This window comes from Garra rufa, chromosome 3 (genome assembly GCF_049309525.1).
Source record: "Garra rufa chromosome 3, GarRuf1.0, whole genome shotgun sequence".
In the NCBI taxonomy this organism is placed as follows: Eukaryota; Metazoa; Chordata; class Actinopteri; order Cypriniformes; family Cyprinidae; genus Garra; species Garra rufa.
The window spans coordinates 56,079,619-56,203,180 of record NC_133363.1 but is presented as its reverse complement, the minus strand read 5'-3'; the positions used below and the strand labels follow the sequence as shown (position 1 = coordinate 56,203,180).

Sequence of the window (123,562 nt, the reverse complement as noted above, 5' to 3'; positions counted from 1 at the left end):
CATCGTAAAAAACCTGTTAAAGTTAGGATAACCTCACACTTATCTAAAAACAAATAGAAAAGTCTTAAAGGGATAGTTCATTTTTGATAGTTTATCTTAAAGGAATAGGCATTTTTGTCTTAAAGGGATATTTCACCCAAAAATGAAAATTACCACATGATTTACTCACCCTTAAGCCATCCAAAGTGTATATGACTTTCTTCTTTTATTATAAAATGTTATATTAAAAAATGTCCTGGCTCCTCCAAGCTTAATAATGGCAGTGAATGGGTGTTGAGATTTTAAAGCAAACCAAAGTGTATCCATTCATCATAAAAAGTACTCCAAATGATTCTAGGGGGTTAATAAAGGCCTTCTGAAGCAAATCGATGCATTTGTGTAAGAAAAATATGCATATTTGAAACTTAATCCAGAAGATGACACAGGACGTAAGCATAAGTGTAAGCTCTGTCCAGAAAATGGTAGTCTTGCAAAATCCTCTGCCCTTTTTATGTGTGTTTTTTACAAATCCTTGTTTTTGTACTTCTAATTTTGTTTTGCTCTCTTCACTGTGCTTCCGCGTTCGTCACTGCGTTCGGCTACATCTTACATCACCCGCAGGAACGCTACACTCTCTCTCTCAGCGATGCCATAGAAGAACCATTTTTGGTTCTACAAAGAACCATTCAGTCATAGTTTCTTTAAAGAACCATCTTATTCTTACTGTTTTATAATCTGAAGAACCTTCTTTCGCCACAAAGAACCTTTTGTGAAACAGAAAGGTTCTTCAGATGTTAAACGTTCTTTATGGAACCATTTAGACAAAAAAGGTTCTTCTATGGCATCTTGAAGCACATTTATTTTTAAGTGTGTACGACAGTTGGCTGAAGCTAGAGATTAGGGTTTATAAAGTTTTAAATATGGATATTTTTCTTACACAAACACATTGATTTGCTTCAGACGGTCTTTATTAATCCTTTGGAGCAGGGTGGAGTACTTTTCATGATGGATGGACAGTTTATTTTCAACAAAATCTCCCGTTCTCTGCCATAATAAAGCTTGGAAGAGCCAGGACATTTGTAAATATAACTCTAATTGTATTTATCTGAAAGAAGAAAGTCATATAAACCTAGGATGGCTTGAGGGTGAGTAAATCATGGGGTAATTTTCATTTTTTGGTGAACTAGTCTTTTAAGAAAATAAATAAGTGCTTCTTAAGAAAATTTCACATACCCTTCACATTTGCAGTAGAACGTGTAACACACTGAGCTTTAAGAAATGCACTGAAGCTTTTCATTTAACCACTGCAATAGTTGAGTGTGCTTTAATTTGTTATAGGCCTATTCCATCTGCGTTCTGTAATTGCTGCAGGTGTGCGAAGAATGGCCTCATTTTACAGACAAATTGAGAGGTCAAGATAGCAGCAGTGTTTTCAGAATCTGCAACGGCACAGCAAAATGTATATATAAAGAGTTTGTGTACTTCCAAAATATACATAAACTGGATTGTTGTGTAGTCCTCGCTGACAGCACATGAAACTAAAATATAGTACAAAGTGCTGTGCTGTTAGTTAAAGAATCAATTCATTTTAATGAAACACTTGGTCAATTCAGACCAAATCAAACTGACTGAACTCAAGCAATGCTAAAATACAAATCTTTAAGGCTTATGTAGTTTTAAAAGATAAAACTCTGCAAAAAATGCTGAATAATTGTTATTCAAGTCATTTTATTTGAACATGTTCTGAATCCTTATTCAGAACTTGCATTAAAAATGCATTTATGTAATTTGATGTTGCAAACTTTAACGCATATAACACTCTCTTATGAAGAAATAACTGTATGGACACATTTAAAATAGAACAAGGTACTAAATGAATTGATACACCAATTAACAGCTATGAACCTGCAAGTCTTTGTGTTAATTTAATCAGAGGGTGCGTGCGTGTTTAGGGAAGGCGTGAGGTTGTGATGCATACATAAAAATAGACCTGCGCTGCACCGTGTTAAACTGGGTTAAACAGGTATAAGATGAGAATTAGCCAGAGGCAGGACTGAATTCGAAGCATCTCTGCAACTTTTCCTCGTTTTAATAGGAATGGAGGACTGTTCTCGCTGATGGCATTAATGTTTTAGGACTCAGATATGATCTGACACTCAGGCATCATTATGTTCATTAAACAGCGCATGATTTTAAGACAGTGCGTAGATGAAAAGCATTACATCTTATCACTCTGCTGACTAATGACTTTGACGTTAAATAGCAATGACATTGGCAAGATATACAGGCGCTGAGTGGAAAAACTGTCAAGCTTGGTTTTGATAACCAAATACAAGGTCTTGTCTTTATTAAGGAAGAGTGAGGAATGGTTTCTGATGGCTTATGAACTCGTTATATAGCTAGTTACATTATATTTAGCTTTCTATTCTGTTAATATTTGATGTGCAAGAAAAGATTGTATATTATATGTGACCCTGAACCACAAAACAGTCATAAAATTTATACAGATTTATAAGATTTATACATCATCTAAATGCTTTGAGAATAAATAAGCTTCCCATTGATGTATGGTTTGTTAGGATAGGAAAATAATTGGCTGAGATGCAACTATTTGAAAATCTGGAGGGTGCAAAAAAATTTGAATATTGAGAAAATCACCCTTGAAGTTGTCCAAATTAAGTTCTTACAATGCATATTACTAATCCAAAATGAAATTTTGATATATTTACAGTAGGAAATTTACAAAATATCTTCCTGGAACATGATCTTTACTTAATATTCTAATGATGTTTGGCATAAAAGAAAAATCAATCATTTTGACCCATACAATGTATTTTTGCTAATGCTAAAAATATACCCATGATACTTAAGTGTCACATCTCATTTCTATTTGATTTGATTTGATTTTTCATGGCAGCCACTATAGCCAAGTTCTTGACTATGATGTGAGAACCGACAGATTTCATTACCTGACAGCGTGGACAATCAGTCCTAATGATCGGATTTGAGAAACATCACAACTGGGTGCAGAGTCAACAAAGCCAAGAGCTTTGGCCCAGTTCCACTTAGCCGCATTAATAATGCTAATGAAAAGTGCACCAGTTGGATTTTAGCATTCCGATCAAAAGCCCTGGAATATGAGACGCACATATGGGATGCACATCCCTCCTGTTCTTCTTTCTCTCTCCTGGTGGGATTGCAGCAGGACTCTCTAAATGACAGGCCTCATGCAGCAGTGAGAGCAGACAGGCCTAGAGCAAGGGTGCTGCTGCATGCTGATTCTAAAACACATGTCATCTGTTTAGGCGGGATGTGTGCCGAGCCGCTCTACAGGAGGGATCTATCTCTCGTCTAGTCTCATCAGTCAGCCAAGCACAAATCACTTCGGCGAGAGAAGGCAGCTGACAATAATGATGCATTCTCATTTGAATGACAAACCAACGGCAGTGTCGGACAAGACGTTTGCATGAGGTTCACCTTTGAATAGTGTACAATAATATACAGCCTGTGACAGCAAGATTACGAGCTGTCCCTCTTGTCAATTTATGCTCTGTCCGTTTTACATCGAAAACCCAATTTATAAACATATAGTGCATATTAACATAACAGTGGGCCTTTTTTTTACTTGACAATAACAATTGTTAAGAAATTTGTGCATTTCACAGGTGCATTTTCCAAAGTTTTTGAGTCTTCTACAACACTTATCATGTACTCACTCTTTTCGCTGTCCTCTGTCACTGTTGTCAGTATCATGTTGATTTTTTTCTTTCATCTGTGAAACATAAAAAGAGATATTAGCCTGACTTCTCTTTGCCTAACAGCAAATTACTATGAGTGAGAAATCTGTGAATTTTACTGATGAAAATTGGCTGTCAGCCATTCTATCCTGTATTTGTTACATAAAAGCCTCTGTCTTCCTATAAACCCTTGGTTTTCTTTCCTTCTATCAGTTCCGCCAGTAATTCTAAAGCTGGACGAGCCGGAGCGGCGGCATCACACCTGCATTGAATTCACAGTTAGGGGCTTTCCCCATCCCACACTGCGCTGGTTCCACAAGGGCCGTGAGATCCTGCAGAGCGAGTATATCCGCATGGAGATGGAGTACTACCAGGATTACTTGGAGGGATGCTTGACTTTTCAGAACCCAACGCATTTTGACAATGGAAACTACACCCTAGTAGCCTCGAACTCTCTCGGGTCAGTCACCAAAACTGTATACGGTTATTTCCTCGAGCCGCCGTTCAGTGAGGATGATGGTAAGTTATTTAACTGTTTATTTACTCTTGTAGCATGAGGGATGATTTTGATATTTATTGATAGGGATGACTATGAAATGTATTGACTTTATACCTTAATATATATACCTTTATATGTGTGCCTGTTTATACAGTGGTGGCCAAAATTATTAGAACACTAGTATTTTCACCAGCTAAAAAAAGGTTTTAAGTCAGTTATTTCTATCTTTTGCTGTAGTGTGTCAATAGGAATGATCAGTTTACATTTCCAAACATTCATTTTGCCATTAATTGTAATAATCCAGTGAGAGTTTTGTTTGCACAAGGAGTCTGACAACAGCTAGTGCCCCACACAGAGATATGATTTCATCAGCATCTCCAAGATGTTTCAAGAAACCATACCTGTAAAGCTGGCTGAAAAACTATGCGCAAGTGCACCTAGAGCAAAAGCTGCTTTAAACGCAATGTTTTGTCTTGTTTCTAGCCAAAATATCTAAAAATGATTAAATCAAGAAGGATTTTGTAGACAAGTAAAAATTATTGTCTTGTTTTCAGAAAAAAACAAGTCAACAGTAAACAAGTAAATCATTTTTACTTGTCTAGAAAATCCTTCTTGATTTAAGAATTTTTAGATATTTTGGCTGGAAACAAGACAAATAATCAAGCCAAATCATTTTTTTGCAGAGTGTCACACCAAATGTTGATTTAATTTGAATAAATAAAAGTTAATGACATTATGTTTGACAGCAACCTGATTATACTTTTTTACACAAGTGCCTAAAATTTTTAACAGTGGCTTTGCAGGTAGGTTTCTTGAAGCAGCTTGGAGACGTTGCCACAGTTTTTCTGGATTTAGTCTGTCTCAGTTTGTTCTGTTTCTTCATGTCATGTTAGATCGTTGCGTGGAGCACTGGCTGTTGTCAGACTCCTTGTGCAAACGAAACTCTTAGTTATTATTACAATTAATGTCAAAATGAATTTTTTGATAATTCCTACTGACACACTATAGCAAAAGATAGAAATAACTGACTTAAACCATTTTTAAGATGGTAAAAATACTAGTGTTCTAATAATTGTGGCCACCACTGTATATAAAAAAACAATATATGATACTATATTATATTATATATATAGGATTACATACTTCAGTATATTATCTATATACACTACAATTGTATAGTTTGAGGTTGGTAAGATTATTTTAATGTTTTTGAAAAAAAGTATCTTTTGCTCATCAAGGCTGCATTTGTTTGTTTAAAAATACAGTAAAAACAGCAATATTGTGAAATTATATTATAATTTAAAATAACTGTTTTCTATTTAAATATATTTTAAAATGTAATTTATTCCTGGGATGCAAAGCTGAATTTTTAGCATAAGTACTGCAGTCTTCATTGTCACATGATTCTAATATTCTGATTGGCTGCATTTTTTTTCATGATTTGTTGATGCATTAAAGGTTAAAAGAAAAGCATTTATGTGAAATATCTGATTCATAATTTTAATGCGTCCTTGCTGGATAAAAGCATTAATTTTCAAAAACAAAATGTCGACCCCAAACCTTTGACTGGTAGTGTATCTTTTGCACATTTTAAAATGTCCATTTTTAATCTCTTATATTTTTCTCTTCTCTACTCATGCTGTTCTTTTAGGAATAATTGAGTACAGTAAGTGCCTCTCTCTTTTTAACCAAAAAAAAAAAAAAAACAGAGACAAAACATATTAGTCACATCTCATCTCCTTGTTCTGCTTGTTGAAAATAAAACAAATATTTCACTTCAAATCAAATACTTTATAATCTGATGCTAAGTTCAACATTGAATAATTTGATAAAACAATATAATCTTTCAAACAATATCTCATAATTACAGCTCCTCTCAAGTACAGCAAGAACACACAGATCTTGGCAAACAAAAATGCATTACAACGTATTAACCTTGTACCATCCCATACTTAAAATTTTCCTTAGTATTTGCAAAAGAGGACATCTCTAATGACACTATACAGAGGTAGATTGAAGAATAGGCTTTATGAATTGCAGCACATTTTTGGCACGTATACAAGCTCTATGCATTAAGAGTTCAGGACATTGTAATTGTTTTCGAGTCCAGTGGAGGAAGGCTCGTGCTTTGGGTGCGTGATGCAGCAATATGTGAGCCCTGCTGCACCTCTGCCATTATGACTCAATTAAATGGCAATTCCTCCCTGACACCTGTGAACAAGCCACACAGGTTCAGACAAAAACCTCCCGGACCAAAACAGTTTACACTGGGGCTCTCAGGCAGCATCATAAATGTACTAGTTGTGAAGTGAAGTGAAAATAGACATCTAGTAAGGTATATTTCATATTTGACCCTGGACCACAAAACCAGTCGTAAGTTATACATTTTTCTTTTATGCCAAAAATAACTAACATAAATATATCAAAACCTAATTTTTAACTAGTAATATGCATTGCTAGGAACGTTTTTAGACAACTTTAAAGGCTTTTTTTCTCAATATTTAGATTTTTTTGCATCATCAGATTACAGATTTTCAAATAGTTGTATCTCAGCCAAATAGTGTCCTATCCTAACAAACCAAACATCAACGGAAAGCTTATTTATTCAGCTGTTCTCAATTTTTTTTTTTTTTTTTTCAAAAAATGAACCCTTATGACTGGTTTTGTGGTTCAGGGTCACATACTGTATATTAGATTGCATAGAAGAATTCAATATATAGGGCAGAGCAGAGCTAGTTGTCAAGGGGAAAGTTGTCACAGGGCTGAACAGTTACTGAGTCAAAAGTTTAATGAAAAATAGATTCATTCCTTTAAATTTGGATATTTTTAAATTTGGCATCACAAATCTAGAGTAAATTTTAGATACAGTACATACACATTTTGGCAGGTTGTCTTGTTTTTAATTGTTTTTGGTTAGTGATTGTCACTTGATTTTATATCTTGTTATTTTATACAATTATAACTTACAATATAATAAGCAGTTTAATGGCAAATAACAACTTACTTTACATAGAATGAAGATTTTTTGCCCTGAGAAACAATGGTGGAAACGTTCAACCTGTTTAGCTTTTTTGACCAAGGATTAATGTGTAAAAAGTGAATATAAAAAAAAAAAAAATGTGACAACTAGCCCTGCTCTTAATATTTTAAATTAGTCTTTGTTTTTAATTTTAGTTTAAGTTTTATTGATTTTGTTGTTTTTGTTTTATTTATTTATGTACTTTTATTATTTTACATTTCTGTTTAGCTTTTTCAGTTGGTTGCGAATGCAACATTTTTGTTATTTTATTTTTGCAACATTTTTTACATCTCTAATATAATATTTAGAATATAACAGCTTTATTGCAAATAACAAAAGTTTTACTTTTTATGTTACTTTTAGTTAAAACTAATACTGTCTAAAGGAAAGCATTTTTGTCCCCCTTATTGTGCAATGTCTTTTCTATTTTCTTTAGCTCCAACACCTGAAGATGAGGCGAAGAGTCCTGAAGAAGATTCATTTGGAGTAAGATGTTCTTTTTTGTCTGAAAAAGCAAAAGGCTGAAGTTCTCAGCAGTTTCAGCAGACGTAGCTGTGTCATTGACTGCTTTATTGCTTTTTTCCTGTAGATGTCGATTGCTGTTGGTCTGGCCGGCTTTGGCTGCGTCTTCCTCATTGTGATTTTCGTCCTCATCAACAAATACAGCAGACGCAACAAATTTGGGATAAAAGGTATGACTAAATTATTTTTGCTACATTTTCTTAATGTCGAAATGAAGGCATCTTTTTGCTCAGTATTTTCAGAAAAGTCGATGGATATTTGGCTGAATGGGGTTTTATATGCAGGGAATTGATTGGATTGTGAAAAATGGTCTCTTTACAACAGGTGGGAGCAAACATTTGTGAATGTGTTTTTAAGTAAAAGGGTCCATTTTGATTTCACGACTTTAGATATTTTATTCCCTGTGAAAAAAGCAAAAATAGCAAAAGAATCTTAATTCTCTTCATCCTTTCTTGAAGCAATACAATAGATTTCCTCAGTCTTTCAGTTGTCAATCATCTCGAGGGACTCGGTAACATAATAGGAGTTCTCGGCTTTGGTTTTAGGCTATGTTTAGAGCCTGCTTTTAAACAGTGGTCTGGCACATCGTGAGTCAGATAGGGTTTGGTTTGTGCTGTGTGGGTTTGTGTGAATAGAATTTGAGTTGAATGCATCCTCCAGTCTCAGACCTTGGGGAGGCAGTTGGCGGAAATGCCTGCGAGTCTTTCTTTGGTTAGCCTGACTTCCTCTGCTAATATTATAGTTTATATCACTGTGAGGCCAGTGTTTTCAGAGATACAGTTGTATATTCAAACCTACGTTTGTAGTAGAGGTGGGCAGCACCAAAAAAACATGACGATATGAGCCATTTTAGATCACGATAACTGTATATATGCACACACACAAGAACAACAGTTCTTTCTGGTCCTCGAATCTGATTGGCCAATAACAGTGCAATATTAGGGTTAAACAGAACTCAACAGGATGCCTAAATCCGCTGTAATTTTATAAACATTACTGTTTTTGAGTCACGGAATGTAGTTTTAAGAGGTCTTCAGGTGAGAATGTACTTGTTTTTAGTTCAAATATGCAGTTTGTTAAAAAAGATAATGTCTATTTGAAAATTTTGTCATCAACGTTTTCGGACATGTGAGCTCATGAACCTGCAGAGAGAAGCCTCACTTCTCTTCTGGAGTTTGCAGCTGGCTCTGATGTCTCTATAGACCTTTTTCCTGAGTAAACGATGAGCGTCGCCATTACGAATTCTAACGTCAGATTGAATGCTTTTCTGTTCCGGTCTCCATAGGAACCCATTCAAATAGCGTCCATCTGTTTTTAATGTAGCTAAGGTCCGCTGCTTCGTGTCATTTAACACACTCATTAAAGTGAGGCACTGACAAATGACGGTCATTGCGACATTGCCAAGTGATAGCGCTATGGAGCCATGTGCTTTTTAAAAACATTTTAATAGGTTTAACATTAGTTTATTAGCTCGGAATATACCCTAATTTGACTAGAAACAATGCAGACCGGAAATGCAAAGCATACTTTCAGTTAAGAGTCGGACTTACTTCCGTGTTCAGGAAAAACGTCTATAGTGGGTAAACATGAAATATAATTTGTTTTGGGTAAATCTAATGGCCAGTCTTTGGTCTCATTAATCCATTAACTGTTGTTATTATTATTGAGCGCTGCCTGTTTACTTTTGACTGAATTGCCTAGCAACTTTTATGATGGTTGTTGTTGTTTTTTTAATAAATATTATTATTTAATACATAATATTTTATAAAAAATAATAGTAGTATTTAATAACAGTGTTTAGTATTGAGAAACGGTGCGTGTGTTTGTGATGGTGATTTTAGATACATTGTTCCACCATTAGATTTACGAGTCAGCAGTAAAGACTTTTATTTTGGAAAAAAAAGATGAAAAAATATTAACACTACGACAATCGACAGCGGATATTCAAACTAATGTTTTATTGAGATTGAGCTGAAGAATGAATGCTGTATCAGATTCAGGTAATCACACTCGCTCAGACCATCTCTCTTTCTCATAATACTCTACTACACATAATACAGTGAGCTTTAATACAATAATACAATAAGTTTTTAATGAAACAACTCAACACTCCTTCGTTACTAGTTCTATATGCTGTTTTCGTATTAGTAATGGAGGCTTGGGCTCAGTTATTAAACTGTCAAACTTAGATTTGAATCTGTGGCAGAAGGAAGCAGTTCTGTACAAAAGAGAGTTTTTAAAGACACTTCGTTGTTGTTTCTTATGTATCTACACACTCGTGCCGTTGAACTGTTGCATAAATGCTATATCACACTCGTAGACGTGAGATATGGCTGTATATCATCACGCTGTGATTACCTACAACTGAATCACAGCTGTGCCGATATACAGCCATATCTCACGTCTAAACGTGTAATATGGCTCATATATCACATTATAGTTACTTTTGATGAAATTCAATGATCATAAGGAAATACATATTTTTGGATAATGCAGTGATTAAATATTTAAATTAAAGGTAGTTTTCTTTTTACCTCAAGTGTTGCATAATGTAACACTGCTTTTACATTTATGCCAATGGTATTATGTATATTAATCATATCACTAATCATATCCTTCAAGTTATAAATCTTATCACCCACAGTTGACCCATTTACTCACGTTCAGGTTTGTTTCAAACCTGTATGCAAATTTTAGACACATGCATCTGGCATCAATGCAAAACCAGCTTCAAGTTTTGTAACCCCTGAGTTAAAGGAAAAGGAAACAGTGTCTTAAGAACTAGTCTGACCAACTAGCAGTTAGTCAAGGGGTAATAAGACATTTATCGCATTCAAATGAGTGAAATCTGTTTTTATGTAACCAGCTTTGAAAAGTTTTGATCAGTCTTAAAAAAAATTAGAAGACAAACTACTAGCACAAAATATGTCTCATCCAATAAATGTCCAGTTGCATGAAATGCTTAGAGTGAGGTCAGTAAGATTTTTAAAGAATTTTCTTATGCTAGACTGCATTTATTTAATAATAAAAAATATATATTTTAAAATGTAATTTATTCTTGTGATGCAAAGCTGAATTTTCAGCATCATTACTTTATTCTTAAGTGTCACATGATCCTTCAGAAATCATTTTAATATGCTAATTTGCTGCCTAAGAAACATTTCTTATTATCAATGTTGAAAACAGCTGAGCTGCGTAATATTTTGTGGAAATCATGATACATGTTTATAAGAATTCTACTTTGTAACGTAAAAGTCTTTACTGTCACTTTTGATCAATTTAATGCATCCTGGTTGAAAATAATAAATTCTAATATATATAATAAATAAAATAAAAACTACATGATGCATGGGGACGAGTAGCAATAATTGTAAATTATCAAATTGATCAAAATCACAATTTTAAGTAACATAAGTAATCAATTTAAACACTGACGCAACCATGGTAAATGTAAAATGGTTAAATAAATATAACTTTATAATTTCTGGTTTGAACTGTAAATTCATTTATAATAAAACAAGTATATTATTATTATAATAATAAACTTTATTTTATAAAGCGCCTTTAAAAGCAACTTCTCAAAGCGCTGTACACAAATTAAGCAATACAAAGCTCAAGCAATAAAAGTAACATCAACAATCAAATGCTAATTTAAAAAAATAAGTCTTAAGTCTACCTCTAAAAATGTCGTAGCTCTGGGCTTCCCTAAGATCAAGAGGCAGAGAATTCCAAAGGACAGGAGCATATGAAGAAAAGGCCCTGTCACCCATAGATCGTAAGCGTGTATGAGGAACAACCAACAAGTTGGATTGAGAAGAACGCAGTCTCCGAGTTGGGGTATAGGAAGTTAACAGTTCAGATAAATAATAAGGAGCCAAGCCATGCAGTGCTTTATATGTCAGCATCAAAATTTTAAAATCTACTCTGAATCGGACTGGGAGCCAGTGTAAGGACTCCAAAACTGGAGTGATGTGATTGCATACCCTGGACCCAGTCAATATCCTGGCGGCCGAGTTTTGTACATATTGTAGTTTGTTGAGTGTGGATTTAGAGACTCCGGCTAGCAGGGCGTTACAGTAATCTATCCTAGAGATGACAAAGGAATTCATCAGCTTTTCAGCTACTGAGAAATTATATATTATAATTATATAATTATAAACCTCTGCATATACATCTAATTAACACTGGAAATTGCTGCTGACATGTCCAAAAAGTTTGAGGCAAAAAAGGTTTAAGTGTTAAAAGCAGCCCTTCTCTATCTCATCGCAGTTATTTACCTGGGACTGCCATCTTATCCCAGCGTTGCCCTCATTTCACTGTGTTTGAATAATGACTGTGTGTCCGAGGCAATATGTCAAAGAGGAAACAAATTACAGAAAATGATCTTTTGTTTCCCATCCCCATTGCAGACCTCACATCCATCTTTGCTTTCCAAAGACCGCTCTGCTAAACCAACGTAAACACATTGAGTTTATGCATAACCCCCTTGACCCAACACCCCCTGTACTTTTCTCATATACGTGTCATAACAAGAAATGCTCTCTCACTTTGTTGTGACACTCCTGCGAGAGAAAATCCAAGCTCCGTTCTCTCCGAGAGGAACGGCTCATTATGTCTCACGATCGCTGGCAAGGTTGAAGAGGCATAAAAGGATTGACACTTAAAGCGTGACGTCAATATGAGCCCTTTTCAGCACGCTGGCCTTCCCACAATACACCACTTGTACTGTTTTTCTCTTCAAATCAGCTGGAGGTCTTAGGCAGCCATTACCTCAGATTGAGCTGTATTGGATTTTTTCCTCGCTCAATCATTCGGGAGCCTTTTTTTGCCGTTGGAGTTTGATCACAGACTATTTCGGGACAGGCAGTAAAATCTGATTTTGTGTGCATGTGTGTGTGTTTCTCGTTTTCTGTGTTTGGATCCTTAGATTGCTATTAAATCATCAAATCATGAACAGACGTTGTGCTGCACAATGTCCGGCTGATTTTGCTTGCCTTTCAAGCCGATCAGGGCATTTCTACTAATGGTGAAGCTTCAAAATCTGGCTCAGTGTTCATTTTGGTGTTTGGTTTTAATTGTGAGTAAAAATCAAGAAAAGGGAAATAATGTTTGCATCTTAATTCAAGCTCATTATCAAGTTTTACCTCATTTTCTTGAGAATTTGTTTACTCTTAAGTATACTTACGATAATCCTTCAATACTAAATGGACTTGTCAGACAGTAATTATTTCTTAAGGTTAAGTGTTTGGAAGAAAGCCACATATCACCAATAAATGATCTTCATATTAAACAAATACTGTTCAAATAAAGCCTAAATACCTAATTATTTTTAGTGCAAGGGCTGGCTTGATCATATCCTGTCTCATCTTTTATGTAAACGTGCATTATGGTTTTTGCTTGCATAATTTCCCGATTCTGTGGAGGGAAACTTCTTTTAATCAGTTCCTGTCCGCTATCAATCAAAATGCCAATAAGAAAACAGGTAATTGATTTGCATTACCAAGAAGAAAGTACAAAGGAAATGTTGTTTTCGAGTATTTCTCCCTGCAACATTTCCGCTGGGTATATTTAAGATGTTTTATTAGATTCAGTTCCATATAATGCATTCATTTCCTGTCAGGAGAGGATGTTTTAAGAGAGCATCAGGCTTGGGTCTTATCTTATGGTCATTGTTTTATCTGAATTATAATCAGACATTTTGTCCAGCCTCAGATCTGTAATATAATCAGACTGCGTCATCCTTGCCTGATATAAAAGTGACATTATAAAAACATTGGATCTCATTCGGTACACATGCATGTTGTGTATAAAACCCATGTGCTGTGTTTTTATTTAAAAATCTTGATCCATAAATAAAAAGAAAATACCTTTTAGGCATATTTATTCAAAATAAATGGTCAAATCTTAATGCATACACTACCAGTCAAAAGTTTTTGAAAAAAAGTTTTTTAAAGAAATTTCTTCTGCTCACCAAGCCTGCTTTTATTTGATCCAAAGTACAGCAAAACAGTAAAATTTAGAAATATTAGAAATAATTGTAACATTTAAAATAGTTTTCTGAAATGTAATTTAATTCCTGTAATTTCAAATCTGAATTTTAGCATCAATTACTCCAGTCACATGATCCTTCAGAAATCATTCTTATATTTTATTTTGTTGAAAACAGCTGAGTAGAATTTTTTCAGGTTCCTTTGATGAATCAAAAGTTCAGAAGAACAGCATTTAACTGAAATAGAAATACTTTGTAACATTATTAATGGCTTTACCATCACTTTTGATCAATATAAAGCACCCTCGCTAAATAAAAGTATTAATTTCTATAAACTGACTCCAAGCTTTTGAATGGTATAGTGTGTATTGTTACAAAAGCTTGTTATTTCAGATAAATGCTGATCTTTGGATCGTTCTATTCATCAAAGAATCCTGAAAAACAAAACACTCTACTGTTTTAAATATTGATAATAATAATAAAAAATGAGCAGCAAATGAGCATATTAGAATGAATGAATATTAGAATTCTAAAGTTTAGCAATTGTGTAAGCGCTCATATGTAGATATTCCGGTCAGGAATTATGATAATTACTAATGTTGAGTATGAGCTACTGCATTTAGAATCAGGGTATGATATTGTGCTTTAAGGCTTCTGTTTTAAATAAATAATACATCCCACATAACAAATAATAATACATTTAAAAGTTAAAATATACTGCTTTACTTCCTGGAACACTGCAAACCAAGAAGCTTTGAAGTTTGTATTCACTTTATTGAGCAAAGAGGTCAGTCTGTAATGTTTATATCAAATGTTCCTTCATTTTTTCTTGCTGAGCAAAACATATTTTCTATTATGTAGACATTTCGGCCACCTGAGCAAAAACTTTCTTTATACCAGACCTGTACAACTTTGAAGTTTATTGTGCTATTTATATTTGATTTGACCCTTGATGCAACTAAATGATGCACATTTTAGGTTACCTAAGAAAAACACATTGGAACCTTATTGTAATCTTTTACTGGAGTCTCTAAAGCTCCCCAAAGCTCAGTTTACTATTATTTTTGACAATTAATTCAATAATTGAGAAATATTACAATTTAAATAACTTCTAATTGAACATATTTTAAAATATATTTTATTATCATTACTTTAGTCTTCAGTCACATGATCCTTCAGAAATCATTCTTATATGGTAATTTGTTGCTCAAGAAACAATGTAATATATTTTTTGAAAACAGTTGTGTTGCTCAATATTTTTGAAGAAATCATGATGATTTTTACCCCCAGGGTTGTTAGAAAGTATGATAGAACAGCATTTGTTTGTTCATTTATTCATTTTTCATCTTTACCATCACTTGTGTCTGCTGAATAAAAGTATAAATTTTTAATAAAGGTATTTAAATAAGTAAATAACCCCAAAACTTTGAACAATATTAAATAATATGCTTAATGTCGCCATTAGACATCTGAAATAGCATGAGATCTGCTTTTTGCCCAATATTAGGGAGGATGACTGAGTTATGACTCATGATTGTAACATCACTAACTGCATGTGACAGGGTTTATTTTTGCTTCACCGCGAAAACCCTCCCCTTTTGCCTCCCTCCATGCTCTTTGCCCTGATAGCTCACCTGCCTATTAAGATCCTATCATCGCTGTCACAAGGGCTTAAGCCTTCCTCGGCTACATTACTGCAATAAGCCAAGGGCTGTTTAGCACACATCATCAAACCCAAAGATTTCACGGCTGACTGATTCACCTTGCCCCAGCCAATGAAGCAGTCAATGGAGCCGCACATAGAACAACAGCTCACATGTGAAGACACCCGCCAACATGTCTGCAGCAACCCTGACACGCGGTTGCTTTGACAGACGGCCACGTACAATGACACACAGAAGCTGTCGCTGATACGAAGCAATAACCGTTTTCTGATGTCAGAAACACGGCAAGGAACGGCTGCCTTTTTTCCTCCTCCTCGAAAGTGGGACAGGGTCATTCAGCTCCATTTTTCAATTTTGAAAAGCACTTCACTCCATTATGATTGGGGTTTAAAAGGATACTTTCCCCATTGAATTAATGCACTGTGCGGTTTCAACCATATTCCTGCCCTACCAGCGACCGAACGAGTGTCTGTAATCACATCATTTTGGTAATAAAAATGAACATATACCTCTCTAGAGATAGAAAACACCTCTGTTCCACAAAATCCTTGCTCATCTCATATTTTATCAATGTTTCAGGTTCATTTGTTGCTTAAGTGCTCCCCAGCTCTCACACAGTGCCAGTATGAACCCATGATGCCTGACTATAGCAGTATTTGGTAATATAAGTGGTGTTTGCTAAAGCATTTGAACAAACCTGAAACCTGAAAAAGTATTATATTTTGATGTATTACTCATCCTGCACTGTTTGCACTACAGAGATAAGTGATACCTCAAATTGTGTGGCTTAGTCAGACCTTTTTATATGCAATCAGACTTGCATTGTTTTGCGGACGATAAAACAGATGAAAACCCATAAACTTAATAAACTAGACACCGAATAAGTCATTTGAGCCACATCTAGAGACCAGAATAGAGACAGCTTTTGACATGGAATAGTAGGCAACCACCCACAACATACCGGAGAGTTTAGATTTTTTTTCCATCATTCAATCCATTCATCCATCTAGTCATCCATCCATTCATATCTCCATCTGTCCATTTGTCTGTCCATCTATCCAGCCGTCCAATCCCTTCTATTTTATTATTGATTATCTATTTATCCATCCATTTGTCCATCCATACATTGTTCCATCCATCCGATTGTCCATCTGTTTGTGCATCTATCCATCCATCTATCCATCTATGGATTATCTATCCATTTGGCCATCCATCTATTTGTATGTTCATCTGTCCATTTGTCTGTCCATCTATCCAACTATCCAATACGTCCATCCAATACGTCCGTCCATCCATCCATCCATCCATCATCCATCCATCCATCCATCCATCCATCCAGCCCATACATCCAGTCCATATATCCATCCAGTCATCCATCTATTTATACATCTATCCACTGTTCTATCCATCCAATTGTCCATCTGTCCATCTACTCGTGCATCTATCTATCTGTCCATCCATCTATTCGTTCATCTATCCATTTGGCCATTCATCCATTTGTATGTTTATTTATTCAACCATCCAATCTATCCATCCAATCCAGTCCATCCATCCATCCATCCATCCATCCATCCATCCATCCATCTGTCTGTCCATCTATTCGTTCATCTACCCATTTGGCTATCCATCCATTCATATGTCCATCTGTCCATTTTTCCGTCCATCTATTTAACCATTAAATCCATCCAGTCCATCCATACATACACCCGTCCATACATCTACCCAGTCATCTATCCATCCATCCATCCATACATCTGTCCACTGTTCCATTCATCCTATTGTTCATCTGTCCATCTATTTGTGCATCTGTCCATCCATCTATTCATCTATCCATTTGTATGTCTATCTGTCCAACCATCCAATCCATCTATTCATTCATCTGTCTATTTGGCCAATCATCTATTTGTCTGTCCATCTATCCAACCATCCAGTCCATCCATAAATACATCTGTCCACTGTTCCATCCATCCAGTTGTCCATCTGTCTATCTACTCGTGCATCTATCCATCTGTCCATCCATCAATTTGTATGTCCATCTGTCTATCTATCCAACCATTCAATCCATCCATCCAAACATACATCCACCCACTGTTCCAACCATTTGTTCATCTATCTATTTGGCCATCCATTCATTTGTGTGTTCATCTGTCCATCTATCCAACCATCCAATACATCCATCCAGTCCATTTATCCATACATATATCCCAACCATACATCCATCCAGTCATCCATCCATTCATACATACATCCGTCCACTGTTCCATCCATCCAATTGTCCATCTGTCCATCTATCTATCTGTCCATCCATCTATTTGTTCATCTATTCATTTGGCCATCCATCCATTTGTACGTCCATCTATCCAACCATCCAATCTATCTGTCCATCTATTCGTTCATCTACCCATTTGGCTATCCATCCATTTATATATGCATCTGTCCATTTGTCCGTCCATCCATCCATCCATCCATCCACCCATCTATGCATTCATCCATTCATTTGTATGTCCATCTGTCCATTTGTCTGTCCATCTATCTAACCATCCAATCAATCCATCTGTTTCTTCATACATACATCCATCAACAGTTTTTTTTCTCCATTTCTGTCACCTGTGGAGTTTTGGTTCCTTGCCGTCGCTTAGTTGGGGACACTTAACTTCCAGAGATATTTTATACTATTTGAGCTAAACTGAGCTGGATGATGACATCACTGAATTCAATGATGAACTGCCTTTTACTGAAAATTGATTGTTTACAATACTGCATTATTGACACACTATTGTCCTTTTTAAAGCAACACCAAAGAACTTCGCTCCCTCTACAGGTTGGAAGCGGAATTGTCCATTACCGCTGTCGTAAATAATTTAGCCTACCGTCGTGTCACATGCACATTATTTGTTTGGAGGCTATCCAGGACCGGCTTTGGAAATAACGATGTCCAGTGACAAGGTAGAGTATGTTGCATGACTTTATGAAAGTAAGAAAACGAAATAAAACATAATGATGACATTGTTTGCTATTTATTTTAGCCGTAAAGCAAGTCGCATTTGTAGTCTCATTTGAACTACAAAACCGCTACCCGACGACCCAAACTTACATAGTGCTGTTATGGCGATAGAGGGCCGCAAAGCGAATGCGGAAGTGCCGTTTCACCCTGTTATGAGTTGAAGAACCACTGACACGAGTTCAGAAACATTATTTTAAGGTAAAAAAACCTCTTTAGTGTTGCTTTAATATTGTAAAGTTGCTTTGACACAATCTGTATTGTTAAAAGTGCTATATAAATAAAGGTGACTTGACTTGACTGTTCCATCCATCCATTCAATTGTCCATCTGTCCATCTTTTCATCCATTCATCCATCTGTCTATCTATCCATCCATTCATTCATTGTTTCCATCCAACCATCTATCTATTCATATGTCCATATGTCTATTTGTCTGTCCATCTATCCAACCATCTAATCTCTCCATCTATTCATCCATCCATCCATTCATTCTGTCCATACACCCACCTCTTTGTCCATTCATCCACCCAGTCGCCCATCCATACATACAGGGGTTGGACAATGAAAATGTAAGCCATGAAACCTCCAACACTATATTGGCCAGTGTTTCAGTTTCAATGTCCAACCACTGTACATCCATCCAATTGTCCATCTATCCATCTATTTGTGCATCTATCTATTAATTCTGTCCATCCGTCCACCCATCCATCCTTTGAAATTTGACATGCTGAAATCCATCCATCTATTCTTACATTCATCCATCGTCCATCCTTTTATTCCGTCCATCCAATCATCCATCTGTTCGTCTGTTCATCCATCCACCCATGCATACATCTATCTATTCATCCATCCATCTATCAATGCATCCATCCGCCCATCCATCCATGAAATTAGACATACATCTTTGAAATTTCAATCACAGGTGTGTGTCCTATTTGCTACCTCAATTCAAATTAAACTGAAATTCAAGAGTTAAAAAGCATTCTAAATTCAACTCAGAAATACACACTTACATAGTATTATTTACTTTTTTTTCTGTATGGTCTCTGTTTGTTGTAACCTGTAGATAAACTATGCTTCTTTGTGACTGAGCTGCTTTTTTCAACATAAGTACTACATAGTAAAAACACTTAACCTCTCAATGCTGTTCACCAGACAGATACTGCCCATCTCAACTCTATTATATAGGGAACAGGGGACATTGATAAACGCTGTTCTCTCCCTCTTAAGGCTGTATGAAATGGAGATGAAGGTGTGTGTCATGCAGAGATGAGGGGTCATTATCGGCCCCCTAAAGGCAGTGCACTAAATCAATTTCATGCCAGTGAAATGGCTCAGTCCCTCTTGCCGTAACACCATTAAACATGATAGAAGCTGACGCGGTCTGGACGTGCTTTGATAATGATTGGGGTGAGCACATGTAGATTGTACAAAAAACAGTTTGAGTGCAGTTAATTGTGAACTAGTGAGATAAAAAATATTCTAGAACATTCAGTCCGAGGTCAGAATTCTCATTACAGACATGTTTGGTTTATTTTGGGCTTGTGTTTGTGTTTGTGGATCATTCTAGGTGAGGAGACGAAATATACAGCTGTTAAGTTCAACCTTACTGAATAAAGTATCAATTAAAAATATAAAAAAGTACCACAATCGTCCTAGCTTATGCAAAATTGCAATATTTTGTAGTAATTGTTTCCATACATGTATATGTATGCATATACATGCATTCATCCAGATCCTGATTATTCACGCTCAACATCCTAGTCTTCCAAAGGCTGTCTGTCTGACCTGTGCAATACGCTTTTGAAAACACGGGGGCATTTTGTGCATTAACTTCAGCGGAACTGTCATCTATAATAGGCAATTTCTGTGATCGTCATGGTGTGTTGTCACGGTTGTCACAGGAGAGGGAGACGCAATAGTGAAGAGTGCTGAAGGGATGGAGAAATCATTTCTTTTCCACACCGAATCAAGACTGTGTTTCCCCCTCACCAGTATTCTGCATCTATTGATAGGTCACTTAATTTAATAGAGGCTCCACAATGCTCATAACGTCGATGATGCGAGCTGTCGCGGTGCAGAATCAGAGTCAGTGTACACATCTCAAGCCTTTGTATTTCATGAAGGAAATACCACTGCTTGCTTGGCAGCAAACATTATATGCAGTATAAGGATAAACAGATGGATAAATGCGACCCTGGACCACAAAACCAGTCTAGCATGGGTATAGCATGGGTATATTTGTAACAATAGACAAAAATGCATTGGGTCAAAATTATCCTGTTCCATGAAGATATTTTGTAAGTTTTCAACCATAAATATATCAAAAATATGCATTGTAATATGCATTGCTAGGGACTTCATTTAGACCACTTTAAAGGCGATTTTCTCAATATTTAGATTTTTTTGCACCCTCAGATTCCAGATATTCAAATAGTTGTATCTCGGCCAAATATTATCCTATCCTAACAAACCGTACATCATGGAAAGCTTATTTATTCAGCTTTCTATGTATATATCTTATGACTGGTTTTGTGGTCCAGGTAACAAGACCAAATGCAATTCCGAATGCAGATTCGCTACAATTTGAATACTGAACATTCTATCAAGCATTCTTTCAGTCTAAAAACTATATATATATATTTTGTAATACTTAAATATAGATATCATGCCTGAGGCTAAAATGATAAGTTATATGTATAATTAGAAGTTCATGTTATATGGTTCAGGCTGACTTAACAACAAAAGTTTTGACAAAGGAAAATGAATGCATTGTTTCATTGCAAGCAATGTAATTATATAATGAAATGCTACTTTAATGTAGTTTACAGTTTAGCAAAAAATATGTAAATTTAACATGTTTTTCTGCTGTATTGAAGCCCTAAGAGGTCATGCATTGTTATTGTTCTGTCTTTTTCAGGTGCAAAACGTTTAATTTGTCTGTCAAACAACATTCTATAAGCATGCAGACTCAAGTTGGCTGGAAGTAAAATTGTCCACATTTTCAGAATCATTATAGTTTCTACAAAAATGTAGTTTTAGCCTTGTTTTCAGATGTCATTCATGTTAGAATAATTTCTGAAGGATCACTGAGACACTGAAGACTATAGTAATGATGCTGAAAATTCAGCATGGCATCACAAGAATAAATAGCATTTTAAAATATATTCAAATAGAAAACAGTTATTTTAAATAGTAATAATATTCCACAATATTACTGTTTTTCTGCATTTGTGATCAAATAAATACAGCTTTTCTGAGCACAAGTGACCTTTTTAAAAAAACATTTTAAAAACCTGCCAACCCAAACGTTTGAATGGAAGTGTACATGTTCTGCACTTCAAAATGTTTGAAAAAAGCTAACTTTAAGATAGAAAAACAACTTTTGTTTTGTACTTCTGTACTTTTGTACAGAATTTAAGTCTTCATAATAAAAAAAAAACAAATAATGCATGGCCTCTTAGGGCTTCCATAATGTCCTGCATTAATTAATGACTGTGAAATTAGTCAGCACCCAAAAGGCCGAAGTTTAGATGAGCGTTTGCTTCTGAAAGGCTCGTGCTCATGTCACAGCTTTTGTAACTTAATCTGTCTTAGTGCTGCTTTTCTGCTCCACTGGGAACAAATGCAGTCAATTTTTACTCATTGAGCATGATAATTAGCAACAATTGTAAAAGTAATTTCCCAGATTAGGCAACCTCAACAGAGCAAAGCATGCCTATTAGCTTAAAGCCGGGTGCACACTGTATGATTCTTGCCACGATTTTGTCGTCTGACACTAAATTTGCAGGTCGCATAGTGTGACGTGCTCACCAACGGCTGATTAATTGCCTTTGTGCTGAATCTTGTACAATCTGAAAAGCGATAATCATAAAGGATGGTAAAAATCACGCAGTGCGCAACAAATTTAAAATGAAAATGGGGCACATGGTGACTCTTCTTGGAATAGGGGGTTGCTGGTTAAAGGAATAGTTCACACAAAAATCTAAATTTGCTGACGGGTCTGTTTCTGTTTCTAAGAGATTTTGAGAAACTTAGTATTGCATCACTGAGAGTTCAAACAGCTGACGGTCATTTTGTGTTTCGTTAAACAAAGAAAGTGAATTATATAGGAACTCTGTCAGTAAAACATAAACGTTAAATGTAATGCTTTCATAGTAGATGATTTTGTGGTGGCTAAAGGCAAGAAAGGTTGCTGTTTTGAGCCCTAGATGATCAGATCCATGAAATATGACCATTGTGCCTGTGAGTAAGGCACTTAATCCTAGTTGCTCCAAGGGAATTGTTGTTGTAGTAGGTTGCTTTGGATAAAAGTATGTAATAAATGAAAATAAATCTCTAAATCTGTCATTTTTCGGTCACCAGGGTTAAATTGTTGTCCCGCCTGACAGGATAATTTGCACAATTTATGGCGTATTTTGATAATATTGCATTGTGGGATCCTTGGCAACTCCCAAATCGAATGTTTTCCTTATTTTCTTTTCAGCATATTTAGTATCTCTGTTGAAGGCATGCGACGAGTCACGTATCTCAGACGTTAGTCAAAGACACAGTCATCCATCCAGTCGATCTGCTAGAGGAACACTTGTAGCCTTTCACTGTACATCTCAAAAACACCGTCTGCCATGTTCTGATACCAGCGTCATCCCTCAGAGAACGCGTCATGTTCACTGTAGATGAGTGGGCGAATGCAAATCAGTCTTATTTCCAGCGCTCTAGTGTTTGTTAAACAGCACAGAAATCACTGCGCTCTCAGAATCACACACCCCGAAAATAGTCTATAATCGTTTTAATCCCAGATGTGAGAGGAAGTTGCTTTTTTAAAGATCACAATTTGCTTTTGAAAAATGTCAGCACACACTGCGTGTTTGAGAACGTGAAGCACTCATCTTCCTCTGATGTTGATCAAACAAAAGGAATATTCTTAGTGTCAGCCTTGTTTTTTTTTCTTTTGCCCTTGGCCTTTAGCAGTGCAGTTGAAAGAAACAATTAAATACTACTTTATGTAACATACTATATTATATATCTTTTTTTTTTTCAAATATCTGCATGATATTGTCGGTTTTTGCTCAATTTCACCAATGAAATGGTTCCAAACAAGCTACAGCAGAACTGTTTCGCCTTTCCAAGTAACACACGACACTGTTTCATTACTGAATGAATCCACATTTTGAAAAGAATCTATTGACCTGTTCATAAAGACAGCCACTTGCTTCTTTTTGGATGAATTAGCGGTTTGAACGAATCGGTTGAATGACTGACTGAATGTTTTATGTTAACTTTGCAATTAATTTCACATCATGTAATTAGATTACACATTTTAATCACCTAACAGCCTTAATAATTATATAATACATTTGAAGTCAAAAGTTTGCATACACCTTGCAGCATCTGCAAAATGTTAATTATTTTACCAAAATAAAAGGGATCATACAAAATGCATGTTATTTTTTATTTAGTACTGCCCTGAATTAGATATTTCACATAAAAGACATGTACATACAGTCCACAAGAGAAAATGATAGTTCAAGTTCCACAAATTCTTTGTTTTTTTCAGCATTTTTGTGTTTTTGAACCCTTTCAAACAATGACTGTATGATTTTGAGACCCATATTTTCACACTGAGGACAACTGAGGGACTCATATACAACTATTAGAGAAGGTTCAAACACACACTGATGCTCCAGAAAGAAAAAACAATGCAATAAGAGCCAGGGATGTAAACTTTTGAACATAATGTAACACATGTAATGTGTACATTTTTCTTATTTTGCCTAAATATTATATTTTTTCATTTAGTACTGCCATGTAGAAGCTACAGATGATACTTACATGTTTCCCAGAAGACAAAATATGTAAAATTTACCCTGATCTTTAAATTCAAAAAGTTTTCACCCCTTCGGCTCTTAATGCATAGTGTTTCCTTCTGTGCATCAGTGAGCATTTGAACCTTCTGTAATAGTTGCATATGAGTCCCTCAGTTGCCCTCAGTTTGAAAAGATGGATCTTAAATCATACAGTCATTGTTGGAAAGCGTTCACAAAAATGCTGAAAAACCAAAGAATGTGTGGGAGCTGAAGGATTTTTCTGAAGAACATCGGGCAGTTTAACTGTTCAGGACAAACAAGGGACTCATGAACAACTATCAATAAACAAACAAACAAACAAAATACAGCTGTGGATCATTCAGGTAACAACAGAGTATTAAGAATCAAGTGTATGTAAACTTTTGAACAGGGTCATTTTTATAAATTCAACTATTTTCCTTTATGTGAAATATCTTACTCAGGTCAACACTAAATAAAAAATAACATGTATTTTGTATGATCCCTCTTATTTTGCAGATTCTGCAAGGTGTATGTAAACTTTTGACCTCAACTGTATATGAATATATAAATATCTAATCAAACTCAACCATGAGTGTCTTAATTAGGAAATTAAGAAATGCTATTTGTGTGCCATGACCGTGAAAAGGGTTATTACCTACAGTATGTAGAGCACTTTATATTAGTCATTTATGAGGTTCTACGACGTTAGTATGCTGTCTTAGAAGGTAACAGCCTAATTAGACAACAGAGAGCAAGACCGCTCAATAGGGTTTGGAAAAGAGCTATTGTAAATCTGTCTTTCTGCTGCAATAAGAGAGACACGTCAAGAGTACTTCTGAATGGAAGTGATATATTCAGGTGATTATATACAGTACAGGGCTGTTTTCTAATTGGCAGGATTTAATGGACGGCTTGGTCCTCTCAAACATCAGTTTGAAATTTACTTCAAAGATAATGGTAATCACATATATGTCAATCATATATTATGTATTACTTGTCCCATTTGGTCTTCACTTTGAGTGACAATCTACTTACCCCCTCTGGGACACGGGCTTTCTGGAAATCACTTAGAGAAAAACCATAAATCATATTGCATCCTCAAGAACTTGATGAATCAGACCAGTGTTGGTTAGTGTTTGGAAAATGGCAGCAACTTTAAGTGGCACAAAAAGCTACCCACTTATGTCAATCACAGGCATTAGCAGAGAGTCTTTCTGAGGACTAATACAGCTATCACAGATGGACAAGCATGGGATATGGATATTCCTTTTGATTCGCACATAACAAAACGACTTCAAGGGCAGCATCGGAAAATCAAAAAAGGGTTGGAACTTCAAAAACGTTGCTATCGTTCAGCAGCACACTGATTGCTGGAGGATATTCTGCCTCGTGTAAGAAAAAAAAACTGAAAGGGTTATGGACAGAATTTATTGAAAACCTAACAAGAGCTGTTTGCTTTCTCTCAAACAGTGATAAGCCTCAGGCAGCATTCAGTGCTGCAAAGCCCCCTCATTGAGTATTTATATGACATCTGAAAGAGCAGGAATTAAGAAAACACAGTGTGAATGTTTGATAACTCAAGAAATGATTTAAATGCATCGGATGCTCTCCCTTTGACTAAAGCTGAACATTGAAGTTTGTCATTAGTGCTGTTTAGAATAGAAGTGCCACTTCGCATTAAAGTGTTTTTTAAAGAGGTCATATTGTGAAAAACACATATATATTTTATTCTTGATGCTTCAAAATGAAACAGTTTGATGTAACAATTAATTCGTAAAACTGTCTATGCAAAAAACATTTTCAAGGGCATTTATCCCCAAAATCAAAAGAAGAATGGAGAAAAAAAAAATCATATACAGTCGTTGTCAAAAGTTTACATACACCTTGCTAAATCTGCAAAATGTTAATTATTTTACCAAAATAAGAGATCATATAAAATACATGTTACTTTTGTGATTTATTTACTTTTAAAGTTTACATAGACTTGATTCTTAATACTGTGTTGGTACCTTTTTTTTTTTTTTTTTAGTGATAGTTGTCCCTTGTTTGTCCTGAACAGTTAAACTGCCTGCTGTTCTTCAGAAAAATCCTTCAGATCCCACAAATTCTTTGGTTTTTCAGCATTTTTGTGCATTTAAACCCTTTCCAACAATGACTGTATGATTTTGAGATCCAATTTTTCACACTGAGGACAAATGAGGGACTCATATTCAACTATTACAGAAGGTTCAAACACTCACTGATGCATTAAGAGCCGGGGGGTGACAAATTTTTTAATTTGAAGATAAGGGTAAATGTAACTTATTTTGTCTTCTGGGAAACATGTAAGGATCTTCTCTAGCTTCTGAAAGGCAGTACTAAATGATAAAAAAAAAAAAGATATTTAGGCAAAATAAGAAAAATGTACACATTCAAAAGTTTACACCCCTGGGTTTAATGCATTGTGTTTCCTTCTGAAACATCAGTGAGCGTTTGAGCTTTCTCTAATTGTTGCATAGGGGTCCCTCAGTTGTCCTTAGTTTAAAAAGATGAATCTCAAAATCATACAGTCATTGTTGGAAAGGGTCCAAATACACAACAATAATAAAACAAATAAAAAAGACTATCAGTCTAATGCATTTTGATGTTTTACATTTAAGGGATTTTTTTTGGATGTGATTCTTAATTGATTCTCATTACTGTTTATTAATGAGCATTAATTACATTTATTGTAAAGATGTAAGATAAAAATAAATTATTTAATATATTTATTTCTCCAATAACATCTGCAACGACTAGTCAAAACTGCAACTCTGGTAATTCACTATAAATAGATGAATCTAAATGAAATATTTCTCATATCTGCCTTTGATGGGGAAAACAAGTGTTGACAGGGGAATCCCTGCGTTCTAGACACTGTAACAGGGTCACAGACACGACACGAAAACAGAAATGCTTTTATTTTTAACAAGTGTTGAATTATTAAATTAAGTGTTTTGCACTTTCTCTCATTTTGTTCTCAATCTGAGCTTGTTTGTTCCTGTGTGCATGTCGTTTTGTTCTTGTGATGGGATTACCACCGCTACATTATGATTTAAGAGCTGCGGAGTGTATTCCAAGGGCTCCTTCATGTGTGTTTGCATGTGTGTGTGTGTGTGTTTCGTTTGGCTTTAATGAACCTCTTGGACTACCCGGGGAATTCTATCTAGAATTAACTGGAGAGCTAAAAAGAAATGCTGATTTGATACATGTTACATAACCATCTGCAGCACGACTTGAGGAGAATCAGACAATAATTACATTCTTGCCTCCAGCACTGTGTCTGATTGAGCCCATTATGCTAACCCAGATTTTGGGTGACAGCGGCTCACCTCTGTGATTATCTGTACTGCACATTTAAGATTAGCTGGTGTGTATTTCAGCTTTCTGTTTGCAGATGTATTTCCTAGACTCTGAGAGTTGTGATTGAACCCACGCTGGTGCTTTGGTCTTGGGAGCTTTAGGAGATTGTAATTGTCTGTGGTTATTGATGTGATTTCCTTCCCTTCAGGCTTTATGGAACCAAACTTGGCACCCTGCATTTATTTGTCTATAAATTCATTTGGATTCACATGAAGACATACAAACTATCTACAAAAACATGCACATCTCCTAACATTTATCACAGTGGAAACTTTACAAGCTTTTTTCTGAAGAATTTTCTCTGGGAATACTCCCCACATTAATACATCACGAGGAATGAAATATCTATTTTTGGTCTTTGTGTTTTTTTTGTAAAAGATAAAAACTTGCACATGACTTTTCATCACCAATATGAAAGTGGAAATTGGTTAAATAATTGCATTGTCATAAATATAATCAAATATCTATATTTTTTATATTCTTTTTTAACTTTTTAACAAAATACATTTTACCAACCATTGACAATGAAGTCAAAATGTTAATTTAGCATAATGTATTTGCTTTAAACCCTTGTTGTAATCAGCTATTGGGTGTCTTGACCTCATTATTGACAGGTGGTTGTGTTCTTGACTAATTGAAAAACCTGTATGGGATTGGTTGAAATAAAAAAGGCTTTGTTTTAATGCCAGGTTCTGTCATCCGACTGTTTTTTATAGAAGTTTACATTGATTACCATAATAGCTAACAATAAACCGCACACTCAAGTTAATGCAACCCATAAAACTGAGATTGATTATTGATCAGTCTTAACCATTAACAAAAGCCATGGTTATATTTGGAATGCTGTTCGTATACTGCACAGAAACAATGCATGTTGCACAATGTTTCAAACAGTAGCATGCTACACTTATCATATGACCATGTTTAATGTAGAAAATGGCATCACAATTATATTTTAGAAATAAAAACTACATTAGATTTTGAAATAATGAGTAAATAAGGACATGTTAAAAATTGTTCTTTTGTATTTGTAAGACAGTGTTGTAGTACTGTATGTTATGACAGATAATGCATCAATAAATCAAATCAATTAATACAACACATCTATGGAAGGTAGGTTTATACCACAATGTAAGATATGTAGAATTGTAAAATGTAGAATTCAGAGGGAAAAAAACTCTGAATTGCAAGAAAAACTAGAATATTGAGACAAACTCAAAATTGTGAGTTGTAAACTCACAATTCTGAGAAATAAAGTCAGAATTACAGCAGAAAAACTCGCAATTGCCAGAAATAAACTTATAATTCTGAGATATAAACTCACAATTTTGAGAAAAAGTAAACATAATTGCAAGATATAAACTCACTATTCTGAATTGCAAGATATAAAATCAGAATACTGAGACAAACTCAAAATTGCGAGTTGAAAACTCATAATTCTGATAAATAAATTCAGAATTCCAACATAATAAACTCACAATTTCCAGAAATAAAATCAGAATTTTGAGAATGAAAGTCTAAAAACTCGAAATTGGCAGAAATAAACTCAGAATTCCGAGATATAAACTAACAAATCCCCGATTTAACCTCATAATTCTGAGGAAAAAAAAAAAACAGAATTGCAAGATAAAAACTCACAATTCTGAGAAGTCTGAATTGCAAGATATAAAATTAAAATTAAAATTGAGACAAATTGCAAGTTGTAGTTCTGAGAAATAAAGTCGGAATTCCGACATAAAAACTTGCAGTTGCCAGAAATAAAACTCAGAATTCAGAGATATAAAAACAGAATTGCAAGATAAAAAAATCACAATTCTGAGAAAAAGCCTGAATTGCAAGATATAAACTCACAATTCTGAATCGCAAGATATAAAATCAGAATACTGAGACAAACTCAAAATTGTGAGTTGTAAACTCGAAATTCCGACATAAAAACTTGCAACTGCCAGAAATAAACTGCCAGCAGAATTGTGAGATTACTTTTTTATTATTATTCTGTAGTGGAAACAAACTTTCATAGATATCTATACAACCAAAGTTTGCTTTGTCAGATCATTTGCAGCAATTCGGAAAACAGGACTAATCACTTCCGCTTTTCACTTCTGTACACAGCTGCAGCAGTAGCCTAGGTGATCGCTGATGTTACTGTTAAATTTCGCTTCGCTTAATTATTAAAACACGTCTTACTTGTGATCAAACTTTTGTGTAGGCTGTTTGGTTTAATTAAAATGTCACGAAAATTAAAATATTAGGAACAGGAACATCCGAACAGCAGTTTTTGTTGTGTGCCGAGATGCTCTGTTTCGGGGAAAATTAACTCAGGGGTAAGTTTCCACCAGTTCCCATAGGATGAATCAGTCAGGACGATTTGGGTCCGAAATATTAGACATGATAATTTAGTTATAAGAAGACACACCACTGTCTGCAGTCGGCATTTTATGCCAGAAGATATAATTGAAGGGGGTTGACGACGGTTGAAATAAAGATGCTAATTAAATCTTTGTAATTGATATAGTACTAGACACAATTTTCTATGAAATACATAGACCTACACTTTATTGGCTGAATAATATTTACCTTTTGAATGTTGAGCGTTATTAACTGTTGAATAAATGCTGACGCAGGACAAAATGCCCGATTTCCCAACACGTTTGTCACGCCGTGCAGGGAAAGGGAAGCCAGGAGAACAAACATAGGAGTCAGGGATATAAAGAACCACTTATTTATTAACAAAAACCTTAAACAAAACAAACAGGAGCAAAACCCAACAAACTTCATGACCGGATAAAGAACTGAGGAAACAAATGACATAAATAGCAGTGACAAGGGGGTGTAGCAGATTAACAAGACAGGTGAACCAAATCAAAACTAATGGGGCAGGAACAAACCAATACACACAGAACTACAGGGGGAGACAAAGGGAGAAACCAACGTAAGTCCATGAGAGGGGGAAAACACTAGGAACCAACAGAAAACAAACTATAAATCCTGACAACGTTGAACTGAGCAATGCCATTGTACCATTTTAATAGGCTACTTTTAAACGCATATAGCTCAGTAATGTCAGTTTTATGTATTTTCTGAGAGGGGGCTGGATTTTTGTTGAGAAAGTCGGGGGAGAGATGCACACTTCGATTAGACTGGATAAACATCTTAAATGTTAAGAAAATGGTATTCCTAATAAATGTCTAGAATATTTTGATTATGTCCAATGCTTCTCTTTCTTTTTGGAATTATTAGACTCATTTCACTATGTCTTTTCAAATGCCTAGGTCTGTTTCATTTCCTTAATTATAAAATTTTTAGAACTATTTTTAAACATTTATTCAAGCAATAATATATAAATTATCTCATGTATTTGCTTGTTTAAAACCAGGGATTAAAAACCAAGTAAAAATTGTATTTTTTCTTTACATTTCCAGAGAGCGAAACGAATGAAATTAAACGTTATTTAATAAATTCAAGGAACTATAATTTCCTCATTTGCCTCATTCTTCATTCCTTCATTTGATACAACTATTATAGCTATACAAATAATATATATAAAATAATATTATTTTGTCATATTCGTGATTCCTGAATTTACATATGAAAACTTCGTTTTGAAGTGCATTCGTTATGTTTGTATAAGAAAATTTGTTAACCTAGCCTATTAAGTTGATTAAATATTCTTGATAATTTTTAGAAGAAGTTAAAAGTTAAGAAAAAAGGAATTAGCTTGTAGTCTATATATATATATTTAGGGCTATAGGCTAATCTTTTTCTTAACCTTTATTACACTGTAGATCGAAATAAAATAATTCTTGATCATATTTAACATCGGAGAATCACTGACATAATTTAGAGTACTTCGAAAACCAAACTATTTAAATCTGTACAAAATAAATCACAACAAGAACAATCTGTATTTTTCTTGTAATCAAGAACATTTCTTTTGACAAAATTACCTAATGATGTTTGACAGTGAACGCATCTCCACCGCATAGCCGCATATAATCGCTGCTGTCAGTCGCAAAATATTAAACATGCGGGTCGGGTACAATATTTCCTTTCTTTTTTTTTTTTTTTTTTTTGCGGTCCGAGTTAAATCCCTTATCTAACAGAATACTCGGGGCTCCGGACGTCCGTTTGGATATACGGTGTACATCTGAAATTGTTATTTGTGGTAGCTCCTGTAAACATCAGCTATAGAAGGTGGCCATAACTTCGCTGTACCAGTAGCTGACGGCCGGAAGTAGTTAAGGCTGTTTTGTAAAACCCGGAAGAATGTTGCGCATAACCGCTATTAGACTGAATACATTTGGAACATTTAGTCTACATACAGCCTAGAGTGTCCATTCATTTGAGTACTGTGTGAAGTGCTGAGCTAGCACGAAACAATCCAAATCTATTTTCTCTGTGTCTGGGCCTGCCGCTGTGGGTTTTGAATGTGGCTCGGTGAAGAGAGTTTTCTTTGCACTGTTGGATCAGTGAAGTCATGGGGCCACGCAGTAGCCTGATCGATAGCAGTCTTACTGTCAGTATCTGAGTGATCACATGTTTCTGTGCGCTCCCTGTGACTCTGTAATAAAAGGTAAATATTTAATGGCCCCTGCTCAATCGTGGCCCACCACCGACTGCCCAGGATGATGCAATGTTATCAATTTTGATCACACCTCCCCCTGTTTAAATGGTTGGAGTCTGACTGATGAAAGCGGCTCTTTATTTTTTCATTGCACTTCAGTTCAGGAGACTATGTGCTAGTGTAGACTAGGAATCTAGCTGGGTCAATGCTTGTAGTGCTTGGTTAGCTTTTCCTTTGTAACATAGTAAATTACACATGTTGAGTTGTAGTTTTTACTATGACTCTGTTTTTTATTCCGTTGAATGCATTTGCAGAATGTTCTCAACTGTTGAGTTTATGGATTACCCTTGAACTGATGTGGTTGTACAATTACAAACTTAATTTTGACATTTTTTTAATTTTGACAGTTTTTTTTTGTTGTTGTTTTTTTACATAAACAATTTGATGAATACAAACACATCTGGCTCATATTTAACACAAAAATCTAAGAAAAATATAAATTGATGAAATTAAGCCTTTTGTGATGTCATTTAGACTGAATTTCTATGGCAATTCAGGACATATTCCCATTAATATCCCATTAAAATCATTATTCAAAAAAATATTCATTATTTATTTATCAATATTGTGAGAATTCTAAGAAAAAAGAGAACTGCAAGACATACACTCACAAATCTGAGGAAAAAAAGAGAATTGCAAGACAAACTCACAATTCAGAGAAACAAAGAGAAATGCAAGACAAACTCACAATTCTGAGGGAAAAAAAGCCAGAACTGTGAGATATAAACTCTCAAATATGAGAAAAAAATATATAATTGCAAGACAAACTCACAATTTTGAGAAAAAACAAAGATAATTGCAAGACATAAACCCACAATTCTGAGAAAAAAAGAGAAATGCAAGACTAAACTTACAATTCTGAGAAAAAAGCCAAAAATTAAAAAGATATAAACTTACAATTCTGAGAAAAAAAGAGAATTGCAAGACAAACTCACAATTCTGGGGAAAAAAAAAAAAAAAAAACAGAAATTAAAGATATAAACCCAAAATTCTGAGGAAAACAAAGAGAATTGCAAGACAAACTCACAATTCTGGGAAAAAAGAGAATTGCAAGACATAAACTCCCAATTCTGAGAAAAAAAAGCCAGAAATGAAAGATATAAACTCACAATTCTGAGAAAAAAAGAGAATTGCGAGATAAACTCAAAATTCTGAGAGAAAAGAAGCCAGAAATGTGAGATATAAACTCGTAATTCTGAGAAAAAAAGTCAGAATTGCAAGACATAATCTCAGAATTCTGAGGAAAAAAAAGCCAGAACTGCGAGATAAAAACTCACAATTCTGAGAAAAAGAGAATTGCAAGATGTAAACTCACAATTCTGAGAAAAAAGTCAATATTGCACAGTATGTAGTATTCATGGTAGTTGTTTTACCCGTTTTTAACCTAATCAGATTTACCACTTAGAATAACTGGTAACAAAAAAAAAAAAAAAAAAAAATGTAAATAAAATAATAATAGTACATAAATAAAATAAATGCAACATCCAGATCTAATGAGAATATGTTGAGGGTAAATGTGCTAAATGTTTTGAAAATAATGTCCTAAAATCTTAAAAGCTCTTAAAATATGCCCAATTTCCCTAATGCAAGAAATAAGTATTTAAAATGATTTGTTTATTAGTCTTTCAGGGCAAAATTACCTAGCATTTTGTGATATTCAGTCCATTAGCATCAGTGGCTAAAGACAAAATCAGCTTGTATCATGCGTTCGGTAGGTTGAGCGTTCTTGTAGAATAAAATATGCTCCTGCTTTTCTCCCGAAGCTTTTTATACAATCGTAAACAAAATAAATGATCGGCCCAATGGAGGAGTCATAAATTTCCTATAGCCTGCTTCGTGAAGGATCATCAATAATGGTGGTCTGTATCCCTCAGAGTGAGATTTGACTGGGAACACCAAGAGTTACACTCAAATGTTTAATATTGAACTCTCAGATTTACTTTGTGCCAACAAGCATCATTTCTCACTAGGACCCTAAATGTCAAACTCAAAAGACGTGTGGTTTCGTTCACGAGGTGTGTTTACTTTTACCTACGTGTTCTGTCACCGCATGAGATACCGAGTAGAGGTTCACCAGTTCAGAGAATTGCAGTAGATTGCAAAACTGTATCAACCTGACATTCATGTACATTTATGTTTAAGACATTTAGTAGATCAAGATTACTCAATTCTCTACAGAAACTGTTGTGGTCAAACGTGAGTACTAAAGCTAAAGTCTTATTCAAAGCCTAATAAATCCAACATGCAATGCAAATAAACAAGCCATGTCACTTGTGCACATCACTTTCAGTCTTGCCTGTAGCTCTGCTGTTGTGGCAAGACTTCACACACCTTACACCTAGGGTTGTATTTGCGGGGGTTACACCTAGCAAGTCTGGGCAATGCTCCATAACCCTGAGACAGTCAAGGTGAGAAAAACATTTTCAGGTCTCTTCAACTGCTACTGACACAGAAGTTGGTGAGATTTATTGATTCGATGAAAAACTATTATTTCTGACATTAGCCTTCGAAATTCACAGGATGTGACAAACTCACCTAGTGAGCTGCCTATCTAGACAGCATTTGAAAACATCATGGGCACAAAGATTTAAAGGGATAGTTCACCTAAAATTTTAAATTCTGTTAATTACTCACCCTCATGTCATTCCAAACCTGCATTGCAAAAAATGCTTTTCCTACTTGGATTGTTTGCCTTGTTTTCCAGCCAAAATATAAAAAAAATTCTTAAATCATTATTAAAGCATTAAGTGAAAAATTAAAGCATTAAGTGAAACAAGCAAAATAATCTGCCAATGGGGTACAGTTGTTTTCTGTTTGAAATAAGATTATTTTGCTTACCTCATTGGCAAATTATTTATCTTCTAAGCAAAAACTCACTTAATTTTGACTTGTTTTTTACTTGTCAAGAAAATCCTTCTTGATTTAAGAATTTTTAGACATTTTGGCTGGAAACAAGACAAAAAAATCCAAGTAAGAAAAGGATTTTTTGCAGTGCGTAAGACCTTCTTTCATCTTCACAACACAGGTTGATATTTTTGATGAAATCTGAGAGCTTTCTGACCCTGAATAGTCAGCAACACAAGTGATATGTATTATGGCCCAAAAAAGTGGTAAGGACATGGATAAAATAGTCAATGTGATATCAGTGGTTCAACCATAATGTTATGAAGCTATGAGAATACTTTTTGTAAACAAAGAAAACAAAAATAGCTTTATTTAACATTTTCTTCTTTTCCGTGTCAGTAAGTATTCTTGTAGCTTCATAAAATTACAGTTGAATTACTGATGTCATTAAGACTGCATTTTTATGGCAATTCAGGACATATATCATTAAAAAAGAATTGCAAGACATAAACTCACAATTCTGAGAAAAAAAAACAGATTTGCAAGACATAAACTCACAATTCTGAGAAAAAAAACAGATTTGCAAGACATAAACTCACAATTCTGAGAAAAAAAAGCCAGAAATGAAAGATATAAACCCACAATTCTGAGAAAAAAAAACAGATTTGCAAGACATAAACTCACAATTCTGAGGAAAAAAAGAAAATTGCAAGACAAACTCACAATTCTGAGAAAAAAAGCCAGAAATGAAAGATATAAACCCACAATTCTGAGAAAAAAAAGAATTGCAAGACATAAACTCACAATTCTGAGAAAAAAAAGCCAGAAATGAAAGAAATAAACTCACAATTCTGAGAAAAAAAGAAAATTGCACGACAAACTCACAATTCTGAGAAAAAAAAGCCAGAAATTAAAGATATAAACCCACAATTCTGAGAAAAAAAAAACAGATTTGCAAGACATAAACTCACAATTCTGAGAAAAAAAAAGCCAGAAATGAAAGATATAAACCCACAATTCTGAGAAAAAAAAACAGATTTGCAAGACATAAACTCACAATTCTGAGGAAAAAAAGAAAATTGCAAGACAAACTCACAATTCTGAGAAAAAAAGCCAGAAATGAAAGATATAAACCCACAATTCTGAGAAAAAAAAGAATTGCAAGACATAAACTCACAATTCTGAGAAAAAAAAAGCCAGAAATGAAAGAAATAAACTCACAATTCTGAGAAAAAAAGAAAATTGCACGACAAACTCACAATTCTGAGAAAAAAAAGCCAGAAATTAAAGATATAAACCCACAATTCTGAGAAAAAAAAAAACAGATTTGCAAGACATAAACTCACAATTCTGAGGAAAAAAAAGAAAATTGCAAGACAAACTCACAATTCTGAGAAAAAAAGCCAGAAATGAAAGATATAAACCCACAATTCTGAGAAAAAAAAAAACAGATTTGCAAGACATAAACTCACAATTCTGAGGAAAAAAAAGAAAATTGCAAGACAAACTCACAATTCTGAGAAAAAAAGCCAGAAATGAAAGATATAAACCCACAATTCTGAGAAAAAAAGAATTGCAAGACATAAACTCACAATTCTGAGAAAAAAAAAGCCAGAAATGAAAGAAATAAACTCACAATTCTGAGAAAGAAAGAAAATTGCACGACAAACTCACAATTCTGAGAAAAAAAGCCAGAAATGAAAGATATAAACCCACAATTCTGAGAAAAATACTGATTTGCAAGACATAAACTCACAATTCTGAGGAAAAAAAGAAAATTGCAAGACAAACGCACAATTCTGAGAAAAAAAGCCAGAAATGAAAGATATAAACCCACAATTCTGAGAGAAAAAAAAACAGATTTGCAAGACATAAACTCACAATTCTGAGAAAAAAAAGAAAATTGCACGACAAACTCACAATTCTGAGAAAAAAAGCCAGAAATGAAAGATATAAACCCACAATTCTGAGAAAAAAACTGATTTGCAAGACATAAACTCACAATTCTGAGAAAAAAAAGAATTGCAAGACATAAACTCACAATTCTGAGAAAAAAAAGAAAATTGCAAGACAAACTCACAATTCTGAGAAAAAAAAAAGCCAGAAATGAAAGATATCAACCTACAATTCTGAGAAAAAAAAAAAAGAATTGCAAGACAAACTCACAATTCTGAGAAAAAAGCCAAAACTGCGATATAAACTCACAATTCTGAGGGAAAAAAGAGATTTGCAAGACATAAACTCACAATTCTGATAAAAAAGTCAGAACTGTGAGATATAAACTCATGATTCTGAAAAAAAGAGTCAGAATTGCAAGACATAAACTTACAATTCTGAGAAAAAAGTAAGTAAGTCCGTAAGACGTTCGTTTATCTTCAGAACAAAGATTAATATATTTTTGATGAAATCAGAGAGCTTTCCGACCCTGAATAGTCAGCAACACAAGTGATATGTATTATGGCCCAGAAAGGTAGTAAGGACATCGATAAAATAGTCAATGTGACATCAGTGGTTCAACCATAATGTTATGAAGCTATGTGAAAGCTTTTTGTGTACAAAGAGAACAAAAATAACAACTTTATTCAACATTCTTTTCTTTTCTGTGTCAGTCAGCATTCTCGTAGCTTCATAAAATTACAGCTGAATCACTGATGTCACATGGACTATTTTAACAATGCCCTTAATACCTTTCTGGGCTTTAAACATGTCAGTTGCATTTCAATCTATGCAGGGTCTGAAATTTCTCGGATTTCATCAAAAACATCTTCATTTGTGTTCTGAAGATGAATAATAGTCTTACAGGTTCGAAACGACATGAGGGTGAGTAATTAATGATAGAATTTTCATTTTTGGGTGAACCATCCCTTTAAGTGGCCTTTGAAGATTTCTTCATTTGGCCAATTTGCATGACAAAACCAAAATGGGTCATGATAGCCAAGTACAAATTATTCCAAGATGGCTTGTAGGAATATATTTTAATATGTCACATTTTACCCAGTATTTCTTATATTTTTCTTATTTGTGTGTGTGTGTGTGTGTGTGTGTGTGTGTGTGTGTGTGTGTGTGTGTGTGTATGTGACCTCGTGCTGGCAAAAATGAGTCGAAATGCGCACAGTCTAATTTTGAGCTACAGGCAAAAGAAGTGAAAAATGCCAGTTTTGGTAAAACTTGAGGTTTTCACAAAAATGAATTCATTATACCTTCTTCTAGCAATCCCAATGCTCCAAAGGGTAATTAAACATCTAAAATGATCTTTATTCATATGCTTTCTGAGAGGAGTACCTTTTTCTCTGCTCATTTGTGGATAACTGCTGCTGCTGCAAGTTGTTGGTCTGTTTTTGCAAAGCACGTACATAAGACCCACCTCTCCGTGCAATCTTCCTATAAAGTACATTATTGTGAAATGTCACACAAATATAATCTGTTATAACATTATATTAGATCTGTGCATTACAGTAAGTCTTAATATAGATCTGTCTCAGTGTTAATCAAACATTAAAAGAAAAGAGGAATCTTTGCTGCTCTTGATTAACCTACTGTTTATTTGCATCTTTGTTCTTATTTTTAATAACAAAGATAAAATAAAAAATAGCTATATTTTGATTAATAATATGATTATTATTACGAAAAGAATTGGAGGAAAATACCCTGCTGAAAAAACAGCTAAAACCAGCCTAGGCTAGGTCAGCAGGCTGGTTTTAGAGGTGTTTTGGCTACTTTCCCAGCCAGGCCAGGCTGGTCTTAGCTGGTCAGGCTGGGAGACCACCATCTAAAACAAGCCTTGCCAGGCTCGGAGACCAGCTAAAACCAGCTACTTCCAGCTTAAACCAGCTAAGACCAGCCAACCAGGCTGGGTTTTTTGCTGTGACTTTTCTTCAGAATTTTCAACTAGATTTTTCTAAAAATTCACTCTGCTGACTCTATCGCCTTCATACGGTCATTTTTTGTCTGATTCCAACAAGTCATATATCATTTGAAGTTATTTTAGCAGAGATGAACATAAAAATGTGAAGAAAATGTGCTTATTCTGACTCATTTTGCCAGCATGGGTCACATATATAGGGGCACAGAGATGACAAACCGGAAGTTTCCATCTGATTCCCTTAACAAAAACCCCATAGGATTTGTTTCCAAAAAACAAGCTGAGCAACAGTGTATAATACTTACACAGTTTGTTCATAAAGATACTTTATCACTCACAATTTTGAACAAACACCACAATGAACACATTACTTCAGTGTCACCTCCATCACGCTTTAAACTCTTTATTTTAAAATCTTTATTTAAAATCAACAAGTTAAGAAATTTTTAGATGGAATAGAGCAGCGGTTCCCAATTCCAGTCCTCGCGACCCACCGCTCTGCACATTTAGTGTGTTTCACGCATCGCTTCCGACGTTTGTTCTATTCCAACGTTGCTGCCCTTCGAAGTGGACATCACAGGATATTCCGCCATTATTCATTAGTTCGAAGCGAGCGTATGTGTTCCATTTGAAGGTCATTAAAGCGTGCGAGACATAAATTTAAAATGCATTTATTTACAGATGCACTTATGTCACACTTCTCTAGTAAGTTTCATCTGTGTAAAGACGCTACATGCGGTGGCGTAGCGCAAATATGTGAATGATTGTTTCGATGTACAGTAAACAGATTTCCCCCGCTTAGGGAGCAGGGAGCAATGAACACTTTGCAGGGACCATGTCAATCGGATCGCAGTTCCTGCACGGACCTCACTTCTAATGAGCTGGTTATCTGAATCAGGTGTGTTAACTAAGAGAGACATGCAAAATGTGCAGAGCGGTGGGGCGCGAGGACTGGAATTGGGAACCGCTGGAATAGAGCACGATCATAACCACCGCAAGGCTGTAAAATTGGAGAAAATGTATTTACCTGTTCACTGTGATGACATAATGTCCCTAACAAGCTCTCTAGTTTCACTTTTTCAAGAAATGAACAAGCTTACATCACTAGTGGGGAATTATGTTGTAGAATAAACTGTGAAAATATCATAAGCATGTGTTAACCCAGGGGTTTTCAACTCTGGCCCTCGAGGTCCACTTGCCTGCAGAGTTTAGCTCCAACCATAATCAAACAGACCGAACAAGCTAATCAAGGTCTTCAGGATCACTAGAAAGTTTCTGGCAGGTGAGTTTGATCAAGGTTGGAGCTAAACTCAGCAGGAAAGTGGACCTTGAGGGCCAGAGTTGAGAAAACCTTGTGTAAACAGACTTTATTTCAGGCATCTAACTAAAAAAGCCCAATGGCTTAGGAATGATATTTCTGGATTTTAGCACTCGTTTTGCAGCACTCTATAAAGACACCAAGGCAGCTCACTAGGTTTTGGAACAGAGCTATAGAGATTTTCATTAGAAGATCTGGGTATCCATACAAATGGGATTCGTTTTCACATTAGGATAACAGAAGTTCACATCAAACGTTAACTGACAAGAGCTCAGCTTGGAGTGAATTCAATGAAATAATGCTCATTGGGTGGGTTTACAGATATCTGTCCAAGTTTGATCTGTTACAAACAGGTTTTAGACATTTGAAGAGACAGAGAAACAACATTCAGTACTTCAGTCCCTCTGTTGATGATTTGCTTGGTTGGCCATGTTTAAACGTTTCCCCTGAGTGTGCTTGTGAACAAACGACTATTTTGAAGAGTCCTGTTTTGAGGTGGGCTTGTTGGAAATTATATGTTTACCAGCAGTTACACCCTCCTTCCTTCCCAATTCTCCAATTCAGCTCAATGGCTCTCCCTAGGGATGGTTTTGAAACCACTGTCAATTTCACAAAGAATAAATAAGCAAACTTGATGAAACGGTTTTAGACGTCTTTGTAGTTTAGTGAAGGTTTTATGTTGCTAAATGAGCCGACGGTTGTTAAGTCATCCTGTTTAGCTGGTGTTTAAAGTGTAATGTCTCCTTTGGCTCTTTACAAAGATGGTAATCAGTGTTTGGATCAAAGCCATGCTATGGTAGAATATCTTTGCTTTCTTCAATGCTTCTAAATAACATTCACTCTGGTTGTATGTTTATCATCATTACTTTTTGCTTGCTTTACAGGCCCAGTGGCAGTCATTAGTGGTGAGGAAGACTCCGCAAGCCCTCTTCATCACGTCAACCATGGTATCGTCACACCATGCTCTCTCGATGCCGGACCTGACGCCGTCGTAATCGGCATGAGTCGCATTCCTGTCATCGAGAACCCGCAGTACTTTCGACATGGACACAACTGCAACAAGCCAACCACTTGTGAGTACACATCTCACTGTTTGATGCTGGGATCGATTTCAATGGGGTTGGTTAAAAAAAATACAATTAATAGTCAAAGGGAAAACTAATTTAACTCTATTTACGCTACTGTTCAAAAGTTTGCGGTCAGTATAAACAACCGCATTAGGAGAAAACTAAACTAAACTTCTCTTTCATGTCTTATTGCGCTTAAACGGTCAGGAACACATAAATTTATGTTAAAACACACAAGTTACTAAAACAGTCTGTTGGTAAAAAGTCATTGTTAGGAAAGAACTCATGTTTATATTAGATCTGCAAAATCCGATCAGAATTTGATGCATGCGTATAAACACAAAAATCCACACAAGATACTTTTTTTTTTTTTGTTTCCGATCTGAGCCGTTTTCAAATGTGGTTTTAAATCAGATACATTTCTGATATCTAGACATCCGACCTACATCTAAACGTCACTTGCCCACCACGGCACCACCCGCCACCGTCATTTAGATGTTTTTATAGTAATAAAAATCATTTAGTTAAGTTAGAGAACAGACGGTACAATTAAAAACAGTCGCATCACAAATTAGATTTAATTTAACACTTAAGAAAAATGTGTCGAGCTGACTGACAAGAAGATGATAGATGATTTATTGTCGTAACGAAATGCAAAAGCGCCTGTTTGGCAATATTGTGGATTATAAAAAGCCCTTGACATTTGCCGTGATATTGGAAGGTTTTTTTAATTTGTTTAATTGGTTCCCCAGTTTTTGCTGATTTTTACTTTTATTTAAACTTAACTTGTACTTACTTGTTCTTATTTGGTGCCACAGTGTTTACTTAGTTTTGTATACCTATTTACACTTTGTCAAAGTAATTTGTTATTTTATATTATGCATAACCATAGCATGGTGTATTTTAATCGTTTTGTTTAAAAAAACGTATACAATATATATATATATATATATATATATATATATATATATATATATAGGCTAAGTGATTTTGCCGTTGCATTTTGTTGTTGCTTGAATTGCCTTTAAATCGAAGGAAAAGGAGGAAAAGAGGGAGCATTTAAACAAACTAAAAACAAACAATTGCTTTTTGCTGAGTTGCCACTACTTTGAACATGAAAGTAAAATGCGCATGGCACTTTTAAGCTTGAAAGAGATTGACAGTCCTTGTGGCAAGCCACCGTAAGGCAAGGGTGACACGTTTGCGCACTGGGATCACTTTTCTTAATGGGGTGTCTTATGACAGAGACTGTCAGTCCATAGAAACTCGTCAAAGGAGTCAACTTGATTCCACCACTCCTGTCTCATTGGTCTTTCCCAATGAAAAAATAAAAAAGCATTAACAATGTCCTTATGATGGCAGCATTAAACAGCTGCTTTTGCTTTCTTTGTTTAATTATTTGCTGTCGGGTATACCAACTTTGGAAAAGATGCTGACTGTGGAAAAGATGTATAAGCAAAAGTCCCTTCAGAATTTGAGGGTCAGTCGTTGCGCTCATTGTCATGAAAGCCAGTGGAATGATTTTAATTGGGAAATTAGTGTAAACATTGATTTTGGATACTAGGCATGTCTAAAGTGAATGTAAACAGCCGGGTCAAAAAATCGGATTTGGCGAAAAGATCGGATCTGTGCATTAAGACTTGCAGTGTAAACTCTGCCCAGGTGTGTTATCTTGGAAATATGCAACATACCAAAATATCGCGACCTGCGCCTGCACTCTTTATTAACTTCATAAGCTTGATTATTTTTATGAGCTGAGGCCAAACAACAAACCCGAAGACATTTAAAAATGTTGCTTATAATAAGTGGACATGGCAACCTTTCAAGAGCGTGCTCTGCCAAGCAACCCTCCAAACATAAACAAAACATGACGGCTCTGTCGACGATGGTTTAATTAAAATCTCAGAACATAATGAGTCTTTGGTCACCGTAATATTACTTCGGTCAAAAATAGCCAAACTGTTGCTATGGTTACCATGATATCAATCATCATGATTCCAAAAGTGAGTTCCGTAAATAGACAAAACTAATTTATTCACCCATGTTTTTAAATGCGGTTGCCACTCCTGAAACTTTACAGCATGTATGTGGACAAAACACAATTCTATACTCTATTTAATCTTTTTGGCTTATTATACTGTTTCACTTAGAAATACAGAAGTATTAACAGAAGTAAAATGTTTATGAATACCATTTTGTGGCACTTCTAAGGGAATCTGAATGAATTTTACACATTAAAAAAATAAATACTTCCATATGGCTACATATCGCATGTTTCAGAATGAATATTTTTAAATGGTTATGGAAATAATTTCGGTGTGTTTATTAAAGGTCGCTATTCTTGACCTTCTAACTAGCCTGGAGTATATCCTCATTATATAGTGCAGTATATGGGTCACTATGAAGATGTGTGCATATGTACAATAGTGTTAAAAATAGATGACTTTTGGATACCCGTAGCTTGCACTTATTGCAGAGTGCATGGGAACAAATGCCAACTCCATTGTTTGTATAAATGCCAGGAATGCTCCTGTTAAGATTTATAAGATCATTTATACATGTGTTTGCTATTTTTGGGGTCCGTTGTGGCTGAAGACTTCCAAATGACTTTTTTTTCTGGAGCAAATGGTGTCTTAGTTTAGACCTTTAACATAATTAACTGTAACAAATATACTTGTGACTTTACATAAGTGCTTTTGTTAGCCAATTTTAGAGGCTAAAAGGGGCCCTGAATGATTTATTGCACATACTATGGTATATATGGGGGACACAGACTTGCACACATCAACACACACAGACTATTTATATTCCAGGCACAAAACAGTGGTCTATTCACAGGGAGAACTGACGGCTATGAAAAGGAATCCAAAGGCAGAGGACAATCACATTTTGCCCTCATGAATAAATTAACTCTTTATGCATAATGGATGGCATAAAATCTTTATGGCTGTAGATACATAACCATCATGGCGTGCCCATATCTGATGAGTGTGTGTGATATTTAAATGACAGTTAGCTGCTTAAGAGAGGGTATATTTTTACTTCTCAGTCTCTGGGCTACTAGAAAGCACTTTATGCGCTAGCTGTAGTAAGCTGAATCATTTATATAAAGAAACACCTTGTAAAAATGGTCCAAGGTTCAGCTCATGGTTTTTTAATGGACAGAGCATAAACTAGTAGAGCGAGGAGTGTGGGATGGGTATCAGACCAGTTTTACCCTGTTAACAGTTTATATTTCTAGACATCTAATCACAATCCAAACCCATAAAGAATACAATTTTCAGAGTTTAGAGGATTTTTACTCTCAAATCAAAATGAAGAAATAATATGAATAGCTTAAATCAGACGAAGAATATTTTTCGAACTGTGATTGTGAATTTTTCAGTGTGATATTTATCACATTATCATTATAATATTTCTGCAAGTCTTAAAAAGACATTAATTCAGAGCGGAAAGCTTTACATTTATAAATATCTTCCTCATTATTTTTGTCCGTTTTCCAATTCAAATTTCTACACAATCTTAAATGATAATACATCAACTTTTGAAGGAAAAAGAAGATTTCAAAATTCAAAATTAAGTTTAGCTTAAAACAAGAAGAGATCTGCCAGTCGAATTAAGTAGATTTTTCTGCCTCTGTTGACAGATATTTGCAGCAAAACCAGACATAAATTTAGACATAAACTGCTAAATAACTAAGCTTTCTATTGATGTATGGTTTGTTAGGATAGGACAATATTTGGCTGAGATACAACTATTTGAAAATTTGGAATTTGAGTGGGCAAAAAAATCGAAATATTAAGAAAATCTACTTTAAAGTTGTCCAAATTAAGTTCTTAGCAATGCATATTTCTAATCAAAAATTAAGTTTTTATATATCTACAGTAAGACATTTACAAAATATCTTCATTAAACATGATCTTTACTTAATATCCTATTGATTTTTGACATAAAAGAAAAATATAATTTTAATTTTGATCATTTTGACCCATACAATGTATTTTTGACTATTGCTACAAATATACCCATGCTACTTTAGACTGGTTTTGCGGTCCAGGGTCACATATGTAATTTTGCATCTACAGAAAATGTATCTTGATTTAAGAATGTTTATGCATTTACATGCTTAAAAGTAAAAATGTATTTCAATATTCTCGTGTTTGGAAGCAGAGCTATTAAGCTTTTGTTTTTGTAAAATAAATTCAAGTAATGGGGATTGTATTTCAAAATGTTGCTAATGCAACACATTGTGCTTCCTAGACATTTACATTTAGAGAACATATTGAAGTATTTGGTCCCCTTCAATTTATTCCTTTTTTTTAAACTTAGTTTAAAAAAAGTCCATGAAAAAGTCTTAAATTTACCTTCATAAATGCTGCAGAAACCCTGTATGACATTATCATTATTGTATTTGTAATAGCGGAAATAATATGTTTATTATTTTAAAATGTTTACATATATTTGTGACCCTGGACCACAAAACCAGTGTCAAGTAGCATGGGTATATTTGTAGCAATAGCCAACAAAACATAGTATGGGTCAAAATTTGTAAATTTCCTACTGTAAAATATCAAAACTTAATTTTTAATTAGTAATATACATTGCTAAGAACTTTATTTAGACAACTTTAAAAGCTTTAAAGCTTTAAACTTTAAAAGACAACTTTTCAAATATGGCCAAATATTATCCCATCCTAACAAACCATACAATGAAAAGCTTATTTTATTCAGCTTTCAGATGATGTATAAATCCCATTTTTTAAAAATTGACTCTTATGACAAGTTTTGTGGTCCAGGGTCACATTATGTTTTTAGATATAAAGAAGTAATGCTTTATATTTTTTTGTACTGCAATTCATAAAAAATATATTGTACTCCTTTATTGTAATACATTAATAACAATCTAATAATGGAAATAATGAGAACTTAAAAGTAAAACCTGGCATTATGGTAATTTGTGGGAAAATGGCTTTAGTTCTCATTAATGTCACAATGCAAAAACAAAAAAAAAATAGGTTTAATTTAATACTAAATATGAAATATGCTAAATTTCCCTATAGGAGTTGGATTTCTACAGCAATTCTGACAAATAAAAATCTTACTTTGATTACGGTTTTATCTGTAGACTGCTGCAGTAGGAGTATTTGAAATGAAGCTGTTGCACGGTTTCAAGTAAAGCGAGTCCCTTGAGCCATGACATGCTGACTTTTCAGGAATCCATAAGATGACTGACTCACACAAGCTATTCTGCAATTACAATTGAGTTGTGCTGCATTTACTTTCCTTTTCAACCTTAGATGAGTTCATTCCTGAACTGCACAACGTCTCAGCTGGGGGTTAGCAACAACTAACTAACACCAACTGGAGTTTGGCTTTACCTAGTTCCAAGAAAAATCGCTAGCGTCTTATTTTCACACAGTGACACAAAGTACTGCTTTTCTAGGTTTGTTTGAAAGATAATTTGCTTTGTGTCGCAGATCTTTAAAGCTATTCCTTCGCTTCGTTTTTTTTTTTTTTGCCATGATCACGAAATGTAGGATTATATTAACATAACACATTTATTTCAGAAGAGCAAGGGAAATTATGTTTTCCGTGTGATGGCCCTTTAATTTATTAAATTATTAATCATGAAATATTTGCTGCTGGGATTTCTGGCATAAGTCATGAGAAATTCAGCTGCTGGATCACATGCAATAGACTGAAGATCATTATTCAGGTAGCAGTATTCCTAGAGGAAGTGAGTGCACTAGCATTTACAATGAGCTCCGGTGAGTACAAAGGCTATAAATATAAGATCCTGACTGTGCATTGCAAAATATGGATGATTTTGAGCAGTGCTGCGTCTGGCACATTTATCAGTTTGTCAGATTATGTTCTTCCAATAAAACAAAATGTCATAAATTATACATTTACAAAAAAATAAAAAAGTAAAAATAAATAAATAATTAAATATTTTATTTCTTTAGCTATTTCGTTTTTTTTTTTTAAAGGAAGTCTTTTATGCTCACAAAGGTAACATTAGTTTCATTATTAATGTTTATAAGAACCATTATAAATAATTTAGCAGCAAATCAGCATATTTAGCATATATAATCAGCATATACAGTCAAGCCCGATTCATACCCCTGGAAAATTCTGACTTAAAGTTACTTTTATTTTAACCAGCAATTTTTTTTTTGGACCGGAAATGACACAGGCTTCTCCCAAAAGATAATAAGATGATGTACAAGAGGCATCATTGTGGAAAAAAAATATTTCTCAGCTTTTATTTACAAAAAAAAAGTGGCATGTCCAAAATTGTTCATACCCTTTGCAAACTGTCACAGTCTATGGGAAAATCCAAAGTTCTATACCATTCCAAATAGTCCAAGCTGTTCTAAAGCATCCTAATTACCCTGATTCATTGGGAACAGCTGTTTTAATCAACTCGACAGGAGAAAAACAGAAGCTCTCTGCTGTTGGTTTGTGGACAGTCATGGCTAAGACAAAGGAGCAGCTACGCATTGTGGCTGCTCACAAGTCAGGAAAGGGCTATAAGACCATATCTAAATGTTTTGAAGTTCCAGAGTCTACAGTGCAAAGTTCCGCACTGTAAAAAATCTCAGAGGAGGATAGTGAGAGAGGTAAAAAAGAATCCAAGGATCACCACCAAGGCCATCCTGATGAATCTGGGCTCTGCTGGTGGCAACATCTCAAGGCAGACAGTCCAACAGACACTGCACACTGGGTTCCATGGACGCAGACGAAGGAGGACACCATTTCTCCAGATAAGGCACACAAAAGCCCACTTGGCCTTTGCAAATGCTCATCTGGACAAAGAAGAAGACTTCTGGTCTTCTGTTCTATGGTCAGATGAAACAAAAATTTAATTGTTTGGCCACAATGATGTAGCCTTCATTTCACCCTAAGAACACTATCCTCAACGTCAAACATGGTGGTGGGAACCTAATGTTTTTTTTTTTTTTGGGGGGGGGGGGGGGGTTCAGCCGGTGGACCAGGGAACCTAATCACAGTAAACAGCACCATGAAAAAGGAGCAATACATCAAAATTCTCAACAACAACATCAGGCAGTCTGCAGAGAAACTTGGCCTTGGGCAACAGTGGACATTTAAGCACGACACCGACCCAAAACACACAGCAAAAGTGGTGAAGAAATGGTTAGCAGACCAAAACATTAACGTTTTGCAGTGGCCCAGTCAGAGTCCTGACTTAAATCCAATTGATTTAATATATTCTTAGGGTATGAGAAGGGTATGAATAATTTTGGACATGCCACTTTTTGTTCAAATGTAAATAAAAGATGAGTAATATTTTTTTTCCACAATGATGCCTCTTGTACATCGTCTTATTATCTTCTGGGAGACGTCTGTGTCATTTCTAATAAAAAAAAAACTTGCTGGTTGAATAAAAGTAACAGTAAAAAGTTTAGGTCAGAATTTGCCAGGGGTATGAATAATTTTGGGCTTGACTGTATCAGAATAATTTCTGAAGGTAATGATGCTGAAAATTCAGCTTTGCATCAAAATAATAAATTACATTTTTTAATATATCCAGATAGACAACAGATATTTTAAATTCTAAAATATATTAAAAAAAATATTGCTGTTATCAGATGGCTTTGTCACTTACATAATAATATTTAAAAACATTAGGCTACATAGCTATAGCTTAATACAGTCAAGAAAATGTCAATTTTAATGTTACATATGCAATTACATATGGAAACAATGACTTTCCATTTTAAAGATAACAGCTGAAAACAGCAATATCCGTTAATTTCTTTCACTTTGTCAGATTAGTGACAATGACTGCTGATATTTGTATCGAGCGGTGACCGTGTTATGCGTCCTGTTCACATTGAACTGCTAGGGACTTTTAGATAAGATATGTCCGTGCTGATGTCTCCTGTGTACACCTTCATTGTTCTGGACACAATTACTTCGATTGCATTGTTTCAAGGTAACATTTGATGACAAACTGAATTTATCAGGCTTGGGAGTGAGAAGACAAAGGCATGCGCTCAGAAAAAGGGCATTGTAATTGAATGCAGGCCAGGTTTAATGGAGCTCTGAATGTGCACACCTTCACAACGATTCTGATGCAGGCTGTCTATTGTTACTGCTCATAATTGGACTAGCGTCTCATCAAACCATCTCAATGAAGGTAGACACTGAAGCAAACCAGGTGCTTGATAACTGATCGGCTATATTTGTGAATAGGTATTTTGGGGAGAGAATCATTTTCTGAAAAAAGGCAAGCATCATGATTACTTTTGGAGCATTTTATTATTCATGTATGCGTTACTCTTATAGTTGAGAATTAAAATTGTATTTGTGAATTTCTTTGAACTTCGGTTCAATTCAGTTTATTTCTAATTAGCATTTTTTAAAATTCAATTACATGGCTTTTTAAAACATTTTTATTAATTTTAATTATACTGATTTAAATTCAAGTTCAAATTCACATTATTTATACACTTGTTTTAAAAAAATTACACTTATTACATTTGTGAATTTCTTTGAATTTCAGTTTATTTTCAATTTACTACCCCAAATTGATTAAAAAAATAATTAAATAAATTTGCATTTTATTATTTATACATTAATTTTCTAGTTGAAATTTTTTTGGAAATTCTAATTTGCATTTTTATTTCTAGCTGAAAACTACATTACATTTGTAAATTTTGTGACATTAGATTTTTTATTTATAAATACATTTCACTCGTTGAAAATGACACTTCTTTGAATTTCAGTTTATTTTAATTATACTTTCTGAAATTCAAATTAGCATTTTTTTTATTTCTAGTTGAAAACTACACATTACATTTGTGAATGTCTTTGAATTTCAGGTTATTTTCAATTTCTTCCTTAAATTAGTAAAAAAAAAAAATCAATTTGCATTTTATTATTTATATATTCATTTTCTAGTTGAAATTTTGTGAATTTCAGTACATTTTAGTTATACTTTCTTAAATTCAAATTTGCATTTTTATTTCTAGTTGAAAACTACATTCCATTTGTACATTTTGTGAAATTAGATTTTTTAGATTTTTAGATTTTTAAAGATTTTTTCAAGTTGAAAATTACACTTACTAGACTTACAATTTTTTGGAATTTCAGTTTATTCAATTATACTTTCTGAAATTCAAATGATCATTTTTTATTTCTAGTTAAAAACTACACATTACATTTGTGAATTTCTTTACAATTTAGTTCAATTTAATTTAATTTTCTTAAAATGAAATTGGCATTTTTAATTTCGGGTTGAAAACTACACATCACATTTGTGATTTTCTTTAAATTTCAGTTCATTTTTAATATTCTTTCTTAAATTTAAAATTAGCATTTTTAATTTCTAGTTGAAACTAAATATTACATTTGTGATTTTCTTTAAATTTCAGTTTAGTTTATATTTTCTTAAATTAAAATTAGTATTTTTTTATTTCTAGCTGAAAACTATACATTATATTTGTAAATTTCTTTGAATTTCAGTTCATTTTAAACATTCTTTCTTAAATTTAAAATGAGCATTTTTAATTTTTAGTTGAAACTACACATTACATTTGTGAATTTCTTTAAATTTCAGTTCTGTTTAATTAAACTTTCTTAAATACAATTTAGCTAAAACTAAAACTGGTTTATTTATACATTCCTTTTCTAGTTGAAAATTACAGCTATTACATTTACAAATTTATTTGAATTTCAGTTGATTTTAATAATACTTTCTTAAATTCAAATTCACATTTTTTATTTCTAGTTAAAAACCACATTACATTTGTGAATTTCTTTAAATTCAGTTCAGTTTAAGTATACTTTCTTAAATTTAATTTTGCCTTTTATTTTTTTATTTATACATTCTTTTTCTAGCTGAAAATGACACATTGCATTTATGATTTTTTAAAATTCATTTCATTTTAATTCTACTTCCTTAAATTCAAATTTGCATTTATTTATACATTCCTTTTCTAATTGAAAATTACAGCTACTACATTTACAATTTTCTTTTGAATTTCAGTTCATTTTAATTATACTTTCTTAAATTCAAATTTGCATTTTTTTTATTTCTACTTGAAAACTACATTACATTTGTGAGTTTCTTTAGATTTAGTTAAATTGAATTATACTTTCTTCGATTTAATTATGCATTTAATTTTTTCATTTTCTAACTGAAAATGACATTGCATTTATGAATTTCTTTATATTCATTTCATTTTAATTCAACTTCTTAAAATTCAAATTTGCATTTTATTTATACATTTTTGGTTTTAATTTTTTATTAATTTTAAGTAATTTTTAATTTCAGAATTTCAATTTTAATTCTACTTTCTTAAGATGCAGAAAATTTGAATTTGTTCCTTTTTCCCCTCAATTCAAATTCAGAAATTGAATTCAAATTCAAACGGCATTCAATTCAGTCCTGAATAGTGTACAAATGAACAGCGTTATTTTTAATCTTAGTTGCTGCCACAAACGCCTTCAGGGACTGATACAGGTTCGGTCAGTGTGTGGAATAAATAAACGACGGTGAGTCTCGGGATAGTGCCTTTCTAATTCAGAGTCTTTCCACAAACGGACTGTGGTAAATAGACAGCGGGGGGAGCCCGGCTTTACCGGTTGGGTGGGAAGCTGAAGGTTAAGTTAACCCATCCCAGACTCCTACGGCAGGTGCACATGTAATTGTTCACTCAGAGGACGGGACAAACCCAGTGGACCACTTAATGGAAGAACAAGTGAATATAAATGAGGTTTTGGGGACGGGAAGGTGCTCCAGACTTGACCTGATCCTGCTTCAATCTGCTAGAGCCCTGCTGCTCGAGTCTCCGAGCATCAATGATGATAGTAGCACTTGATACTGGATGTCTGTCAGTGGCTCAAGTGTCTGTATCAAGATTTGTTGCCTTTATGGCAAGGTGCCATACTGAATATAATCCTGCCTAAAGCTTTGTTGACAGTTTGTTTACTTTAACAAAACGCATACTGGTTTCAAGTTAAGTGGTTATTAAAATATTTAATTTATTAAAAAACTGTCAATAAAAAAGGTTGAAGATTTTATTTAGTATACCATCTTGCTATAATGGCAACAATTAATGTGGCTTTACAATTACAGTTATTATGGAAAAAAGTATGATGCATTACACTGTGGATTATAAAAAATTAAACAAACCTAAATCTAAATATTTTATGTATATTATGAATATTTTGATACAACTTGTGAACAATTAACTTGAGTTTTTTTTATCTATTTTTTATTTTATTTAAAACAAATCATAATAATTGTAATTATAAACATTTATTGTTGCCCTTTTGGCAAGGTATTAATATATAATCTAAAGTATTAAATATAATCTTGCTTTAAGCTGTTTTACTGACAGTTTACAAATTAAATATTTTTAATACACAAATAACTTCAAACATTAATGCTTGATAAATTCATTATCCAGGAAAAAAGATATAATTATGAATATAAGTTATGGATATTGTGATAAACAGTTCACTTGAAACCAGTATAAGTTTAAAAAAAAAAAACATTTTGTCATAATAATAATAGTAATTATAAACATTTATTGTTGCCCTTTTGGCAAGGTGTATTAAATATACTCTTGCTTCAAGCTATTTTATTAAAGGCTTGTCAACAAATTAAATATTTTAATAAACAATTAACTTGAAACATAAATATTTTGCAAATTCATTAAAAAATCATATAATGCATTACAATGTAAATTATGAATATTGTGATAAACAGTTAACTTGAAACCAGTATGAGTCCTATAAAACATTTTGTCATAATAAATGTAATTATAAACATCTATTCTTGCCCTTATGGCAAGGTGTACTAAATATAATCTTGATTTAAGATGTTTTATTGACAGTTTGTCAACAAATTAAATATTTTAATAAACAATTAACCTGAAACATTAATGTTTTTTTTTTTAATTCATTATCCAGGATAAAAAGATAGAATGCATTACAATGTAAAGTATGAATATTGTGATAAACAATTAACTTGGAAAACAAGTATGAGTCCTATAAAAACATTTTGTCATAATAATAATAATTATAAACATTTATTGTTGCCCTTATGGCAATGTGTACTAAATATAATCTTGCTTTAAGCTGTTTTATTGATAGTTTGTCAACACATTAAATAGTTTAATAAAAAGTTAACTTGAAACGTAAATGTTTTATGAATTCATTATCCAGCAAAAAAAGGATATAATCATTACAATGTAAATTATGAATATTGTGATAAACTATTCACTTTAAACCAGTATGAGTTCTATAAAAACATTTTGTCATAATAATCATAATTATAAACATTTATTCGTGCCCTTATGGCAAGTAGCGTATCTTGTTTTAAGCTGCTTTGTTAAATGTTTGTCAACAAATTAAATATTTTAATCAACACTTAACTTGAACACAGAATATGTTTTTTTCTTCGTAAAAAAAAAAAATATTTATAAAACTACATTTATTTCAAAAGTCATCTAGTAATGCAACAACAACAACAGCATTACATTACAGTACATTTTTTAAATGTTAGAATGCATCATATTCTTTAAAGGCATAGCAATAAATATGCATTCATAAGTATTATAATTATAGTGAAATTATTGTGTTTTATAAATGATTAGATTAGATTAACTGTGGTTACATTCAGCACATTCAAGTGGCATCAGAAGACATTATATGAATACTTTTATAATGTATTATATATACAAACACACACATACACACTCCACACATATATTTCCTGCATGCATCTATGTACAAAAGCTGTCACTGGGATGCTACCTTTTCAAATGGTAATCCTTTATATCTTATTTATCCCTAAAAGATGCATATTATGGCCTTAAAAGTACATAATATCTCAAGAGCACATATTAGATCCTAAATGGTATATATTAGTACCTTTATAAAAGGTACTGCCCCAGTGACAGCTTTTGTACCTTTTATCTGAGAGTGTATGTTTGTTTACCCAACATGCTGATTTATAAAAACAGATAAGTACAAAACTATTTATGATCTTTTATTGCAAAACACGCTGTTTTGCCTCAGAATGGCAGCTTTGACCCAGTGACCCAAACACAATAATAATAAAAATAATCACAATATCTCTGTGTGTGGCTTCACCATAGCAACCACAACAACAAATCATTTTGGTTCGAACACACACAGAGCAAATGGTTATTTTTGTTGGCTTTTACAATAATTATCTGACAGCAATATAACTGGGAATAGTAGTGTCTGGTGTCTGTTGATTCATTTAGAAACTTATATCTACATAACTGTTCACCTTTAGTAATGAAGTGTTAGATAGGGTCCTATGAAATCTGTTTTATCCCCCCCCCCCCCCATATTGCATTGTCAAATTCCATTTTTTCTTTTTTCTTTTTAATCTTTTGGATTCCAATTTTTTTCATTTAACTTTTCTAAACTCTCTTTTATTGGTGAAATAAAAAAATGTATTAACTAAAAAGCATGTCTAATTAATTAAATTCATAAAACATACACAATGTATTAACCAATATATTAAATGTTTGACCAAAAAAAAAAAAACCATTGTAAGGCCATAGGAAATAAGTTATTTTTTCTCAAAATTGGTTTTATTTTATTTATTTATTTTGCCAAATTCTGTGTTTTTCCATAAATTTACTGTATTCCATGTTAAAGGTTTTAAAAAATTTTAATTATCAAAACCATCACTAATTAAATGATTGTGTTGTGTGTGTGTGTGTGTGTGTGTGTGTGTGTGTGTGTGTGTGTGTGTGTGTGTGTGTGTGTGTGTGTGTGTGTGTGTGTGTATATATATATATATATATATATATATATATATATATGTATATTATACATGACTGTCCACAAACCAACAGCAGAGAGCTCCTTTTTCTCACCTGTTGAGTTAATTAAAACAGCTGTTCCCAATGAATCAGGGTAATTAGGATGATTTAGAACAGCTTGGACTATTTGGAATGGTATAGAACAGGGATCCTCAAATCTTACCCTGGAGGTCCAATGCACTGCATAGTTTAGCTCTAACCCTAATCAAACACACCTGAGAATGCTAATCAAGGTCTTCAGGATCATTAGAGAATCACAGGTAGGTGAGTTTCATCAGGGTTGGAGCTAAACTCTGCAGTGCATTGGACCTCCAGGGTAAGATTTGAGGAACCCTGGTATAGAACTTTGGTTTTTCCCATCGACTGTGACAGTTTGCAAAGGGTATGAATCATTTTGAACATGCCACTTTTTGTTCAAATGTAAATAAAAGCTGAGAAATATTTTTTTCCACAATGATGCTGTCATGCCATGCAGGAATGCAAAATAACACACATTTATTTAACCAAAAGAACATAAATTACTAATTACAAGGACAGGTGTACACATTCAAGGAAACGAGGGGGAAGTCCAAAAATGGGCATAAGGTTAAACCAAGGCAAACTTAACAAAAGGGGGAGACAAAGGGAGAAACCAAAACATGAAAACCACAGGGGGGAAAAAACACTAGGAACACAGAAATAAAGTCCTTAATCCTGACAAATCCTCTTATACATCATCTTATTATCTTTTGGGAGAAGCCTGTGTCATTTCCGGTTAAAAAAAAAAAACTTGCTGGTTCAAAGTCAGAATTTGCCAGGGGTATAAATAATTTCAGGCTTGACTATATATATATATAATAAAAAAACTATATATATATATAATAAAAAAACAATTCTGTTAAATATTCCTTAAAAACAATGTTTTAATAATAATTACATTAGTAATAGTAGCACTATCATTACATTAAAGTAATATACTGTATTTCTGTCACAATTTCTCTTTAAGTTAAACTGAACTTTTATTTTGACGGCTTGCTGTGAAGACCTGTAAGTTTCTGGTTGTATATATGACGACGATAGTTTTTCTCAAAAGAAATTGTAATATGCTTATGAAGTGACTCTCAGATTAGTTCTGGAAATTATGTTTAAAGGAACGCTCAACTTTTTTGGAAATAGGCTCATTCTCCCCCCGAGCTAATAAGTTGAGTTTTACCATTTTGAAACCCATTCAGCCGTTCTCCTGTTCTGCTGATATCACTTTTAGCATAGCTTAGCATAGATCATTGAATCCTATTAGACCAATAGCATCGCATTCAAAAATGACCAACGAGTTTCGATATTTGTTGTTTTTAAAACTTGACTCTTCTGTAGTTATATCGTGTGCTAATACCGGTGGAAAATGTAAAGCTGCGATTTTCTAGGCCGATAAGATTAGGAACTACACTCCCATTCCGGCGTAATAGTCAAGGAAATTTGCTGCCGTAATATGGACGCAGCAGGCGGAGTATTATCACACAGCGCCTAAAGTTGGTTAGCATTTCCACATGTGCTGCACCAATTATTCACACAGACACACAGAAAATGCAGGATTAAATGGTATTTTTGCAGCTTAATATTCACAGACACTAGTCCATATAACATTTTGATTTAAGTGTACTGATCTACTTTTGATTTATTAATCCAAAATTTGGCAAATTCTGTGACATTCTGCGGTATACAATAAATTGTTTTTATGACTGGATTCCGCGATTACATCTGTGGATGTAGGCCAAAGAGTAGATGTGTTTATTTGAAGTAAAGCTTCGAAAAAGGAAAAGAGTGGCTCTTATGTTTGTGTAGAGTCCTTTTTTCTAGGCTTTTTGTGGTAGAGCATTTTTTGCTTTTAAGCTACTTTAAATTCACACAAATAATTGGAAATGACAATGAACATTGATGGCAAAGCATTACAAGTCCCAGGTGAGTTCCTAACAGATGGCAAAAAGAGACCTTTTACAATTGACTCTCATTTGCATCACACTCGTTTTGTTTTGAAAAAGAGAACTCAGAGGAGACAAAAAACACGCAGAAAATATCCAGCTGTGACTGCGAGTAGCAATTCTAGAACACCATCTGCACGGGAACTGACCTTTTACACAATGCGAACAACTCACGATTGAAGCCTTTATTTACACTTGTACACGTATGCGCAAACAACACACACAACGGGCGCATACAGATAACCTGTCACTCATATTTCATTTGGCTCGGGTTTTCCGAACTCATTTTTGCCGCCTGTTCCTGAGGGACATTGTCTCTTATGATGATATTATTTGGATAATAGTATGCCTGGACCTCTCTCATCATTGTTTGATACCTATATTATGGAAGTTGATGAGATTCACTAACAGTGCTTCTTGTTTTTTGGTGCATTAAAATAAATAATTAATTCCAAACGCATATGCCCATATTCTGTGGAAAACGAGACATACTGTACCACAACATTACTTAAAATAAAGCTAATAGAAAATAGAAAAATTAAATGAAAGATTAAACTTAATTAGAAATCACTCTGATAGTATAGTGTTTCATATTTTGAATTAGTTTTTAGTTTTATACTTTCTGTTCACATTTCAGTTTTAATTTTGTTAGTTTTTTTTGTCATTTTTAGTATTTTTTTTTAAAGAAGTCTCTTCTGCTCACAAAGCCTGCATTTATTTGATCCAAAGTAAGCAAAAACAGTAAAATTGGGAAATATTGTTTTACTATTTAAAATAACCATATTCTATTTAATATATTTTAAAATGCAATTTATTCCTGTGATTTTAAAAGCTGAATTTTTAGCATTACTCCAGTCACATGATCCTTCAGAAATCATTATATTATAAACAGCTAGAGTAGATTTTTTTTTCAGGTTTCTTTGATGAATAGAAAGTTCAAATGAACAGCACTTATCTTAAATAAAAATATTTTGTAACATTTTAAATGTCTGTATCATCAATTTTGATCAATTTAAAGCGTCCTTGCTAAATAAAAGTATTAATTTCTTTCTAAAAAAAAAAAACAACTACAGTAATTGAAATTAAAATAAATTTAAGAAGTACAAAACACAAATTTCAAACACATTTGCATAAACGAAAAATGAAAAAATAAAAGCCAATTCAAAAAATTAGTAAATACAATAATAGTTCAATAAAAAAATAAAAGCAGTGTCCTTTTACAAACCAGTCTCATTTTACCGCAACACTGCATGTGAACTGATAACCTTGACATACAAAACATAATTGCATTAACGTTATGGTTTTCTCTTTCTGCATTTCTCTTTCAGATGTGCAGCATATTAAACGGAGAGACATTGTTCTAAAGAGGGAGCTGGGCGAGGGAGCTTTCGGGAAGGTGTTTCTGGCCGAATGTTACAACCTCAGCCCCACCAAAGATAAGATGCTGGTGGCCGTGAAGGTAAGGCATGTTTTTGCAGTTAAAAGCACCTTCTTCTGGCCTTGCTTTGCTCTTTGTGCACTCCATTCCATTACCAGGAATGTGCATTATGAAAGTAAATACACATTCCTTCTCTTATTTCACAATTCACCCAAGAACTTTGGATCAAACTTTTTGGCTTTACTTTTATAAGTATATATAAGTACTATAGAAACATGCTTTGTGTGTTTTGTGTCCAAAGAATAAACCAGAAAACAAAATCTTCTTTACTTTTGTATGACAAACTATATTCGTGCCCAATGTAAAATATGGATCCTTTTTCAAAACCAGTTAAGAACTGGTCTAGAACTACTTTTTAAAGGGCAATAACATGATTTAACCATTGGAAAGCACTCTCCACATATTGGTTCTCCACTTGATGTCCAATTAAAAAAATGGGTCCTTTTGCAAAACCAGTTGAGAACTGGTCTAAAACAACTTCTTAAGGTCTATAATATAATTTAACCTTTGGAAAGCACTCTCCACATCTAAACATCCCCCTATAATCCAATGTACCGCCTCACCAGAGCACACTGAAACTATTACATCATAAAGATAACTGAAAATACTCTGGTGTCATGAGGATATCTTATGAACCTGGGGCTGTCAGGCCAGTTCCCCCAGCAGAACGCTGTAACAGAAAGCCAGCGCGTCAGGGCTGTTTTGAGTGGCATGACGCTAACACTTCCCCTGGCGGAAATGAGCGCTTCGCCATCTGTGTCATATACGCCATTCTCTGTCGATGCCTCCCTCTGCTTGTGTCAGAGAGATCAGGGGAATTCTGTAATTAAAATCAAATTGCATCATGTGCCATTCAGTCTAAGTTATCATTTAATTGGTAGGAGCTGGACTCATAATGAAAAGGCCAATGAAAAAGCACTTTAGAGGGCCTGGGAACATTAAATGGTTGTGTTTTTGTTATGCTATAAATGCTTTGGTAAGGATAACCATCGTGCACAATTGCCTGGGATTGAGAGATGTACAGTAAAATGTCATCACATTTCTCATGTGCATGGTAATGATTTATCAAAACAAATGTATCTAGGTCTGAAAATATAGGTCAGGCATGTTGGTAAAAAATAAAGCATTAATGTTAGATGCTATGTGCCAGGTGTTGAAATTGTTAAGCTACTTTCTTCTGCCATTCGGTGAAGCCACACAATAGCTTTGTCTGTCCTGAGTTTAGAACCAAACTGTATTTTTAACTAAAACTGTTCAAAATAATAAATATTAGAAATATAAATATTAGATGAAAAACTAAAAAAGGGTAGGTGAAAATTAGAAATGCTGCCTAACTTACTGAAATTAAAAATTTAAACTTAAGTACTAAAATTACTAAAACAAAACTGAAATAACAGTAAATTAAAACTAAATATACATATTTAAAACAGTATTTTAAAAAAATGACAAGCGTAAACTAAAAATCTAAACAAATTATTACATTTATCATGTACATGCCTAAAAAATTGCCAAACCAAATTTATCTAGGTGTAAAATGTGTCATTTGGCAAAATTTACCAAAAATTCAGCTCTTTCTGTCCTGATAAGTTTAGAACCAAACTGTATTTTTAACTAAAACTAAAAATGACATACAGAAATAAAATATAAATATTAGAAATGCTTCCTTGTCAACTAACTGAAATAAATTTAAACTTAGGAACCAAAATTACCAAAACAAAACTAAAATGTAAAAAAGAAAATAAAAATAAATTAAAACTAAATATTATTATTTAAAACAGTATTTAAAAAAAATGACAAGCTAAAAATTCAAAAGAAGGATTACATTTCTCATGTACTGTACATGCCTAAAAAATTGTCAAACCAAATTTATCTAGGTCTAAAATTTAATCTAATTTACCAAAATTTACCAACAATTTAGGTGTCTGTCCTGATAAAAGCATGCAAGTTTAGAGCCAAACTGTATTTTTAACTTAAACTAAAAATGACATACAGAAATAAAAAGTAAATATTAGATGAAAAAAGTAGGTGAAAATTAGAAATGCTGCCTTGTCAACTAACTAAAAGGAATGAATTTAAGCTTAAGTACTAAAATTACTAAAACAAAACTTAAATGAAAATGTAAAAACTCAAATAAAAATAAATTAAAACTAAATATAAATACTTAAAACAGTATAGAAAAATATAATAAAAATTTTATAATTTTTTTTCTAGGTCTGAAATGTGTCATTTACCAAAATTTACCAAAAATTTTGCTTTGTCTGTCCTGATAAAAGCATGCAAGTAATTTACCAAAATGGACCAAAAAGCTAAATAAGATACTACATTCTGATTTATTACCCATTTATATTATATATTTACCTGTTATATTTACATATGTTTATGTTTTATTTGAAATCTGTCCAGTGAATTTAGCCCTCAAAGGATTAGATCAGTTCTAGAATAAAAATTTTCTGATAATTTACTAACCCCTATGTCATCCAAGATGTTCATGTCTTTCTTTCTTCAGTTGAACAGAAATGAAGGTTTTTCCTTCATTCCAAATCCATATAATGGACTTCAATGGGGACCGAAGGGTTGAAGGTCCAAATTGCAGTTGCAGCACAGCTTCAAATGGCTCTACATGATCCCATGCAATGAATAAGGGTCTTATGTAGTGAAACAATCTGTCATTTTCTAAAAAAAAAATTACACATTTATGCACATCTACGACTTCATGTATTACGTAATCACATTGGAAATGTCACGTGTGTTTAGTTCTTTGTATGTATTCCGGTTCAAAAAAGTAGGTAGGGTAGGGTGAAAAACATCTAATTTTCTCCATCAGCTTCAAAATCGTCTTACTTTTTCTTTTCTTTGACTTTCTGTGCACGTCCGCTTTCTAAAATCTGATAATAAATTATCAGGAATTTTTTATTCTGGAAGTGAACTCCAGATAAAATCCTTTAAAACAACAGAGTTTATGCAAGTCGTGTCACTGAAGCACTTTTGTTTTGAGAAGTCATGCTATGGCCTTTTGTTGTACATTTTCGTTTCATTTCAGTTGATGGCAGACATCCTGAAATGCAATTAGGCATATTAGTTTAACCTCCATCTCATTTCTCCTTGCCTAGAGGACAACTTAAGTAGAAACGTGGCATCCCACTCTGCACCGTGCATTTGTTCTTGTCTGTACATCTCCTAGAGTGAACACGCTTTCTGTTTCTGTTTCAGACTCTCAAAGACCCGACCCTGACTGCCAGAAAAGACTTTCAACGGGAAGCCGAGCTCCTCACCAATCTGCAGCACGAACACATTGTGAAGTTCTACGGCGTGTGCGTGGATGGCGACCCTCTCATCATGGTGTTTGAGTACATGAAGCATGGAGACCTCAATAAGTTTCTGAGGTATTTTCAGTGGGAATTATACAGCACAGGCTCCTTTGGAAAAAGGTGCCTCCAAAAACATACCTATGAATACAATCCTTTGAAGTTTCCAGCTGAAATGAACACTAGAGATAGTATGTTATCCCTCAAAATGCTTTTACCATAGCACATGACGTTTTCATCACATAAACTCCATATGTATGGCTTTTTTAATGTAGTAAACTTGCTCGGAAGCCCACCTGGTACAGCATTGCACTTGCAGGTTGATAAGGTCTCAACTACTAATAGAAGCAAGCTAAAATTGTCTCATGTCTGCTTTTGCTTGCATCAGGTTTAGGGCAGAACGAAAGTGTTGTAAAATAGGAAAGAAGTGACAATATCATTTTGCAAAAATGTTCCCACACGTATTTCCAATGAGTCTGGGTTGAAATTATAGGTGCACTTCCTAAGCAAAGGCTGTCTGATATTGTAGGTAGTGAAATTATTCTAGCTTCTAAGATTTTTGGCCCAAATATTGGGGAATATCACATTTCCTTAATGAATGGTGTAATTTTATCATGCGTTGCACAAAGTAATGAAGATTTCCATTTAATATGGTGGATAGAGCCAACCCAGAGGAGACTTAATTGAGTTCTGTTTGTTTTATTGAAGTGTCAGCTTTGTCTAAAATATTTCACTTAAAATCTTTAGAATAAAAATGGACACATAGAGAATTATGCTTATTAGCCAAGACAAAATGATCTGTGAGCAATTTCAAACATTACCAAGATCTTCTAAAGATTTAGTACTTTTTATTCTCCATTTCATGTCATCACTGTTTAGCAGATGTGATTTAAATATGAAAGAGATCTGAAGGATTCACTGATGGGAAGTAGTTATGTATGATTTAAAATCATATATAATTTCACCATTTCAAATAGGAGTCATATAAGGTTACTGCTCCTCAAATCAATCAATTATGACTCATTTCAATTTCAGTGCTGTTTATGTGGGTATTAGATATTGAAACAGCTCACTAGGTTTTGAGACACAAGATTCTATTTCAAAATGGCAGCTCATGTTTGAACTTCATTGTATGCACGTCACAAGGTGGATTGAGGCCATGTGAATTGTAATTTGCAGGGGAGAACTGTGAAAATATAAAGGCAGACAGAGTACTGGAGTGAGATGATTGTCTTGTGGGAGCAAAGTGATGGGTGATGATAATAAATTATTCTTTTGTGTAGTGAGAGAATTTTTTCTTGCACTTATGCAGATGGCCGGACTTGCATTTCAAGAAAAAAAAATGATGATGAAATTCTTTTTAGAGAAGCTGCAATGATACAAGTCTGGTTGATTTTTCATGGACAGCAAAACGATTTTGGCAGTAGACTGCAGATAAGCCTCATGCAGATGAAATTTGTTGAATTAAAGAGAATTTGCGAAAATTAAAGGTAAAGCATATTAGACATGAGTATATAATTTAGAAGAAAGTGCACTGCCTAGTTTTTTCAGCAGCCTTGTTTGGAAAGTTTTTTCTCTCCGATTCGTTTACTCTATAGATATTTAAAAAAATGTTCTTCAGTAGTTTTTAGTTAAGTCATAAAATAACCAATAGCTGAATCCCAACTTGTGGTTTGGTTTGATTCAAGAAATGGTAAAGCATATGCACAATGTAAAGGCTCTAATAGAATGATAAATGATGATACATTATGAAACTAATGATTAAATAGTTAATTCTACACTACTATTCAAAAGTTAAGTCAGTGTAATTTATTTATTTATTTATTTGGAAGAAATAAATACTTGTATTCAACAAATACACTCCTAAATATAAAGGTGCTTCAAAATGTTCTTCAAGCGATGCCATAGAAGAACCATTTTTCGTTCCACAAAGAACCATTCATTCAAAGGTTCTTTAAAGAACCATTTATTTTACCTTTTTATAATCTGAAGAACCTTTTTTGCCAAAAAAAAAAAAAAACAGAAAGGTTCTTCAGATGTTAAAGGTTCTTTATGGAACCATTTAGACAAAAAGGTTCTCCAATGGCATCGTGAAACACCTTTATTTATAAGAGTGTATACCTTAGTCAGTATACAGTAAATATAAAAAATACCTAAAGTGATATTAAAATTGATAAATGCTTTTCTTTTGAACTTTCCATTCAACTAAGAACTCTTTTCAAAATTGAGAATAACAAGAAATGTTTTTTAAACAGCAAATCGGCATATCAGAATGATTTCTGAAGGATCATGTGACACTGAAGACTGGAGTAATGATGCTGAAAATTCAGCTTTGCATTACAGAAATAAATTACATTTTAAAATATATTTAAAAAGAAAACAGTTATTCTAAAGTTTAATAATATTTTACAATATTATTGTTTTTTTCAATAATTTTAATCAAATAAATGAAGCCTTTATGATTATAAGACACTTATTTAAAAATATTTTTAAAATCTCACTAACCAGTTAAAAGTAACTTGTTGGTAAATCTCTCTTTAGATTTTGGGTATTGTAGTTGCTCACTGGGAACTTGACAATTAAATACATATTTTCCAAAATGATGTCAAAATTCGACAAAATTACCTCTTTAGACATCAAATCTTTTAAACAGTATTGTTAAAAATCAAGTTGTATATTGAGAAAATGAATGGGACTCTTTTTTTTTTATTCTGGACCCAGCCTGTTGCATTTGAAAGCAGCGCTGCCGCTGGGATTGTTAGCTCTCTGATTGTTAGCTCTTCAGCATACAGTTGAAGAGCACGCTGCTGAAGAGGCACTGACCAGAAGAGATGCACAAATTACGGTGGAGCCCTTTTGAAACAGCCACCTTATGCAAATGCAGCCGCAATCAGACAAAAATCATTTTCCCTGAGTGAACAGAAAATCGAAAAAGTTAACTGAATAGGTGATTTTTATTTCACCAGGCAGTTGAAGTCAAAGCCCATCTTTCATTGCCTTGACTTACTCACTTCAAATTAGACAGCTTTACAGGATTAAAGGATTAGAGGGGGAATTATTTTATGGGGCAATAAGGCGGTGCGTTTGAACACTTCGACCCTGTGCCCTTTTACATTGATCCATAATCAATTTTCCCTGCACCGATCCTAAACGCAAGTAATTGCAAACCTGGACGAAGCTCAGCAGTGAAGGACAATTACTGCCAAGACTAACAAGTGTAACCAACACGGCTTTCTCTCTACATTTCAGAGCCCACGGTCCAGACGCCATGATACTCGTTGACGGCCAACCGATGCAGTCTAATGGGGAACTCGGTCTATCGCAGATGCTTCATATCGCTACACAGATAGCGGCAGGCATGGTCTACCTGTCCTCCCAGCATTTTGTGCACCGTGACCTGGCCACCCGCAACTGCCTCGTGGGTAACGGCCTGCTCGTGAAAATTGGAGACTTCGGGATGTCCAGAGACATCTACAGCTCAGATTACTATCGAGTAAGTATCACAATAAACCAAAAACCTTTATATTGCATCATTGCAGGTACATTTCTTCCTATCTGCACTTCTAGACCTAAAGTATAGGAATGTTCTGGGTAGGGTTCTTGGATGAAGGGTGCATTACTTGATTTTAAAATAATTGAAGGAAACACACTATCTACGATCTATGATTATTAATTGAAATCAGTGTTGAACAACTGAAATTAAAGCAAGCATTGCTTAAAACGAAAAGTCACATTTTTCTTAAATTAGTGAAAATAAATAACTTGCACTATTGGAAACAAAATAAATAATTTTCAATGTTTTTCATATTAAAAGTAGAAAATAAGCAATATCTCCTCTAAATAAAATTACCCTTGTATATCCTGTAAATACTTTTTACTGTATAAATACTGTTTAAGCTCTCCATCGACATGTCGGCGGAATAACGGAACGGAGCGCTTGTGTTTTTTAAAGGGAAAGTAATTGAAATAATCTTCCTGAAAAAATTTTAACGATTATAGGTTCTGAATGTCGATTTCGATTATTTTTCGATTAATCGCCCAGCCCTAGTTCTGGGTTATTAACAGTATTTGTGGCTTAATGTCAATTTACAAAGAGAATCATGTATATTTCCATTTTAATTTTCAGGTTTTATGTAAAAAAAGACAAAAAATATTCAGACACCAGCTTTAATTTTTGAAATTGTTTTACCAGTGGGTTCAGGACATTATAGTTAACTTATGTAAGTGAAGATAGCAAAGTAAAATAAACTGTGACATATTATACCCAAAAGAGCGGACTACCAGTAAAATTGATCAAAATTTGGGACCCAAAATTATTCAGACTCTTTGACCTGATTGTGTTTTGCTGATGCAACCTTTTTACACCACACTGTAAAACGCTTTCACCAGATTCAACTTAAAAACCTAAGTTCAGCAGCTGCTCTAAGTTTTGAAGTTAAATCAGCTTAAAACTACAAGTCATTTGAACTTATTACAATCAAAATTAGTTGTTTTCACTTGTGAGTGTAAATTACTTAAGTTGGTTTAATTTAACAGTTTAAGGCAGTTGATAAACTTAAGTTTTTAAGTTGAAACTGGTGAAAACTTTTTACAGTGCACAGACTGAACAAAATTAAGCATTGATTGGTAATTGATCAACGAAGTATTGATAGTTCTTTAAGTATTGTCCAAAAAATCGTTGTCTAAATTTTTGGTTGATTATAAATCATTACATACCTTTCTATCAAAGTTATCAGACATTATTAATTTGTTCTGACACAGTTTAACTCTGAGTTCTTGTCATATTTTGTTACCATTTTCTAAACTATAGCGAATAAACTGTGATAATGTGAGAAATGTTGAAGGTGTCTGAATAAATATTAGTTTGACTGTATATATAGTCACCCTAATGACGTTTTAAAACCTGTTTCTTTTGAAAAACAATTTTTGTCCATACAATGAAAGTCAATGGGGTCCAATTTTATTATGGAACCTGTCGACTATTACTGTGTGGATAAAATCAACAGAAAAATTCTGGCTTTACAACACAAACGGATGTATTGTAGTATAACTTTAGCAAAGACAAGGTTAGCAAGTGATTTTAATGACACTAGCATTACATTAACACATGTCAATGCAATTTTTGTATATTTTAAATGTTATTGTATGACCCTGTGTACTTCTGCTGTAGGTGCCAGACTTTAATCTTTCATCTACTTTAATTATTTTCTGTAGTTGTCAACATTATGAAAAAAAAAATGCTGTTTATAGAGTTTACACTGGATGAAACATTCTTGAACCCTTGTGCTATGTTGAAAATCCTTTACGTAATTTGGTGTTCCCAATCAAAAAATGGTGATATTTGCTGATACACTATATCACCACCAAATCCTGAACTGACTAAACATGGGACTCATGGTCTGAGCTTACGCATGTCAATTTAGCGGCGAAAAGGCATTATTTATGAATAATTTTGGCAATATTCACTCAAAAACTAAGATGCATAAGCTCAGATCATTGAGGCCCATGATTAATCACTTATAAAAAAATGATTAATTAAAATAATTTTTTGTAGGCCAGTCATTGTTGACCAGGAACACCACAAGTGTATCACAGTAGGAAAAAAAAATCTTAAAAGTACAACAACTATCAAAATTTTGGAAAATGAAAAATCCTCTCCAGGTCAAAACACAGGTCAAACACAACATTAAATGGATAGTTCCATTGCTTCCATTGTAAGTGCCAGACTACTACCATAATTTTTTTTTTTTTTTTTTTTTTTTTTTGATGGTCTACTTTAAAGGATAACTATTGCCAAAATGCAACCTGGGCTGTTTTTTTACTGTAAACGAGACAAACTTATATCTAAAAGCATAATTACGACAAACGAGCCGTTTTTGAGATTGACCGTGATTTCGTTTTGCGGTCAATGGCCGGTGAATGGGAGTACTAAGGGCATAACTTTGAGCGCATCAAAATCGATATTTTTACAACACTAAGAAGGCTCGACACACCATGAAACTTTGCTCGAAGTATCGCCTGGGTCTCTACACATGAACTCGAGCATTGAGAACACTGTTTGTGTACACAGAGTTTACTAAAAAGAAAGTTTTTGAACAACTCACTTTCACTGTTTGAGTTTCCGCTCGCGGCCGTCTTGCCAGTCAAGAGGTGTCGATCTCCGAATGCGAGGAGAGTAAAGATGGATAGCTCCTAAAGCATATTTCCATATAAATGCACGGTTAATTCGTTGTTTTGTCGCAAGTGAAAAACAATATTAACCTTCTAGTTGTAAAAAGAGCCTCATATAAGCCTAATATTTCGTCCTATGGAGTCCATTCATTCACATTCGGAGATCGACACTTCTTGACTGGCAAGACGGCTGCGAGCGGAAACTCAAACAGTGTAAGTGAACATAGTCATTTACTCCCGACATCTAAGGCCGCTTAAGAGGCAGAGGACAACGTTACTTTTGTTTTTAAAAGGACAGCGCTGATCCCGATCTACATATGCATCTATGTTCGTGTGAATCATTCGTGATGCAGCTTCACCCACAGCAGAAGTGAGTATAAGGGTTTTTAATGCATCTTTGCAAATGGCCTTTCTTAATGATGTGCTTGTTGGCAAGTTTCGCCGATAAACGCAGCTAAATGCAGCTAAAGTAAACATTACAGCTCGTAATCCCTCAGCAGAGAGGGGCAGGGCAAGCAGAGCTCATTTGTATTTAAAGGGCCCATGTGATAAAATTTGACAAGGTAGTTTTTTTACACTACTATTGAGAATTTTTAACCAAAGTATATTAGAGACTTTTCATTAAGGCCCTAAAGAATCATATGAACTTGTGGAAAATGGGCATCCGATGACCCAAGTCTGTGGTAAAAATGTTATTTTCCATTTACAATCCCAATGCAAAAATATTTCAAATATTGTTTTCCTTTATTTGTGCTAACAATAGCAACCTATTAGATCGAGTTTATTGTGAAGGACAGCAAAATATTCCACTGAGAAACTGGATTGTGGAGAGAGTCTTTATATTCAAGCCAGTCATAAACTGAAGGCCAGAAACATCTTTATCAGCCGCACATACACACGCTTACGCACAGTCTGCAATATTGACAAAGCAGAGAGATTACGAAATTATTACTGCATTGGACACGTTCACTGTGTCAAGTGATTATAAATAGCGAATCCTGCCAAGCACGTAATCCACACATGGCGAGTCATATTGACGTTTGTTGTCCTTTGGGGCTCGAGCGTCTGGCCACAGGAACGGAGCATGACTGGAAGAGAGATTGAGGTACTTTCATCAGTGACCAATTCAACCGCCTTCGTCAAGACGTTATAAGTGGCACATCGACGTCCTGTCACCTAATGGCCTGCCGCGTATCTTTTTGCATGAGATGTTTTTGATAACTCAAAACGTTTAGAGCCGCTCGCTGATGGTTGTACGCAAAAACAGATTCAGGGAAAATGACAGCACAGACTCGATCCCATAAACATGCAGTGGATTGTCTGAGATGTCGTCTTGGGTTTTCTTCACAGCAGATAGCTGATTACACGCTATAAACAAGTGAAATGTACAGGTCACCCTGTCATTTGGGTATTTAACACCCTTAAATAAACCACTCATGACATTAAATGTCATCACATGGGCAGGGTTTTCTTTCCAGACTCTCTAAAGGTCTGTTTTTGCTTCAAATTCGGCCAAGTGTTTTAAATGGTTGAAGAAATCCGTTATCGGTCATGGATGCATGAATCTGCTTCCCCTGTTACTAAGTATAAAAGCGTGAACGCCCAGAGAGTAGCTCTAGTGGGGCTGTAATCCATTCTCCACCATGCTGCTTTGCTCTTCATACCCATAATCCAATCTAGCCTTCTACCACTGAGCCACAGACTAGCCCGTAATCCAGTTTAAAAAGCTACCAAAATAAAGCAAAAAACATGTTGCCTTCTTCCTGAAACCCACGCCATGCTGACAGAACGGGAATATGGTCAATCAGCAGAGAGATTCTTCTTTTCCGGCTTTCAATTTTTTATTGTCTAATGGGCTTATCAATTTTCAAACCGCCAAGCTAATTGCTTCAGTCTCAACCACAAAGCCCAAGGTGATACAGCGGATAGTGGTTTGAATGATTGCTTAACCAATTTTAGTTGCTCGTCTTAATGAGGGATTTGAAAGTAATTTACATTATTTAAGTGCCAGGACGTGTGTGTGTGTCTCTTGTAAGTCTATTATTAAGATCACTGTTACTCAGCTCGTTTAAATTAGTAATTAGTAATTTACAATGACTATATCCATTTGAACTACAAGCTGAGACACATGTAGGTCACCATGTACTATAACAGACAGACAGACAGACAGACAGACAGACAGACACACAGACAGACAGACAGACAGACAGACAGACAGACAGACAGACAGACAGACAGACAGACAGACAGACAGACAGACAGTAGGGCTGGATGGTATGACCTAAAACCAAAATCTCAATTAACTGAACTTTTTACCTGACTCATGATCGCTTTTGCATGTAATCTTATTCTCTGAAATAACCAACATTAGAAAATTATATTGGTTATAGGTTCTGAATTTGAATTACTTTTCGATTAATTGTCCACCCCTACAGACAGATAGATAAATAGTAGTGTTCATTTCGTTTTCAAGAAATGTTTGTTGACAAGCTATTTCCCCATAACTAAAATGAGATGATGACAAGTTAAAAATAATGTCAATAAACGATAACCGTGACTATATTAACATGCAGTATTATTGACGATAAAAGATCAGATTAAAATGTATTTAAAAAAAATGCTTTTTTAGTCTTAAAAGCTTAAAACATTGGAAAAAAAGAGATATTATAATATTATTATAGACTGTTGTACATGCTTTTACTACGCAAGCTTTCATGTGTGTGGTTGGCAGATATCAAGAGTTCAAATCTCCAAATCAGAGCTTCTCTGCCTGGTGTTTTGATGAATTATTTGCAATCTGGCAATCACACACACTTGCTTCCTCTTTGTTGTGAAAGCACCAGCAATGATATGAAATTTCACTGTTATAATACTTTTTGTTGTTTTACCAGTTTTCATAATGTAAACAGAGAGCATAAATGGGTTTATTATTTTATATAATGAATAGCCTATAATAAATCAACAGTACACTAGATGAGGTAAAATAAACCATGTGTATGAGTTGACATTCTATTGATTTGTGCTTATTGGTGGAAATGCAATACCTGAAATGACTAAAGACTAAATATAACTAAAACGTACATATGACACAGGACTAAGACCAAAAATGGCTGAATATAATAAAAACAAAAATAAACACTGATAGATGATGAAAAATGTTTGCTGACAAGCTATTTCCCCATAACTAAAACGAGACGATGACGAGTTGAAAATAATGTCAATAAACGATAACCGTGACTATATTAATGCAATATTACTGACAATAAAAGATGAGACTTAAATGCATTTTAAAAAATACTTTTTTACTAAAAAACTTTTTATTAAAAAAAGGAGACAAATATTATTGCAGACTGCTGTACATGCCTCTACAATGTGAGCTTTCATGAGTGCGGTTGCCAGACATCAAAAGTTCAAATCCCCTTCTCTGTTAAAAGGATACATTTTCTGCCTGGTGTTTTGTTCAGTTTTTTGTAATGTAGACAGAGAGAGTGCATAAGTCTTTATATTAATTTATACAATAAATGTGACACTGGACCATAAAACCAATCTCAAGTAGCACAGGTATGTTTGTAGCAATAGCCAAAAATGCACTGTATGTGTCGCAATGATTGATTTTTGTTTTATGCCAAAAATCATTATCATGTTCCATAAAGATATTTTGTAAACTTCCTACCGTAAATATATCAAAACTTAGATTCCAGATTTTCACTTAGTTGTATCTTGGCCAAATATTATCCTAACACATTAATGGAAAGCTTATTTATTTAGCTTTTAGATGACATATAGATCTCAATAAAAAAAAAAAAAAAAAAAACTCTTATGACTGGTTTTGTGGTCCAGGGTCACAAATAGACTACAATAAATCATCAGTACACTAGATGAGGTAAAATAAACCATGTGTATGTCAACATTCTTGTCGTATTGGTGAAAATTCACCAATACGATTTTTTATCAGTTTAACCATTATACAGCATGATGAAAATGTGACTAAGATTTCATTGACTAAAACTAGACTAAATGCTCAGACATTTAGATGACTAAACCTTAACTGAACAAAAACAGGACAAGGTCCAGTCTGACCAAATATGATAACTAAAAAGTACATTTGACACAGGACTAAAGACAGACAGACATTTCAAACTATCCATCTGTCCATCCAACTTTGAAGGTGGATCCACGGCGAACAACTTTTTTTTAGGGTTTTAATAGTTAAAACCTGCTGATTACAGGAGCTGACAGAACATATTGATGCTTTTAATTAGCTACATTTTAGATGTATTTTTTAGTAACACATTTTGATTTTGTTTCATATTTAAAAAAAAGTAATATCACAAATGAGATGGTTCACAGCAGGGGTACTGCAGTAAACTAATATGAGAAGCATCTGCAATGTATTATACAGCTTTTTATTTCACTACATCCTTCCCTAGGATACTGAATTAAAGAGTTTGCAGCCTTCTTTTCTAAAAAGAGAACATATTAGAGGTTATATGATACATAGGGCAATGATTACTGCATAGTTACTGTGTAACAGGACACTCTTTCATACAGTGTATTGTAAATGTTTGAAATGTTTTACAGACATGTTGGCATTGTGTCAGAATGAGTAGTGTGTTCACGGATAATTGTTTTATGAAACGTGTCAGTACACAATTCATAATGTAATGCTATCATCTCACTGCAGAGATAATCAAGGGTTTGAAGACCCTTTGGGTTGATTACCCTCAAGTTGCAAAGTGGAGATGTGACCACATTAGGAACTTCCTGTTTGGCCCTGCATTGTTGCATCCTCTCCCGACTACCACTTGCAATAAGAGCAGCAAAGATACAAATAAACAGACTCATTTACAGAACAGGCTGAAAAGGTTTCGATAAGATATTGACTATATGCAGCAGACAGTAGTCACAGGAACTTGGCTAATTTCTAATGAGGTAGGCATCCATTAGTCTGCTCTCTGCCAGCCGGAAGTAGGATCAATGTAACGGCACACAACAGAGGGAATAGTAATTACAAAGAGAATTCCACGCTGAGCTGGAAGGGCTCCAGAAACACCCTGCAGTCCCGTGGACATTTCATGCCGGCACTACATGATGAATGAAGCGAAATTGACGTGAATAAGAAATAGATTTGAGAATAAGCCATTTTAATCGAAGCTGAGTGCATGCACAATTAATGCATTATTGTATAGTCAATTTGACTCAGCTAGAAAAGGAACAACTCATTAGTATTATTAAAGCAAATAATATTTTTATTCTTAGCTTTAGTAATGATCTCATGCCCTTGTTCTTTTTTGTTACATTCTCACACACTCACAAAATGTACAGAGTGGGTCAAGATAATCAATGTTATGTACTGTTTTTTAAGTCTTATTCTATTATATAAGAATCCCATTAAGAGACCCCCATGTACTGCGAAGAACAAATTTCTGTCGTTTGCTTTCATTAAGGAGCTCTCAGATGGTCTGTCTACTATGGCTGAAGTAAAAGGTTAAAAGAACGGCTCCCTAGTGGTTGGAAAGCTCTAAAAAAGACACCTACACACAGACACATTAATATTTGTAATCAAAGTTAACTCATTTGTACAGATTTTAGGCCACACTCTTTGGGTTTTGAACACTTTGAGTCATTATATTTTTGTGATTCAATTTAATAGGGTTTGGAGCATAGCTTCTTCTAATTGCCATTTGGTGAAGTTTAACATGTTTATGTTTAAATGTAAATGTAAATGTTTAAATGTTTGCACAAAATGCACTAATTTTTGAAATGTATGAACAGTGTAAAATCAAAACATTTTATTTAACCATGGTGTGTTTTGCAGAGATACAGTATGTCACAAAAAGTGAGTACACTCCTCACATTTCAGCAACCATTTTAGTTTATCTTCCCAAGGGAAAATACTATAGAAATGAAACTTGGATATATTTTAGAGTAGTCAATGTGCAGCTTGTTTAGCAGTATAGATTTAGTGTCCTCTGAAAATAACTAAACATACAGCCATTATTGTCAAAATAGCTGGCAACACCCTAAGTGATAACTGCAGTATGTTGTTTAACCATGCAAAACCACATGTCCTATTCATCATGTTTATGTTTTTGTCTGCTTGACAGGACCATACAAAGTTGTGTATCTTGTATTAGAGCAGTTAAAATTAGGTGCTTTAAGTACAATTTTCTCATACTGACCACTGGATGTTCAACATGGCATCTCATGGCAAAGAACTCTCTGAGGATTTGAGAATTAGAATTGTTGCTCTCCACAAAGATGGCCAAGGCTATTAGAGGTTCAGTAACACCCTGAAACCCAATTACACTACAGCGGTCAGGGTCAGAGGTTTTCCAAGGTGGGTTCTATTCAGAACAGGCCTTGCAAGGATCAGTCAACGAAGTTGAGCACTCGATCTGTGCGTCAGGTGCAGAACCTGGCTTCTAAAAACAGATACATGAGTGCTGCCAGCATTGCTTTAAAGGTTGCAGAAGTAGAAGGTCAGCTTGTCAGTGGTCAGACCATACGCCGCACACTGCAACAAATCAATTTGCATGGGCGTCATCCCAGAAGGAAGCCTCATCTGAAGCTGACTCACAAGAAAGCCCACAAACAGTTTGCTGAAGACAACCTGTCCAAGGGCATGAATTACTGGAACCATGTCCTGTGGTCTGATGAGACTAAAATTTGGCTCAGATGGTGTCCAGCATGTGTGGCGATGCCCTGGTGAGGAGTACAGTCAAGCATGGTGGTGGTAGCATCCTCAACCGTTAGGTGAAGAAGCATCATGTGTCTAACGTCCAGCAGCTCCTTTAGGTGTGGAAGAAGGTACTAGTACCTGTGCAGCTCTGGTCAATTCCATGCCCAGGATGATTAAGGCAGTGCCAGATAACAATGGTGCAACTCTAAAATATATCCAAGTTTAATTTCTATAGTATTGTCCCTTGAGAAGGTATACTAAAATGGTAGCTGAAATGTAAATGTTGTACTCACTTTTGTGACATACTGTACATCACATATTAACACAAAAAATAGATGTTTTGAGCACTCACTTAAAAATATACACAAAACATATCAATCGTACTACCAGGTTGTGGTTCAGAGACACTTGTTAGTCCAAAGAAGATAAATCCAAGATTAGAAAAGCAGTCCTCAGTAAAATGACGAGCACACAACAAAAGGTTCGATTTGAATTGCTGTGGTATCGTGAAAAAAAAAATTGATACTGATTCTTCACATCATCTTTTGCCAGAGAAAACAAAAGAAACTTGCTTTCACAGCACAGAACACAACATCTTCTAACACTAACTAACACTAACTATCAGAAGCGTTTGTGGGCACGTCAGACGTCATGATGACTTGTTAAGGCGATTCTGATTTGCCTCTTTCTTTGAGAGAAAATATCTTTATGTATAATGCACTTTTTTTAATTAACAACTTTGCAGACTGCTTACATTGTAGGATAGCGACGTTACAAACTGCAAAAAAAATTTTTTTTTCGAAAACCCATATGTGACCCTGGACCACAAAACCAGTCATAAGGATAAGTTTTACAAAACTGAGATGTATATAATAAATAAGCTTTCTATTGATATATGGTTTGTTAGGATAGGACAATATTTGGCCGAGATACATCTATTTGAAAATCTGGAATCTGAGGTTGCAAAAAAATCCAAATACTGAGAAAATCACCTTTAAAGTTGTCCAAATTAAGTTCTTAACAATGCATATTACTAATCAAAAATTACATTTTGATATATTTATAGTAGGAATTTTACAAAAATCTTCATGGAACATGATCTTTACTTAATTTCCTAATGATTTTTGGCATAAAAGAAAAATCAATACTTTTGACCCATATTGTCACACCCCCGGACTTTCATGTTGGTTTCTCCCATTTTACCCCGCAGTTCTGAGTGTTTTGGTTTCTCCCTCATTGTTGTCACCTGGATGTTTGTAATCAGTCTGTCTATTTAAGGTGTGTGTTTTCCCCCGCATTCTGTCGGTCTTTAATGTTAATGTTTAATGTTCCTGTGTCTACCTGTCTCCCGTTGGATTTATTAAATACTTTATTTTTACTACGTCGTTGTTCGTGTGTTCCTGCCTGAAGCGTGACAGAAAGACCGACCAATACAGTTATTTTTGCGTGTTCACCTCCGTTTTGTTTCCCGTTCGTTTTTTCCAGTCTTTTGTTTCCGTTGTGTGTTTTCTATGGATCCCCTACTCCGTCCGGAATTTATCCTTCTTCGGCTGAAGCAGGGGGAATTACCGCTCGAGGGCTACACGTTGATGTTCCAGCTCGTAGCTCATACCACCTGCTATCCGGACGACGCGCTCTGTGCGTTCTCTGACGCAAGCCTCAACGCGTCATGCAGAGCGCCGTCGTCCGAGGACGGCCCGGAGCGACAGCAGTATGGAGCGCCGACGGGGTCATAACTTCCGACCAGGTGCGAGAGCCGGCCACTACATCTGCGACGGGGGAGTGCTTTGCAAGAGAGGGCGGTAGAGAGCCCCGTCCACTGCACCACCACTGGGGGTGAGCATGAGCACAACTCTGGGGACTTAATAGACTTTGTCACGGAAATACGTGTCTGCCTGGATTTCCCACCCACCCTCACTCTTCTGTCTATGCCTGAATCTCCGCTGGTTCCGTCCAGTCTTCCAGAATCCCCGCTGTTTTCTGTCTGTCCCCTTGCTCACCCCCAGCCCACCAGCTGTGCAGTGGGCTTGCTGCGGGTCAGCCAGCTTCCATCGGCGTCATGGCTGGAGGTTCCTACACCATCGCCTCCAGCCTCAGAGTCCTGGACTCCGCCTCGGCCCTCCGACCCTGCGGCTCCACCCCGGCTCTCTGCTCCCTCGTCTCCACCGTCGCCGTCGGTCCACCAGCTCCACCGGGCTCCATCGTCCCTCTGGCTCCGCCCTGGTCAGTCGTCGCCCCACCTTCGCCTCTGGACTCTACTCCTCCAGCTGTGCCTCGTCACTCCGTCCCACCGGCTCTGTGGACCTCCTCCCTCCCGCGGGCACAGCCTCGGCCCTCTGTCGCTCCGGCTCCGCCGCGGACCTCCGGATCTCCATCTCCGCCTTGGTCGCCAGAGCCTTGGGTTCCGCCTTGGCCCTCCGGATCCGCGGTGTCACCCAAGATCATCGGCTTTCCATCTCCGCCTCGGGCTCCACCACCACCTGCTCCGCCTCCGTCGGTCGGCCCCATGGAGTCTTCAGCCTTACCTCCACCATGGCTCCTCCCTCCATCGGCTCCACCGTGGCATTCCACCATGGCTGCGTTTTGGGTCTCACCTCCTCCTCCTCCTCAATACAATAAAGATTAAGTTTAAATGGTTATGTAATGTTGGAGAGAACAGTGAACGCATCAGCTCACAGCAGTCTGTGCAGTAGTTAGGTTAGCGAAAGTTTTGTAAAGAAATGAAACTAGGTCGCACCACAACAATTTCTCTCACTCGCACAAATGCTCCCAAATATAATTTGAGGTTGTGCAGATTAAATTTTGGGAAAATAAACGGTAGCAATTTTGATTCCTGTACAGTTCTTTTTAGGCAAAAGTTCAGCGCTGCTGTCATTTTCTCCCTTCATACGTATTTAATTTTTCATTCTCTGCTCTGAGCCGCCGGGTTCACCTGTTCGCCCGTTCTAGCCAATAGCATTATAGAACCTACTTGGGAGGCGGGTATAAAGATAGTAAGCCCCCATCTGTTTGGTCAAATGAGGACAACCTATGCATGCAACGCACAAATGTTTGGCACATAAATTAAATGTAAATTATCGCAACTCTCTGCGATACTGATATCGTGTATACTAATATCGCGATAACGATAATTTATCGATATATCGTGCAGCCCTAACAGCTATGCTGTTTAATATTTTGTTGTAACAGCGGTACATTTTTTTCCAGGATACTTTGATGAATAGAAAGTTTGAAAAAACAGCATTTATTTATAATAGATTTTATATGCAACATTTTTGTCAATTTAATGCAACCTTGCATTTTTTTTAATAGACGTATTAAATTCTTTCCTTTTTTTTATTTACGAACCCTGAACTTTTGAACTTTTGTTCTTTTGTTCTTTTTGATGTACATGTTCTTTCAAACCCTCAGTAGGGTCTGTGCATCACGCTGTGACACCACAGTTCATTGCACTGCCTCTCTCTCACACACACAACAGAGTTTCTTTCCTCTTTAACAACTTACTGAAACTACAAACAGCAATTGGAAATAAAAATGAATTCGAAAAAGCGCATACTTTATGATCTCTCCTTTAACACAATGAAGTGTTATAGAATTGTTATTGCATTGCATCAGAATCAGTGGTTATGTTTGTAATGAACTGCAGCTCCAAAATCTTTTCAGCTTTTTGTGACTGAACAAAAATCAGCATCGCACACATTTTCTAAGTCAGCCTCTAAAAACAGTTCAGCACATGATCTCCCAGAGCACACTGATTATGCAAATCACAACTTCTGCAGCAAGTGTATTCCTGCAAAAGCTGAACGCAATACTTCGATGTGAACCTTAAAATATAGAATTTGAATTTAATTATTATATATTCAGTACTTCTAGAGTTAAAATGAAATGCTGTGTAAAAAAGCTAGTAAACTGCGACCCTCCCCCTGTGCTGGTGTCAAGCAAGATCAAAACAGTTGCATTTATGCATCTTTTCAGTTCATCAAAAGAGCTTTTCATAAGCAGTCAGAGCTAAACTAGTAGACTAAGCTGTTAGCTTGTTTACAAAGAGAGGGAAATGTCATCCATACCACGTAAGATGTTTGTGAGTAACGCTTGATGTGTGATCTGTCTTGTAGGTGGGAGGTCACACCATGCTGCCAATACGCTGGATGCCTCCGGAGAGCATCATGTACAGGAAGTTCTCCACAGAGAGCGATGTATGGAGCTTCGGAGTCATTATGTGGGAGATCTTCACCTATGGGAAACAGCCATGGTTTCAGTTATCCAATAATGAGGTAAATGTTCGCAAAACGAGACGGAGCCATTGTTAGAACGTCAGTGTGAATATGACATTTTTAGAATGTCAGTGTGATCTCTACAGGCGGGGTGTAATGCTGTCAGAGATCAGGTTAGAAGCGTACAACTTGACACACACACATATACAGTTCGGTTGGAAAACCTTGTGAGCTGTCTATCTAGACAGTATTTTAGGGCATCATATGTGCACCGACACAAGGGCTGTTAAAAAAGGTAGAAAAGTCTGAATTGTATATTCAGAAAACGTTCAAAGGCAGAATTGTATATTGCTTTTTTTGTAGATTTGTCAGTCCTATTTTGCATTATAGCTAGCTCATATTGTCTTCCCACATGCGTGTGTTCAACTCTTATTTTAAAAATGTATATTTTATATTTGAATACATTTATAAAAATAGTTAAGTCCTATTAAGAACCATTCAAATTTGTGGGGTCAGTTATTATTATTATTTTTTTTTTATAAATTATATAACTTAAACTGATCAGAAAAATTACAGTAAATACATTAATAAAATTCATTTTTTAAAATGTTTTTCAAATGAATGCTGTTCTTATTGAAGCCTGTTTCTGCCACTAAATAAAAAACGTAGTTATAGCGACTTTTTATCTCACAATTCTGACTTTTTTCTCACAATTGCAAGTTAGTTTATATCTTGCAATTCAGACTTTTTTCTCAAAATTGTGAGATAAAAACCTGTAATTGCGAGTTATAAAGTCAGAATTGTGAGATATAAACTCACAATTATGAGTTATAAAGTTAGAATTATAAGATATAAACTTGAAAATCGGACTTTTTTCAGAAATGCATGACATAAACTCAAAGTCTTTTTTTCACCTCAAAATTAGACTTAACTCACATATTATCACTATAACTCACAATTGCGAAATTTTATCTCACAATTCTGAGGAAAAAAGTCAGAATTGCATAAAAAAAGTTCGAACTGCTGGATATAAACTCACAATTGCGAGAAAAAAAGTCAGAATTGCGATATACAAACTCGCATTTGTAAGAAAAAAAGTCAGAATTGTGAGTTATCTCGCAATTCTGACCTTATTTCCTCGCAATTGTTAGTTTATATCACACAATTCTAAGAAAAAACTCAGAATTGTGAGTTTATATCTCGCAATTGCGAGTTTAAATCAGAATTAAGAGATAAAAAGTCGCAATAACCTTTTTAAAAAAATGTATTTAGTGTCAGAAACATGCCTAATCAGCATAGAATAATTTCTAAAGGATCACATGACACTGAAGACTGGAGTAATGACGCTGAAAACTCAGCATTGCATCACAGGAATGAATTACATTTTAAAATATATTAAATTAGAAAACATTTCTTTCAAATTGTAATAATATTTCAAAATTTTAATGTCATTTTGATCAAACAAATGCAGCCTTGGCTCCTCTCAAAAACATTTTTAACTTTTTCTACAGACCCCAAAGTTTTTAATGGTAGTGTATATGTGTGTTATGCATTTCTGTGTTTAATATTTTATATTAGAATTCTAACACTAATCAATTGGGAGTTCATTATGAGTAAATTATGGAAAGGGGACAATTAGAGAGTTTGTATCAAAATCGCACAATTGTTTCAGCCACATTATCTGGTGTATCAGATTGTTGGGGATGCTCAAACTGAGTCACTGCATGCAAAATTACTTATATTTGACTGAAAAAGCATAAAAAAGTAAACAGACCACCTCTAAATCAATTGCACACATTTGCTCATTTCTGTCTCTCTTTTGTGCAGGTCATCGAATGCATTACCCAAGGTCGTGTTCTAGACAGGCCTCGCCTGTGTCCTAAGGAGGTGTACGACCTCATGTTAGGCTGCTGGCAAAGAGAGCCGCAACAACGACTAAACATCAAAGACATTCAGAAAGTCCTTTACGCTCTGGGAAAAGCCACGCCTGTCTACTTGGACATCCTCGGCTGAGACCGGTGCGCCGTCTCTCGCCAGAATCCAACACAATCCAGGAATAACCAAACAAGCCCTTTTCCCCGCGTCGGCGCTCCACTGTAAAAACACCAACACGTCGGAGATGGACTTTAAGTGCCTGCAACACTTTTTTTCGATACACTGGGTATACATAAAAAAAGTAAAAAATATTTAAAAACAAACTTTTACATTTTGTTTACTGGTACAGTATATATAGTGTACAGAATTATTCTACAAAGACGAAAAAATTTCCTAAAAAGTGATGGCGAAAGCAGAACGTTGCCTTCGGTGTGGCGGCACTGTGTTTGAGAAATGATGATTTTCAGTGTTTCGTTTTATAAGCATATATACACACATATATGAATATATTTTTATTTATTTTCTTTCATTTCAAAGGTAAAATATGGGTGCCTGTCATGTTTAGTGCTGTTGATATATTATCTTTTCAAGACGGCTGCTCTTTGGTTCTGCTCTGCTTTAACAGCTGGGATTTTGTGAGGGAAGCCTTATTACGTTTAGATTATTTTGCCGATGCTGCACTCAGCATCTTGTTCTCTTCTTTTTTTGTTCCTGCAAACTTTGATTTGATGATCTATAGATTTTTGAGCGGGCAACTTGGTACCTTTAGAATACTAAAGCGCTGATATATTTTCATCGTACGTGATTGTATATACTGTAAATTTATATTCTTGTCAACCTGTTAACTTATTTTTTTTTTTAAGTGTTTTGATTTCTTTTTCGACACAAGAGTTATTTTGTGACGTACTCTTTAGAAAGGGTCAGCCAGGAGAGAACATAAATATCACACAGTATCTTAAAATGAGCACGGGGCGGCTCATTATTAATACAGGGTCTCTAATATTGTCGGAGGGAAAACGCGTCACGGCCGAGTCCAGTCTGTAACCATGCTGCCGTACTTTTCCGATCACCAAAACTGAATGTGGTAGAACTAGAACGCAACTGCAGGTTCTATGTCACCGAGATCCTAAAACGACACTTGTTTCGCAATCTTCATGCCATCGCATCTAAAGTTAACGATTTCATGTTGTTGTCTGTAGCTAAACAGTTCTATGTTATTCCAGGGGCTGTTTCTCTGAGATGTTTGTCGATACGACACCAAATCTTTTTGACGTCAGAATTTCGATGTCGACGGATTCTCTTGCCTCTTTGCAGTACCACAGATATTTGCAAACGACATATTAAAATGTATGTTTAGATTAAGTATTAAATAAATATCAGAACCTTGTCAAATCAAGTCTTTCGTGTTCATTGTGTTTAGGGTTGTTGGTAGTGGCACTTCAAAGATTTGTGGCGTAACCTAGTTTTGACTCGATCTGTCATGAAATTCATTGTGACGGCTGGATATGCCCTGTCTTTTTGCTCTTGAGGCAAAGTAGAGTGAATTGGCCACCATACGCCTTTGATATCAGTGCCATACACTGTAGTGCCTTGCTGGCTGGGAATTAACTGAGGGAAAAGCCTTTAGGTCCTATGTGGCCATTTCTTTGAAAGATATTTAGTAATATAATTTCTTGTAATAAAACAGTCATTTTTAAATATGCAGAATGTGCAAATCATATCATGTATTCAGCCGTGCATTTCGTTTATTCATGTGGAAACTGAGGCCATATGCAATGGCTGCATGGCTGTCAGGCTCAACAATTAACCATAATCACATCATTAAACCATTAAATGTAAAATATGCTCACATGCCTGTGATGGAAAAATGTATGCTGTAAATGTAATTATGCACATTATGCCGTTACCGTATTTCAATATACTTTATATACTTTTAATATTTGCAATCCAGGAAATGTATCATGTGCAATGCAACTACTTTACAAACAATATGCAGGTCATATTTCACTCCAAAATTATATTATGTTATATATAAATATATACTTTTAATGATGTGATTATGGCTAATTGTTAAGCCTGACAGTTATGCAACCACTGCATATTGCCTCAGTTTACACATTAATAAACTAAATGCACGGTTGATTATATATATGTATACATATTTGTATCTTAAAGGTGGGGAAAGTTACTTTTTAAATGTATTACAGTATTGGGTTACTCCATAAAAAATAACATATTGCATTCAATTCTATCTACAGTTGAAGTCAAAAGTTTACATGCACCTTGCAGAATCTGCAAAATGTTAATTATTTTACCAAAATAAGAGGGATCATACAAAATGCATGTTATATTTTATTTAGTACTGACCTAAATAAGATTTCACATAAAAGACGTTCACATATAGTCCACAAGAGAAAGTAATAGTTACATTTATAAACATGACCCTGTTCAAAAGTTTACATACACTTGATTCTTAATACTATGTTGTTACCTGAATGATCCAGTCATTTTTTTTTTTTTTTTTTTGAGTGATAGTTGTGAATGAGTCCCTTGTTTGTCCTGAACAGTTAAGCTGTCCGCCTTCAGGTCCCACAAATTCTTTGGTTTTTCAGCATTTTTGTGTATTTGAACCCTTTCCAACAATAACTGTATGGTTTTGAGATCCATCTTTTCACGCTGAGGACAACTGAGGGACTCATATGCAACTATTATAGAAGGTTCAAGCGTTCACTGATGCTCTAAAAGGAAAAACGATGCATTAAGAGCCTGGGGGTGAAAACTTTTGAACAGAATGAGGATATGTGCATTTTTCTTTTTTTGCCTAAATATCATATTTTTTCATTTAGTACTGCCCTTCAGAAGCTGCATAAGATACCTACATGTTCCCCATAAGACAAAATAAGTTAAATTTACCCTTCTCTTCAAATTCATACATTTTCACCCCCAGCTCTTAAAGCATCATGTTTTCTTCTGAAGCATCAGTGAGCGTTTGAACCTTCTGTAATAGTTGCATATGAGTGCCTCAGTTGTCCTCAGTCTGAAAAGATGGATCACAAAATAATTCAGTCATTGTTGGAAAGGGTTCAAATAAACTGCTGAAAAACCAAAGAATTTGTGGGACTTGAAGGATTTTTCTGAAGAACAGCAGGCAGTTTAACTGTTCAGGACAAACAAGGGACTCATGAACAACTATCACTCAAAAAAAAAAGCAGTTGTGGGTCATTCAGGAAACAACACAGTATTAAGAATCAAGTGTATGTAAACTTTTGAACGGGGTCAATTTAATAAATTAAACTATTATTTTCTCTTGTGGACAATATGTAAACATCTTTTATGTGAAATATCTTATTCAGGTCAGTACTAAATAAAAACATAGCATGAATTTTGTACGATTCCTCTTATTGTAGTAAAATAATTAACATTTTACAGATTCTGCAAGGTGTATGTAAACTTTTGACTTCAACTGTATCTATCTATTTAAGGGTTAAGTATATGACCTGGACATTTCATCCATGGACAATATACAGAGAATAACCGTTTCTACTCAACAACTAGACAAAACTCTGTCCATTGTATAATTTCTCCATCACACATGACAACCATATGGCTTTTAAAGTGATAGCATTTGATACTCTACCCCTGACTGGAACTCTGTATATGTGAGTCATTCAAGTCTAGCTAGATGTGATTGCTTCAGGCAGATGAAGATGTTCCCTGTCAATGGTGTAATCATAATGAAGGGGGTTTTCAGGGAACACTGTGAAACCCAGCTGTTTCAGGATCAGCATTAAGTCCCTTAAGGGTGCACTGACAGAGCACTAAACCTACATTCCCTATTGCCCTCATAAATGCACAAATGTGCACTGCAATATATCCAAGTTATTATTCTGCTTTATTACAACACTCTAGAATATTATTCATGGAATCATGACAGGTGTGAAGCCAGTAGTGGCATACAATATATTAAGATTTAACTGAACTAAACTTTAAATGAAATTAATAAAAAATGAAGTCACTGCCAAATTAACAAGACCATTGCCTTTAAAGCTATTTTACCACTTTTGAAGCTCACTTCAAAAATCTAGAAGGCCTGCACTCATTCTCCATTATAACTGATTGTCCTCTTTAGCTAAACTATTACTATAATGTGATTAAAATCACATAACCCTTGAGGGAGCTGAAGAGATAATAATTGATTTCAGTCTCATTTGAGTGAGTTTCTCATATTGGGCTAGCAGAAAGTTGGGTAAGATGTGCCACTTTGTGTTTTATTTTTCTCTTCAGTTCTACATACTGTATAATGTGTCAAAATTAAACTGAGGTTGTCATGATCTCAGTCTGACTCTTAAAATCAAATGGTCCTTTTTGATGTGATTTGCTATGCCTTTATAAAAATCCTCTTTCACACATGTTAAAAAGTGAGTTTGAGTACAAAGAGTACATTTTAAAATGAATAGCTACTTTCAAAAAATATTAGCATTGCTGAAAATGCACTCAGGCCATCCAAGATGTAAATTCGCTTTTTCTACATCTGAACAGATTTGGTGTGCCTGTGTTAAATGCCAACTGCATACATTTTGGCTCAGGTGTTTATTTTTATTGAAATTTTAATATTTCACCCTCATTTTCTTCAAAAAATCAATTTTACCTTCCGTACAAAAAATACTCACCTCGCCCTGAAGGACAAAAATGTCCATATTGAAACCCATTAAAACTGCAATTTTTTAATCCAGGGCAATTTAATAGAATCTAATAAGCAGAGAAAAAAAATCTGCTTAGCATTTAGTATATGGAAATTAACTACTATTTTTCATTTTTTTATAAAAAAAAAACTAGTGGTGGGCATAGATTATTTTTTTTAATCTAGATTAATCTCACTGTAATCTTGGAATTAATCTAGATTAATCTAGATTAAAATGGCTAATTTGAATTCTACCGAAGGCATTCAGCATATGTGTGCTATCCAAATAATGACTAAAAGTAAGTCTTTGAGAACGGGTTTCTCAAGCCAGGTGGCGCATTAGACCAGGGGCTCATCTCCTGTTTCCAAAATGCATCACAAACTGCTTGACAATTGCATTTACAACACAATTAACTATACAAACTTGTGTAACCAACTACTTCTACACTGCATGTACTGTTGCGTAAAAGGCTGCACGACGTGCGCGTTGCAGACTATGCACGCAGATATCCATGCCCGTGCGCGTATGTGTATTTAACTGCAACGCACACGGGCATGGATATCTGCGTGCATAGTCTTCGGTTAAACTGCGTTGCTTTTAGAAGCGTCAATTCAGTTGTTGCATATAATTTAAAAAAAAACTAGTGAACTGCTTCCGGCTTTGCTACTGTTCGGACGCTTTTGCTTACTGCTCCGCGCTTTGCTCCCTGCTTTTGAACTTTTCTCCGATTTTTCAAATATTTAACTTCAGCAGATGAGCACAGTGCTCATACAACACATTTTTGATACAAATATCACGAAAAAAGGAGACTTTTTGCCTCCCACTGCCAGCAGTTTACATTCCGGAGACGGGAAAACACAGCTGCCTACTTTCAACAGACAAGAAAGAAAATGCCTCCTCTGGAATCTACTTGCTGCACAAACTGCCACAGACTTCTACAAAGGATTGTGATTTTAGAAACAAAGTTACTTGCTGGACTTCCAAAACAGGCGGAACACACAGAAGATCATCATCACGGACCCCCTCAGCATACAGCCGGTGAGTCCTGTGAATCTAGTCAATATCGACAGTTTAGAAATGTAGAGGAACAAGCCAAAACTGATCGACACACAAATCGATGGCAAAAACAGGGAGCGAGACCCAAAGGCACTCGAGACATCAGACTGTCAAGAGTATCTCGTATTGCTGCGGTATCATCCTCTACCCCAGATATGGCTATGACAAGGCTTGCAAAAACTGTTGTTTTACCACCCCCTATACAGCTAGAAAACAGATTTGATGCATTAATGAATGTGGGTGAGGAATCCCCAAATGTGACTGAACATATATCATGTCAGCCAACTGCTAACATTGCTATAAACAGGCGCACAAGGTCGAGAAGACAGCGGCACTCAGCTCAGAGCGCAGCCGAGCCCAGGACTCTGATAGTGGGGGACTCCATTATCAGAAATATCAGAAGCAGAACTGCAACTACATGCTGTTGTCCTCAAGCAACCGTCTCTGATGTGAACAAAGAACTTCCGAACATTCTAATGAAGCACAAGACTGCAAATCGAATCATCATCCATGTGGGAAAGAACGATATTCGGAAAGAGCAGTCAGAACTCCTAAAGAAGGATTTCGGTGAACTCATTGAAACACTTCAAAGACTTGAAATTCAGTCGTTCATCAGTGGACCACTCCCAGCAAGGGGAACTAACATGTTTTCACGGTTGCTCGGACTGAATACCTGGCTACAAAGAACCTGCAGTCTAAAAGGAGTCAACTTCATTGACAACTTCAATCTTTTCTGGGGCCATAGACAACTGTTCAAACTGGACGGCCTTCACCCAAACAAACTTGGTGCGAGAGTGCTTAAGGACAATATCTATTTTTCACTCCGGCATCCCTCAGTAGAATGTGTGAGTCTACCCAACATGAATGGCACACACACACTTGGACAAAGTGACGACAGGACATCCTATCAGCTTCAGAGTCATCATGTGGCCAACACAACCAACAAGGACACTGACAACGCCACGCAGCCACAACAAGCACTGCTCATGGACACTTTCCTGGCTGAGCCCTGCGCACAGAGCTTATCACAGACAGACTCAACACCGAAGGACGACTTTCTGGTAAACAGTCAGAGAAGCCAGGACAACAACATTTTCCAGCCACCGGAAACTCCAGAGCCAGAGCTCCATTCACCAGACACATTATCCCTCTCTCCAGCATCTCCACTTCTAAGCTTCTCACAGAAAATGGAGGAACTGGTATATGCTGGAACCAGACTCTCCCACTCTTTTGCTGCAAGCCCCCAGCTATCAACTAAAAAACGGCAGGCGCCACAACCACCAAAACCTGTGGGCCCAGCTCACCCTCCTCCTCCTGTGAGAGCTCTCCGGCCGCTGCCACAACGCCAGGGCTCAAACCCTCCTGCATCTGCTGTGAGTGAACCAAAAACAACTGATAACAGCCCTCAGTGATATGTGACGGGTCCCCGCTACGGTAACAGCAACAATCAGGAATGTTTACAAAACAAGCGGGAACCCAGTGTGCCTGTAGCTTTCCCTATTTCTGTTTTAATATGTGATAGAAAGTCTAAGGCCCTCTCAAATCGTACAGTTCACACATCTAATCTGAGGCTTATTAGGCATCAAACTAAGATTGCTCTAGAGACAAAAAGTGATGCCATCAAGCTAGCATTTTTAAATGTTCGCTCACTAAAAAATAAATCACTTCTGATCAATGATTTTATAACCACAAACAACCTGGATTTTATGTTTTTAAATGAAACATGGTTAGAAGACAATTCCAGTGCGACAATCCTAAATGAAGCAATTCCTTCTAATTTCACTTACATGAATGTCTGCAGAGCTGTCAAGAGAGGTGGTGGTGTTGCTGCTCTATTTAAAGATGTCTATGAATGCAAACAAGTGTCATTTGGTCAGTACTTGTCTTTTGAATATCTAGGGATTCTGCTGAAAGGTGCTCGCATTCTGTTTATCATTATTTACAGGCCCCCAAAATACTCTCCAGCCTTTGTTGAAGAGTTCACAGAACTGCTATCAATGATTTGTTCAGAGTTTGACTGTTTTGCTATTGCAGGGGATTTTAATGTTCACATAGACAATGCAGAAAGCAAAACTACAAAAGAAATTATAACAGTTTTGAACACGTTTGACCTGATTCAGCATGTGCATGGGCCTACACACAATCGTGGACACACTCTTGATTTACTCATCAGTAAGGGTCTAAACATTTCATCCACTGTTATCAAGGATGTAGCACTATCTGATCACTTCTGTATTTTCTTTGATATATTGATCTCTGCTACCACTGAATCTAGATCTGTCTCTGTCAGGAAGAGATGCATTAACGATAACACGAGTGTGCTATTTATGAAGGCTATATCTTCAATGCCAAGCATTTCTGCAGACTCTGTTGATTTTCTCCTGGACTCCTTTAACTCAAAAGTTAAGAATGTCATTGATGACATTGCACCTATAAAAAACAGAAAGATAATTGGACAGAAATCACCGTGGAGAAAATCAACAGCAGTACAGATAATAAAAAGACAATGCAGAAAAGCTGAGCGGATGTGGCGGAAGACAAAACTTGAAATTCACTATAGCATCTATAAAGACAGCCTTCATGCTTTCAATGTTGAACTAAGTAAAGCTAGACAAACATTCTTCTCAAACCTTATAAACAGCAACTTAAACAACACTCGCACTCTTTTTGCTACCGTTGAGAGACTAACAAACCCCCCTAGTCAGATCCCTAGTGAACTGCTCTCTAACAGCAAGTGCGATGAGTTTGCTTCCTTCTTTTCTGAGAAGATCAATAATATCAGAAAGACAATTAGCACATCCTCAAGTTATGCAGAGGTCAGACAGATTCGACCGCAATTTCAAAAAGAAGTCATTATGTCTACTTTTGAAGAAATAGATAGCAACATTTTGGAAGAAACAGTACAGCACCTCAAATCGTCAACCTGCCCCCTTGACACACTTCCTACATCTTTTTTCAAAAGTGTGCTTAGCTGTTTAGAAGCAGATCTTTTAAAAGTGGTGAACACCTCACTTCTTTCTGGGACTTTTCCAAACTCCCTGAAAACTGCAGCCGTTAAGCCCCTTCTGAAAAAGAAAAATCTTGATAACACCATATTGAGCAACTATAGACCAATATCAAATCTTCCTTTTATAGGAAAGATTATTGAAAAGGTTGTTTTCAATCAGCTGAATCACTACATAAACTCAAATGGATACCTGGACCATTTCCAATCTGGCTTCAGACAACATCATAGCACAGAGACAGCGCTCATAAAGATAATAAATGATATTCGCCTAAATTCAGATTCTGGCAAAATATCAGTGCTGGTATTACTAGATCTCAGTGCTGCGTTCGACACTGTCGATCACAACATTCTGCTAGATAGACTGGAAAACTGGGTCGGGCTTTCTGGGATGGTTCTAAATTGGTTCAGGTCATACTTAGAAGGGAGAGGCTATTATGTGAGTATAGGAGAACATAAGTCTAAGTGGACGTCCATGACATGCGGAGTCCCACAAGGCTCAATTCTAGCCCCGCTGTTGTTCAGCCTGTATATGCTCCCACTAAGTCAAATAATGAGAAAGAACAAAATTGCATATCACAGCTATGCAGATGATACCCAGATTTACCTAGCCTTATCGCCAAATGACTACAGCCCCATTGACTCTCTCTGCCAATGCATTGATGAAATTAACAGTTGGATGTGCCAAAACTTTTTACAGTTAAACAAGGAGAAAACGGAAGTCATTGCATTTGGAAACAAAGATGAAGTTCATAAGGTAAATGCGTACCTTGACACTAGGGGTCAAAAAACAAAAAATCAAGTCAAGAATCTGGGTGTGATTCTGGAGTCAGACCTCAGTTTCAGTAGTCATGTTAAAGCAGTAACTAAATCAGCATACTATCATCTTAAAAACATTGCAAGAATTAGATGTTTTGTTTCCCGTCAAGATTTGGAGAAACTTGTTCATGCCTTTATCACCAGCAGGGTAGACTATTGTAATGGTCTCCTCACCGGCCTTCCCAAGAAGACCATTAGACAGCTGCAGCTCATACAGAACGCTGCTGCCAGGATTCTGACTAGAACCAAAAAATCAGAGCATATTACACCAGTCCTTAGGTCCTTACACTGGCTTCCAGTTATGTTTAGGATAGATTTTAAAGTACTTTTACTTGTTTATAAAGCACTCAATGGCCTAGGACCTACATACATTGCAGATATGCTCACTGAATATAAACCTAACAGACAACTCAGATCACTAGGATCGAGTCAGTTAGTAATATCAAGGGTTCACACAAAACAAGGGGAATCCGCTTTTAGCTATTATGCCGCCCGCAGTTGGAATCAGCTTCCAGAAGAGATCAGATGTGCTAATACATTAGCCACATTTAAATGCAGACTCAAAACTCACCTGTTTAGTTGTGCATTTATTGAATGAGCACTGTGCTACGTCCGAACAGTTTGCATTATTTTATGCATAATCATTTTACTGTATTAATTAATTTGAAATCATTTTCTCTTTTTTTTCTCTTTCTTCTTTTTTTTTTTTTTTTTTTTTTTTTTTTTTAAATCATCTTAAATGTTCTTAATTTTGTTTTTATTGTTGTGATTATTATTTTACATTTTTATGCTATTGTGATTTTAATTCCTTTTTATGTACAGCACTTTGAATTACCATTGTGTATGAAATGTGCTATATAAATAAACTTGCCTTGCCTTGCCTTGCCTTGCCTATAGTTTAATGTCTTTATTTCGGGATTATCAAAGTAAATTATAACACCTGCCCTGAAGCAAACCCGACGGCTTCATAGCTGCATCCATGTCAGCACGTCTCATTTGATGTGGTAATTTCACATTAGGCATACACACAGGTTCGAAAACTCGTTCTCGCCCCCTACAGTGCAATTCGGCTAGGTATACATTCGCGCTAAAATATCAAGGTGAAAGTCATCATAGCTTGCGTAGTATAGACCCAGCTCCCAACCCAACTTTGAGAATAGATTAACGGCGATATTTTTTTTATCGCCCGATAAGAGTCTCACGTTAACGCCGATAATGGCTCACCACTAAAAAAACCACATGTGGCATTATGTAAACAAACCAGCATTTAAAGGGTTACAATTCTGAAAATGAATGAATGTTTGGTATCTATGGATAGAACAGATGATGGTTAAAAAATCGACATCAGTGAAAGTGGAAAAAAATATTAATACATCATAGTTTTATGACAGTTTTTGGACATGGACATTTTTGTCCATTTTGCACCTATATGCAACTTTTTTTTTTTGACGCACAAGGGTTAAAACATCTTGCATCTCTTACAAACACGCAACTTCAATTCACTAGACATAAAAGGATGAGTTCACTTCCAGAACAAAAATTCACAGATAATGTATCCCCCCCCCTTGTCATCCGAAATGATTCATGTCTTTCTTTCTTCAGTCGTAAAAAAAAAAACAAAAAAAAACATGTTTTTTTAAGGAAAACATTTGAGGATTGTTCTCCATATAGTGGACTTCTATGGTGCCCCGAGTTTGAACTTCCAAAATGCAGTTTAAATGCGGCTTCAAACTATCCCAAATGCGGTTGTAAATGATCCATCGAAAGATCGTTTTTTTTAATTTAATTACAATTTATATACTTTTTTACCTCAAACGCTCATCTTATATTACTCTGCCTAAACTCTGTTTTTCCCAGATCAAGACAGTTAGGATATGTCGAAAAACTCCAATCTAATTTTCTCCCTCAACTTCAAAATTGTTCTACATCGCTGTTTTACCTTTTTTGTTAAGGATGTTTAATGTTCTTTGCATGTTCAATAGCAAACACTGGGTCATTACTTCTGCAGCGATGTAGGGAGGGATGTAGGGATTTTGAAGTTGGGGAAGAAAACGAGATGGGAGTTTTTTCGCCATACCCTAATTGTCTTGAACCGGAAAAAATTTTGTTCAGGCAGAGCAAGACAAGACGAGCATTTGAGGTTAAAAAGTATATATATTAATTTAAGTTAAATATAAGTAATTAAAAAACAATCGTTTCGCTAGATAAAACCCTTCTTCCTTGGCTGGGATCATTTACAACTGCATTTGGGATTGTTTGAAGCCGCATTTAAACTGCATTTTGGAAGTTCAAACTCAGGGCACCCTAAAAATCCACTATATGGAGAAAAATCCTGAAATGTTTTACTTAAAAAAAACTATTTCTTTAAGACTAAACAAAGAAAAACATGAACATCTTGTATGACAAGGGGGTAAGTACATTATCTGTAAACGTTTGTTCTGGAAGTGAACTTCTCCTTTAATTGATGGGCTCTATTCATGTGGATTACCTGTGGATGTTTTTAGAATTAGTTTGAAATCATTGTCACAGCACTCATTCACTGCAGAAGACCTATTGGTGAGCAAGTGATAAAATGCTAAATTTCTCAAAATTTGTTCCATCCGATGAAGAAACAAAGTCCAAAACCTACATCATGGATGGCCTGAAGGAGAGTAAATTTTCATGTTTTTTTCCAAACAGTTTGCCAAAAATGGAGTGATACATCAAAGGTAATGAAAACTAATAGTCTGCACTTCAACCTTGCAATCATTACACCACTGCATAGCCACAAGTTTTAGAGCACAACGTTGGCAGAAGCAACCAGCCGACACACATTACGGTCATATTAAACGCTTAGTTTGGCAGGTGAAAATTGCTCTCGAGAGAGCGACCCTATTTAGAAACACTATATCTAGATTAGTTATGACAGAATATTATGAATTATTGCACGCAGTTGCACCATAATCAAGTGTTAAATTTATTCAGTCTAACTCTGACTCCAATTTTTTAACTGGTAAATAGAAAAGGGGGGACAGAATTTAGGAATTTTCTTCGAATCAAGCTAAGCGAATCCAGTGACTGATCCAAATATGGAAAACGGGAACAAAGCGAGAGTCACGTTGGGAAGCTCTACGTACTCGTGGTGCTTGCTCATGTCACCCCAGAGCAATATCCAATTCCGGCGACAGGTGTTGACACCTAGATTAACCTTGGTTTGCAGAGAGCCAGGCTGCCGAGAGCTTATTAGAATGCACTGGGGATGAGAGCTCCACTCCAGGGCTGCAACCCTCAGGGGCTTTGCCCACTGTGTGTGTCTGACAGCCCGACTACATGTCTGCTGTGTGAGTGTGTACCATCTAAAAAGAGGACGTGTGGACTGCGGCAACATCGCATTACTGCACACGCAACCATACTCTGTCACCTTTCAACCCGGTTTCTCCTGCAGGAGGAACTCTTTTCATGTGCACGCTTTCACTTACACCTAAATTTAATTAGGCTAAAATAGGTTTTAAATCAACCCTCTACATTGCAAGTAAATCACGCACAAAGGCGAATAAATAATGTCTATTGCTAGCCATTGTCTAATTAATTGCTAGATTTCACTCGCCAGTGTTTGAGGCTAAGGATATGTTCAATACAGACATATTTTCAAATCAGTTTAGAAAAATTAAGATTAATCCCCTTTTCAAAAGAAAAGTACGGCTACTGAGAGAACAACGCTCTGAACCTTAAAACATGCACTAGCAAATTAAGAAAACATCTTCATCAGTTTGACAACACGCATGCTGCAAATGCTCACAACACGCTGCAAATACTCGCAGCACAAACAAATACAGATATGCACTGCAAGTACTCACAATACAAATAAATGCAGAAACTCGCTGCAAATACGCACAGCGCTGAATACAGAAAACCATTGCAAGTAGCACAACTCACCTTGTGAGTATTTGCAGCGTTGGTTGTGTTGCAAGTATTTTCAGCGTCTTTCTGCACTTGGTTGTGTTGCAAGTATTTGCAGTGTGTTTCTGCATTTGGTTGTGCTCCATTTGTTTGCGTTGTGGGTATTTGCAGCGCGTTTCTGTATTTGGTCACAGTGTGAATATTTGCAGCGTGTTTCTGCACTTGGTTGTGCTGCAAGTAGTTGTAACGAGTTTCTGCATTTGGTTGTGTTGTGAGTATTTTCAGCGTGTTTCTGCATTTAGCCGTGTTGTGAGTATTTGCTGTGCTTTTCTGCATTTAGTCGTGTTGTGAGTATTTGCAGCACGTTTCCGCATTTGGTTGTATTGCATGTATTTGCAGCATGTTTCTGTATTTGGTCACGTTGTGAGTATTTGCAGCGCACTTCTGTATTTGTTTTAGGGGTGGGAATCTTCAGGCACTTCACGATCCTATCCGATTCCGATTCTGGGAGTCACGATCCGATTCCAAAACGATTCTTGATCTATATTTTTTCCCCAATTAATTCTTCTGCTGTGCAAATACAACTTTACAATTTTAAAAACATGTAAAATTGCAGATAATATGCTTTTTGTTTATAGTTGAAATCTCTGTAAAAGTAGGTGTGTCAATCTTCACTGGTTTCAAGATTCAATTTAATTTAATTACTGTTTTCATTATTAACTAAATATCATGCTCATGTTCTTAGTTTTCAATAGAACTGCACATGGCTACATTTTCATATGTTTTATATCAAATTTATTTTGTGCCAATTTTACTTTATTTTTTAAACTATATAAGCAAGGTACTTTTTAAAACAATTACTTATTTAAAATAAGTGTTCTTTAGGTATCTGAGAGTTTACAGACTATAGTTTTTCTTTTTTCCTCAGCATTACTGCCGTTTTATTATTACTGATGAGATCATAGACAGGCAGCTTTAACAAACTAATGCACAGCAGTGGCGAACGGTGACTTTTTTTTTTTTTTTAACCAGGCATGCTTAGTGCTAAAACCACCAGTAATACCAAAAATAATTATATCTTTAGATTATTTAGAAACCAATAAAATCAGAGACGAAATCATATTTTAATATTTCCTCTTTTCCCTGTTTATTATTATTTAAAAAAAATTATAGACATTTTATATAGGCTATTTTTTTCAGTGGACTTTCACATTTTGAATTGTTGAGAAATTATGATAATATACAGTTAGGATGTTTTTTTTTTTTTTTTTTTTTTTTTTCATTTGATTTAGTCCAGTAAGTTGTGCATCAAACACAATATGAATTTCGGCAATCAGGATCTGGCAGCAACAGCGCGTTTTTCCGTTTGGGCGAGCGCTTCGCGGACAGCTTATACCCCGCGAATAAAGTCATGCGCATGACAGCAAAACAGAGAATGCGCATCAATTCTGAGGAGTCGAGGAAGATGCGGAGAATCTGCTTGCCCGGAAGATTCTCTCTCAAATAAGGGATCAACTTATAAGCATGTTTATTTTATTTAACACGTGAACGCAGTCTCTCTGACAGCCTGGGTATACGGAGCATTAGCAGCTTATATGGACGGAACGCCATTGATGCACAAGATCTATTTCGATATATCAGATGTTTTGTCCTGCTCTGAAAACATAACTGACTGTATGTACAGTTTCGTTTAAAACTATTTGAAAACGCAAGTGCATTTAACCGCATCTGCAATCGAGCTTTAGGACGAACAAACCCAAAGCGCACGCGAAAGTCTGTCAGTGCATCTAATAGTACTGCATTCCAGACGGCAGAAATGAAAGCATAACTTAAGTAAAACACGGCGGGTGGAAGCACACAATGTCAAGCAGTGCGCACGAGTCTCACAGTGCAAATGCTGTGCAATGAAGTCTCTAGCGCGCACACGTGCCATATGCGGAAAAAAAAACAAGCTCAGAATCGATTCTGAAATATTAGGAATCGATTCAGAATCGTTGAAGAGAGAATCGCGATGCATCGGAGAATCGATTTTTTCTCCCACCCCTAATTTGTTTGTGTTTCGAGTATTTGCGGTGCATTTCTGTCTATAGTTGTGTTGCAAGAATTTGCAGGGCTTTTTTCTGCATTTGGTTGTGTTGTGAATTTTTGGCTGTGTTTTGAGTATTTGCAGCGTTTTTCTGCATTTGGTTGTGTCGTGAGTTTTTGGCTGTGTTGTGAGTATTTGCAGCTTTTTTCTCACCTTTGGTTGTGTTGCGAGTATTTTCAGCATTTCTTTGCATTTGGTTGCATTGTGAGTATTTAAAGCGCTTTTCTGCATTTGGTCGCGTTGCGAGTATTTTCAGCGTTTCTCTGCATTTGGTCGTATTGTGAGTATTTGAAGCGCTTTTTTGCATTTGGTTGCACTGTGAGTATTTGCAGTGCATTACTGCATTTGGTTGTGTTGCAAGTATTTGCAGCACGTTTCTGCATTTGGTTGTGCTGTGAGTATTTGCAGCGCTTTTCTGCATTTGGTCGCGTTGTGAGTATTTGCAGCGCTTTTCTGCATTTGGTTGCGCTGTGAGTATTTGCAGCGCTTTTCTGCATTTGGTCGCATTGTGAGTATTTGCGGCGAGTTTCTGTATTTAGTTGCGTTGCGAGAATTTGCAGGGCGTTTCTGAATTTGGTTGTGTTGTCAGTACTTACAGCGCATTTCTGCATTTGGTCGTGTTGCGAGTATTTGCAGCGCCAAACTGTAGAAAACTGATGATGATGTTTTCTTAATTTGCTGGTGTTTTTTCTATTTGCTCGCATTTTGTATTTGTAGCATGTTGAGATCTCTCAGCTGCCGTAATTAAAAGTAATAACATTACAGTATGCATTACACCCAAAACTGGTGACAAGTAAACAAAAAACTAACCAATAACAATTCTATTGCCAGGGTGTGAAGAGGGTTGCAAATTCTAACTGTATCAATAATTTTACCATTGCTCGTTTGCTAACTGATTCAAAAAAATAGAAAATGCTCAATTTACTGATCTGTCACCAATAGCCTTCTGTGTTTTCACACACTCAATGTTTTCGCAAACAATTCACTAAATTATGTGCTGAATACAAATTGCACAACACAGTTGCTGATGTTGCCGGGCTGTTCTGAGTCACTCTGCTCTAAAATGATAAAAGTGTGGATATATGCCTGGATTTCAAGCTCTTCTCCATAATTTTGATCTTCTGATGAATTACTGCTGCCATGATCAATAGAAAACGTAAACATTACATTTCATTTACCGCCTGCTTTCTGTGGGCAGCAATATGATGCTAATTGCGCCAGACAAACAATGCATGGTTCTGTGAATGAGACACAATAATGAGCCTAATTAACATAAGATTTGTGTTTGTGCTCAAAAGAATGACAATGACTTCATTTAAATACTATTTTAGCGCATTTAGCACCATTTAGCACGTGGCAGTCGTGAACTGTGATTTGCGGCTTGCTATTGATAGCCGGTGACCATCAAGGGGTCAAGGTTTTTCCAGTTAGCTTGGCCCGCTGGCCTCTGCTGATAGATGTTGAAATTACACTGACAATTAAAAACATAGCAAATAATTGTTGGTGAAATTTACTAGAACTGTCTCAGAATCAGTAAGCAACACATTGAATTAAATGTGAGATTTCAAAGTAATGAATGGAACTTTTTAGTAAACAGTACATCAATAAAATGTATTTACAACCTCAAAAAAACAAATTTTACAGAGTACACTACAAATTCAGCTGAAAAGAGCTTTTTCCTCCATTAGCCACGTGTTCTGACAAAATAAATAAATTAAATTATTATTATTATTTTAAAATGCATTCACAGAATTTGGTCTGACATGTTTGGAAACAGTTTTGCTGCATCCCAGCCCTGGAAAATGATGTAGCACAACTTAATTCATATTAGAAATATAATAATTATTTGTCAGGCAGATGCATGGTGCCCTTTACATCTGAACTCCACAAACAATTTCTACTGACTGTTGATCGCTTAATTGGCCTTTTGATCGGAGCGGAAAGCAAACATTCCAGTCATTTCATGTAAAAGTTCTTTATGGCTACCACTGACTACTTTCCATCAATTACGTACCAGGGAAGAATAACATGCTTAAAAGCTGCACTTTCTTTTTTCTCTGTTATAATGCTTAAATGTTTGCTTTTGCTTTTTGAGCTGATAAAATCTAATCGACAGATTTCGGGTAATTTCCAAAGCTGCAAAACCATGTGCAGCACTATTTTATCAAATTTCAAAAGGCTGTAACCATTAAACACATTATAACAAAAAAGGTAAAAATTAAAGTTTAATGACATGTCTAACAGTTTCAATGTACATTGTTTAATATGAATTATGAGCGATAACAATGGTGCCTTAGCAAGCACAACTAATAATGTTTGTTAATGATATTAAGTAGGATTATTATAAAGTGTCTCCTGAGCATTTGAAATATCCTCAGCTGTTTTTGCTCCTTCTCACATCCTGTTCTAATAGCTCAAGCCTTGAATGAAAAACTGAACAATATCTTGAAACGCAACAGTCTTTAAACTGTCATTTGAAGATAAAAAAATATATTGCAGCTTTATTACATCTTTACAGTAACTGCTGTGCTCTTAAAATTTACATATGCTTATCTAAATCTATTTACATTTATACTTAAAGCATTTAGCTGATGCTCTTATTCAGAACAGCTTATATGAAGTGCTTTATATTTAATGTGAAAGTGAGCTTGCGTCCCCAGCGTATTCTAATAGGCATCTGTCAGAAATCAGAAACCTGTTCAGCTTGCCGTGCAACCTCAATGCTGTAGCATTTAGTTATTTACTCTCCGTTTAGTAAATCACTTACATGCTATTTTTATGCATTTCCATTATCTGTACACATACATTCAAACCTGACTAATTGCATCTAACTCCAAGCTTTTCAAGCAGCCAAGTCTTTATAGAAGCCCTGAATGCAGAGTATCTCGCAGGCATGCATAGCAGATTGATCAATGTGCCTGTCACATCCACTGCCTGCACGGATCTATGTTTCTTAATCTAATTAGCTGGGCTTGACTTTATGTTGCCTGTCAATCGCAGGACACCGTGTGAAGGTCAAGTTCTCCTTCAGAGGTGGAAGCTGATAGACAAGCATGTAAGCAACTGCAGTGTTTGCCTACGAAACATTTTTCACATTTATTATGCATGTGTTAACATTCTGAAGTAGGATAAATTGGATCTTGCCTTCTTCCTTTCTAGACGTAGGTTCTTTTCAAAGAGATGCTGTTTTTTAACATTTAAAATTATAAAATCAGGACATCAGACTAATGTACTCAGCATATTTTCCCAACTTAACCACAATTCAAATATGATAAAATGACCCCAATATCCCATAGTCTTATACAATCATTTTTTTCACTAACATTTTGGCAACAATTTAGTAGAAACTGCTAGTAAATTTCACTTGTTTTTTCACTATATGCCATCACTCGGCCATATTGGTGGCACCAAGCATAAACAATGCCACTGAACTGAATGAAACTGGCATATTTTATTGATTATTGCTGCTAAAAATGGTCAATTATTGTCATGTTTTGAGCTGTACTATTCAAGAAGAGTGCAAAAAACTGTCAGAGGAACAAAAGGTGTTTGTGGTTGGCCAAACTAAACCAGGATTTCCAGGGCAAGAATCTTGACAACATTTGTCTTTGTTCTTATAATTTTTGGTCATGTAGGTTAAATACTGGGCTAATATCTTAATTACATATCTTCACCACCTATTAACTTTAGTTTGTCAAAATATTGTGCTATTTTCTGCTTACTAAGTCCTTCTCTATGTGATTTAGCAGCTTCCACATGTTTTTTCAGTGGTTTAAACATATTCAGTAGTACATTACAGTAAGTTTTTCCTTCCCAAGGAATTCCCACTAAAGCATTAATACCCCTGGATCTATAATTATCTCACCTCTTTGCATCCCTGATAAATTGTAAGTTCATCACTGTGCATTATTCTGACATACAGTACATAATGGTGTATCTATGCGATGTGATACTAAATAGAGGGCTCTATTTTAATGATCTAACGGCATGGTCTGAAAGGCATGGTGCAGGTGCACTTAGGGCATATCAGAATCCACTTTTGCTAGTTTAACGACGAAAAAACAGTCTGCGCACCAAGGACATGGTTCAAAAGGGGCATAATATGCAATAAACCAATCTCCTATTCCCTTTAAAAGCCAGTTGCACTTGCACCATGGAAGATTCGCTATTTACCTGGCGGAATTTGCAAGAGGAAAGACTGGATGCTTCCCCTGAGAGGAAACAGCTGCTCATGCGCAAGGTTAAAGCCTCCTTTCCTTTTCATTCTTTAATTTTTAATACTAGGCATGTTTGTGTGCTGCTACGCGTCCCTTTGTTTGTAATAAGTAGGGATACCCTCGACTAAAGACTTTTCTGGTCGACTAGTAGTTGTTAATTTTAAGCATTAGTCGACTATTAGTCACACATTTATTAATAAACCATATAAATCATAATAATAATAAGCTTTAATTGCCTACACTCTTAAAAATAAAGGTGCTTTAAAAGCTTCCTCACAGCAGTGCCATAGAAAGACCATTTGTGACCCTGGACCACAAAACCAGTCTTAAGTCGCTGGGATATATTTGTAGCAATAGCCAAAAATACATTGTATGGGTCAAAATTATTGATTTTTCTTTTATGCCAAAAATCATTAAGAAATTAAGTAAAGATCATGTTCCATGAAGATTTTTTGTAAAATTCCTACTATAAATATATCAAAATGTAATTTTTGATTAGTAATATGCATTGTTAAGAACTTAATTTGGAAAACTTTAAAGGTGATTTTCTCAGTATTTTGATTTTTTTGCACCCTTAGATTTCAGATTTTCAAATAGATGTATCTCGGCCAAATATTGCCCTATCCTAACAAACCATATATCAATAAAAAGCTTATTTATTGAGCTTTCATATTATGTATACATCTCAGTTTTGTAAAATTTAACCTTATGACTGGTTTTGTGGTCCAGGGTCACATTTATGGTTCAACAAAGAACCATTTAGTCAAAGGTTCTTTAAAGAACAACCTCTGTCTTACCTTTTTATAATCTTAAGAACCTTCTTTCGCCACAAAGAACCTTTTGTGAAACATGAAGGTTCATCAGCTTAAGGTTTTCGGTTTGAGATGAAATCGGCAAAACTGACTCGTCATCTTCACAGTAGTGGATGCGTCTGTATGTTTCATACGAATTATATAATCTGAGAATATTTGTTTTTAATTCCATTTTAATTGGTTTATTTGAAAGTAGCGTTCACTCTCTATAGATATATTTTTCATGTCTGTAAGTCAAGTATACACTGAGTTCACAGAGACCGAGATGCAGAAAGCGCATTATATTACAAAAGCACATTTCGTTGTTATTGTGGGTGCACATAGAGTCTTTTACAGATTCGAAAGATTTTTTTCTGTAAGACCAAAAATGACGGAGTATTTTAAGAGGAAGTGACCACACCAGCACCTCCATCTGTCATGCAGTAAGCACACTACTTTTCAGCTTCACAGATACTTGAATTGCGCACATTTATCTAGGTTAACATTAGATTGAGCTGCCATGTAAAGTTGCTACTACCTACATCTTTCAAATGAAAAGCCATATTTGAGGTTGATGAATGATAAGCGAGCATTTGGATGTCCTGCTGGATGTACTATATTACCACATAGAACAGCTGTTAATGATCTGTCCATCACAGATTGCGTGACTTTGCCACTTCCTGTGGATTTTTCTTTCTGTGACTAATACAATTTTGGTCGACCAAGCCTTTTCTCGTTAACTAACCTTAGTCGACTATTAGGGGGCAGCACTAGTAATAAGCAGTGTATGCGTGTTGTGCACCCACCTATAGGTGCATATTACTAACGCCCCCTTTAAATAAATGAATAAAAAATATTGTGACATTGACTTTAGATGCCGCAATTGTTTTCAGTTGCCTCAAAAGAGAAGCATGCCAACAATGCACCAGAACACACCTTGTTTTCAGACCAGCACACCCATAGGTGAGCAGATGGGTGTAAATTCATTTGCTATTTAAACAACGTGGCGCTGGACATGAAAATGATAACTGCATCTGGCTAAAACTAGAAGAAAAGTCTTGCATTGTGCCTGGTATCGCATTGTGCCAGATGTATGATATTACAAACCAACTCAGTCCTAACTTGAAATGTCTAACATTTTAATTACACAAATTAATAAGAATGCTGTACAAAGTCAGCAGTTTCCTGCACGCACACTTCTGCGCTAGTGCGAATGACAACACGTCTTTCGATGCGCCAAAGTCCTTTCAAGCATTCCCTTGGATTTCTGTCAAAGCACTGTATCTTTGACAAACAGAGCAGGGCGGCCTGCCACAAAGGTTGTTTGGATAACAGAGCAACATCTGATTCCCGTAGATCTTCTCTGTAGCTCACTCTCGGAGCTGTCAGAGGCGGTGAGACGAGCGGATGGGACGGTTCAGCTGGCAGAGGCCTCTCACCTTGAAACTCGAAGGGTCAATGTGCAGCGTTAGGCAACATTAGATGAAGTCTTTCGCATGCACACGCTGTTTTCTCTCGCAAGTCACTTTCATTGTAGCTACTGTGGGAAGATGTGGCTCGTTTGATGGGGTTAAAATAAGGACTTGGAGCTAAAGCACTTTTTCGTGTTCTTTCTCCGAGAGAAACCTGAATAAATGATACCAGCACGAAGACACTCCTGCTAATAAAAATGCCGTTTTTCTATTTTCATCTGAGCATGAATAATAATACGGGGAGCTGCAAATGCATGTTGGCAGTGGAGGTGAGCTAACTTGGGCTTTTAGTACAGAGGTGTGGGGTGACTAAAGGTAACCGCAGTCTAGGGAACACAAAAAGTCTAGAAACTTAGAGACTTTGATTGTGCCTTGATCATGCATTGCATCACCTAGATAATGCATTGTTCGTGCATTGCATCATTTTGATCATGTTGATATCAAACCTGTCAGAGCCGTGACCTAGCCGTTACAGTATGTTCTCTAAAATATGAATTTATTGCCACACAAGCAAGGTAGAATTCATTTCCATGACTTTCACATGATGTCATCATAAAGCCTTGCCATGAGTTTATTATAGAGACAATCTCCAGGGATCAGAGTTTGGCTGATTACGGTAGTATGGTCCTGCTGAAAGATGCCATGACTACACTATCTGGGGGCAAAAGCAGATTTTTCAATTCGAAACAGCATACTGTATAAATGGCAAGTGTTTCATTATATCATAGTAAATGTTTCGCTAGGGCACAATTTTTTAGAGGGCTCTTAACTCTTAATATTTTTTCCCAGTCTGCTGTCTTTCATATCATGGTTCACTACGGTTGCTAGTGCTGTCTGCCAATCTAGTTACATGACTTTTATGGCATAATTATGTTGCATCCTTGCTGATGTTTCCAATTTATGTGTAGAATTGAGGAATAGACATTGCTTCATTTATTTTATCATTGCAATTGGATACATTCCCTTTGGAAGAATTTAAGTTATCTATCTCCTACGACTACGACTACGTCAGAGCGCGTACGCATGTAACGAGCCGGATGAAAAGCTCACGCTCAGGACAGATGGACGTGGCTGTGTATCAAAGGTAAAAAAATGATATAAATACTGTTCAGTTTCTCGCAAAAAAATGATAGTTTCGTGTCTTAGGACATCAATGTATCGTCACGAGACAGAGTGTAATTTGGATTTGTCTGTGCATATATATTTTTTTACTTTTAAAGGTCTGGTGCCATTCCACTGCCATTATTTGGCTGGCAGACTGCACCGGTTTTCGTTAAAAAAAACTTTGTTTGTGTTCTGCTGAAGAAACAAAGTCATCTACATCTTGGATGCCCTGGGGGTAAGCAGATAAACATCAAATTTTCATTTTTGGGTGAACTATACCTTTAATAGCTACAATTTAATTCTAAAAATTTTGACTTTATTCTCGAAACATTGCGACTTTATTCTCAAATCATTGCAACTTTATTCTCGAATCATTACGACTTTATTCTCGAATCATTATGACTTTATTCTCGAATCATTTCGTCTTTATTCTCAAAACATTTTGAATTTATTCTCGAAACATTTCAACTTTATTCTTGAAATTTCAGCTTTATTCTCAAAACATTTCGACTTTATTCTCGAATTGTTTTGACTTTATTCTTGAAACATTACGAATTTATTATCAAAATTTCGGCTTTATCATCAAAACATTTAGAATTTATTCTTGAATCATTTAGAATTTATTCTTGAATCATTTAGAATTTATTCTTGAATCATTTAGAATTTATTTCTTGAAACATTTTGAATTTATTCTTAAAATATTTTCAATTTTATTCTTGAAATTTCAGCTTTATTCTCAAAACATTACGACTTTATCGTCAAAATTTCTGCTTTATTATCAAATTTTTTTTATTTATTCTGGAAACATTTCGACTTTATTCTGGAAACATTTCGACTTTATTCTGGAAACATTTTGACTTTATTCTCGAAACATTCTGAGTATATTCTGAAAACATTCCGACTTCAATCTTAATCGAAACATTTCGACTTTATTCTCGAAACATTTCGACTTTATTCTCGAAACATTTCGACTTTATTCTCGAAACATTTCGACTTTATTCTCGAAACATTCCGACTTTATTCTCAAAACATTCCGACTTTATTCTCAAAACATTCCGACTTCAATCTCAATCGAAACATTTCGAGTTTATTCTGGAAACATTTCGACTTTATTCTGGAAACATTTCGACTTTATTCTCGAAACATTTCGACTCTATTCTTGAAACATCTCGACTTTATTCTCAAAACATTACGACTTCATTCTCAAAATTTCAGCTTTATTCTCAAAAACATTTCAGCTTTATTCTCGAAACATTTCAACTTTATTCTCGAAACATTACGACTTTATTCTGGAAACATTTCGACTTATTTAGCGACACAATGAACATTGGTAGGTCACATGTGACCAACATAAAATGACAAATGTACATCTTGATGACAAATTACACTTGTACTACACATATTCATACTACATAGAATGGGGTGCCCAAACTCGGGCCTGGAGGGCCGGTGTCCTGCAGAGCTGCTCTGAAACTGCCTTGTTTGGAGATATTTTCATTGGCAGAGCATGAATAGACAAAGTAACTTTCAAAATCGTGTCTAAAAGGTAATTTATGTAATGTTAACTTCTTGTTTATTGGATTGTCACATTAAAGCAATAATCACACTTGCAATCATGTCGTCTCTCTCCCCAAAAAAATGTGCCACCCCCTACTGTTTCTGTTAGTTTAAATGTTAAAAGCTTGGAAACCAAAAGGACACTTATATAATCTCTAACTACAAGAAGCTGAACTTTCTTAATGCAAAAGCACTTGTTTTTAGTGCAAACTGATGACATAACACCTCAGACACTCTGCATTATGTCTGGCATTAATGCATTATTGTCATGTGTTGCCCATCAGTATTCAGAAGAGCACACCTGACTGACTCTTTTAATTAGACCTGTGCCTGAATCCTAGTGCTTCCTTTGCACAGTCAATATCAGTCATCAGTTACCACCCAATCGGTCACCCCAGCCACCTTACACTGTAACTAATTGACTAAATGTCTTCATGCCAAACAGGTAGCCAACTAATTGACCTGTGGTGGATTCATCAGTGATTACATTTTTCCCACTAATTTCACACCAAGATGAGCACAAGATTAATGAAAGTGTATTTTTTGGCTTAATGCAATTTGCGGATTGGTCATGACATGTTCCTGTGTCAAAGAAGCAAGAGAGTAATAAATGAAGACCATTTCTAGATGGGATGTGAGATTTTTTCAGCTTTTTCTTCTTCTTACAGATGATATTTTGGTCAAAAAGAGCAAGGACACTATGAAAGTTGGAGAGGTTGGGCAAAAGATTAATTAAGCTTTAATCTAATCTGATAATTCATTGTACCTTAGTCCATCTGATGACTGCAATCATTCTTGTCACATTCAGAGTTTGCAGTACAAAAAGTCTGAAATTCAAAACTTCAGGATCACATCACCTTTTATCCCTTGGTAAAGGAACGTTTGACATTTGTGACCCTAAACTTTTAAAACCAGGGTCAATTTTTTGAGAAAGTGGAATGAAAAAATCAAATCTGAAAGCTGAAATAATAAGATTTACACTAATGTATGGTTTGTTAGGATAGGACAATATTTGGCTGAGATTATTGAAAATCTGAAATGTGAGGGTGCAAAAAAAAAAAGAAAAAAAAGAAAATTGCCTTTAAAGTTGTCCAAATTAAGTTCTTAGCTATGCTTATTACTAATCAAAAGGTTTTAATATATTTATGGTATGAAATTGACAAAATATCTTCATGGATCATGATCTTTTCATATTATCCTATTGATTTTTGTCATAAAAGAAAAATCAATAATTTTGACCCATACAATGTATTGTATTGTTGTAAACCTCATAATTTACCTGGAGTTAATGATTAATCCTGGCTATTCATATAATAACGTTCTACAATCTTTAGGCCTACGTTTGGTACCACAATAAGGCTTTTTACACGATTTACCTAACACTATTCTTTAACGTGAAAGTAAGCCTATAGGGGTTCATTAGCCGCTATACACTGTGTGCATAATTATTAGGCACGTTGATATTCTGATCACACTTTTTTTTCAAGAACATTTTACCAATTTCGAACCACATCAATCTTAATAGCTACTATTAATTTTGTATTTAATTATTTATAAGTGATATATAATTGTCCATGAAGGCTGAAAGTGAAAAACTTATTAGGCATGTTTCCTTTTACAGATAAAATGAGCCAAAAAAGAGATTTAACTCAGACTGAAAAGTCAAAAACTATTAAATGCCCATGAGAAGGATGCAATACTAATGCAATACTAGAATTTGCAGAAGTTAATGCATGACCACTGGTGAGCAAAACGTCTCAGGTTACGTAGGTAACCCTAGTTCCCTGAGGACAGGGAACTCGACGCTGCGTCCTGGTTAGGACACTTTGGGAACTGCCTTCAGCGTGACCGGTTCTGAAGCTTTTATAAAACAACGGCAATGAACTTGACATTGACCGGCGCCAGCCCATGACGTCATTAACAAGGCGCCTACTAGTATAAAAGGGTGCTTGTGAATGCATCAACCATCTTTTTGTCTGATGGAGACGTGAGTGGGGCCCGAAGCATGGCTACGAGACGCAGCGTCTCGTTCCCTGTCCTCAGGGAACTAGGGTTACCTACGTAACCTGAGACGTTCCCTTCCGGAGGGAACTCTACGCTGCGTCCTGGTTAGGACACTTTGGGAACGATATACCAACGCCGCCATGCTGAGGAGTAAGTGAACAACTGACTGATTGAGGAGTCAAGAAGGAACATCACTCCCCACTACCGGCGAGAATCGCTTGGGCCGACGTCACAGCTGGCTCGGCCACCCAAGCACGGAACTCCTAGGAGTGGAGGCCTGATACTTCTAAGCGAGAGTAGGCCTACCTACACTCACCGCTAGTAGTGAAGCTTACCCTTAAGCCTTCACACTAGACGGGGGTTCTGAAGAGCGGAGGCTCTAAAGAGACTCTCTAAACGAGAGAAAGCCTAGCAACACTCTGTGCTTGCGGGGAACTCTGGGAGTGGAGGTCAGAGACCTAACTACACTCAACACTGGAGGTGATCCATGAGGCTCCAGGAGCCTAAGCAATAGAACCACTTAAGTGGAGTTCTCAGGAGAGTGGAGGCTTCTGCAAGAAGACTCTCTAGATGAGAGGAAGCCTAGCGACACTCGATCCTATAAGTAGTGCTGTCTGTAGTGGAGTTGGAAAAACCCAGGGGTTTTTAGAACCAACTCTAGAATGGGAACGGAGAATAATGCGTAACCCATACCATACAGGATTTAAAAAAAGAACCCAACCTTAGGGGGGAATCTTTACCACTCATGTGGATTTTAGAAAGTGCCCAAGGACTTGCGTGTGCACTTACCACTTCACGTGGGTTTTTAAGGAGTGCTCAAAGTTTCGCGTGAGTACTCACCACTATTGTGGGTTTGAGAAGGTGCCCAGAGCGTAGCGAGAGAATCACCATATAATTATCACAGGCGACAGCAAAGCCTGGAGCTTCGGAGCTCTGTAAGAGTGGAGGTCTCAAACATAAACCCTTGCGTGAGGGGAGACCTGACTACACTCATGCTTGTAAGTACAGAGGCGGAGCTTCTGGAAAACGGAGGCTTCACAGAAGACTCTCTAAGGAGAGGAAACCTTGACAACGTTCAATCCACTAGCTCTCAGGAGTGGAGGTCTCAAAATAGCCCCTTTAGTGAGGGGAGACCTGGCTACACTCACGCCTAAAGTACTGAAGGCGGAGCTTCTGGAGAACGGAGGCTTCACAGAAGACTCTCAAAAAGAGAGGAAACCTGACAACGTTCAATCCACTAGCTCTTAGGAGTGGAGATCTCAATAACCCTTCGTGAGGGGAGACCTGACTACACTCACGCCTGGAGGGAAAGACTGGAAGCGGAGCTTCTGGAGAACGGGGGCCTCACCAGAGGGGAAGCCCCACCACGCTCAATCCGCCAGCTCTTTACGAGTGGAGGCCTCAACGCTCTAAGTGAGGAGAGACCTGGCTACACTCACGCTTGGAGGTACTAAAAACGGAGCTTCTGGGGAACGGAGGCCTTCATAGAGACTCTCAGAATGAGAGGAACACCTGACAACGCTCAACCTCCCAGCTCTACAGAGTGGAGATCTCACACCAAATATACAGTGAGGGGAGATCTAGCTACACTCACGTCTGAAAGTACCCGGAGCGGAGCTTCAGGGGAACGGAGGCTTCACAGAGACCCTCGGATGAGGGGAAGCCTAGCAACGCTCAATCTCCTAGCTCTATGGAGTGGAGATCTCACCCAAATATTTTTAGTGAGGGGAGACCTAGCTACACTCAACGCTCAGAGAATACCAGGACTCACAGCAGGGCCCAAAATGCTGAGAGCAGAGCCCTGTAGAGTGGAGGCTTTGCACGAATCTCACAGAGAGAGAAAGCCTGACAACACTCAGTCTTGGTGAGCGGTATTCTATTAGTCCCTAGCGAGAGATGCTCGAGAGTGGAGGTCTAACAAAAATCTCACTGAGGGGAGACCTGGCTACACTCAACGCTACAAGTACATGAACCCACCTCACAGGATACTGTAAAGTGGAGGCTTCAAATCTGGAAAGAGAGAGCCTTAACAATACTCAGCTTTTGGTAGAGGGCAAAAAGCACCGAGCACAGCGGTTAGCGAGGCCTAAGCAGGCCTACCAGCTAATGCCATGGGTATGTACTTGTCAGCGGAGCACTGAGGGGAGCGAAGGCTGCAACTGGACGGTTCTCATGTAGGAGAACACATCTAACCGTTCTCAGTCTAACCCATGGGGAAGACCCAACCTACGACATGACGCCATAGGCGAAAGGGAGGTCTGAACAGCAGCAGCGAAGAGCGGAGGCTCCTACAGAAGGACTCTCAATCGAGAGGAAGCCTGCAACACCCTGACAACGCTCACCGTGGCAGGAAAGTCTAGGAGTGGAGGTGCTAACCAACAGGGCTCACTAATGATGAGGGGAGACCTACTACACTCAGCCCCTTAAATGCTATCTGGACAGAGCTGTAAGCGTCTATACAGGTTTCAGAGGTGAAGCCTGGAGGCCAGACCAGGGCTACCGCCAAGGAGGGCCTAACACTGTACGCTTCGGAGTAGAGCGAGGCTCACGAGAGCCTACCAGCTACTAGCACTGTCCGAATCTGATAGAACTGTGAGAAATCAGTGTTGAAAAAGAAATCCTCACACTTAGGGGTTTCTAACCTTTCCTCTCTCACTAAAGAAACTTCTTTCTTTCCCTATTAGACAGGGCCCTGGGGAGCGGGGCCTTCAGTGCACTGACTCACAAAGAGAGGCAGCCCATGCGCTCAACCCTGGGTTGCACCTATCCTAAAGGAGGGTGGGGAACCTACCCAAGCCTCCCGGTCTTCACACTCAGACGAGCGGAGTCTAAAGGGACTCTTTACCACGGGACGGGGTAGACTACCGCACCCAGCGGGTGGGTGAACGTGCATATGCAGGTTTGCCACACTGAGCTCCAGATGGCGGAGGCTCCAGAAAAAACACTCTCACACGTGAGAGGGAGCCTAACAACGCTTTAACCCCACAGGAGTTAACAGAAGTGGAGGTCTAGACACTATCTCAGATTGAGGGGAGACCTGGCTACACTTAACACTCGGGGATATAGGGGCTCAGATTAAGGAGCCCAAACTACTTCTCACCCAAGCGGAGCTGGTAGACAAACATTTACATACACACATAACACCCAATTTGTCAGTTCGTATGCCGGGCCGTCAGAGTGCGATAGTAGCTTCATCATAGGCCCGGCCCCGGAGTTAAGAGGACAGGAAGGCAGGTGGCCGAGCGAGCGCGAGGGGCAAAAGGAAGGGGACCTCAGGTACCCGATTCACGCCTGCTTTGACGCCGACGCTGGATCGTCTCCCTAAGATCCTGCTTCCTATGCCGCGCATCACGCCTCCTCTGAGACCTGTTCCGTGGAGGTGGAGGGCCTCGAGTGGCCACACTAGCCACCTGGCCCTGCCTCCGGTCCTTAGGTCGGGATGGGCCAGGCTGTTCCTGGCGTTCGGGTGCGGGCGCGGACCGGCGAGGGATGAGTGACTTAAATGCCGCTGAGCGCGCCTTCGCCTCCCTGAACTTCTCGACCACCGTCTCTATGGATGTGCCGAAAAGTTCGGAAGGCGAAACCGGGGCATCGAGGAGAAAGCGCTTCTCTTTCTCCCCGATGTCCGTGAGGTTCACCCACAGATGCCTCTCCGTGGCCACCAAAGCAGACATAGCGCGACCGACTGCGGTCGCTGTCTGTCTGGTGGCCCTCAGAGAGAGATCGGTGGTGCGGCGCAGCTCAGTCACCTCTTCTGGGGAAAGCCCCATGCCCTGGTCCAGATCTTTAAGTAGATCGGCCTGGTACGCCTGCAACACCGCTACAGTGTGCAGAGCAGCACCGGCCTGACCCACAGCCGCGTATGCCCTGCCGTTCAGCCGCAATGTTTCCTTCAGCGGCTTATTCGGCAGGGTTGGAGCCGTAAGTGTCGACGTCCCTCCTGATGAAAGATACGCAGCCAGGGTATCTTCCACCGGAGGCATCGACACGTACCCGTGCTCACGCATTCCCTGGACATCAGCATAGTTAACATGCTGATGCCTGTTAATGCGGGCCGAGTACGGTTTATCCCATGCCTTCTCGACCTCAGTATGGAGGTCAGAAAGGAATGGGAGGCTCAAAGGAGGTGGCCGGACATGGCCAGGAAGATATCTCTCACGGAGCCGGCCGTGAGAGACCTCTTCCTGCGCGCGCCGCCACGGCAGATCTAACCTCGCGGCGGCGCGCCCCATGACGTCCATCAGCTCCTCATACGCGGGGCAGGAGGGCTGGACGGGCTCAAAAGACTCATCTTCGCCCATCTCAGCCTCTTCCTGCTCGCCCTGGCTAGCAGCCAACAGAGCACTTGCCGCTGGATCTGAGGATGTGAGGGATAACACATCCTCTTCCAGCAGCGCGTCCTCGTCTCCCGCTGGCGAGCGTGAGAGACGCACGCCTCTCTCAAACTCGTCAGCGAGCTCCACCTGCGAGCCCCATGATCTCAGCCGCCGGGCAGCCTCGGCTGCCACGGGACCAGAGCCGCGTGGGGCAGATGGATGTCCCGATTCCCTCGAGAAAAGGGACAAACGAGAACGGAGCTTTCTAATAGGAAAGCCCTCACAATGGACGCACTCCGCCCCCTCAAGGACGGAGCGCGCGTGCTCCTCACCCAAACATATGACGCACAAACTGTGTGAATCATCCGGTGTCAGACTCCTCTGACACGGATCAGCACACTTTCTGAAACGTTTAACTCCGGGCGTTGCCATCATACTCACGCTTAGAACAAGGTGATCTGAAGAACAAAAAGATGGTTGATGCATTCACAAGCGCCCTTTTATACTAGTAGGCGCCTTGTTAATGACGTCATGGGCTGGCGCCGGTCAATGTCAAGTTCATTGCCGTTGTTTTATAAAAGCTTCAGAACCGGTCACGCTGAAGGCAGTTCCCAAAGTGTCCTAACCAGGACGCAGCGTCGAGTTCCCTCCGGAAGGGAACTCTCGTTGGGTCTGAGTGGTCAGAAAAAACAGATGGAAAAGAAAAGATGAATGTTAAGTGCAAAAATTAAGAATTAAGGTGAAGAATTAGGTGCTAATCAGAAACCATTTAGTCTCCAGCGTCATTATTTTCCAGAGCTGCAAACTATACCTGGAGCCTCCAGAAGTGCAATGTGTCAGGTTCTCAGAGACTATGCTTGGGCAAAAAATCCTAAAAAATTGACCCTCACTTAATAAGAATAACACACTGAAGTGTTGTGAAACACATGGCGACTGATTTTTTATAGGCTTTATAGACAGATGAGTAGAGAGTGACTCTCAAAGGACCAGCACCTGATTCTCCTGTAGCACTCTTTCGACAGTGTATCCTCCAGAATCTGTCAGTAAGTTTTGGGACTTCAGTTTTAGTCTATCTCCTATTCTAAAAAAGTCTGTCTTGTATAAAAAACTTGTATAAGAGGATGTGATGCTGGTCCTTCAAGAGTCACTCTCAACTTATCAGTCTATAAGGCCTATAAAAAACAGTCTTCATGTATTTCACAATATGTATTTCAGGCAGGTTGCAGTTCTGGAAAATGGTGGCGCTGGAGACTAAATGGTTCCTAATGTTTTTTACACTTAATTCTTCACCTTAATTCTTAATTCTTTTGCAGTTAGTGTGTGTCTTTTCTTCTCCACCTGTTTTTTCTGACCGCGCTGACCCAACAAGCATTTCGCTGTCCACTGGTCATGCCTTAACTTTGCAAATTCCAGTATTGCATTAGTATTGCATTCTTCTCATGGGCATTTAATAGTTTTTGACTTTACAGTTTTTCACTTCCAGCCTTCATGGACAATTATAGATCACATATAAATAATTAAATACAAATTATTAATAGTTATTAGGATTTATTTGGGATGTTTGGGATTGGTAAAATGTGCTTGGAAAAAAAATATGACAAGAATATCAATGTACCTAATAATTATGAACACAAATTAGGAAATAAGAAGAATAGCAGAAAAATAACAATGTGCAGTTGGTAAAACAGTTTGCACTACAAACCAGTGTGCTCATAATTAAGATAATACATTACAAAAATATGGTAAGACACACCCATTTCCAATATCAAGCAGCAAAATTAGCTGTTTTGTTCAGCTAAAAATAGCTGGATACAGATGAGACCGGAAGCCACACCCATAAAATGTACAAATGGCCGCACCCACTTTTACAGGCAAAATAAAGTGGATATGCTTAATCCTGAATTGAAACTGCTTTCCACCCTAGTTAATCTAAAAGTGGGGTTGGCACTGATTTTTACCAGGGTAACGAAACAATGCTCTGGAGCAAGTTAGAACAGCTTTTGCAATGTTAACCCCACGAATGTGGTGCCAAACACATACAGTGTTAAAAGGTACAGTGGCTAGACAGCCAATAGCGTGGATTATATTCACATGTTTTGGACATGTTTTGGATGTGCAATGCTAGAACTGTTATGTAAACAGGTCACATCTAATCAATGACACATACAATTACATTGACCCAGGGTTTAAGAATATACAATGTGAAACGTCAGCTTATGAATATTTAGGAATAATTGTTAACCCTGGGTAAACAGAGTGTTTTTGTGACACATCATCAATCGGCCATATTGGTGGTAATGAATGTAAACAATGCCACTGAACTAAATACAACTAAATTTCGCTGATTATTAATGCTGAAAATGGTCAATTATTGTCATGTTTTGGGCTGTACTAATCGGTCGGACCGGGAAAAACATCTGGAGTACTATACAGTCGTGGCCAAAAGTTTTGAGAATTACCTAAATATTGGAAATTGGAAAAGTTGCTGCTTAAGTTTTTATAATAGCAATTTGCATATACTCCAGAATGTTATGAAGAGTGATCAGATGAATTGTATAGTCCTTCTTTGCCATGAATATTAACTTAATCCCGAAAAAAACTTTCCACTGCATTGTCAAGAAGGCTTCAGGGCGTCCAAGAAAGTCCAGCAAGTGCCAGGATCGTCTCCTAAAGAGGATTCAGCTGCGGGATCGGAGTGCCACCAGTGCAGAGCTTGCTCAGGAATGGCAGCAGGCAGGTGTGAGCGCATCTGCACGCACAGTGAGGCCAAGACTTTTGGAAGATGGCCTGGTGTCAAGAAGGGCAGCAAAGCAGCCACTTCTCTCAAAAAAAAAATCAGGGACAGATTGATCTTCTGCAAAAAGTATGGCGAATGGACTGCTGAGGACTGGGGCAAAGTCATATTCTCCGGTGAAGCCTCTTTCCGATTGTTTGGGGCATCTGGAAAAAGGCTTGTCCGGAGAAGAAAAGGTGAGCGCTACCATCAGTCCTGTGTCATGCCAACAGTAAAGCATCCTGAGACCATTCATGTGTGGGGTTGCTTCTCATCCAAGGGAGTGGGCTCACTCACAATTTTGCCCAAAAACACAGCCATGAATAAAGAATGGTACCAAAACACCCTCCAACAGCAACTTCTTCCAACAATCCAACAACAGTTTGGTGAAGAACAATGCATTTTCCAGCACGATGGAGCACCGTGCCATAAGGCAAAAGTGATAACTAAGTGGCTCGGGGACCAAAACGTTGACATTTTGGGTCCATGGCCTGGAAACTCCCCAGATCTTAATCCCATTGAGAACTTGTGGTCAATCCTCAAGAGGCGGGTGGACAAACAAAAACCCACTAATTCTGACAAACTTCAAGAAGTGATTATGAAAGAATGGGTTGCTGTCAGTCAGGATTTGGCCCAGAAGTTGATTGAGAGCATGTCCAGTCGAATTACAGAGGTCCTGAAAAAGAAGGGCCAACACTGCAAATACTGACTCTTTGCATAAATGTCATGTAATTGTCGATAAAAGCCTTTGAAACGTATGAAGTGCTTGTAATTATATTTCAATACATCACAGAAACAACTGAAACAAAGATCTAAAAGCAGTTGAGCAGCAAACTTTCTGAAAACTAATATTTGTGTCATTCTCAAAATTTTTGGCCACGACTGTAGACTGCCAAAAGTTAGAACAAATCAAGGAGAAGAGTGGAAAAAACTGTCTTAAAAACAAAAGCGTTTGTGGTTGGCCAAATTGAACCAGGATTTCCAGGGGAAAAATCTTGACAACATTCATGTTTGTTGTTAGCATTTCAGGTCAGGTAGGTGAAATATTAGGCTAATATCTTAATTAATACTGCTTGTATGCATCTTTACCACCTATTAACTTTAGTTTGTTTAAATATTGCACCCCTTCCTGCTTACAAAGTCCTTCTCTATATGATTTAGCAGCTTCCACACAGTTTGTCAATGGTTTAGACAACATAAATTAGCAGAACAACGTATTCAGTTGTACATTAACCGAGCAATCCATGATGTTGTTCACATTCGAGTATCACCAATATAGCCACGCATCCGGGTAACTGACCAAACCTTGATGTAACTGCAAACTCGCTATCCCTGTCAACGACAAAGGAATTATGTTTACCCGGGATTTAAGAATTTAAAATGTGAAACGTCAGTGTATGAATAGCCAGATTTAATTGATTAACCCGGGATAAATTATGAGCAGTGTGAAATGCTATTGTGGGGAAAAAATTGTCTTTCTGATGTTTACTAAAAAAAAGATATTTATTCAAACTCACCCATCATCAGTGGACACTCATCATCTTCAAATGTTCCTGAGAAGTAGAAATACCTAAAGTGAAAACTCCATCTGCATGTGTGAAAACTTATCACTCTCTTCCTCCCTAACATTCTTTATATTTTCTATTTGAGATGTGCATTTTATCATGTGTGTGTCCATAAGGTTAAGTTGACATTTTTATCACATGGAATTTGTTTTTGTCCCTGCAAAAAAAAATTGCATATTGCTTTAAGATCAGAGTAAGAATTGCGATCACTCAAACTTCAACATGCTGACGGGGAAATAAATGAAAAGAACCCAGAGAAAGATTTTTTTCAAAGCACAAATGGCTAAAACATATTTTGATAAATGTGTTTAATCTTGAAATACTCCACGGTTGGATGAGAAAATTCTGAAGTGAACTAGGATTTCTGAAGGACTTTATAGCATCAAACAGTAAAAGGTGAAATTTCTGAGAAGTTCGTCATCTATGTCAATCACCCTCCCAACTAATCAATCAATCAAGTCTGCCTATCTATGACAATAAAATTGATAATTATACATGTTGGTTCAGTTCAGTCAGAGATGGTCTGAGTGACAATACATAAGCCTACAGGTATCCAAAAAGCACCTTGCACCAGTAACCGTTAATGGTTCTTCAGCCTGTATGTCTTCAATAAGTTATACTAAAGTGGTTGTGCAGCTCAGAATACATGGGCATCTCTCTCATCTGGGTTAAATATATAATTCAAAGCAGACGCACCAGAGTACACAGTGGAAAAAAGTTTTGTGAACTTCATTTCTGTTTTTCAAAAAATGCTGTTTTTTAAAAAACTGGGGCAAATCCTGTGGTGTGGTTGTGTAACAGCATGATGTTAGCAGCAAATATCTTTCATCAAAAGCTGGGGGGGGGGTATTTCTGCATGCTTTCAAACTGTACAATTCAATGAACACCTCTTGAAAAAAAAGGATTATCAAGGGTTAATGTTAACCAATTATTATGATAATGAGTCTTATGGGAGTTACTCCAGCAGTATTCCTCATCGGGCCAGAAAATAGATAAACTGACACTGGCTCAATATGATATACTAAAGGTCAAATTGAAGATCAAGTCTTTCAACATTCTAGATGCCAGAGCACATCCCTAATTAATAACTGCATAATCACATTGACAAATTAATGTAAATTTAAATCAATTTACAGTGCATTAATTGCAGGTAGAGAGTCATGGGGTTAAGTGACTGGCTGAAGGACGTACAGTGTAAATATGATCTCATTTCCTATACTTATTAACCTTAACCTACACTTAATAACGAAAGCCAGATCCTTAACCGTTATTAACCTATGATTTAAGACGTAATTTACAGCAAAAGAGCGACAATGACAACAATGGAAAATCTATTACAATTTTTAAAGATCTGACCTTACCTTTATCCAGCCTGGATCCAGATAAAAAAGTATAGAGTGTTTTCACGAAGTGTCATCAGTCGGCTATATTGACTGCACTGAATGTAAACAATGCCACTGAACCAAACAACTTGCTGATTATTGCTGCTGAAAATAGACAATTATTGTCATATTTTGGGCTGTACTAATCGGTCAGACCAGGAAAAACATTTGGAGTATTATAGACTGCCAAAAGTTATAACAAATCAAGGAGAAGAGTTCAAAAACTGTCTGAGGAACAAAAGGCGTTTGTGGTTGGTCAAACTGAACCAGGATTTCCAGGGCAATAATCTTGACAACATTCATGTTTGTTCTTATAATTTCCAGTCAAGCAGGGTAAAATGTTACAGTAATATCTTAATCAATACATATCGTATGTCTTCTATCTTTAACACTTTTCTCTGTAAGCTACATAAATGCGCCAGCAGATGGTGACAAATTACCGCTTTTATGAGTGAGTCATTGAATCAACGATTAGTTCAACAAGGCAGATTGATTCAGGAATTAAAAGTGAATCATTAAATCGTTCACTCAACCGATTCGCTCTAAAACCGTGATCCATTCAAGAAACAAGACAAATGGGTCTTTGTGAACGAATAATTAAATCTTTCACTCAAACGATTCATTCATTTATTCAAGGAACAAAAACATTGAGTGAATAACTGAATCTTTCACTCAAACGATTCATTTAGAAACATTGATTCATTAAAGGAACAGAACAATTTAAGGTGTATCTCTGAATCGTTTACTTAAAGGGGTCATCGGATGCAAAACTAACTTTTACATGTTGTTTGAACATTAATGTGTGTTGGCAGTTTGTGTACACAACCACCCAATGATAAAAATCCACCCAGTGGTATTTTTTTAATCTTTAAAACTAATATCCCCTTTTTAAAACCAGTTCATTCTCAGCTTCTTGTCGTTGTGACGAAACACAGTTGATTGACATTAGTGTCAATCACACACACACACTGTGAACACACACTGGAGCAGTGGGCAGCCATTGCTCCAGCGCCCGGGGAAAAATAAAAAAGCAGCTCAATATCACGTCAGGTTTGTCAAACCATTTTTTGTAACAGAACGCTATATTCCAGTTCAGATATGCTTCTCTATATTACAGTATGGAACACTGGAGTTGTATGGACTGCAATTACAGCAGTTTTTCTGTTTGCTTGTTTTCTGAACTACAGCATGAACTGTCATTGTAAGGGAAGACTCTTCAAAATATATAATTTTGTGCTCCACGGAAGAAGTAAAGTCATACTTACATGAGTGAGACTAATCTTCATTTTTTGGGGCTGCACTACCCTTTTAAGTTCTGCATTCCAATCGTTCGTGAAAGACAGACTCCATACCCTCAAACAGACTGTGTTTTCACACTACACTGAATCTGCTAAATAAGTCCCAGTGTGTCTTGTTAGCTGTGCAGCACACCTGGAGACATTACCACAGTGATGAGGGGTTAGCGGAGCACTGCAGAGCCCCACTATGCGGTGACCTCATTGCAATGTTTAGAATAAAACAGCACATTTTATGCAACTGCTTATACAATGTGGTCTGGCAATGATACAGTACCTCCGTTTTTGTCATTAATTGAATGGAAGCTGCTAAATCATATAGAGAAGGACTTAGTAAGTAGGAAAGGGCACAATATTTTGACAAACTAAAGTTAATAGGTGATAAAGATACGTACGATCAGTTTTAAGATAACAGCCTAATATTTCACCTACCTGACCCGAAATGATAAGTACAAACACAAATGTTGTCAAGATTCTTGCCCTGGAAATCTTGGTTCAGTTTGGCCTTTTGTTCCGCATACCGCAGTTTTTTGCACTCTTCTCCCTGATTTGTCATAACTTGGCAGTCTGTAGTACTCTAAATGTTTTTCCCGGTCCAACCGATTAGTACAGCCCAAAACATGACAATAATTGACCATTTTCAGCAGCAATAATTAGCAAAATATGCAAGTTTTGTTCGGTTCAGTTGCATTTTTTATATTCAGTGCTGCCAATATGGCCAGTTAATGACACATCGTGAAAACACTCTATGTATGTTATATATTTAGATATATGCATGCTCCGACTTTGCCAAGGTTTGTCGTCATTATTTTAAAGGTGCTGTATGTAATATTTTTTACGTACTAAAACATAAAATTACTATAATGTTTGTAATTCAACCCACTGCCAATTTTCCCAACAGTATTCTGCCACATCGGGTTGCCAGTTGGCAGAAAACACTGTGTATTGCAGCCATGGAAGCCAGCGAACGGAATCAGAGATTGTAAATTCTACCTCACCTAAAAAGCCTCTGCATCCATCTAAATGTTCTATGACTGCATATTAAAATGCGGATAAATCAATTAATCAATGTACAGTGTTGTCCACAATCTTGCAATCAGAGCGAACATCGAGTCAGATTTTTTTTCATCTGCAGTACCCATTTTAACAGCTAGCTGTTAATATTACATACTACTTCTATCAGTATTCGTAGAAAACCACTTTTTTAAAAGTGCTTTCTACTCAGATAAGAAACCAAACTAAGCGTGGCATGAGGTCATGACTGTTCCCTAAATCCCAAAAAGTGTGAAAAGCAGTTTCAGAGTGATACTGCCTAAATGTAAATGATAAATGCTTAATGAGGTGTTGTCAATTTAGTGCAACAATGCGGTATGCATTTTGAAGTCGACCCTTTGGCAAAATCTAATTTCTGACTGGAGCAACATTTTCATTATATATGTCTGTTTCCTTTTGACAAGGCAGTTTTTTGCAATACCTTTCCCCCTCAGGCCCTGGAGATGACAGGGCCTTCAACTGGCCGTAGGCAATGCTAGAATAAATGACTTTCTGTGGCAGACCGTGCAGGTCTCGAGGTCTGTGGAAGCTGTGGTACATGTACTGTAGTTGCGCCAGAATCCTCAACTCTGACTCGGCTGCCATTCTGATCAATAAAGCAATGCCACAGGGTTAGATAGACACCTGTTTATGTTACTTTTCAACAATATCTACCACACGAGGAATCCCTTGAGCTTCCTCATGTAATTCATGCTTACTTCTGTCTAAACAAATACCTTTGCTCCAGACTCCAGACGTTAGTTGAACTAATGTCTCCCTTGCTGATAGATAAAATGATTGCAAGCATGATAAATAGAACGATAGATAGAACGATAGATAGAACGATAGATAGAATGAACGACAGATAGATGATAGATAGCTAGATAGATAGATATATTGAAAGTATGATAGAACGATAAAACGATTGCAAGCATGATAGACAGAACGTCAGACAGAACGACAGATAGAACGATAGATAGATAGATAGATAGATAGATAGATAGATAGATAGATAGATAGATAGATAGATAGATAGATAGATAGATAGATAGATAGATAGATAGATAGATAGATAGATAGATAGATAGATAGATAGATAGATAGAAAGAAATAATTCATTCTTCCTAAAGAATCATACAGACTCCTCTAGAGTTTCAGAAAATATCTCAGCAATTTCTCAAAAGCCATGAACTCAATATGAACTCAAACATTCCTCATCAGTTTTCATCCAACACCAAATTATCTGAATTATGTTATACACGTTTATTTTTACGGTGTTATACTTATAGCCCTATTTCGACAGGACTAGTTTTCCCAGAGGAGGTCAGGTAAATTTATCTTTCACAAACTTGCTTTGTGATTTCACTCCCATTTGAAATCAAAAACACAACCTCAGTAAAAATTACAAAGCAAATTACCTATAGTTTTTTTTTTGTTTGTTTGTTTGTTTTTGCCATAAATGGCTTGCTGACAATCTAATGCTGCCCACATAGGAATATCCGTGATTGCAGTATATTTTTCTTTCATAATGTATCCATAATTTATTTTGACCTTTGTTGAATACCGCAACTAAACCTACAGTACGCTTCATTGTGCTGTCTGGTGAACCTTGTTTGTGGATTTAACCCTTTTTCCCAACTTTCTGTGTAAAAACAACAGTTGGTGGTCGAAGTGCTGGCATCCAATCTGAAGTAAAAATATAATCTAATGAGCTCCCTAGCAGCGTTATGATTTCAACCTTCAATATTCACATAAGGATAAGTCTAATTTGTTTAACCGAACAGGCATCTTCTGTAAATAATTGCAACTTAAATACCATGTGAAAAATGAATCCCATCCAAATGGTGCTTTAGATTGGGCTGTCTGAAGATCATTTCCAAACGATCCTGTCCAAAAGCTCTTTTCTTCTCTCTCACCCACTTCAATCAGGGTGATCAGGCTACCATCCATCTCTCTTAAGCAGCCATAAGACCTTATTGTCGCTTACTCTGTGTCTCTTGCTCCATTTCTCCCTCTCTCTGCCCCTTTCTGAGCTGATATTGTTTGATGTGGTGTGATAAATCATAGTATTCCACAATCGGGTGTAAAGTGATTCGAGTCACAATCAGAAGGTGTGTAATCCATAATGTGTGCCACACACTGTCTCACGGGGGTCAGGCGTGCAGCTAGAGAGAGCTGAAAACTTCATTGCTGAAGTCTGCACTTAGACTAGCAGTCACTGCAGCGCAAACACATCACCGGATAACCACAACATCAATTTTTGTGTAGTACTCCTAAACATTCAATATAACTGCCATTACGTCATTTTGTTTTCAACCTATAAGATACAATAATTATTGAGCATTTAGTGCATAAATAAATTCATAATGTAACAAATTATTTTAGTAAATAGTGACAAAGAGTTAAAGAGTGTCCATTTCATTATTGCATACTGTTTTATAATTTACTACAATACAGGTGCAAATACAGTTGAGGTTAACGTGTGCAAAACGTATCTGCGAAATGTTAATTATTTTACCAAAATAAGAAGGATCATCCAGATGCATGTTATTTTTTTATTAAGTACTGATCTGAATAAGATATTTCAGATAAATTTATAAAAATGACCCCGTTCAAAAGTTTACATACACTTGATTCTTAATACAGTGTTGTTACTGTACCTACAAGATTTTTTTTTTAATGACAGTTGTTCATGAGTCCCTTGTTTGTCCTGAACAGTTAAACTGCTTGCTGTTTTTCAGAAAAATCCCAGAGGTCCCACAAATTCTTTGGTTTTTCAGCATTTTTGTGTATTTGAACCCTTTCCAGCAATGACTGAATGATTTTGAGATCCATCTTTTCACACTGAGGACAACTGAAGGACTCATTTGCAACTATTACAGAAAGTTCAAACACTCACTAATGCTTCAGAAGGAAACACGATGCATTAAGAGCAGAGGGGTGAAAACTTTTTGAATTTGAAGATCAGGGTAAATTTAACTTGTTTTGTGGGACATGTGTAAATTTCTTCTGTAGATTCTGAAGGGCAGTACTAAATGAAAAAATATGATATTTAGACAAAATTAGAAAAATGTACACATCTTCATTCTGTTCAAAAGTTTTCACCCCAGCTCTTAATGCATTGTTTTTCCTTCTGAAGCATCAGTGAGCATTTGAACCTTTTGCTATAGTTGCATGAGTCCCTCAGTTGTCCTCAGTGTGAAAAGATGGATCTCAAAATCATTCAGTCATTGTTGGAAATGGTTCAAATACACAAAAATGCTGAAAAAGCAAAGAATTTGTGGAACCTGAATGATTTTTCTGAAGAACAGCAGGCAGTTTAACTGTTCAGGACAAACAAGGGACTCGTGAACAACTATCACAAAAAAAAAAAAAACGCTGTGGATCATTCAAGTAACTAAGTATCAAGCGTATGTAAACTTTTGAATGGGGTAATTTTTATAAATTCAACTATTATTTTCTCTTGTGGACTATATGTAAATGTCTTTAGGTGAGAATATCTTATTCAGGTCAGTACTAAATAAAAAATAACATGCATTTTGTATGATCCCTCTTATTTTGGTAAAATAATTGACATTTTGCAGATTCTACAAGGTGTGTGAAAACTTTTGACTTTAACTGTATATGTTGTTTCATAAGTTTCCCTAAGTTTAATGATTCTTTATCAAAATGTTAATTTATAGTTGAAATTGAAGACGGTTCAGAATTTTTGAACT

The 123,562-nt window shown here is 36.2% G+C and overlaps 1 protein-coding gene across 1 annotated transcript; it reads left to right on the top strand.

The window, feature by feature from the left end:
• Window positions 1–3,809: 3,809 nt before the first annotated feature.
• ntrk3b (neurotrophic tyrosine kinase, receptor, type 3b) lies at window positions 3,810–82,186 on the top strand. The gene is made up of 11 exons (XM_073836707.1): window positions 3,810–3,813; window positions 3,930–4,235; window positions 5,867–5,881; window positions 7,671–7,720; window positions 7,824–7,926; window positions 41,153–41,341; window positions 58,456–58,586; window positions 61,776–61,948; window positions 65,120–65,363; window positions 78,839–78,997; window positions 80,765–82,186. The coding sequence occupies exons 1-11, from the start codon at window positions 3,810–3,812 to the stop codon at window positions 80,948–80,950; spliced, it is 1,560 nt and encodes a 519-aa protein (XP_073692808.1). The 3' UTR covers window positions 80,951–82,186.
• The last annotated feature ends 41,376 nt before the right edge of the window (window positions 82,187–123,562 follow it).

What these genes read in the sequence shown, in the direction of transcription:
- ntrk3b (XM_073836707.1), top strand. An exon ending in CAACAAATTTGGGATAAAAG is followed by an intron (nt 7,927 to 41,152) that starts GTATGACTAAAT and finishes CTTGCTTTACAG; the next exon opens with GCCCAGTGGCAGTCATTAGT. An exon ending in CTGCAACAAGCCAACCACTT is followed by an intron (nt 41,342 to 58,455) that starts GTGAGTACACAT and finishes TTTCTCTTTCAG; the next exon opens with ATGTGCAGCATATTAAACGG.